The 144,179-nt window shown below is 40.2% G+C and overlaps 5 protein-coding genes and 1 non-coding gene across 39 annotated transcripts; 1 reads left to right on the top strand and 5 right to left on the bottom strand.

Annotated features, from left to right (window-relative positions):
- Positions 1–2,484: 2,484 nt before the first annotated feature.
- TRNAS-GCU (transfer RNA serine (anticodon GCU)) lies at positions 2,485–2,566 on the bottom strand. The gene has a single exon. It is a non-coding gene; the product is annotated as a tRNA-Ser (tRNA).
- A 36,445-nt stretch (positions 2,567–39,011) lies between these two features.
- Positions 39,012–56,223, bottom strand: LOC101136006 (zinc finger protein with KRAB and SCAN domains 8-like). Of its 11 annotated transcripts, none has more exons than XR_010134221.1 (7): positions 56,137–56,210; positions 55,180–55,366; positions 53,045–53,347; positions 50,392–51,445; positions 48,437–48,544; positions 40,497–40,618; positions 39,012–40,396 (listed from the first exon to the last, which is right to left on the bottom strand). XR_010134221.1 is itself a non-coding variant. In XM_063707425.1 (1 exon), exon 1 carries the CDS (start codon positions 51,385–51,387, stop codon positions 50,578–50,580), a length of 810 nt encoding a protein of 269 aa, XP_063563495.1. In that variant the 5' UTR covers positions 51,388–53,046; the 3' UTR covers positions 48,365–50,577. The 11 variants fall into 11 exon arrangements, 1 of the variants encoding a protein (XP_063563495.1); XR_010134224.1 differs by having other exon boundaries at positions 50,372–51,445; positions 56,137–56,192; XR_010134222.1 differs by lacking the exon at positions 56,137–56,210 and adding an exon at positions 54,846–55,003.
- LOC101135415 (zinc finger protein with KRAB and SCAN domains 8) lies at positions 39,012–76,191 on the bottom strand. Of its 9 annotated transcripts, none has more exons than XM_055390526.2 (11): positions 75,999–76,191; positions 73,597–73,690; positions 69,139–69,647; positions 68,339–68,480; positions 66,033–66,124; positions 65,585–65,708; positions 56,137–64,906; positions 55,180–55,366; positions 48,437–48,544; positions 40,497–40,618; positions 39,012–40,396 (listed from the first exon to the last, which is right to left on the bottom strand). In XM_055390526.2, the coding sequence occupies exons 3-7, from the start codon at positions 69,553–69,555 to the stop codon at positions 63,945–63,947; spliced, it is 1,737 nt and encodes a 578-aa protein (XP_055246501.1). In that variant the 5' UTR covers positions 69,556–69,647; positions 73,597–73,690; positions 75,999–76,191; the 3' UTR covers positions 39,012–40,396; positions 40,497–40,618; positions 48,437–48,544; positions 55,180–55,366; positions 56,137–63,944. The 9 variants fall into 9 exon arrangements, with proteins under 9 accessions (XP_055246501.1, XP_063563490.1, XP_063563489.1 ...); XM_063707420.1 differs by lacking the exon at positions 73,597–73,690 and adding an exon at positions 53,045–55,003 and having other exon boundaries at positions 75,999–76,165; XM_063707419.1 differs by lacking the exon at positions 73,597–73,690 and adding an exon at positions 53,045–53,347 and having other exon boundaries at positions 75,999–76,165.
- A 4,751-nt stretch (positions 76,192–80,942) lies between these two features.
- On the top strand, positions 80,943–125,697 carry LOC101135047 (uncharacterized). 13 transcript variants are annotated; one of them, XR_008680687.2, is made up of 5 exons: positions 81,124–81,286; positions 83,380–83,506; positions 94,833–94,960; positions 97,367–97,530; positions 101,600–107,822. XR_008680687.2 is itself a non-coding variant. In XM_055390524.2 (2 exons), exons 1-2 carry the CDS (start codon positions 80,943–80,945, stop codon positions 123,341–123,343), a joined length of 573 nt encoding a protein of 190 aa, XP_055246499.1. In that variant the 3' UTR covers positions 123,344–125,697. The 13 variants fall into 13 exon arrangements, 1 of the variants encoding a protein (XP_055246499.1); XR_008680704.2 differs by lacking the exon at positions 94,833–94,960 and having other exon boundaries at positions 83,406–83,506; XR_008680699.2 differs by lacking the exon at positions 94,833–94,960.
- ZSCAN16 (zinc finger and SCAN domain containing 16) lies at positions 87,218–93,491 on the bottom strand. Of its 3 annotated transcripts, none has more exons than XM_004043487.3 (4): positions 93,371–93,491; positions 92,223–92,640; positions 91,134–91,272; positions 87,218–88,619 (listed from the first exon to the last, which is right to left on the bottom strand). In XM_004043487.3, exons 2-4 carry the CDS (start codon positions 92,607–92,609, stop codon positions 88,099–88,101), a joined length of 1,047 nt encoding a protein of 348 aa, XP_004043535.1. In that variant the 5' UTR covers positions 92,610–92,640; positions 93,371–93,491; the 3' UTR covers positions 87,218–88,098. The 3 variants fall into 3 exon arrangements, with proteins under 3 accessions (XP_004043535.1, XP_055246497.1, XP_055246498.1); XM_055390522.2 differs by having other exon boundaries at positions 87,218–88,677; positions 93,371–93,477; XM_055390523.2 differs by lacking the exon at positions 93,371–93,491 and having other exon boundaries at positions 87,218–88,677; positions 92,223–92,883.
- On the bottom strand, positions 118,868–134,293 carry ZNF165 (zinc finger protein 165). 2 transcript variants are annotated; one of them, XM_055390518.2, is made up of 5 exons: positions 133,059–134,293; positions 128,689–129,099; positions 128,270–128,408; positions 123,099–126,017; positions 118,868–122,241 (listed from the first exon to the last, which is right to left on the bottom strand). In XM_055390518.2, exons 2-4 carry the CDS (start codon positions 129,097–129,099, stop codon positions 125,110–125,112), a joined length of 1,458 nt encoding a protein of 485 aa, XP_055246493.1. In that variant the 5' UTR covers positions 133,059–134,293; the 3' UTR covers positions 118,868–122,241; positions 123,099–125,109. The 2 variants fall into 2 exon arrangements, with proteins under 2 accessions (XP_055246493.1, XP_018885515.1); XM_019029970.4 differs by having other exon boundaries at positions 133,619–134,292.
- Positions 134,294–144,179: the final 9,886 nt, after the last annotated feature.

The raw sequence follows: 144,179 nt of genomic DNA, 5'->3' as shown, positions 1-144,179 counted from the left end.
CAGACCCGCTTTGCCACACCCATCCATGTACTACTGGGGATACCGAAGATCACTCTCTCCTTGTGACAACGCCCAATCCCTAGCTAATCCCCACTACTCCTAACCCCACCTAACACCAAGCAATCCAGAACTGATCCTGCTTCTCTTAGAGACTCCTCAGAATCCTCGAATGGGAACCCAAACCTTACAAAAGACAGTTCTCTCCAGCCTCTTGTTGAACTGCATTTCTCCGTTACTCTGGAATATCCTGTCACTTCATCTATGTATTAAATCTGATCTTGGTTTGTTCCTGGTGGTCTTTGGCTAGTGTCTTTAACACCACATTACTGCTCTGTGGCCCTCCGACAGTGCAGGAGTTAGAGGGATTAATCCTGGCAGGATAGACACTCAGTTGATGTTGGAATGATGAGAGGAAGGTGGATCCTGAGAGAGAGAAGAGTTTACCAAATTACACAGAATCTAGATTAACCACGTTTCAGAAGGGGAGGAGGAGGCAAAACAAAGCTAGAGCAGCAGTGCCAAACTTTAGCATAAACCAGGATCACCTGGAGAGCTTTTTAAAGCACAAATTGCTGGACCCCAGACCTAGCGTTTTTTCCCAGGTGATAATGATGTTATTGTTCCAGAGACCACACATTTAAGAACCACTGAATTAGAGCAATCTCGTCGGCATAATAATGGTTTTTTTTTTTTTTTTTTGAGACAGTATCTTGCTCTGTTGCCCAGGCTGGAGTGCAGTGGTGTGATCTTGGCTCACTGCAACTTCGCTCTCCGGGGTTCAAGAGATTCTCCTGCCTCAGCCTCCGGAGTACCTGGGATTACAGGCGTGTGCCACTGCACCCAGCTAATTTTTGTATTTTTAGTAAAGACAGGTTTTAGCCATGTTAGCGAGGCTGGTCTAGAACTCCTGACCTCAGGTGATCCGCCCGCCTCGGTCTCCCAAAGTGTTGGGATTACAGGCATAAGCCATCGCATCAGGCCGAAAGCTAATAATGCTTTGAAGCCAGTGATCCAATTTCAGACCTCTGACTTAGACACTTTAAAATTCTCATTCCCATTTAAAACAATCGAATGAGTCGTGCTCTCAAATCACACAAAGCTCAACACCATTAATCCCTAAAAATCCATTAAATATTGAATATTTATGAAGCCCAGTGTATAAACTGCCGGTAGTTACCCAGAAAATCTGTAATAAACCAAGGTCACTGAGTTTATGAGAATCCAGGATTCTCAATCACTTCCTCATCACTGTGAGTACTTGAGCTTCCATTTAGATGATCTGGGGCAACGCTAGTTGAAACAATAATCTCTCTTGTAAGGGCTGCATAAGCAGGTGTGGTCTGACCTCCTTTTCACTTTGTTGGGAGGGTAAGTCAACACAACTTCTATGGAAGAAATTTGACAGTATCTTACAAATGAATATTACCCAGGACACAGTATATCTACTCCTAGACATTTATATTGTAAATATAGACACTCACATAAAATGCTATATTCAAAATTATATATATATGTATATATCTTCAGACACAGGTATGTTTACCTCTTTTTACAAGTAGCACCTATACATATTGTCTTGCATCATGCTTTTTTCACTTAAGAGTATATCTTTGAGAGATTAGTAGTCTTATATATGCAAGTCTTATAAATAATAGTCTTATATATGTTTCTGGAAGGATACATGAAAGCTAATAAGAGTGTCCTACTGATGGCAGTAGGTAATTAGTGGCAAAACTTTGCTATACAACTTTTCATATTTTTTGAATCATGTGAATGTAGTACTTATTTTCAAAATGAAAATAATTGAATAAACTGAATAAAATTATGTGTATTCCTTTTTTTCTCTCAAAAGATCAGCCAAGATGGAAGTTACAAATGGAAACTACATAATACTGACATTCTTCTTTCCTTTCTCAGGAGGAAATGCTTTAGTACTAACTAGAAATGTTCTATGGAATGTATTTGTAAGTTTTGTTATATCTCTAAGAGACACTCTCACTCTCCTTCCTTTTTCAAAGATGGAATCCTTAGGCAATAGTGACTGCTTTAAAAGTTAGCATTAAGATAATAAATGAAAATTGCAGTAGAGATATACAATTAGGCTGAAAATGCCTTAAGTAACCCATACGGTTCAATACCCATAATGTTGCATATGTAACTCTTTATGATTTTATAAGTACCTTTAAATTTTTCAGGCAATGTTTTTCTATAGCCCTCAATTAAATCTTCAATTGTTTCCTCAATGGGGAATCCCGCTAAGCGAAACTTGTGAAGGAATGAAAATTTGCATGAGAATGAAGCCTGAATCAAATAAATCAACTAACAAATTACATTCACAGCCAAGACAAGTGTTACTAAAGAAGCAGAGAACATGAAAGATCAGAGGGAATTATTGAAATGGCTGGTGAATACGGAATGAATTTGCCAAATTAAGTGCTTACCATATCATTTGTGATTCCTGGAACAAAAGGCTTGCCATGCAGCCGACGAGGATGGGATTCGAACCCACGCGTGCAGAGCACAATGGATTAGCAGTCCATCGCCTTAACCACTCGGCCACCTCGTCACATGAAAAATCAGCAATTGAATTTCTTCGTCTGTGTAGTGCTCCCAGTGAGTCTTGTAGAAACATGATCTAATCGTTTTTTCCTGGTTTAATCCCCATAACCACAGTCTGAGTCAGGTGTCTTAATTAAGACACATTTCACAACCACCATAAAAATGACGACTGTCACTTAGAGTAGTGAAGTTACTTGGCAAATATCTAATAATAGGTTGAACCAGTGCCGGCATTCATTGGTAGACAAAAATCACCTGCTTTTTTGTTGACCCGGCTCCAGCTGGCCGCCCTGTATGCCCCTCGAGACACACGCTGGGACCTTCGCCGGGTCCTTCTGCCACTTTATTCTGCATTCAAAGGGTTGATTTGCTTCCTGATCTAAACTTTGTCCTTAGATTCCTGTTTTCTGTGACGTACCAGAAACCTGACTGTAATTCCTTTTCATTTGCTTCTGTAATATGCCCGAGGGCCAGGAGATGCCCTCCTTTCTCTTTTGTTACTTTCTCTAGGAGTTGGTGTTGATCAGTCTATGATAAATCAGCAACAGGTGAGAGCATGTTTTTTTACAAAAAATTAGAGGCGCGCAGGCACCCCGATGGCACTCCTCTTGCTTTGGTCAGGACAGTGAAAGAAAGAAAGTCTTTTTGTGTTTAGCACAAGATTGGCTCAGTCCAGTTGCTACCGACACTGAGAAGGGCCTGTGGGGTGGGTAACCCCCTGGTGCGGGAGTCAGGATGCCTGGTCCTAATTGTGGCTCTTAACTAAGCCCACTCACTAAATCCAACCCAACTTGAGAAGCAGAACCGTAACCCCTAACGTCCCTTCCAGCTCTGACAACCTCAATTATAAAATGATCAGCAAGAAAAGAAGCATGAGGCTGGGTGCGGTGGCTCACGCTTGTAATTCCAGCACTTTGGGAGGCCAAGACGGGTGGATTGTTTGAGCTCAGAATTTCGAGACCAGCCTGGGCAACATGGAGAAACCCTATCTCTACAAAAATTGCAAAAATCAGCCGGAAGTGGTGGCCCGCACCTGTGGTCCCAGCTACTCAGGAGGTTAAGGCGGAGGATCGCTGGAGCCCTGGGGGCGTCAAGGCTACAGTGAGCCCTGATTGCCGCCATTGCACTCCAACCTGGGCCACAGAATGAGACCCTGTCAAAAAACAAACAAACAAACAAAAAACTGGAAGGAAGGAAGGAAGACTCTTACACTCGTTAGAGTTTGTGTGCTTTTTGATATTTGGTGCAGAATTTTGGAGGGGAAATTTTTCTTTTCTACCAGAAGAATGTTGGTGCTTTTTTCCTCCCTGTGAAATGTCCTATCTCTGTTCTCAGCTTTGTTGGGAGAGGCTCTTTTTTATTCTCACACCTGTGTTAAACATTAAAACCACCCAATGTCCACCAAAGTGGAATACTTAGTTAAATAAATTATGATTAAGCAAAACATCAAAGTGGTATGTGATTATTAATAGGAATAATGCTGTTCTATACATAGTAGTTTATAAATATTTTCCCACTTTTTTTTTTTTAAATGAAGTCTCGCTCTGTCGCCCAGGCTGCATGCAGTGGGGTGATCTCTGCTCACTGCAACCTCCACCTCCCGAGTTCAAGCGATGCTTCTGCCTCAGCCTCCCCAATAGCTGGGATTACAGGCACATGCCACTATGCCCGGCTAATTTTTGTATTTTTAGTAGAGACGGGGTTTTGCCATGTTGGCCAGGCTGGTCTCCAACTCCTGGCCTCAAGTGATCCGCCCCCCTCGGCCTCCCAAAGTGCTGGGATTACAGGCATGAGCCACTGTGCCCAGCCTATTTTCCCACTTCTAAGTTTTTTTAAAAAAGGCAAGTTGCAGAACAGTGTGTATAGTACGGTTGTTTGTTTTAGATGATAGAGAGTTTAGATATTTAATGTTGGTGAGGGCCATTTAGCTTCAGGCTCAATTTTAAGAAGGTTCTAAACATAGACTTTTCATATTATCTTTAAAGAAGTATTATGTATGTGTATGTATATCTGTGTATGTATTATACATACAACTACTGTGTATTTTTTAAGAGTTAAATTAAAGGTCTTCAATATTCCCAATATTTTCAAATCTTATTTGGCATTTCTTTATTTTTTTATACGCTGAAAATGAAGATGGCATGAACCTTTTGGACTTCTGGAAGGCTCTGATTGATATAAACATAAAAAACCTTCGGAAGGATGTATATTACTTGTTAATAGCTGGTATCTCTAAGAGTGAGAATATGAAGCTTTTTAACTTTCTATATTAAAGGTTTTTTCAAGATTTTACTTTTTTCATGATGAGTACATTATTTAGTAATTAATGTTTTTAAAGTAAAGATAAATTTAAATTATTTAAGACATAAGAGTGAACAGAGTCAAACACAGCTGAGAAATAAAGTATAATATTAAGAAACGACCATTAGATTTACCAATGGAACGATTTTATGTAGGACAAGATGGAGTTTTTTCCTAACATCTTGTAGTTCAAGCTGGCAGACACTACCTATAAAGGGTCTGATTCCACAGACTGCTTCAGGACAGTGGAAACCCTTCTTTTAATCGTGTTCTCTGGCATAGTGATTCAAACTGCTATTTTTTCACCAGGTCCTGCCTGGGCTTTCTTCCTACCAGCTCCCAGCCCTGTTTGATTTCTTTGAAAGATCATTCTAGCTGCTCTGGAGAGACCAGGTGGCCAGAAATAGCTGTGAGCAGACCAGTTGGGAAGCCAGGGCAGCAGCTGTCATGAGAGGTGGTGGTGGCTCAGACTAGGAGAGTGGCAATAGAATGGAGAGAGGTGGATGGGTCCAAGATATATGTTGGAGATAAAATGGTGGACACACACTGTGAGTGATGAGTAGGGTGGACAATTCATCCTAGTTTGCTGGGAACTTTTCTGTTTCAGCACAGAAAGTTCCATGTCTCTGCGAGACCCCCCCAGTCCCAGGCAAACCTAAACAGTTGGTGACAGGGAAGGACCAATAATGAGTTTCCTGCTTCTCGCTTGAGTAGTGGGGCAAGTGGAAGTAGTGTTTATTAAAACTGGGAAGATTGAGGAAGTGGTAGGTATTGTGGAAATGACAATTTAACTTTTACATGTTAAGACTCGTCATAAACCAACCTATGCAGTCCGTCTGCAATAGAATGTTTTTTCCTTCGTCTTTGAGTCAGGAGAAGAATTTGTTATTTCAAAGGACTATAGGAAATATGAGATTTATATCCATCGTGGGGAACTCTCCTTATTCAAGATTTTAACTACAAATGATTAATATTCTGGAATTTCTATTTCTTGGAGTAAATCTAATTTACAGGAAATCATTTGGTGATTCCTTGGCTTATTTCCCATTTTAAATAACTATTCTGTATTTTGTCCATTTTTCTAAATACTGCAAGGGTAAGTTGTACATATTTAGTTTAGTCAAAAGAATAAAAAACTTAAAAACAAAATATCTCCAATCTTGCAAAAGTTTTGACAGCTAATTTATTCGTATCCACACCAACTGGATTAGAAATAATTTATCAGTAGATGTCTTCTTAGCAAAGGTGACAGGTGAGCCTTGACTGCTAAAGATCCTAGGTGCAAACCTCTGAAAAGAGAGTATGTTTTCACCAGAGGAATATTCTGGGTTAATTATAAAGAGCACTATGTGAAATCCAGGGAAAGGAAATTTTTAGGAGACAAGTGCAAGGCATTCAATTAGAGCAGAGAGATGAGGCAAATACCACACTCTGTCAAAGACATTATATTTAGGTGACTCTGTTCTTGAACAATATTGTTGATTATGTTCAAATTAAATAGAGATAAGATCAGTATTTAACATTGGCCCTTAGAAGGAAAATTATCTTGCTGCCCATATAAGCAATAAGCAAAATTCTGCCCTAGCAACTTTGTGCTATGAAGTAATTCACCTAATCCTCTAAGTCCATTCTAAGAAAATTAACACACTGGTCAAAATAGGAAAAAACAAAGAAATCTGAGAAAGCCATTTTAAAAATGAGACATTCCCAGCAAATAAGCAGTAAGATATAGTGTTTTAATATATGTTTAAAAATGCTATTTCTCAAAATAAAAACAAAAGAAAAAAGCTCTCACTCTTACATAGTGAAGTTTTTATGAATAAAATAATATGCTTGTTTTAAAATGCAGAAAGACAAAGTTTGAAATATATATTAAAAATATTGACAAAATATTGTTAATTTTGAGGCTGGGTGATGGATATACGAAGCTACATCATATCATTTTTTCCCTTTTTTTAATATTTTACATTTCCATAGTAAAAAGTTATAATATGTTTAACACCTTTTTTTCGTTGTGTAAGTATCCCAAATGTTGTAGTCTCTGCACGGAAGGAATTAATAAAATGATCAGGGAGAGTGTCAGTAGATAAGCAAATACACTATGCTGACAAAAGCAAAGGCTGAGTGGGGCTTAATACACTATTTGTCGGAAATTCCTAAAAAAAAAACTTAAAAAAAAAAAAAAACGTAGACGAGACTACAGAATTGAAGAAACATCACTGTTCATGGGATTCAAACCTGTGCGGAAAGTGCTCACTGGTCTGAAGGCTCTGGGTGGTTGCGACCCCATGCTCTAAGCTGGGGCTTTATCTGCGGCGAAGCGCAGGAGGTGGAGGCGCACAACTTGGCGACGCCACGAAACCTAACATGCTCCACAAGGTCTTGCAGGGGTAGCGGCCGGGGTTTGGGGAGGGACGTCTCTGTAGGTTTACTTTATTCCTGGCTTCTGTCTTCCAAGATCCCTCACACCTTAACAACAACAATAATATTGGCAAACACCTAAACAGCGCGGACTCCGGCTAGCGCTCTCGCAAGCGCTTTCCATGCATTAATTCATAGAATCCCAGAATCACCCTTAGAAGGTGCCACCCAGGGTCACGCGGCAAAGAGTGGCCGAGCTGAGGCTTTCCCCGGATCTGTTTCCACGGCCCATGCTCTTAACCATCACGCTGTATTTCAGAAGCGAGAATCTTAAATTATTTTTCCCCAAAGAGCAATGGAGACGCAATCGAGTTTGAGTGGTTTGTTTGAGACTGGGGGGTGGGGGTGGGGTGTGAAACCCGTGGTGTCAAAAAATCAAAAGCGGAGAACAAAGCCTTTTGAAGACCAGAAGCCACTTTTAGGACCCAGTTTCCCAAATATCAACCCAAAAGCTGTAAAACGAAGTTTGCTCAGTGAGCAGTTAAGGAGCTCTCTCGATATCTCCGGTGGCTTTCGAATGACGCTACTCCGAGCCGCGGCTCGCTCCGAGGGTGAAGTTGGGTTTACAATCAGTTCTACGCGCTGCCCCGCGGCCCTTCCCCTGGCCACAACCTCTGCATCCACCCAAATCAGCGGCCCCTGTTTGCAGCCACGAGGGAGTCGGGAACCAAGTCCTGACCACCGTCTCCTAGAGAATTACATGTCCCTGCACGCACGGAGAATAAAGCCAGGAAGGATAAGTGGTAAATTATAGGGAATTTGGGCGGTGGTGACATCGTTAACGCCATTCTCGCCCTGCTGGGACGCGCACTTTGCGTTTCTGAAATTCTCAGTCTATATGGTGTGATATCCCAGGAAAGCTGCCCGAGTCCTCCCATTTGTTGAGTACCCTTCGATTCATTCTGTGGGTAAATCAACTGTTAGTAGAGGAAATTGAAATTGTTTAAATATTCAAAGCCGTGAGTGCGGGGGCGGGACATTAGGGTAGATGGTGACCAGGAGGAATTTCCAACATTTTCCCGTCTTAAGATCTGGAGCCCAGCAGGGCCATAATTTTCCACTCAGTTGTAATTGGTGCCAAGTAGCTTTTGGACATTCCGAGACCACAGATGTTTCTCTCAAATTGTCCTCCCACCCTGTTAAAATCTGTTGGGGAGCGTGGCTTACTTGCTCTCTCACCAGAAACGCGGAGAAGGTGGATGCAAGAAGGACTTTGCGGAAATTGATCCAGTACTGGACCACTGCCCGAGTGCTGGGATTAAGAGACCTTATCCAGTCAGCCAAATGAGGCCCGTTCTGTAGCTGAAGGAATTGCTTTCCCAGATTCTAATGAATCAGTGCTCACTTGTTATTTTGCCCGAGTTTTTTTTATTTTTAAGATTGTGGTTACCTTAAAAAAATTACAAACATTCCTAAAATTCTTCCTTTAACATCACTTTTAGGAGAATACAAAACTGTCATATATCCAGAATTAAATAATAAACACTTTTTCTTTTTCCGTTTTCCGGGAGTGTCTGTTTGCCCTTGTTGAGGATCTTTGATATGGCTTATAAGATTTTACTGCTATGGGCCAGGCTGTACCTTATCAAAAGTGTATATTGTTTGATAATCCAGTGCTGAAGGCTGGAAGCCAGCATTTCCACTGAGATAAGAATCCCTTATAAGAAATTACATTAAACTTTGACCCTTGCCTACTTGTCTTATTTAGTATTTGGAGACAATTCTCAGAGAAAATGTCTGCTTCTCAATGAATTGTGGCAAGAAACAAGCCAAACATTCTTCTTACCCTCTCAGTTGATCTTTCAGCGATGAATCTTTAGACATTTTCCACTATTTTTATTTCCCCCAGTTTCATTCAAAATGCTCTCTTTATTTGGGATTTTCATTCAGGTCTTTCGGATTGTGGATGGCAGTTGCTCTCCTAAGTAGGCACTACCTTACTTTTTTCTGATGTCTAGAGTTTTGGCTAGACTTTTGCTTGGTTGTAGATATTCTTAAATGTTAATTTCTCCTAACTGGCTCGAAATGAGCAGATGATTAAATAAGAAGGTAGCTGGTCCTCAAAGAAAAGTTAAATCATTATCCAACTTGTATTACAGATTAAGAATTCATTCAATTAATGTTACTCACTCTTCAAATTGTTCCACTAGTATAATTTGATTTTTTTAAATAGTGATAGCATAGCTTGTCCAACAAAGGGCTGTCAGATTCTTGACACTTTCCACATTTTTGTTTTGCAACACTCTTTACCAGTTGCCTAACAAGGTAGCTATTTTGTAGTGGATTCTCTCTGAAAGAGAAAGAACAGCCTGTGCTAATTGGGAGTCTTCCTCACCTCTTTTCTTTTTCTAAAAATTAATTTTCTCTAAAAATAATTTCTGTTCAATTTTAGCCATACCCAAGACTATTCTGTTGGAAATGGCCAAAATAAAAATTGGGCTTTAAACAATTGAAGCCCAAAAATTTGAGCATTAAACAACTGGTCATCCAATCTTTTCTTGCCTCTGTTTTCTATTCTCTCCTTTCCACATCAACTTGAGACTGCATCAGTATAGTATAATGTTAGCCAAGGAAATTTTCTGATATTTCTCTTTCCAGTTAAGGATCATCTGGAAAGACAAGGGCTGTGTGTGTGTGCGTGGATGTGCACGCACGTGTGTGTGTGTATGTTGAAAGAGAAAGCAGATAGCATGCTTCCCACATCGGTGATCTTGGATTTATTTCTCTCACTCATGCCCTATTGTAGAGTGATGACAGTCAAGTGATGATAGTCAACATTTTTAAAAATTAATAAACTTTCTTTTTATAGAGCACTTTGAGGTTCACAGCAAAATTAAGCTGACAATACAGAGATTTCCCCCATATCCCCTGTTCCCATACTAGCACAACTTCCCCCATTATCAATATCTCCCACCAGAGTGGTAAACTTGTTACAATCAATGAGCCTTTATTGACACATAATTATCACTCAAGGTGCACAGTTTACATTAGCATTCACTCTTGGTGTTGCACATTTTGACAAGTGTATAATGACATGTATCCACCATTATAGTATCATAAAGAATAGTTTCACGGTCCTAAAAATCCTCGAAGTTCTGCCTGTTTATCCCTTCCTCCCCTCTAAACTCTGGAAACCACTGATCTTTTTACTGTCTCCACAGTTTTGCCTTTTTCAGGATGTCATCTACTTGGAATCATAGGTATATAGCCTTTGCAGATTTGCCTCTTTCATTCAGCAATGTGGATATAAGTCTCCTCCATGTTTTTCATAGCTTGATAGTTTTTCTTTTTTTTTTAGAACTGAATAATATTCCATTGTCTGGATGTGTTACAGTTTATTTATCCACTCATCTGTTGAAGGACAGTTTTGTTAGCTGAGCTGGTTACAAATTTTGGCAATTACAAATAAAGCCGCTATTAACATTCATGTGCATGTTTTTGTATGGGCATAAGTTTGGGGTAAGTACTAAAGAAAGTGATTGCTGGATCATATGGTAAGAGTATATTTAATTTTGTAAGACACTGCCAAACTGTATTTTGTACTCCTTTCAGGAATGAATGAGAGTTCCTGTTGCTTCATATCCTTGCCAGCATTTTGTGTTAGCAGTATTCTGGATTTTGGTCATTTTAATAGATGTGTAGTGGCATCTCATTGTTGTTTTAACCTGTTGTGGTTTTAAATGAGCACTTCATATGATTTATTTTTCTCTCCTTTCTTAGTATATAAATTATGCTTCTGCATTTACTTTTTTTTTTTTTTTTTGAGGCGGAGTCTTGCTCTGTCACCTTACCAGGCTGGAGGGCAGTGGTGCAATCTTGGCTCACTGCAACCTCCGCCTCCTGGGTTCAAGCGATTTTCCTGCCTCAGCCTCCCAGGTAGCTGGGACTACAGGAGCATGCCACCACACTCAGCTAATTTTTGTATTTTTAGTAGAGACGGGGTTTCACCATATTGGCCAGGATGATCTCGATCTCTTGACCTCATGATCCGCCCTGGTGCTTGCAATATGCATTTACAACTAATCCAAATACACTTTCAAATAGCACTATAGTGTTTCTTGGGTAGTGTATGTACCTTTTAATAACAAAATATTCCTAATTCCTGGAACCCTCCTGTCCTTTGTATCATTACTCTCATTGGTTTCCCTTATACAAAAGCATACATAATTGAATACATTATTGCTATTATTATTTGAACAAACTATTATCTATTAGATCAATTAAGCATTAAAAAAGTATTTCACTTTCATGTATTCATTTTTTGATGTTCATCCTTTCTATAAGTAGATCCAAATTTTGGACTTATATTATTTTCCTTCTCTCTGAATAACTTATTTTAACATTTCTTACCAGGCAAGTCTACTGGTAACAAATTCCCTCAGTTTTTCTTTGTCTCAGAAAATCTTGATTTCTCCTTCACTTTTGAAGGATAATTTTGCAGGGTACAGAATTCTAGGTGGACAGTATTTTCTCTCAACAGTTTAAATATTTTATTTCACTATCTTCTTGCTTACATGGTTTTTAAGGAGAATTAGATATAATTCTTATCTTTGATTCTCTATAGATAAGGTATTTTTTTCCTCCTTTGGATTCTTTTAAGATTTTAAAAAAATCTTTGATTTTATGAAGTTTGAATATTGTGATATAATAAGAAATATATATGTGTTCTGTGCCCCTGCTTCCTGAGCTAATATTTGGTCTTTGACCTGGGTTCCTGACACAGAGCTCCTAAGACCTTTGTAATTTCCTAAATGACCGGAGTGTGTCTGACGCTAATCTTCTAAATCTCTTGGAAGAGATTTATAGGAACCTAAATCTCTTGAGTTATAGGAACATCTTTTGTACTGATGAGAAGAATCTTGGTGAGCTCCTAGGTAACCTCAGGAGGAGGGCTGGTTGCCAGGGCAACCAACCATACTATTCGAGAGTTTGAACTTTCAGCCCCACCCCCTACCTCAGGGGAGGGAGAGGGACTGAAGTTTGAGTCGATCACCAGTAGCCAGTGATGTATGTAACCAATCACGCTTACATAATGAATCCTCCATAAAAATCTCAAAAGGGCAGGGTTCCTGGAGCCTCCTGGTTGCTGCGCATGTGGAGGTTCTTGAAGGGTGATGCTCCTGAAGAGGGTTTGGAAGATCCATGTTTCTTCCCACATACCTTTCCCTATGTACTTCTTCCAACTGGCTATTCATCTGTACCCTTCATAATAGGCTTTATGATAGATAATACATAATATAATATAATATAATATAATATAATATAATATAATATAATATAATATAATATAATATAATGGGTAAGCATAAGTAAACTGTTTTCCTGAGTTATATGAGTCATCCTAGCAAACCAAACCCAAGCAGTGAGTAGAGGGAACCCTAATTTATAATTGGTTGGTCAGAAGTATGGGTGACAATCTACTACTGGTGTTTGGCATCTAAAGCTGGTTGCAGTCTTATGGGACTGGGCCTTTAACCTATGAGATCCAACTCTAACTCCAGGTAGATAGTGTCAGAATTGAACTGGACTAGAAGACACCCAGCTGACGTTTGCTACAGGATTGGTTGCTTGCTTGCTTGGTGGGGAGAAATTCCCACACATTTGGTCATAGAAGTCTTCTGTGTTGATTGTTATGGTGTGAAAGCAGGAGGAAAAAAAGAGAAAATTTTGAGTTTTTTTTCCATTCAATTATTCTCATTCTTAGTGGATATACAGTAGTTCCTCATTGTGCTTATATATTTGTAGGGATTAGCATTGCAGGAATCAATTAAGCATCATTTCCTGTTAGGGCAATATTTCACAGGAAATAGGCCTGTGGTTTCATCTATTTAGAGACAGGTGGAACTAAGAAGATAATTTTAAAATGTTTTAAAAATCAGACTGTTGATAATTTAACAAAATTTCAAATCAACTTGTCTGTCTCTTACATATCAGTAAGGTATAAATGAGGCTAAATGCATTTATTATGCTACCTTCTGATTTGTCTTCTTCAGTGTGATGTTATGTCATCATATGAGTTGAATTGTTATTTGCGTGAACTGGGTAGCTACAATCTTACCACAATAGCATAAGCATTAGAGACATATAAATGCTAGCACGTCCAAAATTAGGTGTTGAAATAGCCATCCCTCCCATTCAGGTAGTAATTTGGCAAGCCTAAGCCAAAGGTTGCAGGCTTCTGAGGAGTCATCTGTTATACCATGATTAGGCACTCCAGTTTTCTTTCTTTTTTTCTTTCCAGCAGACAGTTTGTTACATACTCCTTAGCAGATTCTGACATCCATGACCACTGTCTTGCCCAGTTTTCTTATTTTTAATATAATGTATTTTACAGATTGCAATAAATTTTAAAATCCCAGATAAATTGGCAACAATATAACATTCTTCCCAGAGTTTCCTTCTCCCTAAATAATGAGAGTAGTAAGTTTATTCTAACTCAACAGTCAAAATAACAGCTATTATCCAGGACAATGATGCTTCCAAGACTGTAGTAAAGCCTATAAAATGTAAAATAATCAAGTTAATGTACAGCTGTGCAGAATTTAAAAAATTAAAAATACCTATGTCTTCCCTTTAGAAGCTAAATCTATTATGTCTCTGAACTCTCAAAGCTCTTTATCTGTACCTACTATAGTATGTACAACATTCTTTGGATATTATAGTTATTTTTGCCTATGTCTCATTTTCTGTACACAGCTATAAAAATTTTGTAGGCAAGACCTTCAGTGACTGATTAATCTTTACATGCCCCAGCACATACCACATAGGCTTAGGTGTGCAAGTAACAGGTGAATTCTGTTGGGATTAAAGGTTAATGTAGGAGAAGCAGGGACAAATAACACTGAAAAACTAGGTACTGTCTAGTGTCTGCCATTAGTGAGGCAGTTTCCAAGTGCCAATTCCAATATTCATTATGTCTTTCCTAAGCAACAAGAACATTTATTGGAAAACCCCACCACTACCATCGCCATCACCACCAGATGTCTACCAATGACATGTATAAATAAAAATGTTACGTGACCTCACATCTGTTAGAATAGCATATATGTATATATGAGAGAGAGAGAGAATTGTACACACACTTGTTACTTTCATATATATTATATATGTGCTATTCTAACAGATATGATGTCTATATCTATGTATCTATCTATGTATCTATCTATCTATCTATCTATATAGATATATACACATACACATATATACCTATATATGAAAATAACAAGTGTTGGTGAGAATGTAGGGAAATTGGAATTCTTGTGCATTGTTGGTGGGAATGTAAAATGGTGCAGCCACTATAGAAAACAGTATGGTGGTTCCTAAAAAACTTTCATATAGAATCACTGTATCATCCGGCAATTTCATTTCTGGGTATACACCCAAAAGAATTGAAAGAATGGTCTTAAAGAGATATTTGTACACCCATGCACATAGCGATGTTGTTCACAATAGCCAAAAAGTAAAAGCAACCCAGGTGTCCATTGATAGATGAATAATAAACAAAATGTGGTATATGCAAACAATGGATAATTGTTCAGCCTTAAAAAGGAAAATAATTCTGACACATGCTACAGGGATAAAACTTGATGACATTACACTAAATGAAATAAAGCAGTAACAAATAGGCAAATACTGTATCATTCCACTTATATGAGGTACTTAGAATAGTCAAATTCATAGAGACAGAAAGTAGAATGATGGTTGCCAGAGGCTGAGGGCAGGGGGAAAATAGGTAGTTGTTTTCTAATGGGAATAAGGTTTAGTTTTGCAAGATAAAAAGAATTCTGGAGATTGGCTGCAGAACAATGTGAATATTCTTTACATTATTAAACTGTACACCTGAAAAACAGGATGATAAATTTGTGTTACATGCAAAGTAGTCCCCCTTTATCCACAGTTTTGCTCTCTATGGTTTCAGTTATCCATGGTCAACTTCTATTCAAAAATATTAGATGGAAAATTCCAGAAATAAACCATTCATGAGTTTTAAATTGCACAGTGTTCTCAGTAGTGTGATGAAATCTCTCACTGTCCTGCTTTGTCCCACCCAGGATGCAAATGATCCCTTTGTAAAGCATATCTGAGCTGTAGATGCTACCAGCCCATTAGTCACTTAGTAGCTGTTCTGCTTATCAGATTGACTGTCATGGTACCACGGTGCATGTGTTCAACTAATCCTTATTTTATTTAATGGCCCTAAAGTGCAAGAGTAGTGATGCTGGCAATTTGGATATGACGGATAGAAGCCATAAAGTGCCTTCTTTAAGTGAAGAGGTGGAAGTCCTTGACTTAATAAGAAAAAAGTTCATACGCTGATGTTGTTAAGATCTACAGTGAGAATGAGTCTTCTATCTGTGAAATTGTCAAGAGGAAAAATAAATTCATGCATAGTATATATAGGGTTTGGTGCTATCCACAGTTTCAGGCATCCACTGGGGATCTTGGAATGTACCACCTGCAAATAAGTGGAGACTATTGTATTTTATTATAATTAAATATTAAAAAGTTATGTGAGAATTCCAATAAGTGGCCCTCCTGTTTTCCCCCTTCCTAGAACAGGTATGTTGACTGAGGTTCTAGAACTTCATTGGACTATGAGGTGATACTGAGAAAAAGAGCTACAAACCATGGTGTGGCAGAGATAAAGGGAGAATGGGTCCCTAATGCTCCTAGAGCGATTGACCCACCCCTGGACTGCTTTCCTCTCAGCATCTGATATGGTTTGGATGTCTGTCATCTCCAAATATCATATTGAAAATTGATCCCAGTGTTGGAGGTAAAGCCTGGTGGGAGGTGTTTGGGTCATGGGGGTGGATCCTTCATGAATGGCCTGGTGCCCTCCTTATGATGAGTTCCTGCTCTGAGTTCATGTGAGATCTGGTTGTTTTAAAAGTGTGGCACCTCCTCCGTAGCTCTCTTGCTTCCTGTCTTGCCATGTGACATGCTTCTCCTGCTTCACCTTCCACCATGAGTAAAAGCTCCCTGAGGCCTCACTAGAAGCTGAGCAGATGCCAGCACCATCTGCTTCCTGTAGAGCCAATGAGCCAATTGGCTTCCTGCAGAACCATGAGCCAATTAAATCTCTTTTCTTTATAAATTACCCAGTCTCAGGTATTCCTTCATGGCACCACAGAACAGACTAATACAGCTTCTACCTATTCAATACCTTAAATCTTTCCCTCTCTGTCCTATAACCCAATTGTATTTTGACCATGATATTTACTAGTGCCTAAAGTGCTTTTATTTGTTATTTATCTCACCTTCTTACTTCATGTTCACTAGAATATAAGCTCCATGAAAGGAGGGACTGTCTGTTTTGTACGCCACTGTTAGTTCCACTGCCTAGAAGTGCCTGACATATAATAAGCACTCAATACATGTTTATACAATAAGAGAAAGAATAACAACACAAATGGAAAATAAGGGACATATTTGAGCAGTCTGTAGAGATAGAATAGTTCTGCTTGGTTGTGGAGTGGAGAAACAAGATAGATGGAATCAAGGATGACTCCAAGGTTTGGAGCCTGGGTGACTAGGTCAGGTAGCATCAATACAGGAAGTCATCAGAACAAGATGATGAAATATGTAGTGAAGGGAAATGAAAATAAAACCTACATATGATAGGATACCAGGGGGTGAAATAAATGTAATATGGTGAAAATGTGGGGCATGGGTGTTTGGAGGAGCTGCTACACACCCACTAAACCTGTTAGGTTTCCAGTGTGGGATGGAAAGAGAGACAACTGACCTAACACCAAACTCTTTTTATATGTCAATGACCATCAATCACTATTAAGGGGGAAAAAAGTAGTACCAGTACTGGCTATGCCAAAAATAATTAGAAATAAAGATAATATGCACAAAATAACATAAATTTCAAAAGAAAAAAGAATTTTCTATGGCAGTTTCAGCATAGCTATTTTATTGCATGAACACTTTATTGTACTGAATAGGGTCAAATCACAAATAAAGTTCTGTAAATCCTTGTTTTTTTCAGAATTTATTACCCATGCAGACTCAGTCTCCAATGTGGCACCTAGATGTTCCTTATGTAATAAGAGATTAATAACATTGAGTCTCATAATGGATAAGCCTTTTCATAGTGACTCTCGTGTTGACAAAAAAAAAAGAAAAGAAAAAATCAGCCTTGCTTAAAGTTCTCACTGAACATTGCACCCCAGAGACTGCTAGATGTCATAATTTTCAGGTTCAGACAGGGTCCTAAGGAATCCTAGCAGCAGCAGTGTCTAAACTGCTGGCTGAAGGTCTCCCAGGCAAGAGATTGGTTCTCTGGAAGGTAAAAATCCTAATCCCTGAGGTGGTCTTCCTCAAACTTCACCTTTACTATCACAAAACCCTCCAGGAGGAGCTGCTAGTCAGCAGGCTTCTTTGCATCCACAGCCATCCTGGACACCGGGAGTTGTGACCTCAGCAGTGTCTTGGTCGGAAGATGTTAGAGGAGCACTCTGAGGAACAAGAAATAAATGATAAGTGGAAATTGAATTTTTTGCTAAAATTGACATAAGTTAAAAAGGTGAATTACTGAGAGTAGTTCATTAAAAATAAAGTGAGGATTCTGGGATGTGAAGTAAATGTACTTCTCCCTGTTCCTTCTACTAAGTACAACTAAAAGCTCTGGAGATTATATATAAAACAAACATAAGAAGTCTCTAAAAGGTGAACAGAAGGCAGACTGGATAGGAACCTCAGGATTCAAGGAATGACCCAGTAATGAGTTCCCTAGGTCTTCTTTTGGCCATATTTATCCTAAACTTGAAATTGAAGACAGTAGCAACCTGAAAATGCCAACAGAAGCAGATTTAACAGTAACAAAAGCTTGCTGCTGCAGCCCAAGGATCAAGAAAGGGGCAGCTTAGCAAGACAAAAAACCCTTTTAGATAGTAACTGCTCTACTCCAGCCAAACATGACAGAAAAAACTGTGGCCCCAAGCCCTACCCACAACAGCAAAGGCCCAGTGAGAAGCCTAGACTTCTACCCTCACCAGGCTCCAATGGTACCCCAATATCTCCACTAAGTTGGTGTCAATAAAGGCCATGTGGAGAGCATGGACTCCTACCCCAATTTGGCAAAAACAAGGCACTCCTCCTCTTCTTCATTGGACTGGTGTCAGATGAGGCCTACTGAAGGCCCAGGGCTTTTACTATTACCCACCAGTAATGAGGTCATACCCATGACCATAGCATCAGTATAAACCACATGGGGAATTGGAACTCCCCTCCACCCAAAAATAATGAAGAGCTTCCCACCTTGGGTGTTAATGGAGGCTGAGTGGGGGTGTCAATGGAGGCTGGGTATCACAGAGGATGGACTTCTAGTTCCATCTGGTAGTAATGAGGCAGCACACCCCCACCTACCCCTGCCAGAGTAGTATCAGAGAAAGCCAGGTTAAACAAAAGATTCTGAATAAGATCCAGAGTTCAGAACATAATATAACAATTTCCAGGTTTCAGTCAAAAATCCTTCTTCATACCAAGGAGCAAGAAATTCTCAGACTGAACGAAAAAAAAATGAATATTAAAACTGAGGTGACAAATCTTAGAATTATCTAACAAAGATTTTAAAGCTGCCATGACAAAAAGGCTTGAACAAGCAATTACAAACATGCCTGAAACAAATAATAAGAAAAAACAGACACAGCAAAGACATAGAAAATTTCAGCAAATAGGACATAAAAGAAGAACCAAATGGAAACTTCAGAAATGAAAAACACAGTAACAGAAATAAAAAGCTCAGTAGATGGGCAGAATGGCAGAATGGCAGAATTGAGAGGGGAAAAGGAAAGAATCACTGAACTGAAAGAGAACAACAGAAATTAACCAATCTGAATGCCAGAGAAAACAGACTAAGGAAATTGAAAACAGCCTCAGGAATCTGTGAACTATAACCAAAGAGCCAATGTTCAATTAGAGTACCAGAAGGAAAGGAGAGGGGGGCAAGGATGAAAAAGTAAAAAAAAATGACTGAAAATTTCCCAAATTTGTCAAAAGACATAAACTTACTAAATTCAAGAAGTTGAGAAAATGCTAAACATAACAAACCCGAAGAAATCCATACCAAGACAGGTAATAATTAACCTTCTGGAAACCAAAGACAAAGAAAAAATTCTTGAAAGTAGCCAAAGAAAAATGATACCTTAAAAATAGAGGAAAAAGGCCGGGCGCGGTGGCTCACGCCTGTAATCCCAGCACTTTGGGAGGCCGAGGCGGGTGGATCACGAGGTCAGGAGATCGAGACCATCCTGGCTAACACGGTGAAACCCCGTCTCTACTAAAAATACTAAAAATTAGCCGGGCGTGGTGGCGGGCGCCTGTAGTCCCAGCTACTCGGGAGGCTGAGGCAGGAGAATGGCGTGAACCCAGGAGGCGGAGCTTGCAGTGAGCCGAGATCGCGCCACTGCACTCCAGCCTGGGCGACAGAGTGAGACTCCGCCTCAAAAAAAAAAAAAAAAAAATAGAGGAAAAACAATGAGAATGACAGGGATTTTTCATCAGAAACAATAGAGGCCAGAAGGAAGTGGCACAATATTTTTCAAGTGCTGAAAGAAAAGAACTGTCAGTCCAGAATCCTATATCCAGAGAAAATATCCTTTAGGGATGAAGGCGAAATCAAGATACTTTTAGATGAAGGAAAACAAAGAGACTTTGTTATCAGCGGAGCTACCGCAAAATAATGGCTAATGGAAATTCTCTGAACAATCGGAAATGATTAAAAAAAAATAAAAAGGAAACTTGTAACACCAGAAAAGAAGACAAAACACAGTAAGCAAAAATACTGGGCTGGGCACAGTGGCCTATGCTGTAATCCCAGTGTAATCCCAGAGGCTGAGACAGGAGGATTGCTTGGGGCCACAAGTTCAAGATCAGCCTAAGCAACATAGCGAAACCCCCATCTATACAACAACAACAACAACAACAAAAATTAACTTAGTGTGGTGGCACTCACCTGTAGTCCTAGCTACTTGGGAGGCTGAGGCTGGAGGATCACTTGAGCCCAGGAGCTTGAGGCTGCAGTGAGCTATGTTCATACCACTGCACTCTGGCCTGACAGGGTGAGACCTTGTCTCTAAAAAGCAAACAACAACAAAAATTGGCACATGTAATAGACTTTCCTTCTCCTGAATTTTCTAAATTGTGTTTGATGATTGAAGCAAAAACTACAACACTGCCTAAAGTAATTCTAAATGTATGTAGAGTATGTATTTACAAGAATTATAAATTGGGAAAGGTAAAGTATGGAAATACTTTACGTGAACTTGACACTGGTAGACTGTGACAACTTACATACATAAAATACAATATATAGAGAATCCCCTAAAAATGCCATACAAAGAGATATACTTAAATATATATATATATATGTATATATATATATACACACACACAGATCAAACTGGACTTCAAAAAAAAGTCCCAGTTACCCACAGGAAAGCAGAAAAAAAAATGCAACACAGAGAACAAACAAAAAGCAAAAAATAAAATGGCACCAAGTATATGCTGTCTACAAGAAATTCACTTCAAATATAATGATATAAGTATATTAAAAGTAGGCCAGATGCTGTGGCTCACACCTGTAATCCCAGGACTTTGGGAGGCTGAGGCGGGAGGATCACTTGAGGTCAGGAGTTTGAGACCAGCCTGACCAACATGGTGAAACCCCATCTCTATTAAAAATGCAAAAATTAGCCAGGCATGGTAGCAGGCACCTGTAATCCCAGCTACTCAGGAGGCTGAGGCAGGAGAATCACTTGAACCTGGGAGGCGGAGGTTGCAGTGAGCCAAAATCATGCTACCAGACTCTAGCCTGGGTGACAGAGCAAGACTCCATCTAAAAAAAAAAGTAAATGGGGCCAGGCACAGTGGCTCATGCCTGTAATCCCAGAACTTTGGGAGGCTGAGGTGGGTGGATCACCTGAGGTCAAGAGTTCAAGACCAGCCTGGCCAACATGGTGAAACCCTGTCTCTACTAAAAATACAAAACTTAGCCAGGCGTGGTGGCTTGCGCCTGTAGTCCCAGCTACTTGGGAGGCTGAGGCAGGAGAATCACTTAAACCTGGGAGGTGGACTTTGCAGTGAGCCAAGATCACACCACTGCTCTCCAGCCTGGGTGACAGAGTGAGATTCCCTCTCAAAAAAAAGTAAATGGATGAAAAAAGGTAGATCATGCAAATATCAGTTAAAGTATAGGAGGAGCAACTATATTAATGTGAGATAGAGTAGACTACAGAACAAAGAAAAGTACCAGTCACAGAGGGAACATTACATAATGACAAGAGTGAATTCACTAATGAGACATAATAATCCTAAACGTATCTGTACCAAAGAATAGGTAGGCAAAATATGTGAACAAAAACTGATAGAACTGAAAAGAGAGACAAATCCACAATTATATTAGAGAACAAGTGATAGTACAACTAGACAGAAAATCATCAAGGATACAGAAGAACTGAACAATACCATCAGCCAACCAACTAATAGATATTTATAAAACAGTCTGCCCAACACCAGCAAAATACATATTTATTTTTAAGTACCCATAGAATATATAACAATATGGACCATATCCTGGGCCATAAGACAAACCTCAACAAGTTTAAAAGAACTAGAATGTGTTCTGCATCCACAAGAAAACCAAACTAGGAATTATAACAGAAAGATAGGAAAAAACTGCCAAATTCTTGAAAACTGAATACATTCCTAAATAAGTCAATAACCAAAGACGAAGTCTTAAGGAAAATAAAAAAATACATTGAACTAAATGAAAATTAAAAAACAACAATATTTGTAGGACACAGCTAAAGCAGAACTAAGAGGCAAATTTATAGCAGTAAGTGCATACATTAGAAAAGAGGAAAAGTCTCAAATCAATAATTGAAACTTTCACTTCAAGAGCCTAGAAAAAGAAGAAGAAAACCACAAAGCAAGCAGAAAGAAGCAAATAATAAAAATAAGAGCAAAACTCAAATGGAAAATTTAACAACACACAAAAAGTGGGTTTTTTGAAAAGATCAATAAATTAAAACCTTTAGTAAGACTGATAAATAAAAAATTAGGGAAGACCATTAACTGCAATGAAACAGGAGATATCACAACAGACTCTGCAAACACCAAAAGGATAATAGGGAATACTATGGACAACTCTCTACATATATATTTATTTTATTTTTGAGACAAGGCTTGCTCTGTTGCCCAGGCTGGAGTGCAGTGGTGTGTGTGATCATAGCTCACTTCTGACTGGAACTCCTAGTCTCAAACGATCCTCTTGTCATCCCCTTGGGTAGCTATGACTATAGGCGTACACCACCATGCCCAGCTAATTTTTAAATTTTTTTGTGGAGATGGGGGTCTTGCTATGTTGCCTAGGCTGGTCTCCAACTCCTAGCCTCAAGCAATCTTCTTGCCTTGGCCTCCCAAAGTGTTGGGATTGCAAGTGTGAGCACTGCGCCCAGACTCTACACATAAATTTAACAACATAGACCAATTCTTTGAGAAACACCAACTATCGCAACTCATCCAATATGAAATAATTTTAATGTCCTAATAAATACTAAGGAAATTGAGCTCAAAATTATTAATTTTTTTTGAAAAGAGTTTCACTGTCACCCAGGCTGGAGTGCAGTGGTGTGATCACAGCTCACTGCAGCCTGGACCTCCTGGGCTCAAGCACTCCTCCAGCTTCAGCCTCCTGAATAGCTGGGACTATAGGTGTGCACCACCACATGTTGCTATTTTTATTTTTTGTAGAGACGGGGTCTTTCTATGCTGCCCAGGTTGCTCCTGGGCTCCTGCCTCAGCCTCCCAAAGTGCTGGGGTTACAGGTGGGAGCCACCGTGCTTGGCCAACATTTAACTTTTAAATCCATGATCCATTTTTTGTTAATTTGTATATAAGGCATGATACTTAGGTCAAGGTTCATAGTAAGACAGTCTCTACAAAAAATTTAAAAATTTAGCCAGGCATGGTGGTGCACACTTCTAGTCCCAGCTATTCAGGAGGCTGAGGCTGGAGGATCGTTTCAGTAGCTAGGACTACAGACGTGTGTGTGGTGGCACACATCTGTAGTCCTAGCTATTTGGGAGGCTGAGGGGGAAGGATTGCTTGAGCCCAGAAGGTCAGGGCTGCAGTGAGTTGTAATAATGCCACTGTATTCCCACATGAGCAACAGAGTAAGACCTTGTCTCAAAAAACCAAAAGTAAAAAAAAAAAAAAAAGTTAAAAGGAAAACTATAAAAATTTTATGAAAAAAAAAAAAAAAGCCATGGAAGATCTTTAGGATCTAGGGTTAGGCAAAGAGTTCTTAGACTTGATGCCATCAACATGATCCAAAAAAGGAAAAATTGACCGTTGGGACTTGATAAAAACTGAAAACTTGTGCTCTGTTAAAGACGTCCTCTTAGAAGGATAAAAAGATAAAGTTGCGGACTGGGAGAAAATACTTACAAACCCATATCTGATGATACTAGTTTCTATAATATATAAAAAACCCTAAAAAATGAATAGTAAGATAGGAATCAGAACATGGCAAAAGACATGAAAAGACATTTTACCAAAGAATGTTCAACATCATTAGCAATTAGGGAAATGCAAGTTAAAAGCATAGTAAGAAATTACTGTACTATACCTATCAGAATACCTATTAGGATAAAAACAGAGACAAACACCAAATGATAGAAAAAAAGTAGAGAAACTGGATCACTCATATTTTGCTAGTGGGAATGTAAAATAGTACAGCTACTCTGGAAAAGTCTTGTAGTTTCTTTCTTTCTTTTTTCTTTTCTTTTTTTTTTTTTTGAGACGGATTCTCCTGTGTTGCCTAGGCGGAAGTGCAGTGGCGCGATCTCGGCTCACTGCAAGCTCCGCCTCCTGGGTTCACGCCATTCTCCTGCCTCAGCCTCCCGAGTAGCTGGGACTACAGGCGCCCGCCAAGGTCTAGTAGTTTCTTTAAAAAAACTGAACATGTGGCCGGGCACAGTGGCTCACACCTGTAATCTCAGGACTTCGGAAGGTTGAGGTGGGCAGATCTCTTGAGGCCAGGAGTTTGAGACTAGCCTGACCAACATGGTGAAACCCCATCTCTACTAAAAAGACAAAAATTAGCCAGGCGTGGTGGCAGGTGCCTGTAATCCCAGCTTCTCGGGAGGCTGAGGCAGGAGAATTGCTTGAACCCGGGAGGCAGAGGTTGTAGTGAGCCAAGATCATGTCACTGCACTCTAGGCTGGGTGACAGAGTCTCAAAACAAACAAAAAACAAAAAACTAAATATGTGACTATCAGATGACCTGACAATTGCATTTCTGGTCATTATTGCAGAGAAACGATGACTTAGGCTCACACAATAGCTGTACATGACTGTTCACAGCAGCTTTATTCATAATAGCCAAAACTGAAAACAATCCAGATGTCTTTCAATGATGAATGGTTAAACAAACTTTGGTATACACATATCATGAAATAGTACTCTGCATCAAAAAGGAACAAGTTATTGATATGCCCAACAACCTGGACAAATCTCTAACAAATTATAGTGAGTGCAAAAAGCCAATCGCAAAAGGTTACATACTACATGATTTATATAATACTACTGAAATGACAAAATGATAGCAGTGGAGAATAGATTGTAACTTATCCACACAATGGAATGCTACTCAGCCATAAAAAGGAACAAATACAGGAAACATGAATGAGTGGTGGGTAGGAGCCTGACCAAAGAGACTCAGAGCTTGTTAAATTTTCAAGAATTCTGCAAGACATTAAAAAATACATCATTAAAACTGACAACTAAATTATTAATATTAATGTTTTTTTGAGACAGGGTCTCACTCTGTCACCCAGGTTGGAGTACAGTGGTGTGATCACAGCTCACTACAGCCCCGAACTCCCATGTGATCATCCCACCTCAGCCTCCCAAGTAGGTGGGAACCACAGGGGTGCACCACCACGCTCAGCTACAATTTAATTATTAAAAGGTAATATATACTCAAAATATATCAATTCCCAATTTACTACATTTTACGATTACTTCTGCTCTTGAGGTTGTCTGTGTATCTATATAGTGGAAAGAATCTATAATCCTCTGCTACCCCACATCTCTTCTCAACTCCATGACTTCAGTGATTTCACTGGAAATCAGCCATGGTGCAAGTACTGTACACCACAGAAAGCTGGATGTTGGCAAACACTTCAAATCAGGGTTTGGTTTATTGTTTTCTTGGCTGTGCAGATTAAGGAAAATGTTAGATAAAATGTTAACAATGCAGATGTAAACTTAAAAGTATGTCATGTCTAGAGCTGTTACACTGTGACCAGCACAAAGAAGTGCAATTCTTCCAGTGTTTGAAAATGATTATCAGCTTCGGCAAAGAAGTCCCTCACATCCTTGACCAATGAGGGACACAGTTAGTGCTGAAGTTGAAAGGGGTTTCAGTTGAGGAAATATAATTTGTAGGAGGGTGAAAATGCTGAAATGAAAGGTTTGTCCATCTCCATTTGAACTCGAGGAGCTGTGTTCACAGTGGAAAATATATCCCCTGGGCTTTAGCCATGATGGCCCCACTAAATTTTGAGTTACTAGGGGCCAAAATTTCTATGTCCTCCATACTACTTAGAATATTACACATCCTTTTTTCACTAGGAAATGATGATTCTGGAGTGGAGATGTGGAAGGGTCTTTAACCCACCTACTATTTGTCTTCTAGATTGTGGCTTGCTTGGTCAGGTAGCCAAGGTAGGAAAGAAACAGAGACAATGCACCTTGCACATTCCAAGCTCTTAGATATTCCAGTGTCCTCAACTGGTACTCAAACAAGTAATTTCAACACTAGGCTATGCTAAAGTTAGTCAGAAATTGAAATGGCTCCAAAACAAAATAAATAATTCAGCAGAAAAATATAATTTTTAAACAACTGCCCTTGTATACTTTTTTGTTGCACTGATACTTCATTGCATTTACAAAATGTAATTGCAGGTAAATTCCTCGATGTTTATTTTCCTAAATTCTCAACTTTCACAGTATTTATGATTTTTATAAAAAGTCTTAAATGTGGCATCCATGATGTTCTTAAACAATGGAGTTCAAGAAACATTTTATCTCAGTAAGAAAAAATCCTGGATACTACTTGAAGTTGTCACCAAACACGTGGGCAAGGTGTTCAGTTGTAGTGGATTCTCTGGTGATTAATCAGGGCTGAGCTTCCACTGCAGGCTTTGCACCACTCACCCCACTCCCAGGTCTTGGCACAATGTGGCTTCTCTGATGTTGAACCAGGGTTGCTCTCTGCCTATGGGCTTTCCCACACTCTTCACATTTATAGGGTTTTCCCTCAGAGTGGACTCTTTTATGTTTGTTGAGATCTGACTTCCAGCAGAAAGCTGGCCCACATTCAGAACGCTCAAAAGGTTTCTCTCTTGGGGGGATTCTGAGATGGCAACTAAGACCTGTCTTCTGACTGAGGGCTTTGCCACACACTTGACACTGACAGAGCTTCACCTTGTTTTGAATCCCCTGGTGTTCGATAAGATCCTGTCTCCTTGTGAGGGCCTTTCCACACTCAGGACATTGGTAAGTCTTATCTCCAGTGTGGATTCTTTTGTGCTTCCTCAGGCCAGTTGACAGAGTAAAGGTCTTTACACACTCATCACATTTATATTTTCTTGGCTCAGGAGGGTTTCCATGCTTGCCTCCTAACTTGTGTTTATTAAGCCTGAACATTGACTAAAGGCTTCAGACATTCATCACATTTATAGGGCTTCTCCCCAGTGTGAATTCTCTGATGTATGATCAAGGTTGAGCTCACATTAAAGGTTTTTCCACACTCAGCACATTCATAGGGTTTTTCCCCTGAGTGGAGTCTGTGATGTATTATTAGTCCTGAGCTCCGGCTAAAGGCTCATCCACATACGGGACATTCAAAAGGTTTCTTTCCAGTGTGGATTCTCTGGTGTTGGTTAAGGACGGCATACTGAGTGAAGGCTTTTCCACGTACTTTACATTCATAGGGTTTTTCTTCGCTGTGAATTCGTTGATATTCAGTAAGAGGTGAACACTGCCTGAAGGCTTTCCCACATTCATTACATGCATAAGGTTTCTCTTTGTTGTGGAATTGCTGATGTTCAATGAGGTGTGAACTATGGCAGAAGGCTTTCCCACAGTCCATACATTCAAAAGGTTTATCTCCAGTATGGAGACTTTGATGATTCCTAAGAACTGATCTCCAACTAAAACATCTGCCACATTTACTACACTGATGGGGCTTTTCTCCAGTGTGGATTTTAAGATGTTGGAAGAGTCCTGCCTTTTGACTGAAGCTTTTCCCACACTCTTTACATTTATGGGTTTTTTTTCTTGCTGTGAAGCCCCTGATGCTGGGTAAGTTCCGCGTGTGTGATGAAGGCCTTTCCACATTCTGTACATGGGTATGGCTCCTCTCCATTATGGATCCTCCTATGCATCTGAAGGCCTCTGATCCAGGTGAAAGTTTTCCCACACTCATCACATTTATATATTTTTTCGCCTGTGGCATCCCCATCGTGCATTTCCAAATTGCCATTAGGCTCACTGTCTCTTCTATGTTTGGCATGCTGAGACACAGTTTCATTACATCCATCAAACTCCTCCCTATGTGGTTCTGTTACTTCACAAAATTCCTGCTTCATGACTAACATTGTGATCTCCGTCTTCATACCATCATCTGAAACAACAAACCACAAAACTTGAGGAGAAAAGACAACCCAAAAATAGTAGTTTAAGAGACAGACAGAAAGGACAGTCTTTATGTTAGGTTAATTTTAACAGTGGATTTTATATAGTCTCTTTATTTGGAGTTCAGAGAAATATGTCAGTCAAGGCAGAAGGAATGGTAGTAACACAGGTGGGGAAGTGAGAAAGAATAAAGCATGGCTGAGTTACCAGCAGAATATGGTAAATTTGACAGTATGTCTCTTCTGTGATTATAGAAGATTCCAAGTTCTATCTTGCTAGTAAACTCTTTCCATTGACATCCTCCCTTACTGACTTTGATGTAGACAGCCACTATATGGAGAAACCCATGTTGTAAGGAACTCAGGGTAACCTCTGGCTGGCAGTTAGCAGGAGAATGAGGCCCTCTGTCTGAGAGCCTTCAAGAAACTGGGTCCTGCCAACACCCATGTGTGGTTGGAAGTGGATCCTTCCCTTGTAACAGATGAGATGCCAGCCCTAGCCAACATCTCATAAAAAACCTTGAAGCAAAAGACCCAGCTAAGCCATACCCAGACTCTTGACCCACAGATTTTGTGGATAATAAATGTGTATCTTCTTAAGCTGCTAACTTTGTGGTAATTTGTTAAGCAGCAACAAATAACTAATACACCACTAGTACACAAATGCAAAGTTTCCTAACTATAAGAACTATAATTTTTTAAAAATGAGGAAAAACAAACCACACTTTGAAAAGCATATATATGTATATGCATATATACATACACACAATACATATCTATGTGTGTGTATATACATTTATACTTGTTTATGTATTTGCATATGTATGACATGTAAACAGAAAGCAGAAGAAAATTATATTAAGATCAAACATAGCTGTCATATCAATAAATGCAAATAGGCTTAACCTACCTATTAGATCAAATTAGATTTGATCAGAACAAAACTCAATTTTATTATGTATATAAGAGATATAACTAAAATAAAATGATTGAGAAAAGTTGCAAATAAAGAATGAACAAGAGTAAATTAAGCAAATACAAATAAAAAGAAAGAATTCATCAAAATCTCAATTTCAGAAAAAGACCAAAGCATAAAGTCAGATAAAGAAGAGTACTTTATAATGTTAAAGAATACAGTTTAAATAATGATAGAACAGATATGAATAATTATGCAGAAAATAACAGGAGTAACTTTCTTAAAGCAAAAATTATAGGAGATATAAAAAGTTTTAGAAAAAAACAGAGACTTTGTCCTCTGCCTAAAAAAACCACCAAATGAACAAAAATGAATGAAATCAATAAATTAAATCTTATGGATATTTACATATGTCAAACTCTATACCCTAAAAATAGAGAATTATCTTTTTCAGGTATACAGTGAACATTAATGAAAACTGATTACTTATTTGGCCACAAAAAAATCACAATAAATTCTAAAAGGTACAAAGAACATAAATATTCTCAGATAACAATGCAACGAATCTAAAATTAATAACACAATCAGAAAACAAACAAGTTCTTCCATCTGAAAATTTCAAAATTTTCACCCAATTACTGGTTCAAAAGCAAAATACAAATATAAATTTCAGATTTTCTAGAAAATAATAAAAATACTACATTTAAAACATTTGAGATTCATCTAAATCAGTGTTCAAGGAAATATTCATAGCACCATATATATCAGTAATAGAAGGAGAGTGGAAACGGAGGGAGAATAAAACCAACCCAGCTTACAAGTTTAGAAAAAAACACAATAGAATAAACCAAGATAGCCCTGCTCATTAATGCATACTTTGTTGGCTTTTTTTCCCTTTCCTGTTTCAGTAATCCCTCCTTGTGCTTCCTGGAATCACTTCTGATACAATCTACTACAACTTAAAATATGTAAATAAATAAATGAACCAAAGGAGAACACATGGAAGGAATTAACAAAAATAAATTCAGAAACAAATTAAATACTAAAAATGAAACACTATCATGTTAAAACTGAATTCAATACATCAATAGGAACTCATGAATTTTTAGAAAAGAAATGTCCATTGAGCTCTGTCCAGGAAATGTCCTAGAAGCAGTGTTACCCTAGTGATAAAGGACACCCCTAGCACCCAGATTTTGTTCTCCAATACTAGTCTCCATTAAAAAGAACCAAGGCTCTTTCAGAAATGCTTGAGACCAGATCTGAGAACAGGGGAGGTACAAAGTAAGCCTGGAACAATTAATTTTCTCAGAAAGTAAGCATTCAAAAATCAATAGGGCCATGGCAAACAGATGTGAACGCAAGACTGAAGATGTCTACACAAGCCAAAGATGTGTCAATTTGGGCATTAAAAAAAGTAATGACTATGGAGGATTAAAACACTGATTCTATGAAAATCTGTAAGTCTATTACAATACCAACATAGAGAAAGTCCTAAAATCTCATGTCACAATTTGAAGTGCCTATTAAACCACTTCTTGGACTTAAAAATCGGTAAATAAAGGGAAAAAAACTAAGGACTAATCATAACTTCCTAGTAGGAAGTGACCAAAATGACATATCTGATGAGGGAAAGCTCTACTAATGTATAACGAATGGAATAATTATAAAATCATTCTGTCACCCTTGATAAAATGATTGACCCATAAAAAGATTATCAAACATTATGTATTTTGTTGATGAGAAACTGGCCATTCACATAGTGCCAAATGACACAACAAAGTTAGTAACAAGGGGAAAAATCAGCTGTTCAATGGAGGGATCGGACTCTCATCATACTAAGAAAGTGATTTAATGGTGGGTCACCCAGATATCAGTGTCTCCTGTCACCTAATATTAATTCTATCCCCAAATGTTTAACTTGAATCCTTCAAGCCTTTTGATCTAACTTGTAATTTATAGGAAATATAGGGAATGTGGGTATCAAAGGAAGTGACATAATGAAGAAACAAACAAAATTTCAGAGGGTAAGACAACTAGCCTGGACTCATCAAAAAGACTACTTTATGGGGGGAAAAAGACAGGAGGACTGCTCTAGAATAAAAAATTAAGAGACATAACAACCATATGTATCGTGTGGCTCTGGTTTGGGCAAATCAACTTGAAAGACATTATGGAAAAACTGGGCCAATTTGAATTTGGGCTGGATTTAGGCAACATTAAAATGTATTGATGGGGAAAGGAGAAGATGATAAACTGAAGAGAATCGGTTATAAAATACCACATATAATATGATCTCATTTTTGTAAAAGGTCTATGTGTGTATGCATATATCCACACACACATATATAAACATGGAAAAAGATGTACAGATATAAAAGTCATCAATCATAATCTCTGGGTGGTAGAATATAATGCTTTATTTTCTTTATTTTTATTTTTTTTGGACTGAGTCTCGCTCTGTCGCCCAGGCTGGAGTGCAGTGGTGCGATCTCGGCTCACTGCAAGCTCCACCTCCCGGGTTCACGCCATTCTCCTGCCTCAGCCTCCTGAGCAGCTGGGACTACAGGCGCCCGCCACCACACCCGCCTAATTTTTGTATTTTTAGTAGAGACAGGGTTTCACTGTGCTAACCAGGATGGTCTTGATCTCTTGACCTGGTGGTCTGCCCGCCTCAGCCTCCCAACGTGCTGGGATTACAGGCATGCACCACTACGCCTGGCAAATTTTGTATTAAGAGATGGGGTTTCTCCATTTTGGTCAGGTTGGTCTCGAACTCCTGACCTCAGGTGATCCACCTGCCTTGGCCTCCCAAAGTGCTGGGATTACAAGTGTGAGCCACCGTGCCCAGCTGGCTTTTTTCTTTTTTTTTAATGCATATCACAGTTTCTGACCTATATCATTATTCTCCTTTCTGAAGAACTTCTAACATTTTTTGCAAATGATGTGTATGGGTGACAAATTCTCCCACTTTTTGTCTGAGGAAATCTTTTGTTTTTTCCTTCACTTTTGCGGGATAATTTTGCTGAATATAGAATTCTAGGTTAGTGAGTTTTTTTCAACATGTTAAATATTTCACTCTACTCTCTTCTTGCTTGCATGCTTTCTGAAGAGAAGGCCAATGTAATTCTTATTGTGGCTCCTATATAGGTAAAGTAAATTTTCCTCTAGCTTAAGATTTTATTTCTTTGGTTTTCTGCAGTTTGAATATTATATGCCTAGGTGTAGATGTTTTGTTTATTCTGCTTCATATTCTCTTGGGCTTCCTAGATCTGTAGCTTGGTATTTATGATTAACTTTGGAAAAAATTCAGTCATTATTGCTTCAAATATTTCTTCTGTTCCTTTTTCTTTTCTCCTTATGGTATTTTCATTACATGCTATTATGGACTGAATGTTTTTGTCCCCTGCTCCTATTCACATATTGAAGCCCTAACCTCCATTGGGGTGGCATTTGGGGATGAGGCCTTTGGGAGGTAACTAGGGTTAGATGAGGTCATGATGGTGGGACACTTATAATGGGATTAGTACCCTTACATTAAGAGACACCTAAAAGCTTTCTCACTCTTTTTCTTTTTCTTTCTTTCTTTTTTTTTTTTTTTTTGAGACAGAGTCTCTCTCTGTCGTTCAGGCTAGAGTGCAGTGGCGCGATCTCGGCTCACTGCAAGCTCCGCCTCCTGGGTTCATGCCATTCTCCTGCCTCAGCCTCCTGAGTAGCTGGGACTACAGGCGCCTGCCACCACGCCCGGCTAATTTTTTGTATTTTTAGTACAGATGGAGTTTCACTGTGTTAGCCAGGATGGTCTCAATCTCCTGACCTCGTGATCTGCCTGCCTCGGCCTCCCAAAGTGATGGGATTACAGGCGTGAGCCACTGCGCCTGGCTGGAGCTTTCTCACTCTTTTTGTCATGTGAGTATACAGCAAGAAGGCAACCCTCACCAGAAACCACATTTTTAGCCTAGGAAATGTAGTAGGCAGAAATTTCCTCACCCACCCAAAGATGTCTATGTCCTAAGCTCTAGGATCTGTGAATATGATGTTATGTGGCAAGAGGGAAGTTTAAGTTTCCCTATCACCTGACCTTAAAATAGGGAGATTATCCTGTATTATCTGTGTAGGCCCAGTGTAATTACAGGTATCCTTAAAAGTAGAAGGGGGAGTCCAAAGAGAGCTTGGAATGATATGACGTGAGAAAGACTCAACTCAGTGTTGGCTTTGAAGATGGAGAAATAGGGCCAAGGGATGTGAACAACCTCTAGAACCTGGAAAAGACAATAAACTAGACTCTCCTCATTAAGTCCCCTAAACGAATGCATCTCTGCTGACATCTTGATTTTACCTCTCAAGTTCTTCTGCTCTGAATAAAAAAGATTTTAGCCCAGTAATATTCATTTTGGACTTCTGATTTCCAGGACTGTATGATAATACATTTGTGTTAAGTGACAGTTTGTGGTCATCTGTTATAGCAGCAGTAGGAAACTAATATAGCTACCTATTACTCACTGTTGAGGCAGACCCCTTCCAAGTACTTTACCTAGTGCTTTGTGAATTAGGAGATTCTTCCATCTTGCTAGTGGGAATATGTACTGTTTCCAGCCTTGTCTTGAGTGTTTTGAGGACATATAGATGATGACTTCTCTCAGCTTCTATTTATCTGAAAATGTCTTTACTTTTGTTCTTAAACAAAATGTTTTGCTCAGTACAGAACTCTGTGTTGGCAGTTACTTTCCACAAATTTCAGTGTCTTTTGGCACTGACTTTTTTTACTTAGCTGCCAATCCAATTGTTGCTCCTTTTAAGGTACTTTTTTTTCTTGCTTTTAAGATACTTCTGCTGGGTGCAGTGGCTCACATCTGTAATCCCAGCACTTTGGGAGGCCAAGATGGGCAAATTGCTTGAGCTCAGGAGTTCAAGATCAGCCTGGCCAACATGGCAAAATGCTGTCTTTACAAAAAATACAAAAATTAGCCAAGCATGGTGGTGTGCACCCATAGTCCCAGCTACTCAAGAGGCCGAGGAGAGAATTGCTTGAGCCTGGGAGGTAAAGGGTGCAGAGATTGCACCACTGCATTCCAGCCTGGGCGACAGAGCAAGACCCTGTCTCAAAAAAAAAAAAAAAAAAAGATATTTCTGTCTTTAATTTTTAGTAGTTTTACTATGATGTATCTAAATGATTTTTTTCATTTATCTTATTTAGGGTTCATATGGTTCTTATGGTCCCTGAATCTGTGCTTGATACCCTTCATAAATCTTAGGAAGTTCTCACCTATTCTGTCTTCAAATATTGTGTCTGCCTAATTTCCTCTCATTTCTCCTGCAATCCTAATGACAAATATTTTGGATCTATATTCTCTGTGTCTTACCCTTTTCCTATATAGCCAATTTTTTGTCCTCTTGTGCCTCATTCTGGATATTTTTTTCTAAACTATTGTCTTCAGCTGTTTCATCTGCTGCTATATCCATCCACTGCTATTTCAGTTGTTTTCCAATTTCAGGATTTTCATTTGGTTCATTGTCCACCCCCAACCGCGTCCCCCCGTTCCCCAACCAGCATTTTGTTAAACATTTTTTTTTTTTCTTGAGACGGAGTCTCGCTCTGTCACTAGGCTGGAGTGCAGTGGCACGACCTCCACCTCCCGGGTTCAAGCGATTCCCCTGCCTCAGCCTCCCGAGTAGCTGGGACTACAGGTGCACGCCACCATGCCCCGCTGATTTTTTGTATTTTAGTAGAGACAAGGTTTCACCATGTTGGTCAGGATGGTCTCAATCTCCTGACCTCGTGATCCGCCCACCTTGGCCTCCCAAAGTGCTGGGATTACCGGTGTGAGACACCACGCCCGGCCTGTTAAACTTCTTAATCCTGTCACTTATATTTGAACACTGTATACACAGTTATTTAAAAATCTTGTATGATAACTCCAATTCTGTATTCCTCTTCAATGTATTTCTATTATCTGTTGCTTCTGTTGGGTTTTCCTTTGTGTCATTTTTTCTTCTCATATGCCTAGCTTTTAAAATTTTTTGCAAAATTGTTTGAGAAATAATTCGAGAACTATGATACTATTCCCTCATGAAGAGGATTTCCAGAAAGCTATAGCATTATGGAATCACTTAAATCCAACCACAAAAGAATATTCAAAGCTGAGCTACAGTCCTGGGAAGGCCTGCCTGTCTGGTTCACCCTTACTCATAAAGTGCAATCCTTTGGGGTCACACATCATCAGTGAGGAAGTTAATCAGTCCCGTCCTTCCCCAAGCCCCAACTTGGAAGTTCCCAGAATCCAACTTTGGTGTATTTTTCTTTTGTGAACTTATCAAATATTTGACTCACTTTCTCAGGTGCCCCTCCTAGAATCAGAAGATACCTAGAAAACAATGGCCCCAAAGACAGGGCTCATCTCTGTCTATCTCCATGCTCTTCTAATCTAGCAATCTTTGACTCTAATTAGTTCTCTAATGCCATTAAGTATATATTTTTTTAAAGCATTCTTCCCAGCTTTTCCACTTCTCCTCAGTAGAAGAGTTGGTTCATAGTACCTTGTCTGCTATTATCAGAATCAGAATTCTGGTCATATGTTTTTGCAGGGTAGATATAATTAGAAAAGTGATTTCAGCTCCAATTCCTATGAATTATTTTGATATTCTAACTTAAGGAAACATTTACATTTAACTCATTTGATTAAAAGTTCTTTAAAAAAGAATACACTATAAGCAATTCTTCCTGAGAAACTATAGATTTAGAGGCTAGAACTAACATTCCATAACTTTCTGAGGGACCTGGAGTAATTGAAAAAATTCTCTAATTTTAGACCAGATAATTTCAGGATGTCCTTCAGCTTTTTAAGCCTAAATCCTTTAAAAAATCCAAGTGAGGGCCAGGTGCGGTGGCTCATGCCTATAATCCCAGCCTGCAATTGCCTGTAATCACCTTGGGAGGCCAAGGTGGGAGGACAGCTTGAGCTCAGGAGTCCGAGACCAGTCTGGGCAACATGGCAAAACCCTGTCTCTACAAAAAATACAAAAATTAGCCAGGCATGGTGGTGTGCGCCTGTTGTCCTATTCAGAAGGTTGAGGCTGGAGGATGGCTTGAGTTGGGAGGTCAAGGCTGCAATGAGCTGAGATCGCATCACTGCACTACAGCCTAGGTGAGAGAGACCTTGTCTTTAAAAAAATAAAAAATAAAAATCCAGTTGAGGAAATACTGCTTTCTTAAACTCTTGGTTTTTAGCAGTGTCTGGGGTTAAGAGAAAAGGGGATTGCCTATAATTAAAACTTTCACTGAGACTGACAGGTGTGGCTGGGGAATGCTTCTGGACTGAGGGGCAGAAGCTATCTCAAGAATGCCCCTTCCTTTTTCTTAAATGCCAAACTTTGTGTGAGGTACTAACAGGTATCCCAGACTTTACATGTTCAATAAAAATAAAAAACAAAAACAAAAAATCCCTGCTCCAATTGCATTCTCCCATCACTGTTAAAGTAACTCCATTCTTTCATTCTTTCAGTTGCTTAGTGCCAAAACATTGAGTCTAAATAAAAATAAAATGAGTCAAAATAAAATAATTTTGAGACAGAGTCTTGCTCTGTCACCCAGGCTGGAGTACAGTCACCAGATCACGGCTTGCTGTAGCCTTGACCTCCCTGGGCACGGGTGATCCTCTCCTCTCAGCCTTGTGAGGAGCTGGGACTATAGGTGCATGCCACCACACCTAATTTTTGTTGTTGTTGTTGTTCTTTGTAGAGACGGGGTTTCACCATGTTGCCCAGGCTGGTCTTGAACTCCGGAGCTCAAGCTATCTGCCTGCCTCAGCCTTCAAAGGTGCTGGGATTACAGGCATGAGCTACCATGCTGGGCCTTAAGAGACATTCTTGCCTCTTCTCCTTCTCTGTAGCTCTATATCTAATCCATCAGCAAAATCTTGGCACTGCCTTCAATGCATATCTAGAATCTGATCACATCTCACCACCTCTGCTACCTTTTCTAAGCCATTCTCATTTCCTGTCTGGATTAGCTTTAATTCATTAATGCAAATAAAAACTAAAGAAAGCCTAAATAGCTCCTAACTGTTCTCCAGCTCTTACCCTGGCCCCGTATAGTCTATTGTAAGTTTTGACTTTTTAAAAACTGACATGTCATGTCTTTCATTAAAATCCTGTAATAACTTTCAATTTCACTCTGGATAAAACTCAAAAGTCCATAAACTGGCTTACAAGTCTGTTTCTTTTCTTTTTTCTTTTTCTTTTTTTTTCAGGCAGAGTCTCACTCTGTCGCCCAGGCTGGAGTGCAATGGCATTATCTCGTCTCATTGCAACCTCCATCTCCTGGTTCAAGTGATTCTCTTGCCTCAGCCTCCTGAGTAGCTGGGACTACAGACATGCACCACCATACCTGGCTTATTTTTGTATTTTTAGTAGAGACAGGGTTTTGCCACGTTGGCCAGGCTGATCTCAAACTCCCGACCTCTAGTGATCTGCTCGCCTCAGCCTCCCAAAGTGCTGAGATTACAAGCGTGAGCCACCACGCCCGGCCTGCTTACAAAGCTGTTTCTACAGGCCCTCTCCCCTGTCTCTCTGACCTCATTTCCTACTACTGTCTCACTGGCCTTGCTGTTTCTCCAATGTCAGCACCTTTGCAATGGCTGTACTCCCTTTTTGAGATGATGTTCTTAGGTAAAAAGCAAAAATATTTAATTTTCCCTTCGCTCATAGCATAGTCTGATATGTGCCTTCTTAGGTTACATTGTAGTTTAAGTAGTATAACCAGTTTGCATCACCAGATCCTGAAAAGTCAGGCATTATTTCTGAGGTTAAGGTTTTCTCATTCTTATGTTGGAGATTCACCTCACTCCAGACTGCCAGCAGATGAGAATGTGCCTGTCTGGTTTAGTTGTCAGTTGCTTTCAGAAATTCATGCAGAAAAGGGGCTATCATGATCAGGCTAAGATGCCAGAGAGGTCTCTCAGTTCACAAAGAACAGAAACCATTACTTGCTAGTGATATTGACACTGTGCATACTTGTGACCCAGCCATTGACTCCTGGGTATGTTCTCCAGAAAAACACTCCCAAAAGTGTTCACAGCAAGACTGTTTATTATAAAGAGTTGTTTAAAATGACCTTCATTTGAGAAATGAATCAATGACTAAGCATTGTACAGCAGTTAAAGGGGTGAACTCGACTTTCATATATTAATATGAATAAAACTCAAAAAGCAGAATGGTATAAAATGAGTCATATTAACAGAAGACCAGTTTTGTAAATCAAGTATTTAAGGATGGGAGAAACAGGATTGGGATAAAAGTAAAGGAGAAAAAGTGTGTAAGAATGAAAGCAAGGCCTCACACAGACCAATGACTCTGATGTGCCATGAAGTGAGTTCATAATCAGTCCACACCGAGTACCCGAAGTTATTCATTGATCAGGTCTGGGAAGAGGGCAGAATCCTATGGCAAACTTAATTAGAGGCCCCTCTGTAGGTGGGATTGAGACCAACCCATAAACAGAACCCTGGGAGTAGTCATTCAACAAGCATGTTTTGAGGGCCTTTTCTGTATCAATCATTATTCTGTATATTAGAGACACAAAGATGAACAAGGCAATAAGGTCTGTTCATCATACTGCAGGTTCATACAGTCTATGCACATTTCTACATCTTTTTTTTTAACAAAGGGACAGGAAATTTTGGGAAATGATTTGCCAAAACACACATATTTATTTGCAGCATTTCTGAGACTAGCATCACAAAAAATAAAAGGGAGTAAGTCTGGAAGAAGTGATACACTTACTGGGTCCCAGGAATAAATGTCAAAATCATTCTGAGAAAAATTTTAATGAGCATTATGAATTCCAAACAAATAACAATATAGTCAATAATGTTTGGATTATCCAGGTTATAGTTACGTGATTAGTTATAAAGACTTACCTCTACTCTCTACCTCTACTACAGAAAATAAAAAGTTAATCGTATCAAAGACAGTTAAATATCCATAGAGATTGGTCACAGAAGATTAATTCAACTCTGCCCATGAAGTGACATGCTAATCTTTTTCTAACAACACTTGTCTTTAATTCCATAAAATAATGTCAGTTAAAGTGATTATATGCATTTGGTCTTTTTTTTTTTTTTTTTTTTTTACTGTCACCTCTTCTATTTAATGGTCTTTTCCTTAATCATGACAGATGACACTGAAAAATTCCTCTACTATCTCTCTACCACATATTTTATTATTGAGGTTCATTTTTGTTGTGTATCCTTTGTTGCTTAGTAAAGGATGAGTTCATCAAAATGTTTTCTTACATTTGTCCAACTCATAAAGCTTCTATCTAGTGTGGACTCTGATGCTGGATAAGATCTGAACTTTGACTGAAGGTTTTCCCACATAATTTACAAAGAGCTTTTCCCCATGCGGGAATCTTGATGCCCTTTAAGCAATGAGCTAACACTGTTAGCTTCCCTATGGTCATATGCATACAGTTTTGTTCCAGTGTGGATTTTCTGATGTATAAGATTGAGCTTTTTTACATTTTTACATTTATAAATTTTCTCTTCAGCATGGGTATTCTGATGATTGGTAAGTGCTAGCTTCCAAATAAAGGCCTTCCCTCACACACTACATTCATAATGGTGCTGCTCTCCAGTGTGGACTCTCTGGTGGGTGACCAGAGCTGAACCATAATGAACCTTTTACTATCTTCTTCAGACCAACAGGGTTTTTCTCCAGTGCAGATTCTCTGATGTTTAATAAGGCTGTCACAGCACTTTGAGGCTTTGCTGTACTCACGAATATAGATAAGGCTCTTGTCCAAAATGAATTTACTTATGTTCAATAATACTGAGCTCGCACAGAAGGCTTTCCACACTGAAGATATCCACAAGAGCTCTCTGATGTCTGACAAGATCCAGTGTCTGAAGATTTTGCCACATTCTTTACTCTCATGCAAGTCCTCTCCAGGATGGCTTCTCTGTTGTTTCATGGGACTTGGGTTTACACTGAAGGTCTTTCCATGTTGAGGATACACATAGGGCTTTCCTCCAGTTTGGACATGCTGGTGTTTAAGTCAGGGCTGCTGGTGTGTTAAGGCTTTTTTAAATAGGGAGGGATATTTTCAGAGAAATGACTTTTCCACTAACTTTACATTGAGAGCCTGCTTGTTTTATTACAGTTGCTGAAGTTGAAAATCATGTGCAAACCGAAAGGAGGGTTTCCCACTCTCAGAGCATTGGCAGGACTGAATTTCAGAGCAAATTCTCCCAGATGTCTCCGGTTCCTTTATCAGTGATACTCTCCTTAGCTTTAGGCAATGTCTGTTGTGCTTCTTCAAAGGGGATCTCCCCTCACTTGGGAAAACTATTCAGAAGCCCATGAACTTGTTCAGTGTTGGGCCCCTGATAAATGTTTCTATTTAGTCCCCTGGACATCACTCTGTTGGACTTCTTCTGGAAAAGTCTTGCTTTGAAACAGACTCCTGTTTAAGGCCAGGAGTCACCATCTGAAAGAACAAGTTGATTATGCAATTAGCACCTTTTTCCTGAAGACAGAAAGGGGAATTCTAATGTAACATATATGAGTAGCCTACAGAGAGAACATACCTAAAACACACTCTTTATATATGAAGGCTCTAAGTAAGGATATATGTTTGCTTTTTCGTTGATTTCTGTTCTCATCTTTAGTACTTTCTTCCTTCAGCTTTCTTTGGGTTTATTTTCCTGTTCTGAAACAGTAGGTCTCAATAAATGGTAGACAGTAGTAGTAGTAGTAGTAGTAGTAGTAGTAGTAGTAGTAGCAGCAGTAGTGGCAGTATCATTAAAGTAAAACAGGAGAAGTAAAATAGAAGGAAGAGGATTGGGGAAGGCCTTGTATCAATACTGATACAAGATCTACTATGAAGATAATAACATAGGAAGCAGAAGATGAAAGAGGTCATCATATCAACATCAACAAAATATTTTACTATCTACTTGGAGAAAAGATAAGAAATTCAAAGCTGAACGGGTATCACAGAATATCTGGTCTGTTTACCTTATTTTTAAGGATACAGAAATTGAGGCCCAGGTATGGGGCATGAGCCTAGGTAATATGGTTACTCAGAGGTAAAGACAGGATGAGACCAAGGGCTCCTGAATCTCACTTTTAGAGTTTTTACTAGCACACTTCATGACTCTTTAAAGCCCAACATGGTACATAGACATAAACCTTCAGATTAAAACTCTCATAATACAGCACTGTGGGTAAGAGAAGATTGTGAAGTCAGACTTCTGGTTTCAATTCCTGGCTCTACCATTGCCTAACTGCATGATCTTGGACAAGTTATTCAATGTCTCTGTTCTTCTTCAGCTGTAAAATGGGAATACAGAAGTATCTGTCTCATAGCATTGTTGTTCATTGAGGAAAAAATATATATATAGGCATTCAGGAAAAGCCCTGGTATAGAAAGCATACCATAAATATTGGCTATCAGGGTAGATATGCTATCTCGATAATAGATTATGTATTGTTATTACACACTGACTTCTTTGTAAGGATTATTTTCCCCACCCCACAGATACTAGGCTTGGTAATTTGACTTGTTTTAGCTAATGAAGTGTAAGTGACATATGCTCCTCCAAAGTAGCTAATTTAAATCCATCACATCGTCCTAAAACTGTTTTTTCTATTGCTGTAAAAGCAGCACATTCAAGGTAGGACTGCTCCTCCAGCCTGGGTCCTAGAACAGAGAGAATGTATTGCACAGCTGCAACTGACCCATAACTGATGTGCAATAAGAATAAACCTTTGTTATTGAAAGCCACTGAGATTTGGGAGGTTGTTGGTTACATGACAAAAAACTAATTGATCCTAATTAGCCCAAGATGACTTGTACAATCTCAAGCCATACTCAGGGCTGCAAAGAATCCATAAAGAATAATAATAATAATCCCTGCAGTCAAAAAACTCACAATCAAAGGAGCAGGACAAGAGAGACAGATACAAAGTAAAACAGGGCCGGGTGCAGTGGCTCACGCCTGTAATCCTAGCACTTTGGCAGGCCATGGAAGGTGGATTAGCTGAGCTCAGGAGTTTGAGACCAGCCCGGGCAACATGGTGAAACCTCATCTCTACTAAAAGTACAAAAATGAGCTGGGCATGGTGTCGCATGCCTATAGTCCCAGCTACTTAGGAGGCTAAAGCATGAGAATTGCTTGCAACTGGGAACTGGAAGTTGCCTTGAGTTGACATTGTGCCACTGCATCCCAGACTAAGCAACAGAGTGAGAAACTGGCTCAAAATAAAAAAACAAACAAAGCAAAAGAGAAGATGAATGTTCCAAGAAAGAAACAATATGCTATGGGAGGTGAAAGAAGGGGAAGACTGGAAGTAGTTACAGAAATGGAAATATGTTTGTTTAGAAATCAGACATCAATAGAGCTCAACCTAAAATGTTTTAATGAACTGTGCAACTTGTTCTAAACATCTTCCAGGCTGAAGCTTTCCTACTTTTTGATAAAGAAGTTTGGAATCCCAACTAAGCACCCAAACTGTGATGTAGAAGATCCAGAGTTTTTTCCTGAAGAACAAATTGTCTTTACTCAGAAATTCCTCTACTACTCATGCTCATGCTGAAGTGGGTTGGCTTTATAGCTGGGCAAGAATAAAGTTTAGCTATCTATTCACACATCCATCCCCTAAACCATCACAAAAAGAATCTGAGGTAGCTATAAAGACTATGTGATCACAGATACTTGTCACAGAATTCAATCATGAATCTTAAGCCAATACTTGCTTAATGTATGTGAAATCTGAGAGACACTACTTGATAATCATTTAACTTTCCATCCATTTAGATTCTTGAAGCCGAACCCTTTTGATTATCAAAAGCAAGATTATATAGAGCAAATCCCTGAACATACTCTCTTAGCATCATGTAGAAATGCTTCAATAAGTTAAAAATTTCATGGGAGAATGAACTAAAACTATATTCAATAGCATGGATCCACCTCACAATGTCAAAAGAAACAAGCCAGCCACAAAAGAGTTACATGGTATACACAAAGTTCAAAAACAGGCATAACTCATCATGGTGTTACAAGGAATCATGGGGATAAAGGCTTCTGGAAGGCTGAAAATATTATTTCTTGACCTGGGTGTGGGCTACACAAGTGTGTTCACTTAGTTTAAGTGATAAAATTGTATGCTTATGATTTGTATATTGTAGGTGTGTTGTAATTTAATAGAACACAAGATTTTGTGGGATTGTTTTAGGGTTCACTATGACCCATTTTTTCTCTTTTTAAAACTATAGTTGAAGACAATATCTATTATTTAATATATTTTACATAGGGATTCAAGCAATATGTTTACTTGAATTTAGTTCCAGGAAAAAGTTCACCTCTGCAGTCAAAGATAGTTGCTTTCTTTTGTTAGGCAAATAAAAAACAATATAAAACAACATATTTTCCCTTTTGCTAATTGCCAGAAAACTTCAGCTTCAGTGCTCAAGTGTATTAATCAATTATTTCTGAGAAAAATTTATCATCTGCAGTAGGTTGAGTGGTGGCCCCCAAAAAGTTATGTCTATGTCCTAACCTCTGGAATCTGTGAATGTTACCCTATTTGAAAAAAGGGTCTTGGCAGGTAATTACTAAGTTTATGATCTCAAGATGAGATCAGCCTGGAATATCCAGGTGGGCCCTAAATCCTGTGACAAGGATCCCTATAAGAGATAGGAAAGGAGAAGACAGAGAGGAGACAAAAGCTGGTGTGAATACAAAGGCTGAGATTTGAGTGATGTGGCTACAAGCCTAGGATTCCTAGAATCTGGAAGAGGCCAGGAAGTACCCTAGAGCTTTCAGATGGAGTGCAGCCCTGCCAACAACTGAATTTGGACTTTTGGCCTCCAGAGCAGTGTGAAAACAAATTTCTGTTGTTTCATGCCACCAAGTTTGTGGTAATCTATTATGGCAACCCTATGAAACTAATACCATCTGAAGAGTTCAAACAAGGGGACACTCTGCCTTCTTGTTTTAGCTATCATCAACAAGTTTCCTTTAGGGGCATCACTAGTGCCCCTTTTTGTGTGCTTTTTGGGGGTAATTTTTCTGTTTAAAATGGTACCCAAATATAGTGGTGAAGTGCTGTCTAGTGTTCCTAAGTGCAAGAAGATTGTCATGTGCCTTACAGAGAAAATAGGTGTGTTAGATAAGCTTAATTCATGCATGAGTGATAGAGCTGTTGGCTATAAATACAATGTTAATGATTCAATAATTCGGTACATCCAGAAAAAGGAAGAGAAAATCTGGTCATCTGTACATGAGGTCACTAGGGAAAGTGCTAAAAAGCAAGATCTACAGTGTGGGATGAAGCTAAGAAAAAGCCGGGCGTGGTGGTGCATGCCTGTAATCCCAGCTACTTGGGAGGCTGAAGCAGGAGAATCGCTTGAACCAGGGAGGCGGAGGTTGCAGTGAGCCAATATTGCGCCATTGCACTCTAGCCTGGGCAACAAGAGTGAAACTCCATCTCAAAAAAAAAAAAAAAAAATTGAGTATTCATGAGATGGCAACTAATTAAAGAAAAAAACCCAAGAACATGTGAAACCCTTCTAAGTTAGTGCTGGCTGGCTCCCACGTTGATAGTGTGGAAAATGTTAAAGTTTCAGGCAAGACAGGTTCTAAAGATTAGAAGGCTATGCAATATTTTTAAAACATCTGTGTAGTATTATACAGAAAAGGGTTATGTGGAAGAGCTGCTTTCCTTATTTATTTTTATTTTTTATTTTTAGAGATAGGGTCTTGTTATGTTGCCTAGGGTGGTCTGAAACTTCTGGGCTTGTGATCCTCCTGCCCTGTCCTCCCAATGTGCTGGGATTACAGGTGTGAGCCACCTGCTCAGCCAAGGAAGAGCTGCTTTCAAACCCTGATGGGACTGGCTTGTTTTACAAGGATGCTGGCGAACGAATGTTTACAATGCAAATGACATATGGATTGATGAAAATATTATGACTACAGGCTCACAGGAATTTAACCCCCTCATTAACTCTAGGAACAACAGTTCAGTACTCACTAATTCAGTGTTTGCGGCAACATTATAGGACCCAACTAACTATAAGTAATGCGAACTGACAGTATATAGTTGTTCCTTGGTATCTGTTGGGGACTGGTTCCAGGACACCTCAGCATGCACAGGTCCCTTACATAAAACAGCATGGTATTTGCATATAACTACACACATCCTCCTATATACTTTTAAATAATCTCAAGCTTATTGATCATACCTAATTTAATGAAAATGCTATGCAAATAGTTGTTATACTGTATTTTAAAAATGTTCTATTATTTTAGAAATCAGCTATCAATGGAATTCAACCTAAAATGTTTTAATGAACTGTGCAACCACCAAGTAAGACTTGTTCTAAAGTCTTGTTTTTATGCAAGTTAAACAGAGTCAAGAAAATGTGAAACCCTTCTCAGCTAGTGCTGGTTGGCTCGCACATAGGTAGTGTGAAAAATGTTAAATTTTCAGGCAAGGCAGGTTCTGAAGATCGGGATCAAGATAACTGTTTTATTTATTTATTTATTTATTTGTTTATTTTTACTTTATTATTTTTTTGAATACTGACAATACACAGTTGGTTGAATCCATGGATGTGGAACCTGTGGATGGAAAGAGCCAATTTCTGAGGGTAACAAATGGGAAAATGATTTCGTTTGAGTCTAAGAGGTTGGCAGCTTTCTATTTCTCTTCTGCTGAGTGTAGCCAAAGAAGTGAATGGTTAGCACAGGCTTGGAATATCCAAGTCTCAAAAATGTTGGAGGTATGAGAGAAGGGTAATCTCAAGATGAGTCACTGGAGAAAGGAACCTACAGTTAAGGTCACAGCAGGCCTTCCAGACAAAGATGCCAGCTACTACCACTTCTTTTTATCATGGTAGTAGATGTCATACTAATGTAATAAGAGGGAAAAAAAGTATAAAGATTTGAAAGGAAGAAATACAACTGTCATCATTTGCGAATGGTATATGTAAAGACCCAAAATATCTATATGTTATTAGAATGCTGGCTACAAAGTCAATATATAAAAATCAATGCTAAGTCTCTGTAAACAGAAAGTAAATTTTTAAAAATGACACTACTAACAATTACATGGAAGAAATGTCAGATGTCTAGAAATAAATCTAATAAAGATGATCAAGACCGACACAGAAAACCATAAAATATTATTGGGAAAAATTAAGACCCTAAAGAAATGGAATGCTATACCATGTTCATGAATTAGAAAATTCATGCAAGAATGTTGATTCTCCCCAATAATCTATAGATTCAATACACTCTCAATCAAAATCCCAATAATTTTTTAGAAGGGAGTGGGTCAAATTTGACAGCTGATCCTAAAATTTATATGTAAATGCAAAGAACCAGGAACAGCCAAGACACTTATGAAGTAGGAGAAGAAGGTGGTGTTAAGAACTAAGCTGATGCAGAAAGAACTGAGCTGCCAGGTGTTGTGGTGGTCAGTTAAAACATGCCAAAATGATAAGGTATCAGTCAAGCCTTCGATCAGCAGTAGCATTAGCAAGAGGCTCAGCAGGAAAAACTGCTGGCTCCTGCAGTGTTACATTCTTACCCATGGAACAGAGTCAAACAAGCGTCAAAACAATCAGCAAAGATATGGGGATCATCTCGCTACTATGAGAAACCTAAATAAAAGGCTCCAGCCATTTTATGGGCCTAAGGGCTGGGAGGGGAAAGAGGGAAAAGTTCTAGGAGTGGAAAAGTACTAACTATTGAAAGTGAAGACAAGTGGCATCAAGGTTCCTGATCCCAGTAAAATGGTCTCAGAATTGTTTATAGAGGAGGCCACCAATAAAGAGACCTCTAAACAGAGGTGCTTGGACTAGGAATGCAGATATGCCTAAGAGCATGGCTGGGCCAGGGGTCTGGGTCCTTGACTGCAACTTTCTTCAGAGACTGCAATGCATTGGCTGTGCCCCAAGTCTGGCATGGGGAGGGTAGCTTTCCTTCATGAGGTGTACGGCCTTTGTAACTGCCTATGGTTGGGCCTGAAAAATGACACGTAGAAATTTAGCATGGAGTCTGACTCTTCAAGTAGGATGATTTGCTCCGCTGGATACCAGAACAATGTAAAGCTACAATAATTAGGAAAATCTGGTATTGATGAAGGGAGAGCCAAATAAAGCAATGGAACATAACAGAGAAACTAGAAACAGATCCATGCATTTTTGGAAAATTAATTAATGACAAATTGGCACTGTAGAACAGTGGGAAATGACAGGCATTCCCATAAGTGATGAAGGATGAAAAGAATATCCATATGGAAAAGAATGAAATTAGACTTTACCTCACTCAGGCAGAAAAATAAATTTCAAATGGATTACAGATATAAATGATAAAGCAAATTAGAAAACTTTTTAAAATGGTAGAGATTATCTTCATGATCTTAAGGGAGAGAAAGAATTATTCAAAAGACACAAAACAAGAAACACATGAAAGAAAAAGATTGATAAATAGGACTATATTAAAATTAAAAATGTATATTCATCAAAAGACATCATTAAGAGAATAAAAGGCAAGCTATAAAGATGGAGATAATATTTGCATCCTCTATGAAAAGAGCTCATATCCAGAATATGTAAATAATTCCTATAAACATGTAAAAAAATTGAACAGGAACTTTCCAAAAGAATACCAAACAGTAATAAGTAAGCAAGCAAGCTAACCTACTCTTAGTCCAAGAGATGTCACCTCATCTTTCAAGGTTACTAGCTCCATGGCAATAAAAAGTGGCCTGAGTAAGAGCTGCCATGCCCTTGCAATGTTGGCACACCCAGCAAGACACGTAGGAGTGCAAGGCCCAAGGAGGATGGTCTCTCCCAAAAACGGTACACTGAGTTACAACATAAAATGGGTTTCTTACTGCACAAAATGTTTGAAGAAACACTGGCCTAAAGAATATGTTTCATACTTCTTAGCAGAACAAAGAATGTCTGGTCTGGTCATAATATACTACTTTTATATGCATATTCTATGATTCTTGAAATATAATCAAGGTCCGTGAAAACTTCCTTCCTTACCCCCAGATGCACTGTGCTTTTTCACATGCTATTCTCACTGTACCTTCCCTCATTCTTCTGTATCATGTGGCTCAAGAACTCATTCTTTTCCTCCAAGCTTTCGTCCTCCTCCAAAGCCTTTTCAATTGTTTTCGTGAGTCACTGTTAAACCCTCCTCAATGCAAAGTACTCTACAAATCTAGCCGGCTTTATCACAGTATTTGTTGTTTTCTATCTACTCTCTTCTCCCTGTCACCAAATAGTCTGCGAGCCCCGAGATTAGGGTGCTTTTTTCACTTATTTTTGTATTCCTAGCACCTGGCACAAGACCCAACCTAAAACAAATAATCACTAATACCTTACTTTGAGCTCAAAAGTAATAACCATAGTACACATATCCTGATCGCTTAATGGTTAAATTCTTCAACAAAATAAATTTATTTTCAGAAATAGCTCCTCCTTCAAAGTCTTCAGAATACCACTCACTGCTTAGTATTTATAGTTGTGCTGGTTTGGAGTGGGATATGGCGTCACTTTCAGTGCTGATCCCAAAAGGGTGTCCTCCACCCAGATGACTGTCTGTAAATCTCCATTCTAGAAACAAACCAAGATAGCTGGGGTTAGAAAGGTAAACACTAAAAACATTGAAAGCAACAGCACAGAAATGGGTTGACAGGTCAAATCAAGGAAAACCTAGTCTCCTTCAATTGCCAAAGACAGGAAGAAGCAGTGCAAAAGAATTCACACATGAACTCAGCAAAGCAAAGAGAACTTCCTGAAGCCCTTCACTTCTGCTGTAAGTACAGTATATGTTTTACCTTCTCTAATGTGCCCCATTCCCTGAGTGAGGTCCATCCTCAACATGAGCTCCAGAACCATGGTCTTCTTTGCCTTCAATCCCCACATCCAGGCCTTGGGCAGGGCTGTAGGCACTACTCCAATACCAGAGGCTTCATCATGTGCTTTTCCATATGCGTCTCTGACCTTAGTGCCTACTGGCCACAAGTTGGCTCAGAGCTTCATGAAGTCCAGTGTGTTTTACAGCTGACTTGCCTGAAGTGCTGATTAGGATAATTCACGGAAACTGTGCATCCCTTTGCAACACAGAGCCTCTTTCTGAGAAGTGAACACCATTTCACCTTCCCAGAGAGTGTTCTCTATAATCTATTCCAAATGTGAACCACCAAAGCTATCTGCAATTTCTATCGATTTGGCACATCTTGAACCTAACATGAATTAAATTCCAGGAATAAAAAATTTCAGGACTATTACTCAGGAGGGAGAAATCATTGTTAAAATAGAAAAATAGCCTAACCCGGTGGCTCGTGCCTGTAATTCCAGCACTTAGGTAGGATAAGGTGGGAGGATTGCTTGAGCAGGGGAAATGGAGACCAGCCTGGATAACATAGTAAGACCTTGTCTCTACAAAAAATAAGAAATTAGCAGGCATAGTGGTGCACACCTGTAAAACCAGCTATTTGGGAGGCTGAGATGGGAGGATCACTTGAGCCCAGGAAGCTGAGGCGGCAGTGAGGTGGGATCACACTACTGCACTTCAGCCTGGGTGATAGAGCAAGACCCTGTTTCAAAAGGAAAAAAAGAGAAAAAGAAAAATAGTAACAAAGTAATTTTAAAGTCCAGATTTCTCTCCTGAGTTCCACATGTGCAAATACAGGCTTTGGGGATTAGTGTTAGGAAGTTAGATTATGGTCTGGTGGACAGCTGTAGTGGGAGTCCCATAGACACAGCAAAAACATTTTCAAAATCAAACTCACCTCTCAAATCTGAGCACTCTTGGTTGACACTAGGTATCAAGCTTCACATAGTCATCCTAAAACCAACACTGACCTCGAAAATTCCCCAAGTGTCCCATTATTATATCTCTGAGCTTTTGCATATATGACACCACACACAGCAGTGACCTATGATCAGCTATGAGCAAGGATCAGAAGTCAGAAACACTTAAATCTCCTTGGGAAGTTTTTGTCTTTGTTTTGTTTGCATTGGTTGAGGAACCTCAGTCAAACTCAAAGGCTTATTGAGTCAGTAAGTCAAAAGGTTTAAGGCTTTTTGACTATGCAAGAATCACCCTGAAAAATTATCTATTGGGATTCCTACCTAAAGATATGCTCTACCTTCTGCCAAGAAGTCGCACACACATCTAATCATCCTAAGAGCATAGCAGTACATCAAAGGCAAAGAAAGATAAATGGGTTGGTATTTTCCAGATTCAACTAAGGATATGTCCTTCCTCTCTCACCAATTGCTTCCAATTTCAAATCTAATGTTTTATCTATAACACCAACAGGAAGAAAACAACAACAAAAGTCTTGCTCATAAGAGGAAAATGTTTGAATTGCTAGTTTGCTCTAAGCCAACACAAACTACATTATATACTATATGGTTTTTAAATGGCTTTACCTTATGAGTTGCAAAATTACCTTCTCAGAAGTAGATGTGATTTTACAGCCTTAGAAACAATGCTGATGGAGTTACTTTTGAGTGATTTCTCACTTCAGTATTTCAAGGGTGAAGTGTCAATTAAGGCATTAACTTTAACCATACTCTTCTTTCAATGGTATCTTCCGATGCAACAAAAGCCCTTTGGAATATATTTGCCACATAAATCACTGATGACACTTTCCTTTGGCATGTGTTTTCTGGTGTTTAGTAAGGTTAGAACTCCCACGGAAAGCTTTCCCACACTCTTCACACTCATACGGTTTCTCTCCAGTATGGATTCTCTGGTGATGAATAAGCGTTGAGATCTGGCTGAATGCTTTTCCACACTCTCCACACTCATAGGGCTTTTCTCCAGAGTGAATCCTCTGGTGATTAATAAGTGCTGAGTTCACATAGAAGGCCTTCCCACATTCCTTACACTCATACGGCTTTTCTCCTGTATGGATTCTCTGATGCTTGATGAGGGCTGAGCTCACACTGAAAGCTTTTCCACACTCATCACACTCATAAGGTTTCTCACCAGTATGGATTCTCTGATGTTTGATAAGGTCTGAGCTCACACTAAATGCTTTGCCACACTCATTACATTCATAGGGTTTCTCTCCATTGTGGATTCTCTGATGTATAATCAGGTGTGCCCTTACACTGAAGGCTTTCTTACACTCATTACAAGTATAAGGCTTCTCACCAGTGTGGATTCTTTCATGCACAGTGAGGGTTGAGCGCACGCTAAAGGCTTTTCCACAGTGATCACACTCATAGGGTTTCTCTCCAGTGTGGATTCTCTGATGTCGAACAAGGCCTGAGCTCTGGGCAAACTTCTTTCCACATTCATTGCATTTATACCGTCTTTCTTCCATGTGCCTACCCTCATGCCTTTCTAACTGGTCCTCATACTGAGAGACTTTTTCATACTCAGGAGTTTGTAAAGTATCCCCATTATATATGCTAGGGACCTTCTGGTGTGGGTCCATCCTTAGAAAAACCTTCCCTTCAGAGCTGACACTTTGTTCACACCTCTGGCCTTGATTCCTAAAATAATAAACAGACCTTTGAAATGTGCTTTATTCCCTGTTGCTAAAGCAATATAATATGATACAGACTAGAGCTCTCAAACACGTTCAGTAATCCCAGGACAAACCAATCATATGGCACTCACATAAAATGTTTTCACTCAGCCTGTATCATGTCTCAATAACATCAAATAACTGTTGGAATGAATATCTGACTCAAACGGCTATTTAAATATATCTTCATGGCACACGCCTATCATCCCAGCTACTTGGGAGGCAAAGGCAGAAGGATCACTTGAGTCTGGGAGATTGAAGCTGCAGTGAGCTATGATCATGCCACTGCACTCCAACCTGGGCAACAGAGCAAGATCCTGTCTCAAAAAATATAAATGAATAAATAAAATATCCTCTACAAAGTCATCTAAAACATATACATACAATCCGGAATATAAATGAATATAAAAATAATACATAGTTCCTACTTTTAAATGCGAATCATATTTAATTAAATTGGAAAACAAGACAGAAACGCAAGAGATTTGCAGATAGAGCAGATGAAGGAGTATGGGAATAGAAATGGCAACAGAAACAAATTCAACTGATAAGAAGTTTGGAAAAATGACAATAACACCATTAACAGGTATGTTTTACTGCCCATAGAAGTCCATACTATTTGAGATGGAAGAGAGACACGGGGACCAAAAAACCTCTGTTCATTGCTATGCCACTACTATTTCTGCAGCTGTTGTTGCTATGATAAACAGTATCTCAGCAACAGGGATCCTTTGTCTCTCCTGGAACTGTGACAGAATAAACCCCTCACCTCTCCTAAGAAAAGGGATGGCTGCTACTTTCTTGGGAACAAACCCAGTTTTGTGTCTAAACTTGATAAAATTTTTGCTCCCAACTCAAATTACACTAATTACCCCTCTCTGCCTTTTTCCACCTTACAAATTGTTTTATGTCTTGACAGTTATAAGTTAACAGTGTGCACCCTTGATATAATGAGAATGGCACTTCACCTTTGTGGTCTTCCTCCCCAGAACATATAACCTCAGTATAATAATGACAAAAACAGTTAAATCCCAATTGAACGCTATTCTACAAAACGAACAAACAACAATATCAACAACAAAAACCAACACAAAGCAGAACTGAGGATCCAGGACCAAGAGAAAATAAGGTCTCCATTCCTGCACCCCACTCTCGGAAATTTAGCCCTGTCAGAAAAGCAAGTCGGAGTCACTCCTGTAATTAGGAGTCTTAACAGCCTCAGAGACAGCCAAGGACAGGACTCAAGACATCAGCCTGTCCCAGCCATCCTCCCTCCCAGGGTTTCTGAGGGTCTACTCTGCCAGTGCAGAAGGGCCAGGCAGGAGATGGGGTAGTGAAGGGAAAGAAAAATAAGAGGGAGGATGATGAAGAGGGAGGAAAAGGGAGGAAAGAGAAAAGAGGAGGAGTGTGAGAAAGTGGGTGGAAGAGGGGAGGGGTGGGGAAGGATGGAGGGAAAAGGCAGGCCTGAGGCGACCTGGCGCAGTACATAGTTTCTCCCATCCTCCGAGGGTGTCCACCCCAGGGCATATGCAAAACTCTAGAAGAAAGTGAAGAGGGAACTCACCTGAAAAACTGAGATTAGACTATCTGACCAAGTGACTGAGGACAGCTGTCGGCCTAGAAAGCTTGACTTTGACTTCCGTGGATCCCGCGCCTGGGCATCTGGTCATCTACTCTAGGATCCTGGAGGCCTCCCTCTCAGGGATTTGTGAGTTGACCAGAATGGACCGTGTGAAGAAAGGATTGCTTACTCCCAAGAAGACATTTTATGCTTTTTATCTCATTTAATCCTACAGGGCAGACGTTAAAGTCCTCCTCGCATACATATAAAAACTGAGAAGCAAATAAATTTTCCGAGGTCAGGCACCTGTTAAAACAGCCAAGATGAAATTTCAATCTAGGGCTTGCTTCCCAGATTAAGCCACTTTACGGCTTCTCAGGGTAGTATTCAGCCAGTAATCTCCAAATTAATTTGTAAATTCAACACTATTCTCATGAAAATAGAAACTTTTTAGAAGATTTTAATGTTCACCTAGAAGACTAAACATGCAGGACTACCTGGGGAAACTGAGAAAGAAGGGTACTTGTCCTAAAGAACTTACTTATTATAAAGCCTTAATACTTAAAGTGTGCAGCACTCATGATAATGGTACAGAACAGAAGGCCCAGAAATAGACACATAAATTTAGCATATGACAAAGGTAGCAAATGAGTTAAAAAAAAAAAAAAAAGTGAACTCTTCAAATGCATGGTGAGAACTGGATAACCATCTGGAAAGATGGTAAATTAGATTTCTACCTTACTCTATAAACTAGGATATATTCCAAATAAACCAGTTTTACATGTTATAAATGAAACCATAAAAGTACCAGAGGAAAACATGAGGTGAGTCCTTTATAACCTCAGAATAGAAAGGCCCTCCTCCTGGCCGGGCGCGGTCGCTCACGGCTGTAATTCCAGAACTTTGGGAGGCCAAGGTGGGTGGATCATGAGGTCAGGAGTTTGAGACCAGCCTGACCAACATTGTGAAACCCCATCTCTACTAAAAATACAAAAATTAGCCAGGCGTGGTGGTGCGTGCCTGTAATCCCAGCTACTCAGAAGGCTGAGGCAGGAGAATCACTTGAACCCGGGAGGCGGAGGTTGCAGTGAGCAGAGATCGCACCACTGCACTCCAGCCTGGGTGACAGAGCGAGACTCCATCTCAAAAAAGAAAAGTCCTCCTCCTTATAAGCCAATATCCAGAGATCATTAATGAAAAGATTGGTAAACTTGACCCACATAGAATAAAAACTCCTGTGAGGTAAAACAAACAAACAAAAGCACTTTAAGCAGTCAAAGACAAAAAAATGGAAATATATTTACAATTTCTATTTCTGAAAACTGGCAGCCAAGATGAAGTTCCTGAACGATAAAAAAAAGTGTAAACGGCAGGTCAGAGCTGGATTCTCTCCTGCTCCAGCTTCACTCTGAACTTAATCAGACTCTGCTAAGCATTCACAACTCACTTATCCTGATCCTGTCATACAGCAGTTGTTGTTAAGTCACCTCAGGTCCCTTACTTCCAGAATCCCCAGAAGACCACAAAATGTCAAAGTTTAGCACAACTCTCCTGTAGAGGGAAGAGTCTGTCATTAATACTTCAGTGGCATATTCCTGGGTGGCACTAGAGAATAACTATCTTATTCTCCCTCTGCTTCCGGAGCTGGCATTTCTTGCCTACTTCCTGACTGTAACCAACAGCTGGGGCCAGAAAAAAATTAAACACATGAATTTATCAAAGAATCGCTGTGGAAATGAATAAATCAGCAGAACAGGCTAATTCCAGGGAGGTAAGGAAAGTAAGAAATAATTACAACAAATACCTGGATAGCACTTCCTATGTAGCAGGTACTGTTCATGTAATCCTCATAACAACTCTAGACAGGTGCTTTTATTATCCCCACTGACAGATGACATATAGGCACAGAAAGATAAAATGACTTGGCCAAAATCATAGGTAGTGTGGCTTCTGACTTACGTGCTTAAAAAGTAGGGGAAAAAAAGGGAAGAATCCCTAAGAGATCAAAAGTTGTAAGATGATAATATCTCTCCCCACCTGCTGTCTGGATTCACTCAATTCCTTGAAATCATCCAGCTTAGCCACTTCCCCAAGGAAAATCCTCCCTCCCCTGGCCAGTGCTGCTCCCTCTCCCAGACCTGGTGTTCCTCAGGATGATCAGGAACTGGCCTCAGCCACTGTCAACTGGGCTGCTGGAGCCAGCTTACAGAATGCTGGCCTGTGGAGTTTTCTCATTAACAGAATCCTTGGAACCAGCGAAACCATCTCCTCTAAAGATGCAGTCATGCAGCTTTTCCTGTAATTGAAGAGTCTTCAGGAACACTTCTGTAAAAGAAACATTTTACTCAAAGAAAAAGCAAAGATTGCCATAGGTGTTACACTACTAAGTGTTATGGGGGGAAAGAAGTGCAATCTTAAATAAGGAGCTAATTTGCAAAGGGCTCTCAGATCACATGCTGGGGCAGCAGGACTGCAGTGGTAATCTTCCCCATTGCCTTTAGGCACTGCTTGGGATAGTGGAAGGGCTCATGAGAGAACAGCATTAAGGTTGCTGTAAGGTGGTCCTGGCGTGGATGGAAGTGACTGCTAAAGGGAAGGGTAGCCATTTATTGCCAAGCTGAAGTAGAGAGAAAATAAGTTCTGCATTCGAAATGAAATGTCACGGGCACAATTAAGTGGTGGAAGAAGCCTCTCCTGAATTTAGAGCACCGAACATTTATTTCCAATTATTTGCATTTTCCCCCTTTTGTTTGAAAAAGAGAGCTGAAGATCTGGTGGGCAGTGATACCAATTGGTACCAGAAGCACACTTGTAGTTGGTACTCAATGAAGCTCTGAAGACGGCAGTAACCCTGGCAGTAACGGCCAGGGTTGTAACTGAAAGGGAAGTAGTCCCAACTCTAGGCCCCTGCGGCACTAAATCTCGAGGAAAAACCCTTTCCTGGAAGACTGCATTTGGATACAATCCCCACCGTCTCAGGAGGGGTTGCCTCTCCTGGAGTTCCTGCACACATTCCACCCAGGCAGGCGCGGAGAGACGAGGTCTGAGGGGTTGCAGCTGTGCAACATCCACCCAAGCGACACCCAAATGCATACCAGCGTTTCTCTGCCTGTGAGCAGCAACCAGCTCCGAAGCCTCGCCGCGGGGCGGAAGTCCCTCTCAGTACTTCCGGGGCGTGTCCCGGAAATTTCTGGGCGGGGCCTGGCTGCGCCCGAGGTTGCCCAACAGGGGTTGAAACCTCCACCTGTCCCCGCCGCGGTGCAGGCAGAGTCTAGCCCGGGAGCGATTTGCTCCGGCCCGTCGGCAATGCTCAGACTTCCTACCTCACCTCTCTCGAAGGTTGATTTTGCTTCCTGAGTTTTATCCAGGGCAGGACCACCCGTGTATGTTGGAATTTAAAGATAGTGCAGTTGGTGAAATTTCTCGTGTGGGCCCTACAGGATCCCTTAAAGCGACACACGGGGCCACAGAACTCTGGTCTTAATTATTAGTGATCTGAAAGCCAACACACTATATCCTGTGTGCTTTCTCAAAGATTAGAGACAAGAACCAAGAACAATATTTTCAAAACATGACTGCGATACTGCAAAATTTCTCCGGCTATTCAATTATTTATGAAAGAACTTAACTCAAAACACTGTAGTCAGTAAATATACTGGTTTGGATATAAAGATGATAAAAGGAGTAATTCCTAAAATGAATCATTACAGGTGGAGGCACAAAGTTTGAATCCATCTTATGGCAGAGCATGAATTAAGAATATACAAGGGTCACACCTGAGGGCATAACTAGGGGAGAAAAGAAATGGGCAAAGCCCCAGGAAACCTAACCAAGTGGCCTCTTTGAGCCTCCATTTACAGAATAATGGATTGGAACACTAAACCTAGCATTCTAAACTATGAATATTTAAATATGACAGAGCAAGCAGCTATTTCTTTGGTATATTACACATTTAAACTGATTTTGTAACTTGGGTTGAACTTTTGAGACCTCTGTCGCCCAGTGGCATAATCATAGCTCACTGCAAGGGCTCAAGGGATCCTCCCACCATATTCTTTTGAGTAGCTGGGACTACAGATGCATCCCACCACACCCGATTAACTTTTTTTATTTTTTAAGTTTTTTTTGTAGAGACAGTCTTGCTGTTGCTCAGGCTGCTCTTGAACTCCTGGCCTTAAGCAATCCTTCTGCCTTGGCCTACCAAAGTGCTGGGATTGTAAGCGTGAGCCACTGCACCCAGGGGTTGAACCTTTCTAAACCTGCTGAATTAAGTACCCCTGCTGCAAAAGCAAGCTAGTGCTTCTAAAGGCCTGCTTTTTAACGATTTAATTTAGGAAATCACATTTCCTCCTACATATTTGCCTTCCTAAATAGGATTAACACAGTATGTTAAAAACTACGTTAAAAACAAATAAAACTGGAATGGTTTTACTTGGCAAACTCTGACAATATTCTGGCTTGTGGTTTCCTTGGCATGCTGGTAATTCCTGCCTAGAGGCTGTCCAAGGGACTGAGGGTCATATGTTGTCCTCAAGGCTAAATCTTTGATGTTATAGCCCCTCTGTTAAAGAGACAGCCCCCAGTATTTTACCTTTGATGCTATAATGAACCAAGATATGGAAGACTAAAACTAGACTTGTACTTCTGTAACACTTGTATGCTGAAACACTTGGCATAGGGATGATGGCAGATCTGATGCTGAAAGCAACCTTAAAACATCATCAACTTTATTGTTTATGAACACCCTGACATATGTTGCTGTGAATGCCAAACATTAAGTCTTCTTTTTCTTTTATAGTCTTAAAAACCACAAAATATGCACACACACAGGATTCTCTTAAGGCTTGGCATAGCTAATTTTTCTAATTGTATTGCCAGTACTTCGTATCTCTTTCTCCTATTTACCTTAAATATATCAAGTCTCACAACCTCAGCATTAAGGATTTTGGGCCAGATAATTCTTTGTTGTGGGGCGGGGACAGGGGCAGGGGCGGGGCGATGTGGGGGGGTGAGGTGCTGTCCTGTGCAAACATGATGCTTAGCAGCATCCCCAGCCTCTACCTACTAGATGCCAGTAGCATCCCAGCTGCCCACCAATGGTATGACCAAAAATGTCCCCAAACATTGCCAAATTTCTCCCAAAGAGAACCACTAATCTCATATACAAAAGCCTATTCTCAAGCACTTTTGGAATTATAACCTTCACACAATAGTCTTTAGTGCTTATTTTCTTTCTTGACCAATAAGGCTGGCCAAATGGAGAGCTTCAGCTTTTCACACATAATTTCCTAAAGATGAATTTTTTTTGGCCTTACTCTTAGGTAGAGGCAGATCCTGATATACTATGCTAGCATACGAAAATAGGTCTGTACATTTTTGAGCACCCAAAGTGGTAAGAGACATTCTTGAGAACAGCTTAAAAATTTCTGTAGATACCACCACAAATAATCCACACAATACTTCAACAAGCATTTATTAAACGCCTACTATGTGCTCAGCACTATACTAGGCACTCGGGGGTGCAGAGATACAAATGTAAAAGTTATTATTCCTGCCCTCAAGGAGCTTACAATTTAATTTTGGAAATAAATACAAATATGAAACTGTAACACAGAGTGCTAGAAAATAATTAGAAAGCAACATATTAGTAAGTACATGGACCACAATACAAACTCAAAAGATAAGTGCTGAGGCAGCACAGAATGAGGGAGGTCATCGCATGAGGTGATGTCAATCAGGGAGAGCTCAGTCAGAAGATATAAAGGAAGAAAGGCTTTGAAGGGAGTGATGAACATGAGCGGGGACCAAAGAGCAATCTAAGCAAAAAGAATAGCATGAGAAAGGCACAGAGGCAAGAGCTTGTAAGACATCAGTAGAAGGCTGTAGGAAGTTTGAATCTGTTGAATCAAGGTGAATATGCTAGAGAGTAATGAAGGCTGATGAATATTAGGCATAGAGGTAATGGAGAATTTGGAACACCACTGCTCCATAGCAATTATCTACTGGGTGTTACTTAGTGAAAATGAAATTTTACAATAGAGATATTGTAAAAATGGGTGTTTGAGGAGGATCGTCTTTGAAAAATTATCTACTGGGTGTTACTGAAAATGAAAATTTTACAATACGGATATTGTAAAAATGGAGTTTGAGGAGGAGCACCTTGGAAACTTTATACAAGATGGGGATCCTGGGAGCAAGGAAATTGGAAAAAAAAGAATTACAGTAACCTGGGCCTCAGATCTACATGAAAAGCTATAATGGTATGAGAGAAATGGGAGATCAAGCCTCAAGGAGAAAACTGATTAAAAACTGGACTGACAGCAAGTTTTTGGACATGGAGTATAGAGAGCAGAAAAAGATAACTCCAAGGCTGGGGTAAAAATATAAAGGTGGTGACACTTTTCAGGGCAAAGGAATTAGGCAATGAGGCCTGTTTAAAAAGAAAACGGGGGCTGGGGATATATGGTGATGAATCCTGTTTTCGAATATCAAGTTGTACAGGTACCTGTGGAAAATTCCAAAAGTCAGAAACTGACCCACAGGGTGGGAAAAATGAAGTCATTCGAATACAAATAGTAGGTATAAACAATCAAGATGGATAAATAGGAGTATAGAAAATGAAGTGAATAAAAGGCAGGGAGATTATTCTCAGTGGAGAAGAGGAGAAAGGGGAGTGGGTGGAAAGATCAACTAAAAAAAGAAAGCCAGATATTAGAGAAAAAGGATCCCACAAGCCAAAGGAGGGAGAATTCAACAATATAAAATATAAATTAGATCAAAAAGGACAAGAAATAATAATAAAAAAAGGCCTTATTATTTGTCCACTGGTTAGTCTAAGAACATTTCACTGGAATGCTAAGTATGAAAGCCAGTAAAAAGAAGTTTTAAGAACAGATTAATGAAAAAGGGGGGTTGAAAAATCAAAGATATGTTTGAAAAACCATGAACAATAGAGGAGAAACAGAATGGTAGTTGGAAATGGGCAATGAGGTTGAAAGCATTTCACATTTTATGCTGTAGATGAACTTACTATTGTCATCCTAACTGACCATCTGCCTGGCCTGGTACATGGATATTTCATTTCCCTCCACAATTCTACTTTCCCTTTGGCAGTTTGGAGAAAAATATATTTGAATTTATTATTGCTTTATCCTCCCAATTACTCTGTTAAATATGTTTTATTTGCACAATTTAGCTTTGTAGTACTACAAAGCATCAACACTTAAAAATGATATAATTGTAACCCCAAAAGGCATTTCCACCAATTTTCTAGTAATTGTAATGTATTTGCACTCTACTGCATATTCTTTTCCCCAGTACATCTCATGACAAGCGCTACATATTTTTAAAAAGCTGGTTAGAATTACCATGTTCATTATACACACCTTAGCACAGTAGTCAGAACAGGCTCTAGAATCAAACTGTGTGGGTCACAATCAGTTTTATCACATACTGGCTGGGTGATATTTGTCAGCTCACTCAACTAAGCCTCCGTTTCCTCATTTATAAAATGGGGGATAAAATAATACCTATTGATATGGTTTGGCTGTGTCCCATCCAAATCTCATCTTGAATTGTAGCTCCCACAATTCCCACGTGTCGTGGGTGGGACCAAGTGGGAGGTAACTGAATCACAGGGGCAGAACTTTCCTGTGCTGTTCTTGTGATAGTGAATAAGTCTCACAAGATCGGACGGTTTTATAAAGAGTTCCCCTGCACAAGTTCTCTCTTTGCCTGCTGCCATCCATGTATAAGACACGATTTGCTCCTCCTTGCCTTCCACCATGATTGTGAGGCGTCCCCAGCGATGTGGAACTGAGTCCATTAAACCTCTTTCCTTTATAAATTACCCAGTGTCAGGTATGTCTTTAATAGCAGCATGAGAACAGACTAATACATTTATCATGAGCCTGAGAAAGGCATAACAAGGTTGGGCACATAGTAAGTGCTCAATAAACGTCGGCTATTATTATTTGGAGACTCAGAACCAAGAGTAAAGTTAACTGCTCTGTTTGGGAATCAACCACCATATTCTAGCACTGCACCTCGCTCCATGGAGAAAATCTCTGAAACCTAACATGCCTCTCCCAGGGCTATGTTGGATGGCATTAGAGTTATGAAAGAACCACCTTATCATGTCAGTTCCTAAAATGAGAAGCTTAGGATGGGAGGAGAAAGTACTGATGAATAGTTCATTTCAGATGAACATAAAGATAGAATCTATAGGATAAAGGAGCTTAATGAATGCCATTCACAGTTAAGAGCTCAAAATGTCATACAGCCTAGTCAATAATATTCTATGCTAAGAGTGTGAACTTGAGACAAAGAATGATTTCTAGTGATGTCCTCAAAGAATCCACAGCCTTTTTCTATTGTCTTACACCATTTGGCTAATTCTGTATATGCGCTGTATCAGCTTTGATAATTCTTTCAAGACACAGTCTTTTCTCACACCCAATATAACACTAATTTTTCTAGTCATATTATTTTCTCCAAATTTATGCCACATGCTTAGTAATTCTGAGATTTAAGTAATCTGGCTACATATTACTCTTAATACTGACACATAAAGAGACTTTAGCTAGTACATCTGTACACATTTCAATGTGTTGCTCTGGTCTATGGCCACACCACCCTGAATGCACCCAATTTTGTTAATATGTTGCATTGCTAAAAGGACTTTTTATTGGAATAGAAGAGAAGCGTTCTTCTAAAGTGTATGGCAGGTGTGTGTGTGTGTACATACACATGTGTACATACACATGTATTTTCCCTCTGACAATGCACCCATCATATGTAATATTTGCATACAAGGTAATACTGGCCCCAGGAAGAATCAGTATCTTACAGAGGGTAAGGCACAACTGAAACACAGAGCAAAGATCTAGATACAACCAGATTTACTTGTTTCTGGTTTCTTAAAATTTCAAGTACAAAGAAACTAGGAATGGTAACTTATAAATAAAAAAAAAAGAAACAAGAGAAGGGAGGATAAGAAAATAAAGGATAATCAAAAGGACTGTTGGAAACCAACATGACAAGTGATGGGTGTCTTCATTCACCAATGGCTCAATGAAATTGATGTAGATAATTCTGATGTTGTTAGTGGTCAAAGTGGGCCATAGAGAGGCAGAGAAGGAATGTTATAGGGAAAGAATTTATGATCCAAAAGGTGGTCCTCTATGACATAAGACTTTGATTGCTTTTTTTGACCCATCAATCATAAAATGATTATTATTTCTTTTCAGGATAGTCACAGGGTGAAATTATGAAGCTTTCATCAGAACCTATATAATTTTTTTTCTGAATAGGCTCAATGTAATCAATTTTAAGTTTAAAGGTTAATTTTGGAAAGCCCAAAATTTCTCAATTCCAACTCTGGTGAATAAGTGGCTACTCAAATGGTAAAACTAAAGTGTAAGAGTAATAGAGGGTTTTCTCATATGGTTTATTAAATGGGAATTCTAAGAGTGTTCCAAATATTTGGAAGAATATAGTAGTATGGAATAATAGTACTTGGGAATAACAAGTGACAAGCCACATTGGATGCGTAAGTTCTGGCATGTTACTTTAAACCAGTCTCATTACTTTATATAGTATTCCTTGGTATAACAAAAGCCTCAAAGATGAAATATAGTGCCTGGTGATACTGAGTTTAAGAGTACATCTTTGTTGGTAGATTATAGACATGGATTACAGATAGAGTGCACCAGAGTTCAAAAGAATGAAAACCTGTGAGGTAAGGTATTAGATTACCACTGTGGATATTAAAGTCATATAAACTAATGGCAAGAAACAGATGGAGAATAACGAGTGTGGTGCTGAGGCCATCTAAAGAGATGGGTGCAAGGTAATGATAGGAGTGACAGACCATCTAGTCAGGGAGTTTGCACAGGCTGATAAGAACCTGAGAAAGCAGTATTGTAATGGGCCAAAAAAGATGAGTAAACATTCTTTGTAAGGTTTTTATCTTCCTAAAGCATCTTTGTCTCCTTCTCCTACCTGATGCCATAACTAGGATAGTGCAAACTATTTGTACCACAGTGTACAGTGGGGAGGTGGAAGGAGAGTCAGAAGTCACCAAAATGTATAACTATCCAAGCTCAAGAGCAGCTGGGCTGAGTCTCCACTCACCTCTTTCTCTGCATTACTCCCATAACCATTACTAATGTGTCCACTTTCTTTACTGACACGGGTGCTGGGACTGGGGGTGGTGAAGGATATGTACAGATGCTCAACGACTCAATGGAGTCAGTGAAGGTGATACATGAAGAAAAATGCTGGAGTGCTGTTAAAAATATAGCATTCTGAGTTTGTATGGGAATACAAATTTCCACTGACTAGAAGGAATATTAGAATAAAAAAATGCACACTTAAGCATAAATACTTTAAGTGTCTGTAAAATTTTCCTAGAAAGCTACATACAAATATAAGTTTCACACAGAAGCTACTTCTGACTCTACAGCAGCTTCTTAGATCAGATTAGGAATACAAGGGCACCTTCAAGGGAATAAATGGGAGAGGGGGATCACAGGAGATGGGAAGAAGCACAGGAACTAGGAGTAGCCAGCCTCTCTCAAACCTATAGCTACTCACCCAAAAGACAAAGTTAAGCTCTTCAAGCCATGACAAGCAACTTGCTCTAATGCTATTTTAAATTTCTAAAGGATACATTAGGTCATCAGGAGCTCCATCAGATACTTTCAAAGACAGTCAAGCTAATCAACCTTCACCAAGGCACTGGGCCCAAATTACTAAAGAGCTATCCTAACTTTGCCACCACTATAGATTCTGACACTAAAGTTGCGATGACCTTTCTGCCTTTTAGTACACTGAAAGACCTCTCACCAGTGTGTGGTTTCCCTAATGCTGAATAATGCTCAAACTGTAACTGATGTTGTTCCTAAACGCTTATGGATTCAGATTTTTCACCACTGTGGATTCTCTGATGTCGAATGAGACTTGACCTCTGAATAAAGGCTTTCCCACACTCATTACATTGGTAGGGCTTCTCCCCTGTGTGAATTCTCAGGTGTTGAATGAGACCAGTGTTCCCATTGAAAGCTTTCCCACATTCTTTACATTTATAGGGTCTTTCTCCAGTATGGATTCTCTGATGTTCAATAAGGCCTGACTTCTGACTGAAGGCCCTCCCACACTCATTGCATTTGTAGGGTTTCTCCCCAGTGTGGCTCCTCTGATGACCAATAAGATGTGAGCTCCGCCTGAAGGTTTTCCCACACTCATCACACTCATAGGGCTTCTCCCCAGTGTGGATTCTCTGATGTCCAATGAGGTGTGAGCTATGACTGAAAGCTTTCCCACACTCATTACATTCATAGGGTCTCTCTCCACTGTGGATTCTCTGGTGCAGAATAAGGCCCGCACTCTGACTGAAAGCCTTCCCACACTGATTGCACTGATATGGCTTCTCCCCAGTGTGGATTCTCTGGTGCAGAATCAGGCCTGTGTTCTGACTGAAGGCTTTGCCACACTCCTTACAGTGATAGCGTTTTACTTTGTTGTGGATATCCTGATGTGAAAGAAGGGCTGACCTGTAACTGAAGGCTTTACCACACACATTACACTGATAGGGTTTCTCCCCAGTGTGGATTCTCCAGTGGCGAACAAGGCCTGAGCTCTGAGCAAAGCTTTTCCCACATTCATCACATTTATGTCGTCTCTCTTGTGTGGGATTTCCCCGCTGCCTCTCTAATCTGCCCAGAAGGTCTCGGGCTTCTTCATGCTCAAGACCCCTGATAACATCCCCGTTGCATTTGGCAGCTGTCTCTCCATGTGGTTGGATTCCAGTAGATATTACCTGTTTTGAAGCTAATTCCCTGTTCTCACTCCTGGTCTCACCACCTGAAATAAAAATGTAATAAATAAACATCAAGCCAATGTCACATCCTATTCTTTATGCTAGGAGAAAGGAACTGAAGATAGGGGAAAAGGAAAGTACACATGAACAGCTATAAGTAAACACAAAACTTCTGTCTCCAAAATAGCTTCTTAATAGTGACCTTGCTTAATATGAGCTAGTCAACTGGGAAAGAGGTACCATTAAAAAAAGAGAGTTAATTGGAAGGGGAACTAAAGTCAGGAAAGGATGAACTGAAGTGAGGTGAAAGTTGGGGAGAGGAATATGGAACTACTAAAAGAACTAATGAGCAGGACAGAAATGGGAAAATGCCCAAACAGTCACCAAAAGGGAGGAGATACAATTAATTTATGTGAGAAAAATATATGTAGGAATCCCATGACAACTTGGAGAAGAAATATATGAACTCAGAGAGCACCTGTGAGATGTCAATTTCCAACTGGCAAACACGCCAGTACCCTGGTACAAAATGTAAGGAAGTTCTGGACAGGAGAACAGAAGTTTCACGTAAGATTTCAAGAAATCTCAACATCATATCCCTCTGCTGGATCCTGAGTTAAACTTATAAACTATGTCTTTCAGAAAGGCTGTAGCTACTATACACATAAACAACAAACAAACAAAAAATCTAAAATGACAATAATAACCACACCTCTCCTTACCCAGGGAGAACACGTTTCTGAAATTTTCTGGCCTGTTATCTCTACTCAGATCCTTCTGTGATGGATCAAGAAGCCACTCCTCTCGAATAAGGGACACAGCCATGTCTTCAATCTTCTCCAAAGTCTGAAACAAAACAAGATCCCCATTTGGGGACTGGGACTGTTCCACAGCTCAAACCTATAGAGCTTGAGAGATCCACCAGTATTGGGAGAGAGTTACAACTTGGGAATGTACTATGTAAAGGGATCTGAATAGCTAGGAAGAAGAGGAAAATGCATGAGATTTACTGGGGGAAATTCAGGATCAATCTGTCCCTAGGCAAAAGAATTTTTGGGACAACTTTTTGGGTAGGTACTGCTACAAACTAGACAGTCAAGATATAGGGCAGATGCCACAAACACTGACAAGCACAGCTATGGGGTTTCAGTGAGAAGGAGCACAACTCACCTGGAACCCTGCTGTGAGAAGTGTAGCTGTCATTTCCTGGTCTCCAGAACTTCCTTTCTGGGAACGAGTAGGACTCTGGGAAGTAGACATGGCTGAGAGGAGAAAGGAGCTATGAATGAGACCAGTCCTGTCCTGTGGTTGTGGGAGCTGGCACTCACCCATTCCAAATTATTTTTATTTCAGCAGATATACATGTATGCCAAAGATTTTGCACGTGAAGTGCTGATATCTTGGATTCTGGGGCCATATCTATGGCTGCCCCACAAAACATACGCACCCCGATGTCCCTGAAGTCAGACTGAAGTTACACTCAAAAATAGAAAGTATACTGGTTTCCTAACAGGAATCGCTTTTCAATTTCTTCTCTACCATCAAAACTACTTCTGTCTTTGTGGCTATATACAGTATTTCCTTAGGTCCTAATCTCTTGGCAAACCAAGTATCAGAATCAACCAGTCTCTATTAATTAATTACCTTTCTGAAATGTCTACTATGGCTCCCAGTATTTGCTTTCTATAGATATTAAATGGCTTATTATTAAAATATAGATTACTGTATCTCAGGTAACAAGCTTTAGGACTTTAGACAAGAAGTATTGTTTTAATGCTTTTTTAGAAATATTAAAAATTCATATTTATAAACTACTCTAAATCACATTAATGAAAAAATATGAAATGCAGGGGAAGATGAGACTGGAACACCTCATTCTGCAATAAAGTAAAAAAATTCTCAAAAAAACAATGGGAAAATGTCAAGAGGATACAAGAGCCAGACTGAATGGGCCTTCTATGGCCAAATCTGAGATGATTTAGCAAAATAAAGACAGTGGCCGAGCACAGTGGCTCATGCCTGTAATCCCAGCACTTTGGGAGGCTGAAGTGGGCAGATCGCTTGAGGCTAGGAGTTCGAGACCAGCCTGGCCAACACAGTGAAACCTCGTCTCTACAAAAATACAAAAATTAGCCAGGCATGGTGGCGTGTGCCTGTAATCCCAGCTACTGGGGAAGCTGAGGATTAAGAATCGCTGGAACCCGGAAGGCAGAAGCTGCAGTGAGCTGAGATTGTGCCACTGTACTCCAGCCTGGATGACAGAGTGAGACTCTATCTCAAAGACAAAACAAAAACAAAATAAAAGACAGTAACAGAATATTTATGGAATAAATACGAATTTGAGTCCATACTGATAAATAAAAAATAATAAAATTGGGAGAAGGGAGCACTCTCCTTTACAATAAAGAAATGTAGAAGGAATGACAGAGTTAGAAAATCACTATTTCATAACCATTCTAGTAATCACTAAGTCAGTCAAGAAGCACCAATGAACACTAAAACTAGTGTTTTAGCAACAAAAGTTTAATGAGGACTAAGATATTTAAATACACTCAAGAGTATCTTCCACAAATTATTTATTAGTTACAAAGGGAAAAATAGTAACTATACAATGATTAACCCCGCAAGAATAACCTTAACCAAGTCATCAAAGATAACACCACCAATAATAGGACAAATTCCTGTTGTACCCCTAAGAAGGAGTACAACATCTCTTGTTAAGATTTAGGTCATGTATCCTTGGCAGGGTGAGGTGTTCCTGCCAAATATATATGACCTCAATGTAAACATGATCAAACATCACGCAAATCCAAACTGCAGCCATTCTACAAAATAACACACCTGTACTCTTCAAAAAAAAAAAGAAAGGTTGAGGAACTATTCCAAATTAAAGGAGACTAAACAGCCATGACAACTAACCACAAAGTGTGAAGCCAGACTAGACTCTGAACCAGAAAGAACATAATTGGGGCAACTGTCAAAATATGAACTGTGGCCTAGGTTAGTATTGTAGCAATACTACATTTCTTAATTGTGATAAATTTAGGAATTTATTTATTTAAGTTACCTAAGAAATGCTCTTGTCTGAGGAAATACATACTGAAATATTTCCAAATAAAGTGGCATGACAATACCAGCATAACCTCAAAAATGTATGTTGTAAATGTACTGCGGTAACAGAAATATGGCACATGTATACATATGTAACTAACCTGCACAATGTGCACATGTACCCTAAAACTTAAAGTATAATAATAAAAGGAAAAAAAAATTAAAAAAAAGTCAAATTATTTGTTCATGAGTTTACCACTAGAAAGAATAATCTATATTTGAAGCCTAAACATTTAAACACAGACATTGGGACTGGTCTGTAAACAGGATTTTAGTTCCTGGTTCTTCAGGAACTAGATAGGTATCCCAAATGGACTTTCATTTCTACTTCCCCCCCTTATCATCAATGAAATCTGGCTACTCACCTCTCTCTTGTGACTCTTGGGGCACTGGAGATTTATGTTGGATTGCCTCAGATTGGAGCTGAGTATTTGGAGGCTCTGGTGCAGATGCTGAATGTACTACCTCCTCCCAGAGTACCCTATGTCCATGTACGCGAGCTGAGACCTGGAAACAACAGACAGTTGGATAATAAGGAATCCCTTTGCAAAATGTAATGAACAATGAAAGAGGACCACAAACACATCTACAGGGATATATGCTTGGGGAAGGAAGCAGCAGAATCTTCCTCACTTCTTAGGGACAGTAAGGAACACGAATACGTAATGAGCACAGAAAGAAAGGCATCATTTTTGCTTAGTACTAAAGGAAAAGATTTCTGCTGATGCCTTCCCTGTTACACAGAACACCAATATTTTGTGCTCCTAAGGCAGAGGAAGGAGGAAAACAACAAACTTAAAGCAGTGCTATGCAGTAGAAAAATCCTTTAATAAGGAACTAGAAAGCCTGATTTCTGGTCTCAAATTTACCTTTAATTATTTGGATACCCCTGAAAAATTAACTTAAGCTTCCTATGCATCAAGTTCCCATCCGGCAAACAAGAACAATACAGTTGTAGGGATGTTATGATGACAAAAACAAAATGGATTTATATCCTTTACAAAAGTAAAAAGAACTCAACAAGTCATACTACACTAAAACTATTGTCATCCTTATCCAACAGAAACTGATGCTAAGCATCTGCTCTCCCACTGTGATACCTATGTCCCTCTACCAAGCTTCCAGGACTCCCACAGTCACAGCATGCACACCTCCTTCTACTTACTGGTCGTCCTAGTATATCAATCTGCCTTTCCAAATCCTCTAATAGGGTCACCACCTCCTCTCCGTTCTCTAGCTGATGTTCCTTAACCAGTGTCTGGAGCTCCTCAGGTAGGATGGTCAAGAACTGCTCCAGCACCAGCAGCTCCAGGATCTGTTCCTTGGTGTTCAAATCTGGCCTCAGCCACTGATGGCAAAGGGCCCGTAGTTGGATCAGAGCTTCTCGGGGTCCTAGTGTCTCCTGGTAGCATAACTGCCTGAAGCGCAGGCGGAACACTTCTTGGCCAAGAGGGTTATTTTCATGCAGACTAGATTCCTGGTCCCAACCATGATCCTCCTCTACCTTGACGATTACAAGATCCTCTTCAGGAGTCTGGTCTGGTGGGGATGGGGCTGAAGGCTTTCTTGATTCTTCAGCCATTAGAGCCTGAAAAGCTCAGGAAGTTCGTTTCCACTACCTTCTTTATCTTCTTAAGAGAAGACTCTTCTGAGGGCCTCTTTCTAAGGGTACTTCTTCATGAAGAAAATATGATAGTGTTAAGGCAAGTCAAAAGTCATTGTAACTAACTATGGTATCTTAACAAGTTCCTTAGTATGACACAGACTTCATGGCTCGGCCAATTAAATGATCCTCCCCACTGTTCCAGAGATAACTTCTTACTTCCTTAACTTTCTGTCATGCCAGTCATGCCAAACCCATCCATAGAAAAACCCCTTCCTTCTGCTTTCATCACCATGTTTGGGGATGTGGAACACGGCTAAGCAAAGTCAGGAAACCATGTAGACTGGGTCTAGTTGAAATTTTGTGTTTAATCTCAGCTGGCCTTCAGGGCTGCTCATTTAACCCCTTTTAGTCTTTGATACACCAGCTGTACTAATCTGGTTCTACACGCTTCAGCTCTCAACCTTTCCCTTACTCTTAACAGATAAGACTAATTTCTACATAATCTAATTCAAGGTATTGTCAAAAACTTTCCTAACACTTTGCTCTTCTCCACCTAACATTCCTTATCCTACCTGTGCCCCTCATCTTTCCTCCTATCTCAAGGCTAACTTCCTCTACTATGGACGTGACCTCCAACTCAGAAACTCTCTATGGAGCACTCCAAGCAACCTGGATGCCCTATTGACAACTACAACCCAAAAGTCTACTCCCACACTCAAAAGGCTACATACTATATGATTTTATTTATGTGAGATTCTGGAGTGGGAATGTTTAAATGTTTATCCATTTCCCAGTTGAACAATATCTGAGTTGTTTTTGTTTTTTTATCACTATGAATAAAGCCACTATGAACATCTGCATGAGTTTTGGTGTGAATATAGTTTTCATTTTATTTGGGCAAATATTCAGAGGTAAAATTGCTGTGTCATAAAATACATATATGTATAACTTTATAAGAAACTGCAAAACTGTTTTCCAAAGCACTCTGCATTCCACTACCTGTATATGAGAATTGCAGTTGCTCACCAATCTGACTAGCACTTGATATTGTTTTTGTTTTTAATTTTAGATATTCTAATAGGTGTATGTGTAGTGGCAACTCATTATGGTTTTAATATCTCATATGGCTTTAGTATGCATTTCTCTACTGACTAATAATGTTGAGCATCTTTTTATGTGCTTATTTAACATCTATATATCTTCTTTAGTGAAGTATTTGTTCAAAACTTCTGCCCATTTTTAAATTTAGTTATTTTAAAATTAAGTTTTGAGTTTCTTACATACTCTGGACACAAGTCCTTTATGAGATATGTAATTTGCAAGTATTCCCTCTTTTTCATCCTTTTCATAGGGCCTTTTGAAGGAAAAAAAGTTCATTTTTTTAATTGACTGTGCTTTTGATGTCATATCTAAGAAATCTTTGCTTAATCCAAGGTTACAAATATTTTCTCCTGTTTTTTACTAAAAGTTTTATAGTTTTAGGTTTTACATTTAGGCCTATGATCCATTTTGAGTTAATTTTTGTATAGAATTTGAGGTATGGATGGAGGTTCATTTTAAGGATTCTCCTTTATCTACTTAACTGTCTTTGTATATTTGTCAAATATCAGTTCACTATATGTATGTATATGTAAGGGTCTATTTCTGGAATCTCTGTCCTGTTTATTGACCTATACATCTATTCTTTCACCAATACAGAATAGTCTTGATTGTGTAACTTTTAAAATCTTGAAATCAAGTAGGTGGGTCTTGCAACTTTGTTGTTCGTTTTCAAAATTATTTTCACTTTCCTAGTTCTGTTGTCTTTTGATACACATTTTAGAATCAGTGTATTAATTTCTACAAAAAATTATTGAATTGGATTTGTATTGAATCCATAGCTCATTTTAGGGACAACTGATATCTCAACAATAGTGAGTTTTCCATTCCATGAACACAATGTGTCTCTCCGTTGAAGTCTTCTTTGACTTCTTTCATCAGTACCGACACTACTTTCTGAAAGGACAAGATAAAATACTGTTGCCTTTAAAAATCCTTTCCTGGTGACTCCAATTGGAAATTATTTTCCTCTCATTCTATACCTCTGTTACTTAAATGTGTATTGCTTTAATGTTACTTTTCCCATAACTGTATATTTATTAGTTCCAAAGGAATTCTGACTTCAAAACTTAATTGTATTTTCCCCATGGGCAAAGGTCCATATCTTTTATCTTATTGATAGAATCGAAGAACATTAGCCATATTTACAATTGCAAACACAGAACATGTTTATATTTCTTGTAAGAGTGAGATTTAGAAACAAGACCTGATGTCCGAAAAAAGTTCAATTTCTTGATCCTATTTCTTTGTGAAATATATGTCTATGGTTTCCATCCTTGGTATAGACATCATCTCTTGCCTAGAATTGCAATGGTAACTTTGGTTATGCTTTTTTCCCATTCATGTTCCACAATATTGCCTACTGTGGGTTGAAATGTGTCCCCCAAAAAGATATGCGGACGTTCTAACCTCTAGTACCTGTGGATGTGACCTTATTTGGAAATGGGGCTTTGCAGATGTAATCAAGTTAAGATGAAGTTATACTGGAATGGGTAGGCCATTAAACCAATATGACAGGCACACTTTTAAAAGGAAAAAAGACACAGAGAGACAGACTCTGAGAAAGGAGAAGGTCATGTGAAGACACAGACACACAGATGATGAATGAGAGCTAAGTGACTACAGAAGCAGAGATGGAGTTATGCAGCTGCAAGCCAAGGAATGCCAAAGTTTGTCAGTAAAAACAAGAAGCTAGAAGAGCATGGGTATGGCGACACTCTGATTTTGGACATCTAGCCTTCCTAACTATGAGACAGTAAGTGTCTATTCTATTAAACTACCAGGTTTATGATACTTTTTTTTTTTTACAGTAGCCCTGTACTGCCAGAGATTTTTTAAAAATATGTAATATGACTAACATGACTCACCTCCTGAAAATATTTCAATAGGGACCAAATTTTTTAGCATGGTATGCAAGGCCCTTTATGAATGTGAACCTGGCTGGCTATATCTACTTTAAACTCACTTACATAAAGCCTTTCTGGGCTGTGGCTTTCTCATACTTCCATTCTACTACAGAGTTCTTTACTCTAGCTCAGTGGTTCAAAACTGATGGCAATATTGTCCTTACCCCCATCCCAGGGACCTTTCATAATGTCTGTAAATATTTTTGTTGTCACAACTTGGGGGTAACGGGTGCTACTATTATCTTGTACATAGAGGCCAGGGATCCTACAATGCTCAACACAGCCCCCACCACAAAGAATTATTTGGCCCAAAGTGTCAATGCCAAGGTTGATAAATCTTGGTCCAGCTAAAACCATTCAACTCTTTTTTTTGTTTGTTTGAGATGGAGTCTTGCTCTGTCGCCCAGGCTGGAGTGCAGTGGCGCGATCTCGGCTCACTGCAACCTCCACCTCCCGGGTTCACGCCATTCTCCTGCCTCGGCCTCCCGAGTAGCTGGGACTACAGGCGCTCTCCACCACACCCAGCTAATTTTTTGTATTTTTAGTAGAGACGGGGTTTCACCGTGTTAGCCAGGATGGTCTCGATCTCCTGACCTCGTGATCTGCCCGCCTCAGCCTCCCAAAGTGCTGGGATTACAGGCGTAAGCCACTGCGCCTGGCCTAAAATCATTCAACTCTTAACTCTAATTTATCTATTACCTCTTTCATGAGTTCTTCTCTGTCATCCCCCTGCCATTTGTCATTCCTACCAAAGCATTTTTTACATGGTCCAAATATAGGACTTATCACATTGTGAGAATGTGGCCATGGCCTTATTGCAAATGTTTGTTGACAGAGGTGACCATTATCTTTGTATTTCAAAGATACTGTAGAGAATGAAGAAGAGTGTAAGTAAAGGTAGCATACCCTAAACCAGTTGTCATGAGATGCTAACATCAAGATAAAACCAGAGACCTATAGTCCACAAAGAAGAGATAGGTACTTAGGAAAAAAATCAGATTACTGTACATACAGTTCCCCATATGGATCATCAAGGCAGTGCTTATCTTTTCAGTTTTTGGAGTTGTGGCACGGGGCGAGGGGGGTTGGTTTCTAGACTCTTCAACCTAAAGAAAACACAGAACTTCTTTCCAGCAAAATGTCCACAGATACAAAATTGTACACTCAATTTCGGCAGAGTTCACAGACTCAAAGGCCATCCAAGAATGCCAGGAAGGTTAAAAACAAACAAACATACAAACAAATCCTACATAGAGAGTGTGTACAGAAAAGAAAGGGAATTTGAAAATTATTTTTAAAGTTAGACAAGGCCGGGAACAACAGGGTGGAGAGTAAACTACAGATCAGAAGAACCAAGGAGCAAAAGATATGGTTAAATATATCAATTAACATTGGGGGTATAGTTCACTGATTATGACTTTACAGGAAAGTGGAGGAATTTGCTAGAATAGTGAGATTTGGGGGAAGAGTGAATTTGAGGAAGATGCTGAGATTTTGTTGAGAAAGGGTAATCAATTTGGTTTTGACAAATTGTTTTTGTTTGAATAAATTATCTATAATTTTAAGATAATTTATTTTAAAATGGTCTTAGCTAATTTTAAAATAATTTAATTTTTCAAATCAAAACAAACTCTTAAGTTTTCTTAAAATAGCTACTTATGGTTTAATGTTAAAAACTTAAAGGTCAATACATGGGACATAAATTCTAACTGTTTAGAATGTGATGTTATATAGTGGTAGTCTTACCATGTTTTCTTATAAATTTCCTTAAAGCCAAGGTTCATTTTTAACTACTGAACAACTGGCCATCTATTACTGAGCAATCCTCATCCATAATGGCTATAAAATACTATTATTATTATTTAGGGACAGGGTCTCACTATGTTGCTCAGGCTTGAGTGCAGAGTCTATTCACAGGTGCAATCCCACTACTTACCAGTACAGGAGGCTATAAAATATTTTAATGTGAAGTGCGCAGCATTCAAGAACTTTATATTGTTGATGTGGTATTAAAAACTCTCAATAACAACACTGATGAAAACCAGCTAATTATCAGGTTTGTTCATTTTTTTATACCAAATCAGCCAACAGGTCTTGCCCATTGCCCATCTTGATTATTCTATTTAGTGGCTAATTTTCCATTTTTTTAAGTCTCTTCCCTCTCTAATCAACTAGTTTTTGAGAATTACAACCTATAAATAACTGAGTGCAAAATTACTCCAGTATGTACCTTCCTCTCAGTTTTGTGCGTACATGTCTGTATTAAGTTGGTGAGCACTTTGTGGATACAGACTGATTTTTACATAGTCTCCTTAAAGAACACCTAGTCAAGTTTACATGAGTTTAAAAGGCAATCTTTAAAGCTTCCTCTGGATTTTAAATACTGTAATCCTGTGAGATGCTGAAGGCACAACTCAATTTTAACAGTATTATTTTTTCAATAGTTGTGGAAGGAATGTATTCTTCCTTCAGACTATGTCTAATTTGAGAAATGTTTGGGAACTGAAAACAAAACAAAAAAGACATTTTCCAGGATTTAAAATCCAAGAAAAAGTAGGTGAAGCCAATACTATGCTTTGTTATCTCAAATTGCATTAGCTGAAAGTTTTAATTAACATCTATCACATTTTACATTTAAACGACAGAAATTCAAAACATGTATGTATTTGCTAAAACAATGATTGCTACGTAAATATACTCAACGGAACTAACAAACAACAGAAATATGTTTTTAAAGGTGGTGGTGGCAGTCAAAGTAGCCTGACAAAAATTACTCATGACTAACCAGAGTTTTGGAAATGGGGCCCTCCCAGAGTTCCTCGTTGGCTAACTTCAGTTTGCTTTAACAAATGAAATAGGCATTCTGATAATGTTGAATTCTGAATTACCCTGAAATTAAAAAAAAAAACAAAACTTTCGTACAATTATCTAGTCAACACACCACCAGTTTCTGAATACACTAAAGAAAGAAGAGTAACAGCAAAAATTGGTTTCCATGGATAAATGGGGCTTCCAAAAGCAAAATATGTCTTTTTTAAAAACTGAGAGTTTTGTTGTGACCTAAACGCAAAAGAGCGCTAAGTGAAAACAATTCAGACTCTGGAAATAGTTGGATAAAAAATAACATGGGGGGGGCCGTTCCCCATTTTAAGATAAACAAGATCGACTACAAAAACATACCACAAAACGATTATCTATGAAGAAAGCTTCATAAAAGGTTCCCTCGCAAAAAGTTCGAGGGCAATTCGTGGGGACGTACTCTGCCTGCACCAGCAACTAAGGCGTCAGAATCGGTCCGCGGCGCCGAACACCGCACAGGCCCCTCTCCGGACCCCTCAGGCCAGTCCTCAGCTGCGGCCTGGACCAGCCACAAAGCACCCACTTTCCTCCGGCCCAGAGACCGACCGTACTCACTGTGAGTTGCAGAGGCGCCCCGTCGTGGGGAAGGGAGGCTGCAACGGATAAACAGACCCGAAGGAAGGTCGGGGAGTAAAGGCGATGAAAGCTGTACTCGGACCAGGCCCCTCCGGCCACTAACTTCTAAATCTGCGGAGGCACAACACCGGCCAGCACGCATCTTGCCCCAAAGGCACTTCCGGAAGCTCTCTAGGAGTCCTGGAGGTCTAAAAGCTCTATGGTCGGCCGACTGAGGGTACCGGAGTACCACGCCCCTCACCTGCTGTGTGCTGTGTCTCGGGTTCCTCCCGCGTCTGCGTGCCTCAGTCTTGCGCTGTCGCTGGGGCAGTGAACGTACTGGGGAATAACGGACCTTGGTGTCCCCTCCGCCTTGTGTGCCCGTGCAGCTCCGCGCGCTCGCTGTCAATAGTAACGGTCCCCTGGGGGTAGATATCGGACGTGGGGAGGCTGGAGCTGTGAATAGGAGGCTGGGAAAGTGTTGGAAGAGGGAGCACTTCATGGATCCTTAGGATTCCAACTGGATTCGCGTTTGGCTCCGTTACATACCCTGTACTTTACTGTTCTCGATTCATAAACATATCCAGACCTCTCACATAGAGTACAAACTTCACGAGGAATTCCTGCTAATCACAGTTCATAGTTTTGTGAAATCCCTATGGCATGGCACTTAGGAATAGCATATTTTATTAAGTATTCAAAAAATCGTAATTAAGTATATATTCTTTTTGGATCTTTACATATTTCCCACTCTTTCCTATCTTAATGAATTTCTATCGCTTACAGCATCTGCTTTGCTGCTTAGCTGTTTTAATGCTAAACCTATGATGTAAGCTTGAGGAGTAGACCCTAGGTTTAATACCACAAGATATGGGGAACAAATCTATGTTCATTCTTTCTTTGTTAGTCTTTTTTTCTTTTTTTGCCTTTTTTTTTTTTTTTGAGACAGGGTCTCTATTGCAGAGTGTAGTGGTGTGATCATAGCTCACGGCAGCCTCAACCTTCTGGGCTCAAGCAATCTTCCCACCTTAGCCCCCCAAGTAGCTGGGACTACAGGTGTGCACCACCCTCAGCTTAAAAAAGAAAATTTGTAGAAACGGGGTGGCGGGGCCGGGGGGGGGGTCTCACTATGTTGCCCAGGCTGGTCTTGAACTCCTGGGCTCAAGTGATCCTCCTGCCTCAGTCTCCCAAAGTCCTCGGATTACAGGCATGAGACACCACCCTGGCCCTATGTTCATTCTTTACAGACCTGTTGCATTAGAGCTTTTTAACTTTTGAGACTAATAGGATTTCAGGGGTGGAGGTTGTGGCAAGTGTTATTTTTTGTTGTTTAAGTCTCATGTATTTATTTCCTTCAGCACCTTTCCCAACCACCTATTATTGAGTTCTCAGGGCTCCTCCAATTTTCACCTTAATTTCCCTCTTTATCTGCTCCTGCTGGTAGCCACCACCACCATTTCTATCCCTTCCCAATTACTAACTCCCCAATATTTTGCGTACTGACAAAGTCGTTTTGATTTAAGGGTTTTGTCATCTAATTATCACATGAAAACAAGTAAATAATAGTAAACACTAGGAAGCTACAGTGCTTCTGGACTCCTTCAAAGTACTTATTTTTGCTTTTTATTTCACAGCTGTTGCTTTCCACCTGGGATGGTAACTGGAAGTAAATGGTGACAGACTAGAACTCTACTTTCAGTTTCTTTTTTCACATTTTAAAAATAACTTTTTTGGCTGAGCGCAGTGGCTCATGCCTGTAATCCCAGCACTTTGTGAAGCCACGGGAGGATCACCTGAGCTCAGGAGTTTGAGACCAGCCTGGCCAACATGGCAAAAACCCATCTCTGCAAAAAATACAAAAATTAGCCAGGCATGGTAGTGGGCTCCTGTAGTCCCAGCTACTCCAGAGGCTGAGGCGGGAGAATCGCATGAGCCTGGGAGGCAGAAGCTGCAGTGAGCTGAGATCCTGCCATTGCACTCCAGCCTGGGCAATAGAGCAAGACCCTGTCTCAACATAAATAAACAAATAAATATTTTTTTTAAGTCTGAAGTTGTGCACATATGTAGTTGTACAAATTCAATGTGCACACAACTATGACTGCACATACTATGTACAAAGTTGTGTACACATAGGAAGTAAAATAGCGTCATGCCATAGGCAGTTTTCTCAAACTGGACACACAGACACTGATTATAATAGATAAAATTGATAAATTTGACTTCAAAATTTTAAACTTAAATTCTCATCAAAATTTAAATCTTCTCAAAAAAAGCACCATTAAGAAAGTGAAGAAAAAGCTACACACTGAAAAATATTTGTAATACATCTATCTGACAAAGAACTATCCAGAATATATAAAGAACTCTCACAATTTAATGAATAAGATAATTCAACACAAATAGGCAAAAGATTTGAACACTTTCTTTACAAAAGATAAAAGAATGGCCAGTATGCACACTAAAAAGTAACCATTATTCATCAGGGAAATGCAAAGTTAAAACGTCAATGAGTTACCACCACATATCCGTTAGAATGGTTGATAATATCACCAATTTCTAAGTTATTCAGGCTTGAGAGGCTTCCTTAGTTTACTCAATGAAACATGGAGATAAAGGAGAAATTATCAGAGCCAGATTTCTCCTTTGAAATGTTACTTTTCTCCATTAATATAACCACCATCCTCAGTTCTAATTACTTCACACCTATGTGACTGCAACAGCCTTGAGATAGCCTTCCTAACTATACAAGACGTGGTCCTTAAATATCATTATCATTCTTCCAATCACTAACCCTGAGTGGTTCCTTATCTCTAAGTAAAATTTAAACTTCTATGCTTGCCTTTTATTTTTTGTATTTTTAAAAATAAATGAAACATGATAAAGATTAATATTATATAAAATTCTTAAAAGCTGACATCTCCACCCTCAAATAGTATTTACCTAGAATGTTGGGAGATAATTCTTTAATGGCTTCTCAAATTACTCCTAGTCTTATGGTAGATTTTTCTTTGAGGTTAGCTTTTCAAGGATGTTTGTATCTCCTTCTAGAGCACAGTTGTTTCCTGACCAGGATAATAAAGATAATGGCTCATTCTGGGGCAAGGCTGAGCAAAGGTTGGGCTTCCTAAGCTTGGCATTCCTCTGCTAGGTTGCAAACCCACTGTTCCATCCTAGCAGGGGAATGCCAAGCTTAGGCCCCTCTGTGGGCTTTGGGAACATAAGCTTTGGGAACAAGGGAATATAAAGCTTATGATGCCTGTGTTATTAAGTAATAAAGTCTTCTGTCTCTGACGCAGGAGTCCAGTGTCTTCTGTTAGTATCCATAAAACTGTGGCAAGTTAAATTGTTAGCTTGCAAGTAGGGTAAAAGTTTCACAATTTTCAATATGGGGTAATCACTGTTAAGTTTGGAGTGCATCCTTTTCCTGTACAAATACCCCACAAATTATATCTATATAAACAAATTTTTTCAACAAAAATGGAATATATGTTGTTCTGACACTCCTTTTGTCATTTGAATGGTTGAAAGGTATTCCTCAATAGCATATGTCATATGTAATTCTTCCGCCATTGATTGACATTGATAAACAAGTGTTTTCCTTTTTTTCTACCACTAGCGTCCTGTCTGCCTTTTATTGCCTTCCAGAATGACCTTCTCCCTATCCCATACCCCTGGTCATAATTCCCGTGTACCCCCAAGTCAAAGGACTTATCTCATTGCTCACTACTCAATCTAAACACTCGTCTATTATTCTACTAACCCCCTCTCAAGACTTTATTATTCGATTTTGCACTGATCACATTCTGTCTTATATTACTTGCTATGTTGCATTTGCTGTCAATAGATTAAAGCTTCCGTAGTTGAGGTGTCGGTTCTGAGATCTCCCTCCCAGTTGCAGTAAGTGGCAGCCCTTGAAATATGCAGATGTGCCATACATTTCTGACAGGAAGAGTGGTGTGCCTTTTTTTGTCAAGTAGCTAATCAATCTGATTCATCCTCTCCCTTCAATTCTAGTCTTATTCAATAATTCCTTCTCCTTAGGTAGGTCCTCATTCACCCATGTATTTATCAAGCACCTACCATGTGACAGACGCCAAGTGAGGTGAAAGTGCTGGGATGAGCACCTCTGTGGATCTCACAATGACCATCCATCTTTTGCATCCTTCTTGGTTTTTCCTTTACCCAAGTCCTGCACTTCACTCTTTACCCGTGCTTCAGAAAAGCGGAAGTCGGTTAATTAATTCCATTTGTCTGACACGGATGAGAGTGACAGCAGACAAGGGGAAAGGCAGGGAAATGCCCTTAGACTGTTCTTACATGCACTCTCACACTTAATAGTCAAAGCCACCCTATGAAATACACACTACGTTATTAGCCTGAGTTACAGAAACGAGTAAACAGAGGCTTGGAGAAGTTAAAAATAAATTGCCCTCAGTCCTAACTGGAGAGTGGTGGAGTCAGAATTTGAATCCAGGTTTAAAGAATTGTAGCGCCGGCACTGTGCACCTATTTCGCTTTGGACACTCATTTCCCCTAAGGATCAGGGAAGCTCAAAGTAGACCACTTTTCGTCTCCGTGTAAGTCCGCAAGGTCCTGCGAGATCACAGTGGGCAGGGCACCAGCAAATACAGTCTGCGACCGCGAGACGTAAAGGGAAGAACGCTCCTCGGCGCCCCTCCCTAGTCTATCCTAAAGTCTAGAACGTCCGAGCCCGCCTTTCTCCGGGGGCGGGCTGCAATAAAACAGTAAAATCCTCCATTCCCCATCAGCGGTCGATTGGGGGCTCTCCCGAAGCGGCAGCTCTATAGGACCGCTCTTCTACCCCAAGATCCCTCGGCTTCGGCCCCCTATGTGCCAGGGTCTGCGGGACCCCACGCTCAAAGCCGCCGGCCGGGGTCGACAACTGCAGAGAGGGTCGGGATAGGAAATTGCGGGTAGCGGCAGATGCGGGTCCCCAGGCATCCCGGAGGTTCCCACAGGTCTGCAGTGGGCCTACTTTGCGAAAAGAGCCCGGCTGCGCCGAGCCTCGTTCAAATCAGATGCCAGACAGTGTTTCTTGGGATACATCCAAATAGGTCCCTTGTTTCTCTTTGTGGGAGCCCTGGGCCTCCTTCCAGGCCGGAACCCAAGTGCTTAGGCAGCTGGGAAAGGCCGGTCCCCTTTTTCAGTTCTCTCGCGACCTCTAGCCACTTCCGGTTGCTAACGGTTCCTAAACAGCCCCCGAAAACGCTACGTGAGCTGGGCCCTGGTCCAGAGGCAGAAAACGGACGGAAGAAAAGGTCTGGCCGGTGAGTGTCAGAGTGAGGGCGAGATTGGGTGGTGTTCTCTGCCGGTGGATAGGCTCGACCGTCCGGTTTGGGATTGGGGTTAGGTATTAGGGAGCGGTTCAAAATTATGCTAATTGTTAAGATTACGAGTATTATTTAAAAACATACACAACAGCAACAATACAATGAGCCCACGAAGATCAAATGCCAGTTAACTGATTTAAGCAGCTTTGATAGGAAGAAAATGCTGAATTTAATGCTAACAAAAAGATCTAAGTGCGCTGTTAGGGGCTAAGACTTTTATAACATTATGGGCCAGCCACTGTTCTAAACCCTTCACATTTGGTCGGTCACTCATTTAATTCCTACTTTATGAGGTAGATATCATTATAATACTGTTTTACAGATGGGGAACCTGAGGCACAGAGAGAAAAGTGTATTAGCCAAGGTCATATAACTAGTAACTGGCAGAACAAAGATTCATACCCAGGCATTCTTCCTTTAAGTTCTGTACTCTGGCCTTTCATTGATAACCTGGTTTTATCATCTTAGGAAATTTGCTATCCAGATGGAAGTATAAGTTTCTACAGAGATATGTTATTGCAGCATTGTTCTGAATCTTATCGGGTTTGTTGGCAATTTGCCTTTCAACAAAGGGGTTTTTTTTTTTTTTGATAAGGGTGGCTTCCACAGAGAGATTTAAGGAGAAGAGAACAATAAAAATTTTCATTTTAATAAATAAGCCCGATTTCAACGTCCCTTCTCCTGTATCATTCCTCTGATTCTTCTCTGTCGTTATTTGTTTCTATCAGGTTAAATCATTTTACATTTCTGGTATTTAACCATTTTGACCCACAAAAACAGGGATTTCATTTGTTTAACCTAATACAGAAACATCTTTTCAAGCAGAATTTAGGAATCTACAACAATGAGCAAGATTATATTTTCATCTCCAAAATGTACGTTAAGTCTATTTGTTTCTCTTTATATCCACTGTGAACCCATGGTCCATGCCACTACCTTCTTTCACTTGGGTTACTACAGTAGCTTCTGGACTGATTTCCTTACTTCTGCTCTTTTCTCATTCTTGCCTCTTTAAGGAGCCAGAATGATCTTTTAAAAACAAACATTGGATTATGTTCCTCCCTTCTAGTAGTTCCCCATCACGTTTAGAATACACATCCTGGCCCCTGTTCACCTCTCTAACCTAATCTTGGGTCACCTTCCCCTTAATCCAGTGCTTTCAACACGTGGCCTTTTTCAGTTCCTGTAACACACCAAATTCATCCCTACTCAGAGACTTTGCATTACCTCTCCCTTTCGTGTGGAATGGTTTTCTGCAGAACTGAAGGTCAGTTCTATCTAATAAATAGGAATATAATGGGATTCACCTATGTAATTTAAAACCTTCTTATTAATAGCCATATTAAAAATGTAAAAAGACAGGTGAAATTATCTTTAGTTTAAACCATCATATCCAAAATATTACTATATCAACATCTAATCAATATAAAAATTATTAATGAAATATCCTATATTCCATTTTTTGAAAGCCAGTGTGTTTATACTTATTGGACATCTCAATTCACATATTATATTTTCATAAATAATCTATATTGAGATTACATAAAATTTAAAATAAAAAAATAGATTCACATATCCAAATTATTTCAAACATACTTAAAAGTTATCTAGTGAATTATGAGTTTTAAAGTTTAATTAAAATTAAAAATTTAGTTCCTCAGTTGCAGAGCCAAATGTACCTCGTGGCTACTACACTGGACAGCACAGATTTAGATCAAGGATAAAATGTCTATATTCATGATTGGGTCAAGGGGCAAAGAAGAAAATTGCACCAGAAGTGTGGCAAGGAGGGAAGGGGAAGGTCTGCAAAAATGCAGTGTAAGCTCTTTATGCAAGTCACATTTAAGTCACATTACTAGTCCTCACTAGTAAATGAGGTAAGGCTTTCTAAAGTAGACTACTTTTTAGCATCAAGGCTGCATAGATTTTAGGTATGTTGGGAATAATTTTCTGGGATAGGAAAAGGGTCCAGTAGTGCTGGTCACATGTAGCATTTCTTTCTTTCTTTTTTGTTTTTTTTTTTTTTTGAGATGGCGTTTCTGCTCTTGTTGCCCAGGCTGGAGTATAATGGCACGATGATCTCGGCTCACCGCAACCTCTGCCTCCTGGGTTCAAGCAACTTTCCTGCCTCAGCTTCCTGAGTAGCTGGGATTACAGGTATGCACCACCAGGCCTGGCTAATTTTGTATTGTTAGTAGAGACCCTGACCATGATGGTCGGGATGGTCTGGAATTCCCGACCTCAGATGATCCACCCACCTCGGCCTCCCAAAGTGCTGGGATTACAGGCTTGAGCCACTGTGCCCGGCCACATGTAGCATTTCTAAGTAGAATTTTATTGTGTATGATGTGGAAGAGTCGTAGAAATCTGATTATTTTCCTATAGAGCAGGGGTTCTCAACTGGGGGTGATTTTGCCTCTCAGGGGACATTTGCCTCACTCAGCCTGCCCATCAAATTGCCTGGAGACATTTTTGGATATCACAAGTGGGAAGTGCTAGTGACATCTAGTGGGTAGAGGCCAGGGATACTGCTAAACATCATCCTACAGTGCAGAGGACAGCCCCGACATCAAAGAATTGTCTGGCCCAGAATGTCAATAGAAATAGTTTCTCAAGGTTGAGAAACCTTGCTCTAGAGGATCTGAGTAAGAAAGACTGAGATACCCACTCTTTTAAAACCTCAGCCTAACTCCCTTGTGATATTACCATGGGAAAAACAGGTTGTTTTGAAGCATTTCAGATTACATTTGTTTCCACTGTTGATGGATTTTGTGATCAGACTAAAATAGAATAATTTCATGCTCAAGATGAGAATGTAGACCATTTAATAAAGATAATATAGTGTGTGCTGTACACATAAGACTCAAAGCACCTTGGGATCAGGAGCTGGTCTTTTTACCTTTATATGGCTTGTATCATATGATCCACTGTCTCCAACAATTGATGCCAATATATTAGAATCACTTGTCTATCTTTCCTATCTCCATCCCTTGTTTTATAGTTGTTCCTCTTTTCATCCTTTTCTTTTCATCAAATTATTATCTTTTCATCCCTTTCTCCTCGTTTTCCCCCTCTTCATCAATACCCACTGATACCTCCTATAGACCCTCCCTCAACACTCATCTATTTCTTCCATTCATACCTGTTGACACCCTTACTTAGAATTGCCAGTTCACTACCAACCCATCTGTGTCTGAGAGAGCTGTCCCCCATATTCCCTATAGCTGTCTGTTGTAATTACTGTCTTGTTAGTCCATGAAACTACAAAATATAAATTCTTGCCTCCTCCCTCAGAAAAAAAAACCCTCCAAAAAGATATGAAGAACAATAACACATTTGCTTTTGACACAACTCTCTGAGGAACTGCTTTCCATGTTCAGGTTTTTGTTTTGTTTTGTTTTGTATTTTTTTTTTTTTCAGACCAGGTGCTGTCCATTCAGGATAGCTCTCTGCTAGAACTGATACAGTGTCCAACATATTACACCTCCTCTTCCAAGAGGTGTGGCTGTGATTGAGCTGTGTTCTTTCCAACTAGTTGCACTCCCACCAGTTTCTTCTGTGGGTTTCTACATGCTTACTAAGACATTGCCTGCATCTCCAGAGTACCAGCAACTACTTAGATTTTCTTTGACCTCATGCCTCTTTTGCCTTTTGCCTGCAGTTATCCTAGATCCCACTGACTGTTCTTCTCTTACCTACACCATTCTAGGCTGTCTCTGGCCCCATGTCTTTCTGTCCCTCCCTGACTCTTACCATTACCCTTCTGGTTAACATTAGACCAAACCTGTGGTGGGCACTGTGGTGGCAATTTGGAATCAACATAAAACCTAAAAAGGGTACAATGGTTGTAGTGCTCCAGACTACTCTTCACTCAGCCTTTAAGGGTGCAGGACTCTAAGGCTAGAACAGTTCTTTGTACATAATAGGTATTCAAAACTACTAGCTGAACGGAATGTTCTGTCATATATAGCAGGAGTCCCCAAGTCCCTACCGTGGCCAGGAAAGCAGGAGGTGAGGGGCCAGTGAGCAAGCAAAGCTGAGCTCTACCTCCTGTCAGATGAGCAGTGGGATTAGATTCTCACAGGATCGCAAACCCTATCGTGAACTGCACATGCGAGGGATCTAGGTTGCGCTTTCCTTATGAAAATCTAATGATAAATGAAACAATACCCCCTTCCCTATCCCTGGAAAAACTGTCTTTCACGAGACCAGTCCCTGGTTCCAGAAAGGTTGGGGACTGCTCATACAGAGGATTAAGGAAAATCAGTCTGTCATGTGTTTACCAATTTTAGGAAACCTAATCTTAGGATAGCCAAAATCATCTTTCTTACCATTGCAGAAGCCTCCCTGAATTCAAGGATCAGAAACATGAGTTTCCCCTTTAAAGACTCTGAACAGTTTCTAAGCATTGTAGTGTTTCTCAGAAAGACTAAAGGTAAAAGGGGAAAAGCCATTATTCAGAAAGCACCTAACTTTATTTTTAAAATAAGGATGTTTCTAATACTAATACTAAATATTTCTTACTTTACTTTTCTCTTCATGACCATTAAAGAAAATCCTTTCTTTGAGTGTTTCAAATACTTTGAAATATTACTCAGGTGATTATAGTAAGTCATAAAACAAGTATTCGTGTGAAACCTGACATTTAAAAAATGTGTTGATGTAAGATACTCAAAGTAAATATACATTTTTTTTAAAGGACCATTATGTTAAAGGGACATAAAAGCTCAGTTTATCTTTAGGGCATTATGAGAAATACCTTAAGATTCATTTTCTTGGCTGGGCATGGTGGCTCATGCCTGTAATCCCAGCACTTTGGGAGGAGGATGGGAGGATTGTTTGAGGCCAGGAATTCGATACTAGCCTGAGTAACATAGTCAGACCCTATCTCAAAAAAAAAAAAAAAAAAAAAAAATCCAGATATGGTGGTGTGCACTTGTAGTCCCAGCTACTTGGAAGGCTGAGGTGGGAGGATTGCTGGAGCCCAGGAGTTCAAGGCTGCAGCCAGGAGTTCAAGGCTGCAGTGAGGTATGATTGTGCCACTGTACTCCGGCCTGGACAATGGAGCAAGACTCTTTCTTTATTATTATTTTTAAAAGATTCATCTTCCTACAGTTATAGACATAAAAATGATTCTTATAATTTTCCTGATCTTAAACACAATGATAAAGCAGTTGTTCTTAATAAATATCTTCAATTGAAATATCTTAATTGAAAACAAGAGATTTGAAGAGATTAGATGACTTCTTTCCTGATTGTTTTGGTGATCGTTATTCCTAGAACTAAGTAAAGAACCAGAGCTCTGCTCTTGGCAGTTTGATTGGTGGTGTGAATTTGAATGTGCAAGGCCTATGGCCACAATTCCTATTATGCTATAAGATTCTCAAATTAGAGATGTGGCCAGGTGTGGTGGCTCACACCTTTAATCCCAGCACTTTGGGAGGATGAGGTGGGCGGATCACTTGAGTTTGAGACCAGCCTGGCTGACATGGCAAAATCCTGATAAAAGTACAAAAATTAGCCAGGCATGGTGGTGCATGCCTGTAATCTCAGCTACTCAGGAGGCTGAGGCAGGAGAATCGCTTGAACCCAGGAGGTGGAGGTTGCAGTGAACAGAGGATCACTCCAGCCTGGGCAAAAAAAAAAGGTGTGTATCTGTGCTGTCCAATATAGTGGCCACTAACATGTAGCTATGAGCACTTGAAATGTGACGAACTGAATTTTCCATTTTATTTGAGTTAACGTGGGTACTGGCCACCAATCTGGACAAACTGGACCAAGTTAGACCAACCCCTTCCTATCTCCCTCAGTTTAAAATAACCTGAATTCCAGAAAAGAAGTTATATCTAGTTATAGATCCCTTCCTCTCCCCAGCAGCTCCTAATGATCACAGATTGCCTCCTCCTCCATTTTGTTTTCCTCAGCCTTTTTTTCTTCTTTTTGAGATAAGGTCTTGCTGTTGCCTAGGCTGGGGTGCAGTGGTGCGATCACGTCTCACGACAGCTTTGAACTCCTGGGTTCAAGTGATCTTCCCACCTCAGCCTCCTAAATAGTTGGGTGGAACTACAGGTGTGTGCCACCATGCCTAGCTAATTTTTCTTAAGTTTCTGTAGAGGTGGGGTCTCGCTGTGTTGACCAGGCTGGCCTCCTGTCTTCTGATGGCTTATTCTTTATCATTGGCAAACAAAAATTTCCAAAAAATAATCATACTCCCCATTTTAAGATAAAAAAGGGATGTTGAGGCTATTATATGAGTAATGATGGAAAACAAATAATTAGCATTGTTTTATATCTTAATCTCAAAAGTAGTTTTCATCAGTTTTAACTTGTCAAAACATACCTGGTAAGCCTCTATTATCATCTGTACTTTACAGAAGGGGAAATGAAGGCAGAGAAAAATGTGTATGTCTTGTCTTGCCTAAAGTCAGACACTGAATGGTCAACTAAAAAGGACCTGGAGCAGAGACAGAATTAATTCACTGTCTTTCATCCAGGAACCATTGATCTTGGGCTGCAGGTGAGCAGTGTTGTCAGTGGACAAGGCTTTCTGAAAGAATTCTTGATTCCCCCTCAAAACTGAACTAATTTGAAATAAAAGGATATTTTACTCAGGTAGATTCTTTGGTCCAGAGAAGTTTAATGATGACTGAAGCTTTGACCACATTGAGGAAACTCAAGGTTTCTAAAATAGATTCTTTGATAACTAGTTAGGCCTGAGTGTCTAAAGAACTTTTGATATTACTACTATATTAGTAGAGTTTATTTGCGGTATGAATTCTTTGATGTCTAATAAGAGCTGAACTTACTCGGAAAGGCCTTCCACACTCATCACATTCATAGGGTTTTTCACCTGTGTGGATTCTCTGATGCTGAATAAGACCTGTGCGCCCACTGAAGTCTTTCCCACATTCTTTACATTTATAGGGTTTTACTCCCGTGTGTACTCTATGATGTCCAATGAGATGTGAGCGCTGAATGAAGGCTTTTCCACACTCATCACATTTATAGGGCTTCTCTCCCGTGTGAGTTCTCCTGTGTTTACTAAGGTCTGAGCTATGACTGAAACTTTTCCCACATTCATCACATTTATATCGTCTTCTTTCCCTCTGTTGCCATTCTGATCTGCCCTCATTTTCAATAATATCTTTGGACTTAGGATGCTGAGGAGTATCTTTGTTCAGTCTGTCATTTATCTCCCCAAGGAATTCCTTGTCTTTGGGCATATCTTCCTTCTGGAACAACTCTTCATTCTTAGTCCTAGTTTTATCACCTGTAACAAACAAACAGTACACAAACGGGTCCTATTCTATGTTTGAGAAGCAAACAGCCTATGGAAGAAAGAACATGTAAATGTTATAAATGTGTTATAAAATAATGAGAAGTCACATACAACACACATATCAAATATTTGGTACCATCTTATTTTTGGTATCATCATAGCACAGAGTCACAATGTAAGGAAGAAATTAAGAATTAAGGAAGATACCAGCAGAACAAGTTGTTTGAGAGTAGATTAAGAGAAGAAAAGGCAAAAATAGAGCTCAAGAGATAAGTTAGCAATACTGTGTAAGGGAAGAAGGATAAATGAGGGGACTATAGATATGCCAAGGATAATTAGAGAGACTGGAGAACAGAGATGGGGAGGGAGGTAAAAGTTTGGGAGAAACATGCAGGGGCCTGAAACATAGGTGGCAAGTAAAATCAAGTAAAAGTGAATGGAGAGGATAATAGGATTTGGGGTCTGAGAGGAATATAGTGAATAGGAACCATCCAAGGAGAGGAGTGTGTTTGAAGGATAATAATTAGCTGGAAGCAGGAAGCATGACAACATGCAGGTCAGAGTAAATAGAGGAATGAAAAGGAATAGGAAATGACAGTGGATAGTCAGTGTATATGCTGGGTAAAATATTTTTTCCTGAAACTGATGTCCTTGCTGTCATCACCTCCTGTCTAAATCCTAGCTTGGTGGTTTCTAACCTTATTGTGCATCAGAATCAGCTGGATCGTTTATTAAAACACACATTGCTGATTTTCCCTCCCACAGACGACTCCTTATCAGAATCAAACTCAGAGCAGTTGCTATTCTTAGAATGTTATTCTCTGATGCTATTTTTTTTCACTGTTTCTTTGCCTAAAATGTCACCCCCTTTCAGCTCCCACCTGACCTTCTCAGCTCAAGCAAGCCTACTCTGTGATACTTTTGCAGGCGCACCTCAGGGATAGCTATCCTCTTTGTAGTTCACAGTGTATCTCTAGTATGGTAATTATTACACTATTGTAAGTGCTCACTCTCCTGCTTCTTGAAGAGAAGTAATGTAAGTGTCTAACCTTTGGATTCCTAACATTTAGTATAGTGCCTAGCATATAGCTGCTATTTAGTAAATGCTCAATGAAAGATGAATGAATCAAAATACAGGTTGAGCCAGGCACAGTGGCTCATGCTTATAATCCTAGCACTTTGGGAAGCTAAGGTGGAAAGATCACTTGAGCCCAGGAGTTTGAGACAAGCCTGGGAAACATAGTGAGACCTCTCCTCTAAAAAAAATAAAATAAAATAAAAATAAAAAAGAACAGATAGGAGGTTCTTAACATCACTTCTAAAGCCAAACAGTAACCAGCACTCCACTCCTAGAGTTAAAGCACTGAAAGGCTTCTTTACATTAAATATAATTAAATGTCATCCTTTCCAGATAGCAGCTAGGAACATCTTAGCTCAAAATAATTTTTCAGATTAGACAAATCTTCTGGTAGGGATCCTACAGGATGGGAGAACTATATTGGTAAAACTTAAGTAGTAAGAATACAAAATAGGCTAGAGTATAAGGAACTACCCGGAGAGGCATTATTAGACATGAGAGCCTCTAGAGAAAGAGTGGTGAGCACTGAAAAAGGTAGGGTTTGGACAAACTGGAATTTAAAATTCACCTGCTTTTTAATGTAGCCTGGGGATACACTAGACACCCTAGTTTGTAATTAGGGAGCTGGGATGGGGGACAAAACCCAATTAATTTGACATGCAGATAAAAACAAGAAACTTTGCTGTATTGACTGATCATTGTCTCTCTTCCCTACTTCTTTCATCATGGGAATGTGTTATAGATTGACTTGTCTTCCTCCACAAATTCATACATTGAAGCCCTAACCCCTTTCAAACATTACTGTATATGACGATAGGGCTTTAATGAAGTAATTAAGGTTGAATGAGGTCATAAGGGTAGGACCCTAATCCAATAGTACTAGTGTCCTTACAAGAGGAAGAGACACCAGGAGTGTGTGTGTACAGAGAAAGGCCATGTGAAGACACAGCAAGAAGTCTGCAAGCCAAGGAGAGTAGCCTTACTAGTAACTAACCCTGTAAGCATCTTCATCTTGGACTTCCAGCCTCCAGAACTGTGAGAAAATAAATTTCTGTTAAGCCACCCATAAGTCTATGGTATTCTGTATGGCAGGCCTCGCTGACTAATACAGAGTGCCATAAGTTCTCCTGTCTCAAAATGGAAATTTAGGGGGATTTGGAACAAGAATCATTAGATAACAACAGAATTATAAAGATATTAAATAAACTCCATCCTCATCCCTTGGGCCAAATAACAGCTTTTTTGTCTAGTGAGAAACTAAAATATAACTCCATCATGGAGCAAGGGTAAGAAGAGGATAAAATTATCCATAGTGAGGTGGAGGACAAGCAGGAAATCTTTAAAAGGAGAAGATGAAAGTGAGAAAGTTTTCCTCTAACCTAAAGAAGTACCTCTGCCCTCATACACTCAGAACTGTTCCTGCTTACCATTCCTTTGTGGTTTCCCAGCTTCCTGCTCCAGCTGGGTCTTTTTGGGATGGAGCTGGACAGTCAGTGATTCATATGGCCTTCCCAAGGGGGCCAACTTGTCCATGAGTATGTCCTGTCTTTCTGAATTGCCTGGGACCTAGGGAAAATGAGGTGTGTAAGGTGAATTTTATGGAAACTTAAGTAACTTCAGATAAAACAATCAAATGAAACATCTTCCAGGGACATAGAAAGGGGGGACAAATTCTCATTTCATTGTAAATGGCAATAATGGCTAGGAGAAGGAACAGAGGCTAATCTCTACAATTCAGGACACTAGAGAGTAAAATTCAATGTCTCTTCTTTCATTGATGTGCAGAAGTCCAGGATCAGAGCACTGGGATTTGGAAGGTAGCTTAAAAAATCATCTAGCCCAACTTCCAGCAAATGGGAGCATTTCTTCTATAACCATGCTATCCGATATGGTAGTCACTAGCAAAATGTGGTTACTGAGTACTTAAAATATGGCTAGTACAAATGAGATAAGCTAAATGTAAGATACATACCAAATTTTGAAAATTTAAAACACAAATATCTAAAATACCTCATTAAAAAATATTGATTACATGATTAAATATTGTGGGCTAAATAAAATATATTTCACCTTTTTTTAATGTGGCTACTAGAAAATTTAAATACATATACAGCTTGCATTATATTTCTGTTGGACAGGCCTATTCTGCAATATCCTTGACATTTACTTGAATCTCCACTTGAATACCTATATGGAAAGGGAGTTTCTTATGGGGTAGCCTGTTTTATTTATGGGTATCTATGAATGGCAGAAAATTATTTCTTTTCCTCTGATACCTGATTGCCTTTTGGTAACTTCCCACTGATCCTAGCCTTCCAAACAGGCATAGAATCAGTCTAGTGACTCTCCTCTCTTTACCCAGCCACACTTTAATTATTTGACATAGGTAGTCAGGTCCCTTCCTATGCCTTGTTCTTTAGAGGATAAATATTTTCAGATGTTCTTTCATATGCCTTTTGCTTTGGCTCCGTCCATATCCCCTGATCACTCACAGCCAGATGACTGCCCCTTCACACCTGCTTTCCAGGTTCATCAAGCTCTCTCTCCAGATCCTCCAGTACTGTCACTGCCTCCTCTCCAGTCTCTGGATGGTGTGCATGCACCCATGCTTGCAGGTCTTTAGGAAGAATGCTCAGGAACTGTTCTAGCACCAGCAGGTCTAAAATCTGCTCCTTGGTGTGGCATTCTGGCCTCAGCCACTGACGGCAGAGCTCCCACAGCTGGGTAAGAGCTTCACGGGGTCCAGGTGCATCCTGATAGCAGAGCTTCCTGAAGTGTTGTCTATAGAGTTCCCTCCTGTGAGGACTGCACTTTTGTGAGCTGGAATCCTGTCCCCAGTAATGGTCCTCTGCCTTAATTATCAGAAGTCCTTTTTGGTCCTCAGGTTCCAGGGCTGTGGTCATTCTGGGCTTTGCCAGGAGATTTATCCTCTATCTGGGATTGAGTCAAAGAGAATCTCTTAGAATCCTGCCTCAGAGACACTCCTAAGGCATAAAAAGTTGTTACCATAGAGAAATTACAAACATTTCTGTGAACATTAACACATCATAATGAAGCCAAGCCACCAGAAGTCAATCAGAGAAAACAGTCTTATAGGAAGCTGAAACAAAACAAAACAAAACAAAAAACAGTGACGCAGGGGTATGATTTGAATCTGTGCTCTATTGTGTAACTTAGAGGAAGTTATTTATCTGGACTAGAACTACAGATCCTCAGGTACAATTCTCATGTGTGTTACAGGGTTGATATACAGATTACATGAGAACGTATGCAACGTCCCTGGCATGGCAGCGGGCACTAGTAAGCACTAAATAAACGCCAAGTATTATTAACGGCTTTGTTAAAAGGCTCTTCATTCTGTTACCATGAGATGCACGGGCCAGCTTGTGCCCCCAGGATTCACTGGTTATAGGATATGTGTGCCAACCCTGGAAGGGGATCAGACAGATGCCTCTGCAAAGGAACCCGCAACCAGTGTCCCCCTTCCACCCATCCTCTCCCGGAAGGTTGGGCCAACTCCTCTCCTGTAGATCTGTTGGGGGACGGAGGGAGGGACAGGAGTGTTACACTCTGCCCGCGACAGGGAGGTGTGGGGAGGGTGTTGCTGCTGACCACAGCTGCGCCTTGTCCCCTTTTCTCCACCTGGGAGCCGGGAGACACTCACCTTACGCGCAGGGAGGAACAGGTGCAACAGCTAGCGTCCTTTGGACAGCCCCGAACAAAGACTAGACTCAAAGACACCAATCGGCGCCCGGCCGCTTCAGCCGGGCACTTCCGGGCCGCTCTAGGAAGCTTCGCCTCTGTGGCAGCTTCAGGGCTTGCCTCCTCGGCCCTAGCCAGTGGAGGACCAGGCTTTTACGCCCCGTATTGATGGGACTGCGGGATCTGCGAGCAAGTCTTATTTGTACTTCTTTAAAACGTTTTTCGGTTTAATTATTGAGTAATATGGATAAGTAATGCATTCACATACATTTATTAAAAGGAGTAAATGTCCCCCAGCGTCTAGTTTGACAATATTTTTCGTGACTTGTATATCCTTCCGTAGATATATTACACCGTTATAGATAGTCCGTGCTTTTTCCCCTCTGCACAAATAGTAGCACTTCTGTACCTTTCTTATTTTTCTTTTTACCAAGTGGTCTTGGCAAAGGCTGTACATAAGTGTTTCCTTGATCTTGCTCTTTTTTAAACAACTGCACGGTATTCAACTGTGTATTATGTTCTATAATTTGTTAAAAAGTACCCCATTGGTGGTCATGAGGTTGTTTCCAATTCTTTTTCAAACATTGCTGCAATAACTTACTGTGAACTCACATCATTTTTCATGTGTAAGGATATATCCATAGTCTGTATGTCTAGAAAGGGAATTACTACAGCATAGAATGGGGAAATTTGTACTTTTGTTAATGCCAAATCACCAATCATAGAATCTACTAGCAGTATTCTTATTTACCTATACTTGTCAACACAGTGTTATAAAATATTTTGATCTTTGCCAAACTGATAGGTGAAAAATGCTCTTAGTTTTTTACTCCCTCTTCCCCTTTCTTATACAAATATTGATTTATCTACTATGCCAGGCACTATTGTGGAAGCTGGAACTAATTTTGAGCAAAACAATGCCCTTCCTTTCATGGAATTTATAATCTTGTGTGTGTGTGTATGTGTGTGTGTGTGTGTGGTGGGGAGGCAGGCAATAAACCAAAAAATATACATAGTGTATAGACGGTGGATATCAGTTCTAAGGAGAAAATAAAGGAAATAGGGAATTTGGGGTGAGAATGAAGTGATGCAATTTAAATAGGATATTCATGGAGGACCTGACTAGGAAACTGACATTTGAGCAAAGATTGAGGGAGCTGAGGGAATGGGCCATCAGGGATAAAGATGTTTCAGGGAGAGGGATAACAAATGCAAAAGCCTGGAGTGGAGTGGAGTGTGTTTTAAGTATTTTGGGCAAAGGAAGGATGCTTGTTTTTCTGGAGCTGAGTGAGCAAAAGAGCGTTGGGTGGAGAGATAGTGAGAGCCTTGGGTGAGTGCAAGGGTATTTTTACTCTAAAATGATAAAATGATAAGCTACTCAGTTTATTTTCTTTTCTCTTTTCTTTCCTTTTCCTTTGTTTTAGGAGGTGGGTCTCACTCTGTCACCCAGACTGGAGTGCAGTGAGTGGTGCGATCATAGCTCACTGCAGCCTGAAACTCCTGAGCTCAAGTGATCCTCTGGCCTCAGCCTCCTGAGTAGCTGGAGCTACAGGTGTGAGCTACCCAGCATGGCTCATTTGAGATTTCTGAGTAGAGAAGTAACATGATTAAACTTGGGTATTGAAATTATTATTTGGGCTGCTATGTTAAGAGTAGACTTGAATGTGAAGGGGTTGGGCAAGGGCAGAAGCAGGGAGACAGGTTGGAAAGCTGGAATGGGAAGGGCCTTTTTAAGAATAACACAAACCCCTAAAGACATAAAACTGAAAAGGCCATGGAGGAAAAGATAAATGAAACTGGCCTTGTAAAATTGAAATATCTGAATGAAAAAAGTAAAAATAAAATATAAACTAAAAGTAAAATATGCCACACATCTAAAAGACACAGCTGATTTTCCTGATATACAAAGACCTTTTATCTTACCAAAAAATAAAAATATGAACAAGCCAATAGAAAAATAGACAAAGTACTTAACCTGCATGCATTTATTGTCAGGCCTCTGACAATATGATACTAAGCCATCATAGCCCCTGTGACCGCCACGTATACATCCAGATGACCTGGAGCAACTGAAGAACCACAAAAGATGGCATTCCACCGTTGAGATTTGTTCCTGCCCCACCCCAATTAATCAGTCGACCTTGTGACATTCGCCTGCCCCCGACAGTGAGTCTCATGATCTCCCCACCCAGCACCTTGGCACCTTGTGACCCCCGCCCCTGCCCACAAGAGATAACCACCTTTAACTGTAATTTTCCACTACCTACCCAAATCCTATAAAACTGCGCCACCCCTATCTCCCTTTGCTGACTCTCTTTTTGGACTCAGCCCACTTGCACCCAAGTGAAATAAACAGCCTTGTTGCTCACACAAAGCCTGTTGGTGGACTCTCTTCACACAGACTCACGTGACATTTATAGAACACAAAATTAAGAATAATGAATATGAAAAGGTTCACTAATAAGAATTTAAACAAAACAAGAAAGATTTTTAAGATTGCTAAAGACAAACGATTTATAATATTCAGTGTTAGGAGGTGTGTGGATATACAGGCATACTTAGTTTTACATTTTTAGAAGGTAAGACTTATTTAGAAGGTAAGAAGTTGTCCATACCCCTTGATTCAACAACTTAGCTTCTTGGAATTATCCATATAGAAATGCTTACATAAATGTTTGAACGTATGTACAAAGAAGCGCTATTTATTTAAATTTGGAAACTTGAATGCCTAACATTTGGAATTTAAATTTTTATATGTCTATTCATTAAAATACCACCCAGTTTTTAGAAACTAAGAGATGCTAAAGGTATATTGAGTAAAATAAAAAGTTACAAAAGATATGGTATGATTATTTTTGTGAAAATTATTATCTTAAAAATGTTGGCCGGGCACGGTGGCTCACACCTGTAATCCTAGCACTTTGGGAGGCCGAGGCAGGCGGATCACGAGGTCAAGAGATCGAGACCATCCTGGCCAACATGGTGAAAACCCATCTGTACTAAAAATACAAAAATTAGCTGGGCATGGTGGCATGTGCCTGTTAGTCCCAGCTACTTAGGAGGCTGAGGCAGGAGAATCACTTGAACCCAGGTGGTAGAAGTTGCAGTGAGCCGAGATCATGCCACTGCACTCCAGCCTGGCGACAGAGTGAGACTCTGTCTTAAAAAAAAAAAAAAAAATTCACTATGAGTATCAGTTGGGGGTAAACTTAAGGAGAACCTGCATTTTATACATTATATATTTCTGGAACATTTCAATTTCTTATGAAGATTTGCTACTGGTATAAATGGGAAAAGATAATTGTTCTTAAAACCCTATTTATTCTCCACAACCTATAAAAAATTTTCCTGTTTGGAGAATTTCATCAATATCTATTTTCCTCCTCTGAAACTCTTTGCCTGACAAGTCAAAGATAAGTAATGCATTCACATAAATTTATTAGAAAGAATAAATGTCCCCAGCATCTAGTTTGACAATATTTTTTTGTGAAATGTATATCCTTCCATAGATATATATACCTTTTGTAGATATATACCTTTCATCTTAAAGGAATTATGCCTTGTAAAAGGGTATAATTCCTTTAATATGAAAATCAGATTCAACTTCTCTGTGCTTTTTAAGGGCAAATATAAGTGAGCAAATAAATTTGTGTGGATTATTTAGAAAGTGTAGATATAAATAATTTTCAAATATGCTTTAGAACACTCTCCCACTCTGGGAAGAAAATTTTAGAAAAAGGATAACCCCTGCATTTCTTTCCATTAGAAGTACATGATCAAAAGACAAAGTCCCTTTTTCCCTTGACTGTGACATAACATGACCCTCATAGGCAACTGAACAGATAAAAAATCCAGACGATGCTTAGTAATTTCCTGCTTCCCCTTTAGTGCACAGTGTATTATCAGTATGTTTTGCCCTCTTTATTTAATATCTTGCTGAATTAAATTATCTCATCAGGTTTTTAAGCACAAGCCCAGCCTGCTTTCTGGATGACACCTGCCACAGGTCATCCTTCCTGAATTTCCTAAATAGCCCAGAATATTCTTCAAGCGTGCCCCTGGCTCATCACCCAACTTCAGAGAATCAACTGGCTAGCACCTTGGAGCACCTGCTGTGGTAACGTGAGTGGCTGAACACCAGACAAAAGGAGGCTCCCAATCACTGTTGCAGATCTTGTTAAAATCCTGGCTCTATTCTCAGCTTAGGTGTATTCTTCTTGTACTAGGATAAAGCCTCTCTGACCTCTTCGTTAAGGCCTAAGTATACAGTATGGTATATGACAAGCAGGACCTTCCTCTCCTCCCCCTGTATCTTCCAAAACTACAAAAACAGAAAGCCCCCAACCTTCTCACCCCTGCCTCACACAAATCCCCACAGTGGACTATTTAAAAAATAACAGTACTTGGTAGATATATATTCTCACTTGCTTTCATTATAGAAAAAAGAAAGAAAATAAATGAACTAAACATCCAACTCAAGGAATTTTACAAAAAGGAGAAAGCCTCCTCTGCCCCCAAGGAAAAAGTTGGAAAAAAATAAAAGTAAAAGCAGAATAAAATGGATTAGAAAATAGAAAAATAGTGACATTAATAAATAAATACAAAAATCTTTGTTAACAAGCCCATAAAAGCAACAAGCCTATGGTAAATCCAATTGAGAGAAAACATTTAAACATTATAAATCACAAATAGCAGATGAAGAGGAAAGTAGCCTGCTAACATTTTTGAAAATCTCAATGAAATTAGTGATTTTCTGGGAAAAAATATTAGTTCCAAAATTCATTTAAGAAGTAGAAAAATCTAAATAAACCAACCCTACCCTAAAGACAATAATTGAAAAAGTTATGAAAGAGTAATCTCTAGACTCAGATAATTCTGTAGCATTTTAATTTTTCAAAAGCATTTACATGTGTATGATGAATTCTTTCTAACTTTTCCATTTGGAATATACAGAAATTGGAAGAAAAAGGGGGAAATCACTCTATATTCATCACCTAAATACAGTTGAGTTTGTTGTCATTTTCTTTCAATTTTTATATTTTAAATATTTTATTATGATTATATTATGTAATATATTCAGTGATTATATTATGTAATATATTCAGTGATGAGAAGAACACAAGCACAGCAATGCTACTTGACTTTTTTTTTTTTTTTTTTTTGAGACGGAGTCTCGCTCTTTCACCAGGCTGGAGTGCGGTGGCGCTATCTCGGCTCTCTGCAGCCTCTTCCTGTCAGGCTCAAGCGATTCTCCTGCCTCAGCCTACTGAGTAGCTGGGACTACAGGCGCACACCACCATGCCCAGCTAATTTTTGAATTTTTAGTACAGACAGGGTTTCACCATGTTGGCCAGGATGGTATCAATCTCTTGACATCATGATCCACCTGCCCTAGCCTCCCAAAGTGCTGGAATTACAGATGTGAGATACCACGCCCAGCCCACTACTTGACATTTTAATGTAATAAAAACTTGTCATTTTATTATAAACTTTTCATAAGAATAATTTATATCTATACATTGTTTAAGAAAATATACAGAACCTAAAAGAAGAATTGGAAAGTTTACATTAAATATATAAGGTGCTTGGTACAATGTCTGAACCACAGTAAGTGCTCAACAAATGGCAGCTATTATTGCTATAGTTTATAAGGGCTTTTCCTTTTGCATGTATCATTTATTTAACTTAGAATGGGTATTATTATCTCAGAAAATACTATTGCAGAATGGAGAGGGGGAATAGACAAACTTCTTCCCACAAAGGAGCACTCTGGATGCCTCTTGGAGAAGCCAAGCATATATTTTTGCTACTCAGGAGAATCTTTTTGCTGAAGTGACATCTAGGCTGAGCAGGATTCAACAAATTGGGGCCTAGAGTGGTAGAGAAGAGAGGTATCCTATGTCAACACTCAGAGACTAACACAGGACAAGGATCCTGAGTGGCCCTCAAGGAATAGTAGTAAACTTAGATTTGGGTTAGGATCCTTCATATAAGGCATTTGGCCTACATGGCATGGAAATAAAAGGTTGATTATTACTCTGAAGACAGTGATAAAAAGAACATAAAGTACTCCAACCTCCAGAGACCTTCAGCTTCCACCTCACATTTCTCTGAAGTTTGCTGCTTTCTCCCTTACTATGCTTTCACTAGTTTGGCTTCCATTTCCTCTTTGCAGTTTGTTTTTGTCATGTCCTTGTCCTTTTTAACCACTTTTTCCCTTTACCCCCAATTTCTCTTCACTTTCCTTTGCTCATAGAGTTTATTCCCATCGTTCCCTTATTCTTAGCTGCTTTTTCCCCCTACCTCTCCACTTTCCCATTTTGGCCCCATCCTACCATTTTTCCACAACTGCTCCTATTACTAAATGCTTCAAATGTAAATGATTCTCTCCTCAGTTTAATACCTGCTTTTGGCCCAGTGTTTTTTCACTATTACACTTAATGTTGACCCACTTCATGTGTTTTGTATCTTACCCAAAGAAGTAGTCTCTATGGAGTCTTCTAGAAGCTATTATAGTTGACTTTCAGTAGATTACCTACAAATTCTATCCAAATAAAATTTCGAAGTGGCTTTCCTCTAACTTCAGGTGATCAAAGAATATATTTAAAAATTTTAATCTAAATCTTCATATTTGTTAGCAGAAAACCTGTTCTTCATAGAAAAATTTAATTGGAAGGCCAATATATAAAACTAATGAAAGTGAAGCTGTTTGGGTGGTAAAGCATCTAGAGTCCCTGAAGCCTCACTAAGAAATCCTTAGGGCACACAGTTTAAATGGGTGAATGAAGGGGGCAGTATAAGGCAACAGAAGCTGTGTGACAGGGAGGACCATGTCCAACTGGAGAGTAGAATGAATTTGAGTGAATTATTAGAATGAATTATTATTTATACAGGTAGGATGGTTCAGTGAGGGTAAAAACAAGATTCATCACCCAAATTCCCAGTAACCTTTCACATCTTAAAGATGGCAAACAGGCCAAATGGGCTGTATTTGGCCTGCACAGGCATTTCCCCCCCAATGCAGTATTTTTAGTACTTTATGTTCTAGATGATAGTAGAATGAATCAGCTCATCAACTGTTGCCATGTGGGAATGTGGTGTCTAGTGTAGTCACGTCATGCATTTTTGTAAGAGTATCTGGAAAGTTAGATTTTATATGAAATCTCCAGATTCTTAAATAATGGCAATAGTTTTAAATATTTTTTAAAATACTGCATTGTGGGGGAAATGCCTGTGCAGGCCAAATACAGCCCATTTGGACTGTTTGCCATCTTTAAGATGTGAAAGGTTACTGGGAATTTGCGTGATGAATCTTATTTTACCTTCACTGAACTATCCTACCTATGTAAATAATAATTCATTCTAATATTTCAAAATGGCTTTTGTATTTCACAGTGCTTTTAGGGTAAGTAAGTAAAAAGCTATAGTATTTTATCAAGTTAAAAAAATACAAGGCTTTTTTATGTAGATCAGATGTTAATTCTAATTTCACACTTTAGAGAAGTTTATTACTCCAACTTCAAAGAAACAAATAGAAGAGGAGAAAAAGGGAAGGGGAAAGAGAACAGTAGTAATTGCTAAAACCTCCAATATATATCTAATAGAATGTTTAGATTTCCTGAGCCACTTGCTTTAGAGAAAAGTTTGAGAGTATGGAATAAGCTCCTTCAGAGTCCCAGTTTATCAGGTGATGTGCCTAATGGCAGAGAATCAGAAAGCCTTGTTTAGCAAGCCTGCAGGTGCTTGCCCATTTCAGCCTTCACATGTATTTTCTTTCCTTTTTTCTGGGACAGAGTCTTGCTCTATTGTTCATGCTGGAGTATGGTGGTGTAATTATAGCTCATTGTGACCTTGAACTCCTGAGCTCAAGCAATCCTCCTGCCTTAGACTCCTGAGTAGCTGGAAGTACAGGCATGCACCACTATGTCCAGCTAATTTTTAAATTTTTTGTATGTTGTATGTAATTTTTTGTTATATGTAATTTTTCTATGTTGCCCAGGCTGGTCTTGAACTCCTGGTCTCAAGTGATCCCCCACCTTCACCTCCAAAACTGCTGGGATTACAGGCATGAGCTACCATGCCTGGCTGTATTTTTAAATGACTGCTGAAATTGCAATAGTGATTGCAGAGTTCCCTACATCACTGTATTGGTGGCATCTTTTTCTAGTTGTGCTTTTTTGCTGTTCCACAGGAATGAGCATAGATGAACAATGTTGCACCACGCTTGACATCACCAGGGCTTCTTTCCAGTGTGGATTTGCTCATGTGAAATGAGGTGTGAGCTCTGCCTGAAAGCTTTTCCATATGCATCACATTTGCAGGGCTTTTCTCCAGTGTGGGTTCTTCGGTGTCCCAAAAGATGTGAGCTGTTACTGAAAGCTTTCCCACACACATCACACTCATAGGGCTTCTCTCTACCGTGGATTCGCTGGTATCCAACAAGAGCTGAACTGTATCTGAAGGCCTTTCCACGCTTGTCACATTCATATGGTTTCTTTCCACTGTGGATTTTCTGGTGACAGAAGAGGCCCAAGCACTAGCTAAAGCTTTTCCCTCACTCACTACACTGCTATGGCTTCTCTTCAGTATGAACTCTGATGTTGTCTCAGATATGAACTCAGAGAGGATTTCCCACAATCATTACACTGGTATGGTTTCTTTTCCGTGTGAGTTCTCTGGTGTCAAATAACATCTGAGCTGTGATGAAAGACTTTCCCACACTCACTACATTGGAAAGGTTTCTCCTGTGTGGGTCCTTCAATGCTGAATAAGATATGAACTGTAATAAAAGACTTTTTCACACTCATCACACTGATAGGGTTTTATATGGCTATGTATTCTCTGATGGTCAGTAAGTTGTGAGCTCTGAGTAAAAGTTTTGCTACATACATTACATGAACAGGGTGTGTTACCAGTACAGATTATTTTATGTCTAATGGGGCTTGAGTTTTGAGTGAATGTTTTCCCACATTCATCACACATATATTTTCTCTCAGTTGATTGTGTTTCTCTGATATATTTCTTTGTTTTTTGTTTGTTTGTTTGTATAAGACGGAGTCTCGCTCTGTCGCCCAGGCTGGAGTGCAGTGACGTGATCTTGGCTCAGTGCAACCTGAGGCTCCCAGGTTCAAGGGATTCCCCTCTCAGCCTCCCAAGTAGCTGGGATTACAGGCTTACGCCACCACACCTGGCTAATTTTTGTATTTTTAGTAGAGACGGGGTTTCACCATGTTGGCTAGTCTGGTCTCAAACTCCTGACCTCAGGTGATCCGCCCATCTCCACCTGGAGTGGTGGGATTCTAAGTGTGAGCCACTGCACTCGGCTCTCTGATATATTTCTGTCCATCTTTCATGTTCTTGGGTTTCTTCTCATTCAGAAGCCTTTCATTGATTTTCCAGGTAACTTTTCTTGGGATTCCATATCTACAGTAAGTTCCTGCCCTTGAATCAGTTCTATTTTATTGATTCTGATAACATAATCTGAAATAAAAAGTAGAGCATTCAAATGTCACTGGGGTATACAGGAACTAAAATACATATACTAGAAGTAGATGGCTCAAACATACCAACAAAATGGTTTTAAAACATTTGAGGAGGAAATTGGGGGATGGTAATGGAAGACAGGATGGACTGAACTTCGAAGGCATGATTGAAGAAAAGAATGGAGAAAAATAGGGAGGAATGATAATCATGATCCAATGAGGAAGCAGAGTAAACAACAGAAGAGATCTAAGATAAGAATATGTTCACCAGGAAAGGCCCAAAGTTGAGTAGAGAAAAATAAAAAGAGAGAAAGGAAGTCAACAGTGGCAGGTACCCCATGAGTGCCATGAAATAGTTCTGTGCAGGTTTCCCTGAAGGACTCTGGGAATACCAAAAAAATCAGGGAATCAGAGCACAGGGAAGTATCCCATTTCCCATGTGCAGAACAAAGAGATTAGACAAAACAAGATGTTATCACGGGGATAGAACAGAAATTGCTTTGGTCCCTAAAGACCTCACTACTTTTTTTGTAGAGAACACTGGGGATCTGTCAAGCTTGAAGCTACATTCTGTGGGTCATTTCAGACTTCCCAGGCTAACAGTCACTAATAGAGAGGAGGTTCTTTAACAGACCCTCAACTTGCATCTGTCTTTACCCAGGGGATCCATGTTCCTATAATTCCTCTGCCTGTCTTTCCTGGAGAGGTTCCTCTGAGCAGGGTCTCAATACCGTCATTTCTCCAGGGCAGGAGATGTGGCCATATCCTCAGCAATCTATAGTTTTTGAAAACATGAGATTTTCATACCCAAGGCATATTTGCCTGAACTTAATACCATTTTTAGGACCCAGAGTAAAGGGGAGAATTTGTAACTACATAGGAAGAACACAGAGAAAAGCAGTGTTTTGAGTGGATAAGAAACATTAAATGGAAAAAAAAAAAGACAAATCATGAAGACAGTTGAAGCACTAGGACACGGACAAGTCACAGCTAACTCTAGGCAGAGGCAAAGGGATTCATTGTGCTAAAATGTGTTGACTAAAGAGACTCGGACGAAGAAGAGAAGGAGCCATGGTGAGACAGTGAATTCAAATCTTCGAGAATGTGGATGAGGAATAAAGTTCACTAAGCAACCTGTCTGAGAAAAATGACTCTCATCTGGGTCTTGGAACTTCTGTGAAGGGCAGGAACACAGGGATGAGGCAGAACTGAGAAAGCACATTGCCAAGAGTGAGATCAACCTTCTCTTGGGGACTTGTTTTACAGCAGAGCCTGCAATAATCTCACCATACCAGCTTGCCACACTGCTTAAAACCCTCTCACTGTTAGTGGTTATTTAAGGTTATCTTAAAGTCTTTGGGTGCTTTAAAACTTTATGTTACAGCTACCTGTCTTGGTCCATTTTGTGCTGCTATAACAGTATACATAGACGAGGTAATTTATAAAGAACAGGAATTTACTTCCTGACTTCTGGAGGCTCGAAGGTCCAAGATCAAGTTGCTGACATCTGGTGAGGGCCTTCCTGCAATGTCATCCTATGGCAGAAGGTGGAGGGGAAGAGAGAAAGAAAAGGGGAAAGGGGTTGGGGGGAAAAACACACCAAACTCATCCTTTTATTAGGAACCTACTCCCATGATAACCAACCCACTCCCACAATAAAGACATTAATCTTTTCATGAGGGCAGAGCCCTCATAACCTAGTCACCTCTTAAATATCCCACTTCTCAACACTGTTGCACTGGGGATTGAGTTTCCAGCATGTGAACTCTGGGGGACAGGTTCAAAGCGTAGAGCTACCTGAACTATATCTGTGTGCAGAATCTGAAAGCAAATTGCACAGATACACATTTATAAAAGAATATAGTCTTTTAGAACCATTAGCAGATAAAAAAGTGGCTATCATAGATGGCATCCAAAAGACTACTACAGATATAATTAAAATCCATATTAGCATCAGAAGAAAATATATGGATTATTATAAAAAAGAAGCACAACATAGAAACTCAATTTGTAACTGAATAAAAGAGGTTGAGGAAAATGGTGTATTTCCAGTCAAGATGGCACAGTGAGTTCATACTTCACCTCCAAATACAAAAAGTAATAGATAAAAATCTGTAAACACATCTGTGCTAAAAAAAAAAAAAAAGAAAAAGAAAAAACCCAACAAGATAAACATTTCTGTGGACCAGAAAGGAAGCAAAAACACAGAATGGTGGCTATAGCTGAAGCTCTGGGCCTGCTGGGCTCCTGGTCTTACACAGTGACTGAAGTCTTGTCACCAGGGGAACCTGGAGAACTACAAGTGCTCCATGAGAGGGGGGACTGGCACCATCATACTGCCTGGTGCCAAAGGCTAGGTGGAACACACAGGCACCCACATACACAAGTACCTTAAAATACACAGAGCAAGATAGAACCCTGTGACCAAGAACCATGTGAAGCCATGTGAGGCAATCGTTCACTGCCTCAAATGAGGCAATCTTTTTATTGGTACCCAACTCCTTTAGGGCAGGGACCCTCATAGACACCAAAGCTAGGTTTTACACACTGTGAAAGCTAAATATTTACTGACGTATTGGTGGGGGGACTGGAGTCTCGCTATGTTGCCCAGGTTGGTTTCAGACACTTGGACTCAAGCGATCTTCCTGCCTCAGCCTCCTGAGTAGCTGACATTTTCTGACTTCTTAACAGGAGCCACAAAGCTCTCATGTCCAGGCCCCTGATCACCTCTTCTCTAGGTCTCTGCATCCACGCTCCAGTCACACTGGTTTTCTTTCAATTCCTCAAACCCACCAATTTATTTCCCACTCCAGTTTTTGCACATGCTGTTGTGGTCTGGAATGCTTTCGTCTCTATTATTCACTTAGCTAATTTCTACATCACTTTTAAGATTCAGCTCCCATATTACTTCCTCAAAGAGACCTTCCCTGACTACACTCTCTCTCCATATACAATCTGTCACAGTATATTTATTTGTGTGTTTAGTACCTCTGTCATAAGATTGTCTCCATGAAAGCAAAGATCATTTCTGCTTTGTTCACTATTCCTAGAGCCTTGAACAGTGCCTAGCACATAAAAAGTAATATATATTTGCCAAATGATGGATGATTCTAAGGTCTCCAGGGGAGCCATATGACACAAGTGTCAACACTAACCACAATCCTTTTGCTGTTGAGAGTCCTGAGAGTCACTTTTAAGCTGAGTCTCCACAGAAGGATTGAGAGGCACTGAAGTCTCAGAAAGCACTTCCTGGCCAGGCGCAGTGGCTCACGCCTGTAATCCCAGCACTTTGGGAGGCAGAGGCAGGTGGATCATTTGAGGTCAGGAGTTCGAGACCATACTGACCAACATGGCGAAACCCCCTCTCTACTAAAAGTACGAAAAAATTAGCTGGGCATGGTGGCATACGCCTGTAGTCCCAGCTACTTGGGAGGCTGAGGCAGGAGAATTGCTTGAACCTGGGAGGCGGAGGTTGCAGTGAGCCAAGATCGCACCACCCCCTCCAGCCTGGGCGACAAAGTGAGACTCTGTCTCAAAAAAAAAAAAAAAAAAAAGAAAAGAAAAAGAAAAAGAAAAAAAAGAAAGCACTTCCTGCACATGGGCCTGGGCTGAAACCTGAGGACAAGCAGGCTCATTTGGGCATCTGAAGGGGCGACAGTGTACATGATCCCCAGAGATCCCACAAAGGACCAGCTTGGACACCCTCTCCAGGCTGTTCTACCCAAGTGTATAGGACCCTTTCTTACCTCCAGCAAAGCCACTGCCTCCTCTCCATTCTTTGGATGATACTCATGCATCCAGGCCAGGAGCTCCTCAGGCAGAATGGCCAGGAACAGCTCAAGCAACAGCAAGTCTAACATCTGCTCCTTGGTGTGAATCTCAGGCCTTAACCACTCACAGCAGAGCTTCCAGAGCTGGCTCCAGGCCTCACAGGGCCCAGGAGTCTCCTTGTATCAGAACTGTCAGAAACGCTGGCCAAATAACTACTGTTTGTTTGGGCTACTCCTTTTTGGGCTGGATCCCTGCTCCATGGCAAGGCTTTATTTGTTGTTTGCTTCAAAGAGCTGCTTTGTCTCTTCAGGAGCCCATGGAAGGGACACAGTGGGCATTCTAGCTCCAATGGTCTAAGAGGATTGCTGCTGTAAGTGTTATGTTAAAGCACACTCCTAAGGTAACAGAAACTATAGCTCAAAAAATAAAAGTGTAAAACAGTTCAAACCTTTTCTCAAATAGAAGGAATGTTTGTCAAGAAACAGCAGTTTTGACAGTCCTGAGAAAATTGTTGGATGCTTTTTCCCAAAAATAACAACAAAACAATGTTGGTAAGGCAAAATGAAGTTTATTCTTGTGGGTGATAAAAAGCACTACCTTGACAGAGTCCTAGTAGCATCTCTGAGGGAGGAAGGCAAAGTCAGGATATTTACAAGATTTGAAAGGTTTGATGCTGATCTTTCTTTTTTTTATTTTTTATTTTATTTATTATTATTATACTTTAAGTTTTAGGGTACATGTGCACAATGTGCAGGTTAGTTACATATGTATACATGTGCGATGCTGGTGCGCTGCACCCACTAACTCGTCATCTAGCATTAGGTATAGCTCCCAATGCTATCCGTCCCCCCCCCCCCACCCCACAACAGTCCCCAGAGTGTGATGTTCCCCTTCCTGTGTCCATGTGTTCTCATTGTTCAATTCCCACCTATGAGTGAGAACATGCAGTGTTTGGGTTTTTGTTCTTGTGATAATTTACTGAAAATGATGATTTCCAATTTCATCCATGTCCCTACAAAGGACATGAACTCATCATTTTTATGGCTGCATAGTATTTCATGGTGTATATGTGCCACATTTTCTTAATCCAGTCTATCATTGTTGGACATTTGGGTTGGTTCCAAGTCTTTGCTATTGTGAATAATGCCCCAATAAACATACGTGTGCATGTGTCTTTACAGCAGCATGATTTATAGTCCTTTGGGTATATACCCAGTAATGGGATCGCTGGGTCAAATGGTATTTCTAGTTCTAGATCACTGAGGAATCGCCACACTGACTTCCACAATGGTTGAACTAGTTTACAGTCCCACCAACAGTGTAAAAGTGTTCCTATTTCTCCACATCCTCTCCAGCACCTGTTGTTTCCTGACTTTTTAATGATTGCCATTCTAACTGGTGTGAGATGGTATCTCATTGTGGTTTTGATTTGCATTTCTCTGATGGCCAGTGATGGTGTGATGCTGATCTTTCAAAGCAGAATTATTACTGGGCAAGGATGTTGATACAATAATTTAAGATTGATGGACACATTCATTAAGATGAAGGTTTTGAGGTGAGGGTTTCAAAAAGTCTGGATACTAATTATTGAAAGTTGAAGAATTTGATGTTCATTTAAATAGATTTTTTGAGGGGGAAGTTCTTGAAACAAAAATAATTATTTGCAATTTTTGTCTCCTACAGCAATAATGTCCTGGAATAGTAAAGTCATGTTGATAAAGACAGTGGAATAGTAGTATCACATTAGCAAAGACAGTTGAATAGTAAAATTATGTTAACATAGGTAGGGGGCTGTGTGCGTAACTGATTTAGGCAGGGCCTATCTGTTACCCAGGATTAACATGGTAGGCAGTGGTGAAGGGCATGGGCTGAGGATTCCAAAAGCCCTGGGCTCGAATGTTGTCACATTCTCTTATGTGTAGTGGCTTAATCTCTAAATTTTTATTCCTTTTCTGCTGTTAAAAACAAGCTTCTAATTTTGTTTGTAACTTTTTATTTTGAACTAATTTTAAACTTACAGAAAATTTCCAAAAAGCTATACAACAGTCCCTATATCCTTCACCCAGCTTCCTATTATATTAAAATCTTACATAACCATAGCACAATTGCAAGGCCAAAAATTAGTATTGGTACAATGTGATTAAACCACAGACCTGATAATATAGGGTTTTTTTTTAAGAAAAATTACAAAAAGCATTAGATGCAGTGCCTGGAAAGCATTAGACTCAGTGCCTAGCACTTAGTAAGACCTCAGTAAAGGATTGCAGTTATCTTTATGACCTGGTCATCGAGGGGCTGGCAGGGGAGACCACACCTGGTGCTCAGGGACACTTCTCTGTTTTTTGGCACACAACTTAGGACCACGCAATAAGGCCCTCTACTGCCTTCTCTGTGCTTAGCTTCTGTTACCCAATCGGCATCTTTGAAAGACATCTTCACTTCCTGGGCTCTAAGGATTAATTTAGGGACTTCTGGAGCAGGTTTGGAGAAAGGCTGTTTCAGGAATCATTCAAGATAAAGGACATGGAAGCGGGTTCTACAGGTTGCCTTCCACTAGTTTAGATCTTTGAAAGAATAAGGCAAAATACAGTGTTAACCAACCAGACTACAAACACTTTCCCTGTTTATTCTGTAACATAAACGAACTGGCAGATCATCAGTGGACAACCATAACGAGCCTCGGACTCGGGAAGATCTGGCTATGTTCCTTAAGCCATCAGGGCCTGACAGATCACAAAAAACTTCCAATAGTCGGCGGTCACGTTGGAGAAAAGGGTGGTCCGCACAGACCGACCAGGTCGGCATCTGTGAACCAGAGTCGGACTTCGCAATGTCTGGGGAAACGTCTGGGCCGCGTGGGGAGCTGGGCTCCGGTTGGCTAGGGCAACCCCGCGGTGCCAGGGCCGGGACACCCACCAGTCTGCCCCGTGCAGTGTCTCGGACGGCGCTTCCAGCGCGGGGCTAAGCAAGGACGGGGCTCCTCCCGCCCGCACCTGGCTGAGCTCGGGGACTCGGGCGGCGGCGTCCTGCTCTCTTCCTGCCAGTCCTACTACCTGGGCTGGGTGGCAGCTGCAGCCCAGCTCTAACTAGCTCCTCTGCTCCCTGCCTGGCCGCCGGCGGAAGTGCGTCTGCGAACACCTTCCGGCCTTGCGCCCCAGCTTCCAGCGGCTTCAGAGAGGTGTGCACCGTGTGGGGTCCCCAGTGCGCGCCGCGGAGTCTCCAAATGGGGTCACTTGGGCATGGGGTTTTGTTTCACAACTTGTCTCATCCGAAAGAAAGGGTTTGAGTTCCAGCTTCGCAGCGTTGAGTCCGTCAGTCCTCCCCGCTCAGGTCGGCAGGCGGGAACCTCCCCAGACTTCATTCCTGTCCACCGACCTGGAGTTTCAGTTTTCTCACAAAAGTACACTTTTCCCAATCACTGTAACCATAAATGGCTCAAAATAAAAATGAAACTTTTCTTGACTCTGGAAAACAAATGTAAAAAGAATCAGAATTGTTTCAAACAAAAAGTCATAAAAGATAAATGCAGTCCTCTATCAGGTTAGGCCCATGTTATTAATTCTTGTTCTGCTTGATGTTGGGTTAGTAATCTTCATGAATCCATCAGTTTTTTTTTTTTTTTAAGAGTTCTGGAAGTTTTTAGCTAGTCCAGTGGTGTGATTTCCAAAGTTATCAGAAACCTGCATTCAAGAGTACTTGGCAGTGTCCTTTCCATGAATTTCCTTTAAGGAAAATAAAATTTTAGACTGTAGGGAATTGTAAATCACTTTTTGAGAAGTAAAGTAAGACAATAATTGTCTGTGGATGGCAAAAGGCTTAGAGTAGCCATGGTTAAACACACAATTAACAAGAAAATTTGGTTATTTCTGTGGCCTACAAAATTTGCCATAATCATAATTATGACTGATAACGTATACCAAGACACATCAGAATTTAGGAATATACAATTTCGGAACACATGTTAATAACACATTTATACAAATGTGACTGAAAGTTTTGGGTTTTTTTTTTTTTTTTGCCTTTTCCCACATCTTCTAATCAACAAAAGTTAAATGCCATTTCTTATTTGACAGTGTTTCCTGTGTGATTTTAACCAAATAAGCCTAATATGTCTCTCTTGGACTATCAGGCATTCCTTATAGAAAATACTTCATTTTAGTATTTGAAATTTGATTTTGGGAATTATGTCAAATATCAAAGTCTTAAAACCTTTGATATCAAAACTAAGATCACGTCATAATAATCATTTATTTAGCCAAAGTGATAATTGAAATATTTCAAAAAGCATAAACCTTTACTCTTTGAAAGAGAGGAGATTCAGTTTTTCAAACAAGAATCTGTCTCTCTCTCTCCTTTTTAAATTTTTAAGTTTATTCAAAAGATGAACACTAGTCTTATATCTCTTATTAATACTATATTGTTCAAGCAAGAAAATAAAATTCTACTTTGTATCAGTGCATTGTTAATATTAAACCTAATTTTAATAATACCTTATAAACAGATCCATCTATTCTCATCAGCTTTGACCATGCAAGATAAGATTTCCACAAACTTTGTATAACCTTTTACAATTTTTCCTATTCTCTTTCTCCAAATTCCTGTATCCATTCAGTTTATTATTCTTTTTAATCCTTTCACTTTAAAGCAACCATTTTTTTTTTAAATTTTACTTTAAATTCCGGGATACAAGTGCAGAACATGTAGGTTTGTTACAAAGATGTGTGTGTGTCATGGTGGTTTGCGGCACCTATCAACTCGTCATCTAGGTTTTATGCCCGCATGCATTAGCTATTTGTCCAAATGCTATCCCTCCCCTTGCCCCCATCCCCTGACAAGCCCCCATGTGTAATGCTCTCCTCCGTGTCCATGTGTTCTCATTGTTCAACTCCCACTTCTGAGTGAGAACATGCAGTATTTGTTTTTCTGTTCCTGTGTTAGTTTGCTGAGGATGATGGCTTCCAGCTTCATCCATGTCCCTGCATAAAGGACATGATCTTATTTCTTTTCATGGCTGCATAGTATTCCACGGTATCTATGTGCCACATTTTCTTTATCCAGTCTATCATTGATGAGCATTTGGGTTGGTTCCATGTCTTTGCTATTGTAAATATTGTTGCAGTAGACAGATGTGTGCATGTGTCTTTATAGTAGAATGATTTATATTCCTTTGGGTATATACCCAGTAATGGGATTGCTGGGTCAATAAGTATTTCTGGTTCTAGATATTTGAAGAATCACCACACTGTCTTCCACAGCGGGTGAACTAATTTACCTTCCCACGTGTAAAAGCGTTCCTATTTCTCTACAGCCTCGCCAGCATCTGTTGTTTCTTGACTTTTTAATAATCGCCATTTTGACTGGCATGAAATGCTATCTCATTGTGGTTTTGATTTGCATTTCTCTAATGATTAGTGATGTTGAACTTTTTTTTCTTATGTTTGTTGGCCACATAAATGTCTTCTTTTGAGAAGTGTCTGTTCATATCCTTCGCCCACTTTTTGATGGGGTTGTTTTTTCCTTGTATATTTGTTTAACTTCCTTGTAGATTCTGGATATTAGACCTTTGTCAGATGGGTAGATTGCAAACATTTTCTCCCATTCTGTACGTTGCCTGTTCACACTGATGATAGTTTCTTTTGCTGTGCAGAAGCTCTTTAGTTTAATTAGATCCCATTTGTCAATTTTGGCTTTCGTTGCAATTGCTTTTGAAGTTTTCATCATGAAGTCTTTGCTCATGCCTATGTCCTGAATGGTATTGCCTAGGTTTTCTTCTAGGGTTTTTATAATTTTGGGTTTTACACTTAAGTCTTTAATCCATCTTGAGTTAATTTTTGTACAAGGTGTAAGGAAGGGGCCCAGTTTCAGTTTTCTGCATATGGCTAGCCAGTTTTCCCAGCACCATTTATTGAATAGGGAATCCTTTCCCCATTGCTTGTTTTTGTCAGGTTTGTCAAAGATCAGATGGCTGTAGATGTGTGGTGTTGTTTCTGAGGTCTCTGTGTTGTTCCATTGGTCTATATGTCTGTTTTGGTACCAGTACCATGTTGTTTTGGTTACTGTAGCCTTGTAGTATATAGTTTGAAGTCAGGTAGGCATGATACCTCCAGCTTTGTTCTTTTTGCTTAGGATTTTCTTGGTTATATGGGCTCTTTTGTGTTTCTATATTAAATTTAAAGTAGTTTTTTCTAATTCTGTGAAGAATGTCAGTGGTAGTTTGATGGGAATAGCATTGAATCTATAAATCACTTTGGGCAGTATGGCCATTTTCACATATTGATTCTTTATATCTATGGGGAGGAAATTTTTTTTTCATTTCTTTGTGTCCTCTCTTATTTTCTTGAGCAGTGGTTTATAGTTCTCCTTGAAGAGGTCCTTCACATCCCTTGTCAGCTGTTTTCCTAGGTATTTTATTCTGCTTTTAGCAATTGTGAATGGGAGTTCATTCATGATTTGGCTCTCTGTCTATTATTGGTGTATAGGAATGCTTGTGATTTTTGCACATTGATTTTGTATCTTGAGACTTTGCTGAAGTTGCTTATCTGCTTAAGGAGTTTTGGGGCTGAGATGATGGGGTTTTCTAAATATACAATCATGTCAATCTGCAAACAGAGGCAATTTGACTTCCTCTCTTTTTATTTGAATACCATTTATTTCTTTCTCTTGCCTGATTGCTCTGGTCAGAACTTCCAATACTATGTTGAATAGGAGTGGTGGGAGAGGGCATCTTTGTTTTGTGCCAGTTTTCAAAGTGAATGCTTCCAGATTTTGACCATTTAGTATGATATTGGCTGTGAGTTTGTCATACATAGCTCTTATTATTTGCAATATATTCCATCAATACCTAGTTTATTGAGAGTTTTTAACATGAAGAGATGAATTTTATCAAAGGACTTTTCTGCATCTATTGAGATGATCATGTGCTTTTTGTCATTGGTTCTGTTTATGTGAAGGATTATGTTTATTGATTTACGTACATTGAACCAGCCTTGCATCCTAGAGATGAAGCCAACTTGATCAGAGTGGATAACCTTTTTGATGTGCTGTTGGATCTGGCTTGCCAGTATTTTATTGAGGACTTTTACATCAATGTTAATTAGGGATGTTTGGGACTTGAACTCAGCTCTGGATCAAGTGGACCTAAGAGACATCTACAGAACTCTCTACCCCAAATTGACAGAATATACATTCTTCTTAGTGCCACATGGCACTTATTCTAAAATCAACCACATAATTGGAAGAAAAACACTCTTCAGCAAATGCAAAAGAACTGAAATAATAACAGTCTCTCAGACCACAGTGCAATCAAATTAGAACTCAGGATTAAGAAACCCACTCAAAACCACACAACTCATGGAAATTGAACAACTTTCTCCTGAATGAAGTCTGCTGTTAGTGTGATGAGCTTCCCTTTGTAGATGACCTGGCCTTTCTCTCTGGCTGCCCTTAACATTTTTTTCCTTTATTTCTACCTTGGAGAATCTGATGATTTTGTGTCTTGGGGTTGATCTTCTCATCAGGTATCTTAGTGGTGTCCTCTGTATTTCCTGAATTTGAATGTTGGCCTGTCTTGCTAGGTTGGGGAAGTTCTCCTGGATGATATCCTGAAGTGTGTTTTCCAACTTGGTTCCAATCTTCCTATCATTTTCAGATACTCCAATCAATCGTAGGTTTGATCTTTTTACATAGTCCCATATTTCTCGGAGGTTTTGTTCATTCCTTTTCATTCTTTTTCTCTAATCTTGTCTGCATGCCTTATTTCAGCAAGAGAGTCTTCAAACTTTGATATCCTTTCTTCTGCTTGTTGATTTGGCTATTGATACTTGCGTATGCTTCACAAACTTCTCATGCTGTGAGCTCCGTCAGGTCATTTATGTTTCCGTCTAAATTGGTTACTCCAGTTAGCAGCACCTGTATATTTTTATCATGTTCTTACCTTCTTTGCATTGGGTTAGAACATGCTCCTTTAGCTCAGCAGAGTTTGTTATTAGCCACCTTCTGAAGCCTACTTCTGTCAATTTGTCCATCTCATCCTCTGTCCAGTTCTGTGCCCTTACTGGAGAGGCACTGCAATCATTTGGAAGAGAAGAGGCACTCTGGCCTTTTGGGTTTTCAGCATTTTTTCATTGATTCTTTCTCATCTTCATGAATTTGTCTAGTATCGACCTTTGAGGCTGCTGACCCTTGGATGGGATTTTGTGGGGAGTTTTCTTTTTGTTGTTGATGCTGTTGTTGTTGCTTTCTATTTGTTTTTCTTGCAATGGTCAGGTCCCTGTTCTGTAGGACTGCTGCAGTTTGCTGGGGGTTCACTTCAGGCCCTATTCGCCTGGTTCACTGCAGCTCACAGTGAGACCAACACAGAAGGTGAGTGATTTCTGCCTTTCCAACTGAGGTACCTGGTTCATCTCATTGGGTCTGGTTAGACAGTGGGTGCAGCCCACAGAGGGTGAGATGTTACTCAAGGAGGCTGGAGAGCACAAGATGGGTGTCTGCTCCTTCCTCTGGGATCTCTGACCTCAAGGGGCACCGAACTGATACCAATAGGAACACTCCTGTATAGGGTGTCTGACTACCCCTCTTGCAGGGTCTTACCCAGTTGGGTGGCACGGGGAACAGGACCCATTAAACGAAGCACTTTGACTGTGTCTTGGTGGAGGGGGTGTGCTTCTCTGTGGGGAAGCCCTCTTGTTTGGTCTGCCTGGATTCTTCAGAACTAGCAGGAGGAAAGTCTACATCTTCTGGTCTGTGGAGACTGCAGCCACCCCTCCCCATAGGGGCTCAGGCCAGCAAGTGATCCTATTGTCTTGGCCTCCCAAAGTGCCGGGATTACAGGTGTAAGCCATTGTGCTGATCCCGAGTAAGAAATTTAAGCAATTTTCATTGTTATGTACCAGATGCAGAGTCCAAGACAAAAGATAGATTTGTGAAGATACTGTCTGGTGAAACTAACCCTTCCTAGCATGTCCAGGAGATACAGCTGGGCTAGGGAGAATATATTTGTTTGGCACTTCCCTGCAGCTATTGGCCCAAGTGCTGTCATCATACATATATTCCCAGGCCTTATCATGGCCACCTGTCTAGATCCCAGAATTTAATGGCTCTAAGACAGATGCTCACAGACAAATTGAGCAAGTATTGAAGAATATCACAGAATGAACAGTTTTATGACTTAAAACATTTAGTAGAGATAAGCCTAAACCTGTCTGACCAGCAGACCCAAGCAAAACGTCTGAATTATATTTAATACTGATAATTCTGAAGACATTTTTACTTTACCAACAATGTTTTTCCTAGAGATACCAGCACAAAAGAAAATTTACCAACAACGTTAAAACTAGTTTTATTTACTGAAGGTTACTAAAGTCCCATGAACCTGAAAAAATTTGGGCTTATTAATTTATGAGTGCTCAGTTATTTATAAGTCAACTTGGTACCATGTAGATAATATACAAACAGATAGGTATACAGGAATACATAAAAATAGAGACAAAGACTTTTATAGCTTTTTAAAAAATTATTATTTTATTTTTATGTTTTTTCTTTTTTTTGAGATGGAGTCTCCCTCTGTTGCCCAGGCTGGAGTGCAGTGGCGCGATCTCAGCTCACTGCAAGCTCCGCCTCCCGGGTTCACACCATTCTCCTGCCTCAGCCTCCTGCATAGCTGGGACTACAGGCGCCCGCCACCACGCCCCACTAATTTGTTTGTATTTTTAGTAGAGACGGGGTTTCACCGTGTTAGCCAGGATGGTCTCGATCTCCTGACCTCGTGATCTGCCCCCTCGGCCTCCCAAAGTGCTGGGATTACAGGCGTGAGCCACCACGCCCAGCCTACTCCAGTTTTTCAGACCCTGCCATTGACAGATTTCTGACTTAAAAGCAAGTTCTGGTTCCAGCAGAACGCATGATCTCTCCAGGGTGTCAGTGTCCCAGCTTACTCAAATACTTTCCTCGTACTCATTTTCAGTCTCCCTGAACTGCGATGCATTGTTGACCCACCAGAATTCCATGCTCATGGAGGATCACAAATGTCATACATGAATGGAGCAGCAAGAAACCACAGATAACACGTATTGCATGGAGAGCCTCTGCTCATGTGCATGCTCTATTGTTCTGCTTACCTCACTTACAAAACACAAGTTCAAAGGTAAAATTAAGAGTTTCAAGACTGTGACAACAAAGCACTAAACTGTGCTCAGGGCCCTCTAAACATAGTACCCTTGTGAATACTGGGCCCTGTGGCCTGTGTGACTGCATAGGTCACACATCTTTGAGGCCAGGCATGCAGATCTAGCAGACTCAATGGGGAACCTGACAAGGAGGACAATTGCAGAGAAGCCTTTAAACATACAAGTGGTAATTGTGGGAATAATTTTGCCTGGAACTTATAATTATAGTGAGTGGGAAAATCTTATAATTATAGTGAATGGGAAAATCTTTATTTAGTGTTTCCAACTTAACTGGGTATCAGAGAACTCATTCTTGGGAGAAACTTTATCATTCTAGTAAGTGTAATTACTCAACACTCTCATCCTGAAAATCTACGTCGAAGTGAGGTCCTATAAATGTAAAGAATGTGGGAAAGCTTAATGTGGGAAAGCTTTAAATGAAAGTGCCAGGCTTATTCAGTACCAGAGACTTCACACAGTCGAGAAACTATGAATGCAATGAATGTAAGAGAAGTTTTCAGGTGAGCTCAGCTCTGATAAGGCATCAAACTTCCATGTAGATAAGAAACCCTAATAATGGAATAAATATAGGGGCCAATTTTGCTAAGAATTCAGGCCTTTCTCAATGGATAATGCATTTTGGGAAAGGATGCTATGAGAAGGAGCACAAAGAAAGCTCCAAGGTCATTTCCTTCTCACATGGCACATTCTTCCTGACTTGATGGCCCTCATATGGAGGTGATCCTTCAAAATATCTTGTAAGGTGAAAAGACTTTCCCTCTACCCTCTGAGGATTTGATAACTGAGTCTATGACAGAAGCTGACAACAGGCAGATTAACATGAGAAAAGATATACAATTTTATTATGTGCATGAGGGCAGTACAGAAAAGAAAGCATACACCTAAACAACCAGTGAGATTCAGGAGTTTACATCTCTACTTCACAGGGGAGAGGAGGTGAGATATAGGCAATTTAGGGGAGAAATAATTTTTGGGAAAGATTATTGGGTCCTCAGAAGAAGAGATAATAGTTTTTGAAGAAGTTTGTCTAGGTGTGGTGTCAACTTCTAGCCTTTTCTCCTGTGATAGAGTTAATCTTCCCCGGTTGATGAAATTCCCAGGGAGGGGATTGATGACAACTGAGCTCCTTTTGGAGGATCTGTCTTTAGGCAGATAGGGGGAGTTCAGAGAAAGCTTCTCCTTACATTTGTTGTTTTTCAAGTGCCTTTGGCTAGAATTAACCCATATACCAAATTGGCATATTTTGGAGTGGCATTTCCTGAATTCCTTCAGTCTTCTAGCTAAACACTCATAAGTCTTCTTTGCAGTGCACTAGACACTTATAATGTAAGGGTTTATGTATTGTCTTTGTATGAATAGCTGTAACTTTGGAGATTATTGCTTCTTTACCTCATAACCTTGTAACTGTTGACAAGTTATTTGACTTCCTTATACCCAGAATATTCTTCAATAAGATGAGGGTAATATCTGCCCTACTATCTGCCAAGGATATCTGAGGATAAAAGAAGGTAATACATGGAAAGCATTTTGAATATAGCATTCTTGTGCTGGCATAAGAAAGTTGTAGTATAGGTGGGTATTGGCTCTGCCAAATCAAAATGTTAGAACAAAAAGAGTGTATGACATATCAGTAAAGAAATAAACAAGAATAAAATACATGCTAAAATGTCATGAATTTCACTTAAGCAACATATTACAAATGTGTTTCTAGGCTATGGACCAAAATTTTTTCCCAGGGTTTATATTATAAAAGGTTTTTTATTTTCTTTATAAAATGTTTTCTGAGTGTGTTTCTTTATAACACACTCAGAAGACAAACTTGACTGTGTTTCTAACCAAATATTTTTTCTTGAAAAAATGTGGAATATCAGTGCTTTCAGATGGGAAAGATGGGATTAAAATATAATATTTTAAGATTTCTACAAAATTTTAGGAAATGATGTGGATACATAAAAAGTTATGTTTGAGAGTTAGTGTATTAGTTCATTCTCACATTTCTATAAAGAAATACCTGAGACTGGGTAATTTATAAAGAAAAGAGGTTTACTTGGCTCGTGGTTCTATAGGCTGTACAGGAAGCATGATGCTGGTATCTGCTTGGCTTCTGAGGAGGCCTCAGAAAACTTACAATTATGGCAGAAGGCAAAGGGAGAGCAGGATTCTTACATGGCAGGAGCAAGAGCAAGAGAGAGAAGGGAGAGATGCCACACACTTGTAAACAACGAGATCACACAAGAATTCAGTATCAGGAGAACAGTACCAAGAAGGTGGTGCTAAACCATTCATGAAGGATCCACTTCCATGATCCAGTCACCTCCCACCAGGCCCTATCTCCAATATTGGGGATTACAATTCAACATGAGATTTGAGTGGAGACACATATCTGAACTATATCAGTAAGTAACCTTGGGTTGAAATGAAAAGAATAAAGAGGAATTATTTCTAAATTCAAATTTGTTATACAGTATGAATTTAAAATTTGGCTTAGTATCTGTAATAGTGGATGACTAAAGAATTTTTATTATATTGTATTATGAACCTTCAAATTTGCCTTTTCCAGTGCTTCTGAGAAGTGGGTTTCTTTATAGGAGCTACATATCAGAGAGCTATCTTGGCCTACATCTCACTGTTGGAGACACATTATTTAGAGCCAGAGCTGGAAATGAAAAATAATTCCTTAACTCCCCCAAACTGGTGCTGACTGGGAGGAAACTAAGGGGTGAGAGTTTCCAACTACAGACTCATTTGGAAGAAGCGGAGCCAGAACAAAGAAAAGGAAAACTAGGCTAGTTAAGTCTGCGTCTTGAATCATAAAGATCTCCGTATCTCAAGGGTATAATCTCAGTAACTCAAGTTTCCCCAAATTAAGGAAAAAAAATATAGTACAGAGTAATACTTAGGGATTTTCTAGGATATAGCCACTGTGAATGGAGTATGCATCTTATATTTGTAAAATTTTTCAGGAATTCTACTCCTAAGTGTATGTTTCACTTTGAATAAAATACTAAATTGGGTTACTTGTACTTTTGGGAGCCCACAATGGTTTTCTGTGAAAAAATGGCCCTTAGAAAATGTAAATGGTTCTTCACTAGTATTAAACTTCTGTCCTTTTCTTTAAGCAAGCAAGCTATGCCCCATGCAGATAGCTGTCTTCCCTGTTTGTGATATCTGTAAGAATATATTCCTTGTAAGCAAGGAATAAGATAGCTGGTAAATGGAAGGAGACCTCTCATGCACATTATTGCCACAGAATTGGGACATGAAGTGGTGTTAAGTTGGGCTGCCATAACAAAATACTATACTGGTGGTTTAAATAAGAGAAATTTATTTTCTCACAGTTCTGGAGGTTGAGATCAGGGTACTAACATGGTTGGTTTCTGGTGAGGGCTCTCCTTCTGGCTTTCAGATGATCACCTTTTTGCTGTTGTGCTCACAAGACCTTACCTTCACGTGTGCATAGGAGAAATATCAAGCTCTCTGGTGACTGCTTTTAAAAGGGCATTAATCCTATCATACAGGGCCCTGCCCTCAAGAACTAATTACCTCTCAAAGGCCCCATCTATAATACCAACTCATTGGAGGTTAGGGCTTCAATGTATAAATTGTTTAGGGGTTGTTGGTGGGACCACAAACATTCAGTCCATACCACTGAGCAAAGGAAGAGATAGAATAAAGGAACAATCAAGAAGAGAGTTGTGTTGAGCAATGGGAGTAAAAATGAGTGTCAAAAGTAGAGGAGGATGAAAGTGAGTGGAAGGTCTGAAGATAGCATGTGGAAAGTGAAAGAGAAAAATAATTTGTTTCTATTGAGAGTCAGGACAAATTCAAGCATACTGAAGTTGGAAGTAATGGGTCCAATGAGGAAGTAATACTGAAGATGACTGACCTAAGGGATATTTTAGAATTATGTGTAATGTTTGAATTAAAGACAACAGGGACTAAAGAATAAAAATGTTTAGATGAGTCTAAAAGATCAGGTCAATGATGTAGCTTCTATTAAAAGGGAACAGAAAAGAGGGTACAAAATGGATTTAGGTGATCCAGGGGATTCAGAAAAGGTAATTTTAAGACAAAAAAGTAAATTCTACTTTACAGAGAAAGCACTAAGTGTGTAGTAGAGGTTGGGCTATGAAGTTATATATTATGAAAATATTACAAAAAAGTAAAGGTATTTTTTTAATGACAGTGGCCTAGAATAGCTTTTTAAAGGAAATTACGGAAGCTGGTGTACAACTTCCTGCTGAGGCTGATATGAGGGAGGACAGCATTAAGCCATTCTGCATCAGGTCTTGTTGGTGCCACATAAGCTGGAATGTAGTACTTCAGGAGACGGACCTTCCATCTGATTCAGCATGGTGGATTATGTCTGAGATGCTCCTGATGCTGTTCAGCCTGGGTAGCTGGCAGAGCTTTCAACCACTCCCTTTCTCTCGAGATGGACTGCGATGCTCACCTTGCTCATGAATGGCCTGGAATTCTGGATATTTCCATTTAAGCTGTCTTTTCATTGGCTGGAAAGGAATAGTTGGTGGCTCCTGTGCTGCTTGATGATGATATTCTGAGTGCAGTCCCATTCCACAAGCACTGGCTGCAACTTGGAAACAATTAGATATGGCTGGGCTTGTGAAAGACTCAATGAGGGAACCACAGTTACTATCTTTAAAAGACATCTTAGAGAACACATCTCAGGGCATAGAATAGAGAAAGAATGCTGACACAGTCTTCTTCCACCCTTAAGAAGCAAGGAGCTAACCAGAAAGGATGAGAGTACGAAACATAGAGACTTACATATCAAGCGGGAGGGAGTGGAGATTGAGCTCTGCAACCTTGCTTCCCTGGGTGTATGGCTGCTTCTTTCTCTGGCTAGGGTGTTCATGTGCCTTTTAATCACACCCGACATTCTGTTTCATCAAGCTCTCTTTCCAAATCCTCCGATATGATCACCATTTCCTCTCTGTTCTCCGGCTGATGCTCTAACATCCGGGCTTGGAGCTCCTCTGGCAGGATAGTCAAGAACTGCTCCAGCACCAGCAATTCCAGGATCTGTTCTTTGGTGTGGGTCTCTGGCCTCAGCCACTGATGGCAAAGTTCCCAGAATCAGCTCACAACCTTACAGGGTCCAGGTGTCTCCTGGTAGCAGAAATGCCTAACGTTCTGATGAGCTACCTCCCGGTTGCTGGAGTTCTTCCATATGAAGTAGCCCATATTCTTCGCCCCAAGTGTAGTCCTCTGCTTTAACTGTCAGGCGACTTTTTTATTCCCTTTGAGATTTAATAGTCAAGGCTGCAGCTGTTACGGGCTGTAACATTTCACGTAAAGTCTTCTTTTGCAGGTTGGGGTATATGGAAGTCTGCTTTAAGGAGGCTGTCCTTGAGCAAGTTTCTTTTGGGTCACTCCTAAGGCAAAATAAATCATTACTAACTCGCAGAAATGAAAAGGTTGCTGAGAACTTTTTTTTTTTTTAAGATTAAAGACGTCTAGTTATCTTGAAATTCATTGATTCAAACCACTAATTCAAAAGGAAAATGAACAATTCGGGTGAATTTTATCATGTGCGACAGAAAGCACAAACTAGGTAAGACAGACATACAATTTATAATATGATTTGAAAATTTCAGATACGAGGATGAAATCACTTTTGTCAGACCCGGATAAAATACGGCAGGGATGGCATGAAGGAGAGGAGGTTCATGCTTACATGTTTGAGATAAGAACTGTTTCCAAGGACTTTCTAAACACCGCATAAGAAACCATTTCATTTCCTCCATGCATCTCCTGCTTTGACAAGGTTTATCAGTAGACATTCTTTATAGCACTGCTGTAATTCAGACACGATGTTCTGGAAAGAACACTTGCATAATTATGGCATCTCCACCAATGAACTGACAACTCCAGCTTTGAGCCTCTGAAACCAATGAACACGGTCTCTAAGCAGCTTATGTGAACCTCTCTTTTTGTTAATAAAAACTTGCCTTTACCCTTCCCTCGTTGAATGCATTAGTAGCTTGCCATTCTGTGCATTCTAGGTTATAATCTTCATTTCTCATTTGCGAGTAAACTTTTTTTAAGTTTAACAGTGGAAACAATGTGACGCTTGACTACAAATATTATAAAATTAAGACACCAAAGCAAGCATGCTAATGTGTCTCACTGCAAATACATCTACAGATAACACTTCTGATCATTAGAAAATGATCCAATTGTGTTTAGAGGTTCAGTGACAGCATAAACAGATTTAAGTGTGACTATACACCTCATTTCTCCCACAGGGCTCCTCTGCTAATGCTTCTGGGAGACAGCTTCATACGGCCAGCGCCAGGAGGCGAGAGGAGAGAAAAGGAAGTCTTCTCTTCACGCCCTCCTGGGGCCCGTCTTGGCGTTGTGTGTGGTGGAGGGGGACGAATCTGGGGTCCGCAGTCGCAGCCTCCTCTTGCTGCTGCCGCCTTCATCCCCGAAATCCTGCTCCTAACCATCAATAGGAACCCTGAAAAAAGTTAGAGGTGTGAAGTGCACACATAACCCTGGGCCACAAACTCGGTCCCGGACGCCACAGGACAATCGCTCACCAGGACCACACATCCTGGCCGGAAGATGGGCCGGTACCGCGGCTCCGGATGCTCCCGGCTCCTCTAGGAAGAGGCTCTCGGTGGTGGCCTCGCGCGCCCCCTCCGGGGAGGGAGTCGCCGCGGGGTTTGAGGGCGCAGTCGGCTCCCGGCCTAGCGGGTCGCAGCTCCTTACAAGATTTTGAAATGTTGGTGGATTAACCTTCTAGAAGGGTGCTAGGTCTCCCCGTTTCCCCCGCCACGAACTTTAGAGTTGTGGTGTACAAGCGCTATCTTTTCTGATGTTATATCCCATAGGAATATTTTCAGTGACATAATCAAGTTTAAGCATTAAGAACTAGGGCCCTGGAATAAAATGTGCGTTAAATTCCTGGTTCTACCACTTACTATGTGATCTTTAGCAAGATAGTTAACTTCACTACAGCTCAATTTTCTCATCTATAAAATGTGAAAAATAATAGTTACAAAATGAGATAGGACATACTAGCACACTACCTGTAAAAAACTGTGGGCTCAACATTACCTTAAAAAACAATCCAAATATTGTGTTACTTAAATCCCGTCAGGACATTTTTAAAGTCATTGAAAGTAAATGCTAAGCTATTTCTTATAAAGCCTCTTAGTGGGAGATTTTGTACATTTCACATTAGATTATCATACATCTAACATCAAGGTCCTGTTTACATTTTATAATGTAAAAGCCTTACATACTGTGGAATGTTTAAGACTTAAATCATTCCTCCCTACCCTCTTTCATATATTATCGCTCTATACTCTCTTCTCAGTCTTTTCTGTAGAGAGCAGCCAGCAGCAACGAAATAACATTTCAGGACCATTATTTCCAGTACTAACTTCCTCAGTAATCTTCCACAATTGCCACGGGCCGGAGAATCCTGTCAGTTTCTGTTACTATCAGTTTGTTAGGAGAACTCCTTATAGTCCCTATCAACCTACCCCAGAAAGGTGCCAAAAACCAGTAAAAGCCTGGTTATCCTGTGTCTATCCTCCAACTTCTGAGGTTTAGTTCAATTTGAACACCTTTTCTCACTCCTAACCCAATTTTTGCTTAATTCAATTATATTCTCTTACTGTCTTACTTAAATATCTGGATTCTGGCCTCTTCCCTGGGGTGTTCTTCTGGTTTTTTACTTCCTGGTATGACCTCTGGACACAGATTTTGGCCTCATATAGGAATGCCACCATTACATATGTCCTCATTTGACATTACTCTCTAACTTAACATGAGCATCTTAGTTTTGTGGTCTTCAGTTTTTAAAGGGATGCTCTGAAAACACTGTTCTGCAGTGCACTGTGCAACCTATTTCACTCCTGGGTTTAGCTGACCTCTTCTTGTGCAAAACTAACTAGGAAAATAAACTAGGACTGATTATCAGTCTCTTTACCTAAATCTTCCTTTTCTTCCCACACTGTAATCATGATTATTTCCCCAGACAGTCTCTATTTCTCTACATTGCACTGCCATAGACTACCCTATTAGCCCCCCTAAATGTAGCTCTTTTGGTTTGACTTTAGTAGTCAATGAAAGAAGGGGTACATCCCCAGTCTCACAGAAAGCACATACACACAGATGAACACCAGAAACTGGTCTTTCAGTCTTCCATCTTGCCCAATATTTATTTTTTATTTAATATTTTTCATATTGTGCCATTTCCTCAGCATTTACTTACAAATTTAAGTTCCTTACATTAATAGGTTTTCCCTTATGTGAATTCTCTGGTGTTGACTAAGGTTTGAGCTCTGACTGAAGGCTCTTCCACACTCACTGCATTCATAGGGTTTTTCTCCAGTGTGAATTCTAAAGTGTCGAATAAGATGTGAGCTCACTCGGAAGGTTTTCCCACATTCACTACACTCGTAGGGTTTCTCTCTGGTGTGAATTCTCTGATGCCTGATAAGATGTGAGTTCAGGTTGAATGCTCTCCCACATTCTTTGCAACCAAAGGGTCTTTCCCCAGTGTGAATTCGCCGATGTCTAGTAAGATCTGAGCTCTCTGCAAAGCTTTTCCCACATTCATTACATTCATAGCGTCTCTCTCCAGTGTGGATTCTCTGATGCCTAGCAAGTTTTGAGCTGTGCCTGAAAGCTTTCCCACATTCATTACACTGATGAGTTTTATCTCCACTGAAAACTGCTGCATGTTTAGCAAGTTTTGGGCTCTTGAAAGATTTTTCATATTGGTGATTTTTTTCTCCAGCATAAATTATTTGATGGTTAATAAAATCTGAGTTCCATTTGAAGCTCTGGTCACAGGTACCATGTTTACAAGATTTCTGGTGTGTGAATTCATTTGAGTTCAGATTTAATCTCCTCTCACATCCATCGTGGCTTATTATTTCACCTCTGACTGTATTTTTGTGGGTGAGGATTTTACCAAAACCTTCATCCTGGGCAGATGAGAGTCTCTGAGACACCCCTGATTCTTTTTCCCATTGTCTCTTTACCCTGCCTGCAGACTTACAGATGTCTTGAGACTCAGCAGATGCTTCTGATAAGTATCCTGAGATTCTTCCAGATATAATTCTCTGTGATTCAATTTTTTCAAAAATTTCCAGCTTTGGCATGGATCTACTGTTTTCACTCTCATTATCTAAAATAAAAAAGAGGGAAATATTACCTGTTTGCTGCATGAAAAGAAAATTTTATAGCATGCTCAAGATAGTTACATATTGATATGCCCACTTTAATATATGACCTTTCACATGAGAGGAATGATAGAATGAAAGAGGATGATAGGAATGAAAGAAACATTGGTAAGAGCAAGTAATGCCTGCAGTGGTTGGCAGAGAGAGGAATCAGACATGTGAAGTATATATATTAGAAAAGATTGGGAGGATTGTCATCAGCAAGAACTCAAGAGATAGGGGGAGATAGAGTACGGAGAAGGAACTCTACAATGTTGACTGCAGCAGATCTTGGGAACCTTGGGTCTATGATACATTTCTAGAGGGAAAATGGAGGCACTACCTCAAAGAAAGCAGATGAGAACACAAGAGAGAAAAGTAAAGCTATAAGTGACTGTGAAGTATGTGTGAGAAAACTTCCATCCACCTATTGTCTATTTCTTCCTAATATTCCATGGTTAATCAGTCTTCTAAATTCTGTCATCACTGTCCACTAAGTGTCCCTTGTATAAATCCCTTCCTTTACATTTCTGCTACCATCGCCATAGTCTCGAACCTTACCATTTCCTATCTAGACTTTAACTCCCTCCTTGCTGTTTTGACTCTGCACTTTTCTTCTTCCTAGTTATCCTAAAGATCCTTACTAGACTAATGGTCATTAAACACTGCCATCCTTTCATACCCTACTCAAAAACCTTGAATCTCTCTCTCTCTTTTTTTGTTCAAGTCTAAATTCCCAAGCCTGGTTTCCAAGATCCATTTATGATCCAGTCTTCACAAATCCCACTCTATACTGTGCTGGAATTGAACTGCCCTTCTTTATTATAAGCTGTCCTTTGTCTACAATACGCTAGGGCAGGAAAGAGGGTTAGGGAGTGCTGTTCATGGGGTGAGGGAAATTTACACTTTTATATACGACAGATGGAGATGTTTCCAGAACAAAACTGAAGGCAGAATATGTAGAAATTTATTAAAAATTAATGGTGGCCAGGCGCCGTGGCTCATGTCTGTAAACCCAGCACTCTGGGAGGCCAAGGCGGGCAGATCACGAAGTCAGGAGTTTGAGACCAGCCTGGCCAACATGGTGAAACCCCGTCTCTACTAAAAATACAAAAATTAGCCGGGCATGGTGGCAGGCACATGTAATCTCAGCTACTCGGGAGGCTGAGGCAGGATAATTGCTTGAACCCAGGAGGTGGAGGTTGCAGTGAGCCGAGATCACGCCACTGCACTCCAGCCTGGGTGACAGAGCAAGACTCTGTGTCGGGAAAAACAAAACAAAACAAAACAAACAAACCAAAAAATTAACGGTAAGTTATTCTTGGGTTTACTATAGGGACAATTCATACCTTAAGTGATACTGCATCTATGAATCTTTTAAATAGATGAGTTTTAGAACAGAGATGAGTATTCTGTGGAAGTAGTCTCTAGAACTATAGCTAACTTTCTATAAAAGTGTAAAAGAGCTTTATAAGACCAAGAGCATAAGAGGAAAAATATGGATCACGGTCTATGTTACTTGTGAATTATATACTATTTCTCAGTATATCATCATGTATCTGTTTCTCTTGATCATAATATGTACTTCTCTATGAACATGTTTTGCTTCTGTCCATGTATTTCTTTTTCTTTTCCTTCTTTTCTCTTTTCATATTTTCTCAACTCATTCACTTTTATTTCCTTTAATTTGGTCATATCATAAAAATGTTCTGTGTTTTGGAAATATTCTGGATAAGGAACAAAATTATCTTTTCCCCCACAATTGGCCAAAGACTCACAGGAAAACAAGTTCTCTCTCTCTCTCTGTTTTTTTCCTTTATGAGATGGAGTCTTGCTCTGTCGCCCAGGCTGGAGTGCAGTGGCGCAATCTCAGCTCACTGCAAGCTCCGCCTCCCAGGTTCACGCCATTCTCCTGCCTCAGCCTCCCGAGTAGCTGGGACTACAGGTGCTACGGCTAATTTTTTGTATTTTTAGTAGAGATGGGGTTTCACCATGTTAGCCAGGATGGTCTTGATCTCCTGACCTTGTGATCCACCTGCCTTGGCCTCCCAAAGTGCTGGGATTACAGGAGTGAGCCACCGCACCTGGCCACAATTTCTCTCTTTTCATTGGGTAATAAAGGAAAGGACCATCTACAGTTACCAAGACTAGTTTATGGAGGGAGATTCATTCCCCTGTTTCTTTAGTGATGTGCACTGTATGGCATTCTGCCCCTTACCACAGTCCCATAGGAGCTGGGGTTCTGATGAATCAAAATGGGCCTTGGTCTCCACTGGCTGTAACTGGACATTAAGTGCTGGTCCAGGAGGTGACACTTTTTTCTGGAATATTTCTTGTCCATGTTCATGGGCTTGAACCTGAGAAAAATAAAGTACATTTGGGCTTATAAAAGAATCCCTGTGTTAAACGTCTTCTAACAACAAAGAGAAACTCCCATAGAAATGCAAAACTGGGGAAGGAAAAATCGAGTCTGATTTAATTGTAAAATGTAGTGTGGAATCAAACAGACAGGAAAGGAGACATAAATGCACACTGAATCAACAGCTCCTGCAAGCTAGATATGCAATCTCGGGCCTCTCCTCCCACTGTGGAACTTTATCCATTATGGAGGTCTTAGATCTCCCATCCCCTGTGCACCTGGAGTACTGCTTCATCAGTGCCTCTCTCCAAATCTTCTAGTATGGTCACTGCCTCCTCTCCACTCTCTGGGTAATGTTCATGTACCCAGGCCTGCAAATCTCCTGGCAGGATGGTCAGGAACTGCTCTAGCACCAGCAGTTCCAGAATCTGTTCCTTGGTATGGATCTCTGGCTTCAGCCACTGACAGCAGAGCTCCCGGAGCCAGCTCAGTGCCTCGCGAGGTCCAGGAGAATCCTGGTAGCAGAACTGCCTAAAACGCTGCCTGCAGAGCTCCTGCTTAAGGAGTTCACTTCTCTGTAAGCAAGTGTCCTGCCTGTGGATAAATTCTTCCTCTTCTATCTTCACTATCAGAAGTCCTTCATCCTCTGGAGAGTTCTGGGCTGCAGCTTTCTTTGGTTCTGTAGCCATCTGTGGATAGAATATATTATCAGAACTGCTTTGGAAAGGGTCTTTAGTTTCAAGAGTCCTCCTGAGGGATCAAAAATTACTATTACTGTCTAAGAAGATGAAAGACCACATAATAAAAATCGTCATTCTCCATTACACAAAAATTTACTGGGCATTTATTGTATGCAAAAGCACTGACATACTTGGTTTCTAGAACACAACTGTTAATGATTTCTACTTCAAGATAGCTTAATTTTTAAATTTAAAAATGAGATAAATTAGAAACAATAAACTTAAATGTAATGCTAAATATTAACAAGGTACATGTTATTAAATTTTAAAAGTCACAGAGAAAATAAGGATGAAAAAAGAAAAATGATAGAAGTGCTTCATAAAATAGGAGATGAGAAAAATACAGATGGTTGCAATGGTCAAGGGAAGCTTAATGAAAACATGAAATTCTGAAGAATAGGAAAGATTTGACTAGGATGCGGGAGGGAAAGAAATAGGAAATTACGAACAGAGAAACAGTCTGAACAATTGGGTAAGAGTAGGATTACAGAAGAGGGAAAGCAAAACGTTTAGTAGGTTTGTATAAGAAAATTATAGAGGCAAAGCTTGGAGATGTTACTGTAGAAAACATCAACTGTGAAGTTCATGAATTTGGAGTTTATCTTTTAGGCACTGGGGAGTCACTGAAGAGGAGTCAATTCTTTTGAGCAGAATGACCTGCTGAACACTGTGGAGATGAATATGTTCTTCATTTCTAGGGTGGGTGGCAATATGAAAAGATAGAGGCCACTGTATTCATGCAAGTATGAGGTTCTTTTTTTTTGTTTTTTGAGAGGGAGTCTTACTCTATCACCCAGGCTGGAGTGCAATGGCGCGATCTCGGCTCACTGCAACCTCCGCCTCCCAGGTTCAAGTGATTCTCCTTCCTCAGCCTCCTGAGTAGCTAGGATTTCAGATGCACACCGCCACACCTGGCTAATTTTCTTGTATTTTTAGTAGAGATGTGGTTTCACCATGTTGGCCAAGCTGGTCTCAAACTCCTGACCTTGTGATCTGCCCACTGCCCATCTCAGCCTCCCAAATTGCTGGGATTACAGGTGTGAGCCACCATGCCCGGCCTGAGGTTCTTTTACTAAACATTTCACTAAGTTGACTACTGACTGATGCAATAACACACATTTTATTAAGAATCTTATCACAAGCAAAGCATTGGGCTAGAAGTTGTACAGCAGTGGTTTACAAGAAAGTCTGAATATGACACTGGGCTTGCTGCCTAATCATCATATGGGATCTTTGGTAGAAACAGGTTCTTGGGCCCTACCTCTGGAGATGCAGACTAGGGGCCTGCTCCTAGAGATGGTAACTTGGTCAGTATAGTATATGCCTGGAAAATCTGTATTCTAATATACAGCTTAATGGATTAAACAAAAAGTCTTTGAGTTTGAAGAATAGAAAAGATTTGACTAGGATGCGGGAGAGAAAGAAATAAATTCAGCGGGAAGAACTAGTTGGGAAGAAATTATAAAACATGGATACAAAAGATTTAAATGAGAAAATGTTTCACATGACATATACATTGTACATGTTTGTTAAATGTTGAACGTTGAAGTATAAAATGAGTTTATGGTGGAGATACTGAATGTTCTAACGGTCCTGAGGTGGGAAGAGACTGTGAATGGTAGAAGGTATTTCCTAGAGGTGGTGGGTATTAGAAATAAATTTTCGGTGCAGCAAAAGAAATAGCACTCGAACATGAATTTTCTCATCAAGGCAATTTTGCTTCTATAGAAAGGTGCGTCTCGCAGATGGAGCAATGGTGAGAGCACACCTGATCAAGGGAGAGGAAGGGGTTCTTATCTCTGACGCAGGTAGTCCCTACTGCTATGTCATTCCCCTATTGGCTAGGGTTGGACTGCACAGTCTAAGCTAATTCCAACTGGCTGTTTTAAAGAAAGCAGGGGTATGAACCAGAGTGGCGGGGTGAGCAGTTTCAGTGGGAAGGACAGTTACAGAACAGGCGATTAAAGGTGATGCAGGTCAGAGCAGGTGACCAGGGGTGACTCAGGACAGAGCAGGTGACCAGGGGAATAGATGTGAACTACTGATTGGAACTGGTGGAAAAGGTTGTTTACTGAAACTAGGGGCAAGGAGACGAGGTTAAACTTTAAAGTGGAGAACAAAGAACTGAACATACTGACATACTGATACTTTGAAGAGAAATTTAGAACTCACTGTATTTAACATGGGGCTTAAATTGGACAATAAAGGATGAGAAAGATTCAGAAAGGAAAGGAAAGGAACAGAGTTGAGGAAGTAGGAATGAGCAGCAGGCTGATGGTGAGATCAGCTTGCAGGGTGTGATGGCTGGAGTGACTAAGAATTCTACTGCCTCTGTTAAGAAATTGCTCAACTCTAGTCTGAGTTCTTACAATTCCTAACACATACATATATGAATATATAAGTCCTTGTATTATTTTTAGTTGTTCGGCTGTTTTTTCATCAACTGATTGCTGTTCCATGAGGTTAAGGATCATGCATTATTAATTGTTCTTAAGGCTTCATATTTATGATTGAAAGGAAAAATTAGGAAAGTTTCAGATGACTTCTGTTTTGGATGATCTGCATTTAAGATGATAATAAGACATCTACTTGGAAAAATATTTCCAACAGAAACAATGATATTTCAATAATGGAAAAGAACTTGGAATGGGAAGACAGATTTTGACAAGTGTTGGGAACAGACCCCCAAATCTGGCCATAAACTGGCCCCAAAACTGGCCATGAACAAAATCTCTGCAGCACTGTGACATGCTCATGATGGCCTTGACTCCCACGCTGGAAGGTTGTCAGTTTACCGGAATGAGGGCAAGGAACACCTGGCCCACCCAGGGCAGAAAACAATAGCATGAGCGATCTGTGCCTTAAGGACATGTTCATGCTGCAGATAACTAGCCAGAGCCCATCCCTTTATTTCGGCCCATCCCTTTATTTCCCGTAAGGAATACTTTCAGTAAATCTTATCACTGGCTTGCTGTCAATAAATAAGTGGGTAAATCTCTGTTCAAGGCTCTCAGCTCTGAAGGCTGTGAGACCCCTCATTTCCCACTCCACACTCTATATTTCTGTGTGTGTCTTTAATTCCTCTAGCGCCACTGGGTTAGTGTCTCCATGACCGAGCTTGTCTCGGCAGACAAGATTCATGAAAAGGGTAGTTGAAGATATGTATCAGTATTAATTCTCCAAGAGTATGAAATAAATATCACAAGGTTCAGACTGAACCTTGGAAAACAAACAATTTGAGTGAGTATAAGTAAGAACAAAATTTATCAATGATAAAGAAAAAAAAGGGGGGTTAGTTCCATGGTATATTAACCAGAGAGTCTCAATCCCTTATATTTTACTGGGCCATTTCTTTGATATTTCTTGTTATGTTTCCTAGATGCACTAACCAAGTAGTGTCCTAATGCTTAATGAGCATGATCTCATTTACCATAGTAAGATGGGTGTAAAGTAGGCCCACATAATCCGAATGAAACTTCAATTATGCTGAGCAGCTGGTTCTATGACATGTTATCTCAGCTGACAGTACTATCTCCAGGTGTTTTATCACTTCTCATCTATTTAAAACCGAGTCCCCCTAAAGTTGGTAGCTTTAAACTAATAAATATTGATTAAGCATCTAGTGCCTTATAATATTGTGTTAGGAGGACTTACAAAAATGGGTAAGCAGATGTGTGAACAAACGCTAGGAGAACAGAGAGGAACGAGTAATTAATTATGATGAGAAAGTTGGAGGTTAAAGAGCAGGGCTCCTGATGGATGAACATGTCTTGGTGGGCATGTTGCGGGAGGGGAAGACGGGTGAGAGTTCTGTTGGTGGAGAGGGAAACAGTCAGGGGAAATCCGGTAGAGACCACAAAGCAGAACAGAGACTTCAAGGGGCATGCTGGTAAAGGCTCCCATAGTACCTTGCGTTTCTCAAGGGCAGGGGGTCAGTGTTGGTTTCACTGCATCCTCGGCACACAGGAAATACTATTTACCGTGTCAATAAATTTCAGGACAAGCGGGGTTGTCCCCAAGTGTCCTACAAAACGGCGGTTACTCTTCCCAAGGGAAGCAGGGGATTGGGGATGGTCCTCGCAGCAGTTTCTTTTCGCAGACAATGGCAGATCTGAGACATGTGGCACCCCTCCCCGTTCCACCTGGCTGGAATGGGCAACTCCTCTTACCAGTGACCCCAAATTCAGGATCAGCAGGACAGCCCCCACCCCACGCCACCAAGCCCTCAGCGCTCCACTATGACGTCACGCGCGGCGGCGGTAACTATGGAGACCGCCAAACCCTCACTAAATACGTAAGCGCGCCTGCCTTCCCAACGCCGAAGCTGGTTCTACCTTTCTCCGGGATTCCTCTGAGGGCCAAGGTCTGGTCACCCAGAGGCTGCTAATTTCAAAGGCAATATGAGAGGGACTGGATGTTTGGAGGGGTACACGGGGCTGGACATCTGGATCCCCAAACCCGGACTCACCTCTCGGACAGGGCTGATTCCGATCGGACACTTCCGGTGGAAGGACTGAGCGGCGCTACACTTCAAGGATTCCGTCCACAGGGACTTGTGAGTCTGCGCAGAAGGCGGGATGCCTTTGGACTACGATTCCAAGAATCCTTCCTGGGTCTCTTCGGGCGCAGACTTTTCGCCAAAGTCCTGAAGATCTCAGGGCTTGAAAGAGGGGGCATCTTTTTTCTCCATTGTAGTAGTGTGTCTTGCTAAATAACAGAAGGGACTCCTGAAAAGAAAATGACGTTGGCCGGGCGCGGTGGCTCACGCCTGCAGTCCCAGCACTTTGGGAGGCCGAGGCGGGCGGATCACGAGGTCAGGAGATCGAGACTATCCTGGTTTACGCGGTGACACCCTGTGTCTACTAAAAATACAAAAAAAAAAAAAAAAAAAAAAAATTGCCGGGCGTGGTGGCACGCGCCTGTAGTTCCAGGTGCTCGGGAGGCTGAGGCAGGAGAATCGCTTGAACCCGGGAGGCGGAGCTTGCAGTGAGCCGAGACCGCGCCACTGCACTCCAGCTTGGGTGACAGAGTGAGACTCAGTCTCAGAAAAAGAAGAAGAAGAAAAAAAAGATACACACTCGAGCACACATTTTCTCAGCAAAGCAATTTACTTCTATAGAAGGGTGCGTCTCACGGATGGAGCAATGGCGAGAGCACACCTGAACAAGAGAGGGGAAGGGGTTCTTATCCCTGACGCAGGTAGTCCCTAGTGCTGTGTCGTTCCCCTACTGGCTAGGGTTGGACCGCACAGTCTAAGTTAATTCCGATTGGCTATTTTAAAGAGAGCAGGGGTATGAGCCGGAGTGGTAGGGTGAGCAGTTTCAGTGGGAAGGACGGTTACGGAACAGGTGACTAAAGGTGACTCAGGTCAGATCAGGTGACCAGGGGTGACTCAGGACGGAGCAGGTGACCAGGGGAACAGATGTGAACTACTGATTAGAACTGGTGGAAAAGGTTGTTTACTGAAACTAGAGGCAAGGAGACGAGGAAAACGAGGAAGTTAAAGTTTAAAATGGAGAACAAAGAATTGAACATACTGACATACTGATTCTTTGAAGAGAAATTTAGAACTTACTGTATTTAACAAGGAGTTCGAGGCCAGCCTGGCCAACGTGGTGAAACCCCATCTGTACTAAAAATATAAAAATTAGCTGGGTGTGGTGGTGGGCGCCTGTAGTCCCAGCTACTTGGGAGGCTGAGACAGAAGAATCGCTTGAACCCGGGAGGTGAAGGTTGCAGTGAGCTGAGATCACGCCACTGCACTCCAGCCTGGGCGACAGAGCAAGGATCCATCTCAAAAAAAAAAAAAAAAAAAAAAAAAGTTTATTCAGGAATAGGAAATTGCAATAAGAACAGACGTACCAGAGTAAACTATGTTTCTATTCAGGGAGGTAAAGGAAGACAAAGGTTTTTAAAGGAAGAATGGGGAGGATTATTTAATTGTTTTGAAATCATTATTCTTGACTACAAAGATCGGTAACGAGGATGACACCAGTCTGAGGTTAGACAAACAGTTGCTGGGCGGATGTCCTTGCAGAGGTATTTTTGGTGTAAGATGGGTTTTGCAGTCATATGTGATAGTTTTCTTATGAGGCATACAAGCCTGAGAAGTGTCTCTTCATAGCCCTCCCTGGCTCTATCTGTCAGATTATTGCTTTTGTTTTTATTTTTTAACACTAGTGGGCCGGGCGTGTTGGCTCACTTTTCTAATTCCCCGCTTTGCGAGGCAAAGGCAGGAGGATTAACTGAACTCATGAGTTCGAGACCAGCCTGGGCAACATAGTTGGGACCTCGTCTCTACAAAAATAAAAAAAAAAAAAAAATTAGTTGGGGGTTGTGGAATGCACTTGTACTCCCAGCTACTCAGGAGGCTGAGGTGGGAGGATCGCCTGAGCCCAGGAGGTGGTGGCTGTAATAGTGAGCTGTGATTGCACCACTGCACTCTAGCCTGAGTGACTCCTGCCTCTATTTAAATCTCAGGTGGTGAAATTGAAGCCCACGCAGCAGGGTTGCAACTGAAACTTCATCTCTTCTGCAAAACCTTCCTGCATTCCCAGGCAACTTTTCTTCTGAGGCCTTGTTTGATTCATCCCCTTACCCCAGTGGAACTCAGATATTCAAAATGGTATTAATTAAAACCACTGGCTGTCATTGGTCCATGCATGGCCTTAAAGTGTGAACATTTTTTAATCCATTACCTAGTCTATAAGAACTATAGATTGACAACAACTTAGATTTAATACTACTCTTTTTCTAGTCCCTCTCTATACTACCTCTCATCCGAGGAAACACTATCACAAATTTTGTATTTGTTGTTCCCTTGCTTTTTAACAAGATGATTCTATTAGATATGTACTGTTTTGTCCCCCAAAAGTGGTGGCAGGGGAGTTCACACAAGGGAGTGCCCAAAACCGTCCTAGTTGGGGCTGGTTGGGATTCCAAAGAAAGGAGCACTATGTGCCAAGGTGATCTGTCCAAAGCATTTATTAAGGGAGCTTACGTAGTGTTGCAGGAGTCCTCCCCATGGGTGGTGAGAGAAAAGGGACATTCTACCTAGATATGTCTGCAGTGAGGGGGTCAGGGTATGGAGTTTATATAAGGGTTTAAAGAATTTGGCTCAGGGCCAGAGCTAGTTTCTTTCAGTGTTTTCAGTGACAACTTAGATACCTTTATCAGTGCCTGGGAATGTTCAAGACCCAAGTTTGGGTTCAAGCATGCTGGGAAAAATCTGCAGCTGGCTAGGTCACAGAGAGGTCAAGGCACTCTGATTTTCAGTCACAGAATAGTCAAGGCTGTGTGATTTCCAGTCAGAGATCCTGCAATCCATTTTCCTGACTGGCTCTTACATTCTTACATGCCCATCTCTTCCTATATGTTCCCTGAGCTGGTCAGAAAGGGTGGGATCATCGGCAATTTCTTTCCGCTGGCTTTATGAAACACTGCAAACAAAACCTACACTAACAGTAAATACAAGTGCACCTGACAAAATCTAAAATCACATTTTCCAAAAGGCTTCCTAGCAGAGCTTTCCACCAAGGACCCCATCCTGGAAAACATGACTTTGTGTAGACCACCAGGCATACCCTATGTGGTCAGTAAGCTGTAATTGCTTTCGTGAGTGAAGGACGGATTGATTAACTTCAGCTTCTTTGTCTAGAATATACACACAATGTTCACTTTTGTAAAGGGCACAGGTTCCCCCTTGCACAGATGTCAGCATCTCTAGGGCCATTTGGTTTTGTAGACCACTTTTTTCATTGCAGCTGTTTCAATGTTCAAGGCCTCCATACCATGTTTGGTGTTGTTCAAAGCTGTGGAGACAAATCTCTGAAGGGCTTCCAGCTTCTACACAGTATCAGAAGAACCTCCTGGAGGCACAAATATAGTCAATAAGTAATCCCACCAAGAAAAAACAGGTCTACTCCACTGACCTCTCCAGATGGACTCATCGAGGGATACAGGAATGGTGCCAGAGATTCTGGAGTCATCCAAGCCACCCCAGGGGAAGCCAGGGCTGGAGGTTAGTAGCAGAGAGCCACTGGGTGCCATCTGGGGCAATTCAGTATATTCCTTGCCTACAAGACTGTTTGTGACAAATCAATCTGTGACCTTAAGGATAATGGTGTGTTGGCATTGGGCAATTGGGAGGAAATCTAGGTACTAGGAGAATACCTTAGGTATTACCTGAATGTCTTTAGAGTGATTATGTTGTTCCCAACAGATCTATGCAACTCAAGAGAGCATCCTTGCTGTAAGGATGAGCTAAAGAAAGCCATCCCACATTTGCCTGTATGATCTCCATTGCCAGAACCTGGTGATCTTCAGGGCAGTTTTCACTTTGATGGTTGCCTCCTATGGGACATGTTTAGGGAAAAACTTAAATTTTGTCTGTAGTTGTTCAATGTCCTATCTCAATCACTCACATTTGCATGTGTGGTGTTAGAGGAATCTAGGGTACCTATTTATATGTATTGTCCGGTTATCCAAGTTTGTACAGAGATCCAGTCTTTACCCAGTAGTGGCTCAGTCCACCATGGAGTTCCTACATGGCTATTCAAGGGCATAAGACCAAACACTCAGCAGTTAGGTTGGCCATGCAGATGGGCTGTGTGATGGCCCCAGGCCAGGAAAACATTTTGGAAGGATTTCCAGGTGCCAGTGGGAATGATGTAACAGCAAAAGGAGAAGGCAACTCAAGCTAACAGTGAAATGACAAAAACTTATTAGAAACACATAGGGCGTCTCCCACCCTCTGGCATAATAAAGCTGGTATTAACTCTGCCTTGCTACAATAATTTTGGTTTCCTTGGGAATCTTCCAGGAGAGCTGTACCAGACCCTCTGCCCAGTGTGGGAGGAGTCGTAGATTCTACAGTGATAGGGCTGGATGACACCGTACTGGTGTCACTTTGCTTCCCACTGGTATGGAGGCACTGCCTGCCCACTGCCATTGTGCCTCCCCAGACCCTTCATTAAAAAGGAAAGTGAGGGTCAGGTCCAGAGAGATAGTGGCCTCCTGCCTCAGGGGAATAAGGATACCAATCCAGTTTGGTGGCACTTTCCACCCCAGGTCCCATCTCAATGTTCCCTGCCCAGGCTTTATGGTCAAGAGACCAGTATCTGGTTGAAGCTTATCCTACGGTGGGGTCATGACCTTGGGCCAAGTGGTTCTTTCCAGCTGAGGGCAGTTTCTGGAGAGGGGCTGAGAGTGAGGACTGTCTGAAAAGGGTACTAGCCACAACACTCCCAGCAACTGGAGAAATGCATTCTTCAGTCCTGAAAGGGGATCTGGGAGGCACAGCATGGTGTTCAGTAGAGGTGAAAATTGGAGATATTCTCTTTCTTGGTCTTCCTTGTACTTAGGGCAAGGGCATGTGTTCTGTTTGACTAATCAAATACAGCCTTCCTGCAATTTGAATCAAGGATAGGTGGTACAAAGAACTAGAAGCAGTGGAAAATCTCTCTAGTAGTGGTGGCAGTGGCAAAAATGTCCAATTTATGTATCAGCAGCGGCATCAAGCTAGCATAGGCATCCAACATCCAGGGCAGGCAGTGTCAGTGGCACAAGCTGCGAGACCCAGTGTTCAGTGACAATAACTTTGTTGGTCAGCCCCTGAGACGGTTCTATATGTTGTTTTGGCTGTGGGCCTCTCAGTCTAGTTCTCCAACCCTTCCAGCAATTTTTCAACTACCCAACTCTATCTTTTAAATCTCTCTCCCTGTAAATTATTATATCATATAAAATGGTTGAAAATATTTTTTACCAAGTTTGAAGAGATATTTTGGATTGTATGACTTAAAATTGGGATATACAGCATATGAAAAAATGCACTTTTTCAGGGCTCTGGGAGACATTGTAGACACACAAAACGGCCAGTTAAATCAGATACGAGCTCCAAATCAAAAGCCACAAAGGCATAAACTTTCATTACAGATATAGTCTACATATAGATAACTTTATGCATAGTCCAGAGTAAATGACAAATACAGAATTTTAAGCATTAAAATGACATTAATAGTATGCCAGACAATTCTTGGAAGACTAACATGAAGATTTGTATAGATATAGATGTAGACATAAATTTCACTTTTTACACGTGGGAATACAGACAAATTGTAGGAAATATATACAATATAATCATAAAATGTGCATAGGTGCAAAACATCAGAATGAGAAATAACTCTATCCCTCACTCTCATCAGTCTCTAATATAGACTCTACTACATTCAGGTTAATTTTTTCAATTGTTTATTCATACTAACATACCATGCTACCTCTTACCCACAAACCTTCCTTGTGTGTTTTGAATATTGTTATCATTCCTATGTAAAAGGTACCCATGTTCAGGACCCAGATTAACTGTCATCTTTTTCCTGAAGCTGTATTTGACCTTGTAAGCCCTCACCAATATCCTCTCTCTTTGACTTCACATTGCAGCTATGACTTGAATCTTTCATTACATAGTAATTTTATTCTACAGTGTTTTTTATGCACAACAACATGGCTACCTACTCAAGTCCACTCTGGGAGGAGAGCAGTCCTGGGAAAATGCTCCATTTTGTGCTCCGTGTGGTATATTCACATATTTATCTGAGCTGCATGTGATGTCTTAGTGATACATTCAAATGTTTATTTCATGTTTTTATTGTGATTTTTAGGGACTTTATATATAAATAGTTGCCCACATCAATAATATCTTAGGGAGCTCAAATTAATAATAAGATTATGTTACTCCTAGAGTTTGTAGTAAACTTAGGTTAGTAATAAGTCTAATTAGATATTTAATAACAGCTTTGCAATTATGATGAGAATGAAAATGATATTAAAATATGACTCCTGTTGAACTCCCTGCAGCCTGTATAAATCACTGGGAGAAGATTTTTCTTTGGCTTAGGGTCTTTTTTAAAGTCCCCTTCAGTTCATTGTTTCTTAAACTGTAAATGAATGGATTCAACACAGGTGCTACAACCATAAAAATGACTGATGCGGCTGAGTGTTTTTCAGTAGAGTGATTGGATAAGGGGCTCATATAGACCCCTGTTATTGCTCCATAGAAAAGAATGACCAAGGCAAGGTGAGATCCACAGGTAGAGAAAGCCTTGAGTTTTCCTTGGGCAGAAGGGACTTTCATCACAGCAGAAACAATGAGGATACAGGATACCAGGATACACACTGAAGGTACCACAAAGATCAGCCCCACTGTAGCCAGAACACTCAACTGATTAAGACTGGTGTTGGAACAGGACAGAGGGAGGAGAGAGTTGATATCACAGAAGAAATGGTGGATAACATTATCAGAACAGAAGTGCAGATGGGCCATCATAAGAGTGTGCAAGAGAGGGTTCAAAATGGCAATGACCCAAGGTACAGCTACCAGAGAGGCACAGAGGCGCAGGGCCATAATGGTGGAGTAATGTAAAGGGTGACAGATGGCCACGTAACGGTCATATGCCATCATTGTGAGAAGAAAATTGTCCATATTGGCAAACATCATACAGAAATACATCTGAGCCAGGCAGCCGGGATAGGAGATGGTTTGGGTTTGGGTTTGGATGTTCAGTAGCATCTTGGGGACTGTGGCTGAGGGAAGGCAGAGGTCTACCAAGGACAGATTGGCAAGGAAGAAATACATGGGTGTGTGAAGGCAGTGATCCGAGCCAATGGCCAGCAATATGAGTAAGTTTCCAAACAGCCCTGTTAAATAGAGACACAGGAAAAGTGCAAAGAGTAGCACCTGCTGTTGTTGCCAACTTGAGAAGCCCAGGAGGAGAAATTCAGAGATATTGGTTTGATTTTTCCCTTCCAGTGCTTGAATATATCTGCATGAAGACCCAGAGAATGAAATATTTTTGCCAGTAAAAAAAAAAGTCCCTTGTTATTTTTTATATATTCACCTAGTCTGGTACCACTTACTAAATGTTCTTTCTTCAGGCCATCCTACCTTCTCTCTGATGCTCTCTCTCAAACCTCACTGAACCTTAGGTATGTCCTACCTCATCAGTTGTCCTTACATATATCCTCTCTTACTGGAACCTCACCTTATCCAAGATGTCCATGCGATCTGTATATATCTCCCCTCAGTAAGCAGAGATTCTTTTCCTACTTGTGATGTTGTCACCAACTCTTGCATGTTCTGCCTTGTATATGACTGACTGCTGTGTGTTGAAATGCATCAATGAGTGACATACTAAATGACTTTATGTCATAAAATGAGATTTAAATGAAGAATTTTTCCAAATATTTTTCCAACACTATATGAACCCCCCTGCTTGAAAACCAGGCAGACACCTACCATTTAGGATTAATAAAATGAAAATAAATGATATTATTTATTCAAGATTCAAAAGAAAAATATGTTAATTTGCTTGACAAGTATAAAAAGTTAAGCCTCCAAAAGTACTTTACATGAACTGCGAACAATATAGGAAAATATTTACAAATAAGTTAAAAAGTTATGTAACATCCGAAGTTACATAATATATGTAGATAAAACTAAAGAAGAACACAGAGAAAAAGTTATGTGAAACAGGGAGGCAGATTTAAAAGATTCTCTTAATATTTTTGTAATATTTTAACTATAACTACAAAGAAGGGGTTCATGTATATAAAGTATATTATTACTTTGAGTCTTGCATTTCTGGGAGTTGCAGAAAACACAAAGTAACAGAAGACAGAGTTCTTGACCTGAGAATCTTGGAATCAGGTTGTAGAGGAAAAATATTATCATGGAAAATAATTAAGAAGACATTCGTGTACACAAAGGGGATAGTTTCAGAAGAACGGAGGACCCTGTAAGAGGGAGAAAAGATGGTGGAGAATGTGAACTCTGAAGTTAGCCTACATTGAAACCAGACCTCATCACTTGTGGGCTGAGTGATCAAGTCAGACTCTCACCACCATCTCTTATCTAGATAATTGCAATGAATTTCTTTCTTTTTTTCTTTTTCTTTTTTTGAGACACAGTCTTGTTCTGTCACCCAAGCTGGAGTGCAGTGATGCAATCTCTGCTTACTGCAACCTTGGCCTCCTGGGTTCAAGGAATTCTCCTGCCTCAGCCTCCCAAGTAGATGGGATTACAGGCACGTGCCACCACGCACAGCTAATTTTTGTATTTTTAGTAGAGACGGGGTTTGCCACGTTGGCCAGGCTGGTCTGGATCTCCTGGCCTCATGTGATTCTCCTGCCTCAGCCTCCCAAAGTGGTGGGATTACAGGCATGAGCCATGTGCCCCACAAATTGCAATGAATTTCTAATTGGTTTTCCTTCCCACAGAGTTTTCCCTTACAATCCAGAATTATCCTTCTACAAAAAAACTTCTCCACTTTATTTCTTAAAACATTCTAATTGTTTTTAATTGCCTTCAAACCAAATTCCAAATCCCTTATCATGGCATACAAGGTTTTTCATGATTCCTCCCGCTACAGGTGCATGCCACCATGCCTGGCTAATTTTTATATTTTTAATAGAGACAGGGTTTCTCCATGTTGGCCAGGCTGGTCTCGAACTCCTGACCTCAGGTGATCCACCTGCCTTGGCCTCCCAAAGTGTTGGGATTACAGCGTGAGCCACCGTGCTTGGCCCCATGATCTCTTTCTTACCTCTCTAGCCATCTCTTGCTATGATTAATTTGTAACCCTTAGAATTTTCTGATACACTGAAATTTTATGTCTACATGTTTTTTCTCATTTTGGAATTCTCTGACCACCCTATCTAAAGCTTCCCTCAAGACATTCTTTATAACATTGCCCTGTTTTTGTCTTCATATCACTAATCATTATCTGAAATTTTCTTGTCCTCCCCCACAAATATCTTTTTTAATTTTTAACTTGTAATCAGTAAAATGTAAAGTTCATAAGAACAGAAAATTTGTCTTTTAAAAAAATTACTGCATGTGTAGAATGTCTGGCATACAGCCGGGGCAGGTGGCTCATGCCTGGAATCCCCACCACTTTGGGAGGCTGAGGCAGGAGAATCGCATGAGGCCAGGAGTTCCAGACCAGCCTGGCCAACGTGGCAAAACCCCATCTCTACTAAAAATACAAAAATTAGCTGGGCGTGGTGGCACGTGCCTGTAATCCCATCTACTTGGGAGGCTGAGGCAGGAGAATCGCTTGAACCCAGGAGGCCAAGGTTGCAGTACTCGGTATGTATTTGTTGAATGAATGAATGAATATACTTATTAAAGATTCAGAAAATGTCTTCTGAAATATGTACTCTCAAAGTACATTTTATAATAATTTTTATCCTAGGCCGTACAGTATATAGTTGTTTTGGCTTTTTTTCATGATTCTTTCTTGTAGTGTTTTGGAAAGCACATGTATTGAATCTTATTCATAGTTATGTAGGAAAACCCAGTTTTATGAACAATGATTTATAGTTGCCTATGAAGTCAGACTGATTTTTTGGATGGAATGAGCTGCATGCCAAGGGATGTGAGACACCACTACATGCAACTCTATGACTGGTTCTCTATCCAGCCCCACTGTTATGTGTCTAAGCCAAAGGGTTGGAGAGTCTGGTGGTGAGAACTGAAGGACTCCGTTGGATGACTTTTCCATTGAATAACAAAGCATGAAAATAAAAGAATGAAAGAGAGGCATTCTATACACTTCTATGCGAAATGGAAGAAGGCTTTGGCATTTTAGACTATGGTGAATATGGAGCTCATGTGGGAATTTCCTGGGAACTCCCAGAAATAAATAAAGCAGTTTTTCATAGGCTGCAGTACGTATCATGGTAGATAAAATAACAGCCTCCTGTTTATACCTGGTCTTCAGGCTGACTAGTTTCAGGAAACACGAGTTATAGTTGTATCATACCACTTGGCACAACTCCAGCCACATAGCATTAGTTTAATCAATGTTCTTTAACAACTATGGAGATGGCAGGAGACAGGGTTTTCACTATGGAATATCAAGGGGACATACATGAAGAGGAGGACAAACTGAGTTTTGCAGGAAGCAAAGGGATTAAAATATTAAAAGTTCTTTCTGGAAGGTTTTTATCTCACTGTGTCCTCCTTTACCTTT

The sequence above is a fragment of the Gorilla gorilla genome, chromosome 5 (genome assembly GCF_029281585.2).
Source record: "Gorilla gorilla gorilla isolate KB3781 chromosome 5, NHGRI_mGorGor1-v2.1_pri, whole genome shotgun sequence".
In the NCBI taxonomy this organism is placed as follows: domain Eukaryota; kingdom Metazoa; phylum Chordata; class Mammalia; order Primates; family Hominidae; genus Gorilla; species Gorilla gorilla.
This window is presented reverse-complemented; position numbering and strand designations above follow the sequence as displayed.

Coding starts and splice junctions, on each gene's coding strand:
- LOC101136006 (XM_063707425.1), bottom strand. CDS start 51,387: ATGGACCCACACCAGAAGGTCCCTAGCATATATAATGGGGATACTTTA.
- LOC101135415 (XM_055390526.2), bottom strand. CDS start 69,555: ATGGCTGAAGAATCAAGAAAGCCTTCAGCCCCATCCCCACCAGACCAG. Junction 68,481..69,138: donor TTGATATACTAGGACGACCA/GTAAGTAGAAGG, acceptor TGTTGTTTCCAG/GTCTCAGCTCGCGTACATGG. Junction 66,125..68,338: donor CCAAGAGTCACAAGAGAGAG/GTGAGTAGCCAG, acceptor TTCTCCTCTCAG/CCATGTCTACTTCCCAGAGT.
- ZSCAN16 (XM_004043487.3), bottom strand. CDS start 92,609: ATGACCACAGCCCTGGAACCTGAGGACCAAAAAGGACTTCTGATAATT. Junction 91,273..92,222: donor TTGATGAACCTGGAAAGCAG/GTGTGAAGGGGC, acceptor CATTTTCCCTAG/GTCCCAGGCAATTCAGAAAG. Junction 88,620..91,133: donor TGGGAAACCACAAAGGAATG/GTAAGCAGGAAC, acceptor TGTTTGTTACAG/GTGATAAAACTAGGACTAAG.
- LOC101135047 (XM_055390524.2), top strand. CDS start 80,943: ATGCGGGTCCCCAGGCATCCCGGAGGTTCCCACAGGTCTGCAGTGGGC. Junction 81,287..123,114: donor CGGAAGAAAAGGTCTGGCCG/GTGAGTGTCAGA, acceptor TTTCTCCCACAG/GGCTCCTCTGCTAATGCTTC.
- ZNF165 (XM_055390518.2), bottom strand. CDS start 129,099: ATGGCTACAGAACCAAAGAAAGCTGCAGCCCAGAACTCTCCAGAGGAT. Junction 128,409..128,688: donor CTGATGAAGCAGTACTCCAG/GTGCACAGGGGA, acceptor TATTTTTCTCAG/GTTCAAGCCCATGAACATGG. Junction 126,018..128,269: donor CCAGCTCCTATGGGACTGTG/GTAAGGGGCAGA, acceptor TTTTTATTTTAG/ATAATGAGAGTGAAAACAGT.